The sequence below is a fragment of the Mobula birostris genome, chromosome 10 (assembly GCF_030028105.1).
Source record: "Mobula birostris isolate sMobBir1 chromosome 10, sMobBir1.hap1, whole genome shotgun sequence".
Classification (NCBI taxonomy): Eukaryota; Metazoa; Chordata; class Chondrichthyes; order Myliobatiformes; family Myliobatidae; genus Mobula; species Mobula birostris.
In genome coordinates this window covers 9,978,055-10,098,050 of record NC_092379.1, presented here as the reverse complement: position 1 = coordinate 10,098,050, position 119,996 = coordinate 9,978,055, and the positions used below count along the sequence as shown (strand labels likewise).

Below are 119,996 nucleotides of genomic sequence, written 5' to 3'. Positions count from 1 at the left end.
GCGAGGGCACAGCCGGTTCGAAGCAGTGAGAATGTTCATAATGTCCCTCTGGTGGCTTTTCTCGTTCTCTTTCTCCCACCGACAACACTCCTCTCTTATCAGTTTCATTCTTCAGCAGCCCTTTACCTTTTCCACCTAGCACCTCTCAGCTTAAAACCACATTCCCGCACCCACACTACGTTCCCCTTCACTATAAGTAAGATCATAAGGCATAGGGGCAGAATTAGGCCATTTGGCACATCGAGTCTGCTCTGCTATTCGATCATGGTTGATTTATTTACTTTATACTTTATTGTCGCCAAACAATTGATACTAGAACGTACAATCATCACAGCGATATCTGATTCTGCGCTTTGCGCTCCCTGGAGTACAAATCGATAGTACATATTTAAAAAATTATAAATAATATAAAACAAATAATTTTTAAAAATCATTTCCCCTCTCAATCCTATTCTCCTGTGGCCTTCGACATCCTTATTCATCAAAGACCTATCAACCTCCGTTTTAAATACAACCAATGACTTGCCCTCCACAATATTGCAAGGGATGATGTCAACAGCACAGGAAACTGATAAGGAAGGAAAGTTACTAAAAGTGATGAGAGAGAGACGACTCAAGTGTTGTCATTAGCAGGATTTAATGTACAGACACATCTCAATGTTTTGAATTTAATAACGTTATGAGAACTCTTTTGTAGAGTGTCTTTAAGTGGAATTCTACTCACCCTGTATGTGTGCGTCTCCACCAGCATTTTACGTGTTACTTTGATTTCCAGCATCTCCAGACTTTAAGCCCTCGTTATCTCATGTTCTTGTTATTTATTTATATTTGCATTTGCACACTTTGTTGTCTTCTGCACTCTGGTTGATCTTTCATTGATCCTGTTATAGTTACTATTCTATAGATTTGCTGAGTATGCCCGCAGGAAAATGAATCTCAGGGTTATGTGTGTATGTATATATATATATATATATATTTACTTTGAGCTCCCGCTCTCTGTGCCCAGCTCTACCCGTTTATGTCCATTTGTTTTCGTGCCTTAGTGTGTGTACGTGCGCGTGTATGCGTGTGCGCACGCGTCCCCGTGACGGAGAGCGCTCGGTTACCGCACTCCATACACACGCGCATTCACACACACGCAATACATTGCCGTTGTGCTGTGTGCGCGCATTCCAATGTCCCCCCCCCCCCCCCGCCGCCTTGGCTTTGTTGTGTCCTTCCCGCCACGCAAGTGTGAATATCCATTTCTTTAGTAATGGTAATATGTAAATCTGTAAAAAAATATATATAGTTTGTATACTGTATTTCAGTTAGATAGTTCAGTTTATTTTGTAATATGATTGCAACAACATTAGGGAGTACATCAAATTCTTATTCATGTGCAGCCTTGCTAAGCTTGTGGGTAATTAAAGATGGGATATCCCGATGCCTAATAAACAGGGCTCGTCGCTCTCAATAGGCAATAAATGCGGGAGTAGGATTCGGCCCTTCGAGCCAGCACCGCCATTCACTGTGATCATGGCTGATCATCCACAGTCAGTATCCATTTCCTGCCTTCTCCCCATAACCTTTGTTTCCGCTATCTTTAAGAGCTCTATCCATCTCTTTCTTGAAAGCGGGAGAGAGAGAGAGATCAAGCTGCAAAGAATTCACTCTGAAAATAATATGAAGCTATTTATTGTGTTTTCTGGTAGTTATGTTGTAAATATTGGCAGTTTTCTGTTAGCTATTTATGTTTGTAAGTTTGTTTTTTTTTGATGCACCGTTGTACAAAAGTTCTAAACGACTCCAGCTATTTTACTCTTTGGTCATAAACCATGTACGTAACAGTCCCTCTCTGTGCCTCTCCCTGTCCACCTGTGCGCTTTTCGGTCTGTCGATTACCTCGCTCCGGAGGATGGATGCTCCCTTTTAGTACCCAACTGGTTTAAATGGTTAACACTCCGTTATGGGCCGATTGCAATTCTACCCGGTAACGTGAGCTGCAGCCACGTGATTTCCCGCGCTAAATGTGTGCAGTCCTAACAGGTAAGACAACACTCCACCCGCGAGTTCGCTGGGATTGTCTGTTGTGTCCCGTGCTCCCAATCCGGCTTTGCTCTACGTTGAGGAGGCCTGTCGTAAATGGGTGGGGTGGGGTGGGGTGCGCTTCGTAGAGCAGCCCCGCGCCATCCGCCGAAAGCAGGACTTCCCGGTGGCCAAACATTTTAATTCCGATTCCCATTCCCGTTCCGACGTGTCATTCGACGGCATCTCCTGCCAAGATGAGGCCGCCCTCAGGGTGGAGGAGCAACACCTTATATTCCGTCTGGGTCGCCTCCAACCTGGTGGCATTAATATCATTTTCTCCCTCTGGGAAACAAAATTCCTCCTTCCCCGCCTTCCTCTATTCCCCACCCCTCCTCCTCAGGTCCTCTCCACTCTCCCATCAGATTCGCTTTTCTCCAGCCCTTGACCTCTCCCACCCACTGGTTTAACCAATCACCTTCCAGCCATCCTCCTCCCCCTCCCCCCACCTCTTCCACTGATGCTGCCTGACCTACCGAGTTCTTCCTCAGTATTTTGTGTGGCGTTGGATTGCCAGCACCCGCTGACGTTATTGTGTTTATGTAACCCCAGATCTTGACCTCCACTGCGGAGGTGTATGTGTGTGTCTGTGTGTGTGTGTGTAGTTTGCACACGGCTCTGTTTAGTACAGATGCTCAGGGTGAATGCCTCTCTCACAGAATGGGCTGCACACTCAAGACCCTCTACGGGGGCACCACACTGACTTGTGTATCACCACCTGGTACCGCACCAACCTTGATCGCTGGGCACTGCGGAGGGTGGTACGGACGGCCCAGCACATCTGGGAGGAGGGGAGGGGGGCAATTGAGAGACGGCTGAGGATGGGATAAGGGTTTTGTCCAGAGATGGGAGTCAGGAGGAAGTGGGTTTCGCAGACAGCTAAACCAAAGGCAGGACTTCCCGATGGCTAAACATTTTAATTCCCATTCCCATTCCGATGTGTCAGAGGCCACCCTCAGGGTGGAGGAGCAACACCTTATATTCCAGCTGACGGAGAATGACGCAGGAGATGGGAGTGGGGGAAGGGATGACACAGAAATCAGGCTGAGGTGGGATGGCAACCCAGAGAAGGGGGAATGAGGCAACTCCAAGGTGGGGGATGGGTAGAGGGCACCCGGGAGATACGTAGACAAGCGAGGTTTGGGGTAAGGGGACAGACCGAGACGGTGTGGGGGGGCAGAGGAGACGGTGTGGATCAGGGACTGAAGCAGACCGGGGAATTGTGCAGGAAGGGGCATCCAAGAGATGTGAGCTGTCGGGGTAACAGAGAGGTGAGGAGGGTGGTGGAGAAGAGCCAGTGTCGACCCAGAGGCAGGTAGGGATGTGGGGGGGAGGAGGTAAGGGGGTGGACTAGAGAGGGGGGAGGGGGATGGGATGGAAATAGGGTGGAAGGGGGTGACACAGTGAGGGAGAAAGTGGATGGGGCAGGGGCGGGGGTGGGGAACAGGGAGATGGGATAGAGGAGGAGGAGGCAACCCAGAGAGAGGGGCGAGGGCATCCCAGTTGTGGGAGAAAATGGACGAGCAACCCGGGGATGGGGAGTGGGGTGGTTAGGGAGTGACTGAGAGACAGGGTGGGGTGAGGGCAGAGGGCGACACAGTGAAGGGGGTGGAGAAAATACGTGACCCAGCGATGTGGGGGAGAAGTAATTGGGACAACCAAGCTATGGTGGGCACGGGGTAGACAGAATCCATCATTAATGACCCCCACTATCCAGGATAGGCTCACTCCTTCTTCTCCGCCATCAGATATTCGGCACAACTTTGTGGGCCGAAGGGCCTGTATTGTGCTGTAGGTTTTCTATGCTTCCATATATGTACAGTCCATGAACATATCTTGCATTTCCTCCTTTTTCATTATTTTGGTTATTTATTTTTGTGGCTTGGGAGTAATTTTCATGTCGCGCACTGAACTGCTGCCAGAAAAAAACAAGGTGCAGGGCATACGTCAGCGATAACAAACCTGACTCTGTGGCACCTGGAAGCAGACAAAACAGTCCGCACGTCGAAAAGAATTGGAAATAAAGAGCAACTTCCCCACTTGCGTTCCTCCACGGCCATGCTGACTTAGAGACGGGCAATATCGAGCTCACGCGGGGATATCAAGGCACGCTCCTGTGGCACGCCAAGGTTGAAGCTAGCAGATGGACAGAGCAAGTCCCTTGGAGGTACAGTTCCTCCCTGGACACCAAGGACATGAGCAGACCGAGACAGAGATGCCAGTGAAGGCGGGGGAAGCACACGCTTTCCATTGGATTGATGTAATTCACATCGGTGAACTCAGCAATGGCAACGAAATCAAGGTCAAGGGCAGGCGATTGGACTTTCTCATTGGAGATTGTTAAGGTGTGGCTCTTTTGTGGTGAGAGTGCTGCAGGTCACTTATTACCCAAGACAGAGATGTTCATTATATCAATCAATTAATACAGTACTTTTGTTACAGGTTTGAATGGCTGAGCTTTTCCAGAACTTCAAGGGAAGGTGCTGAGGTACAATCATCACAGATTGAATGGAGATTAACTTCTTTGCAGTTACATGGTTTAACATAACCTCCCTCCTTAAACATGGAATCGATGCTCCATTCCCCCATGCAAACCCTGTGGCCCAAGGCGATCGAAAAATCGTTAGTACCTCCACAATTTCTGCCTTTGCTTCCTTTGACAACCTCCAATCTGGATGTTTCCCAGCTTGGTACGGCAACTGCTCTGCAAGAGACCGAGTCATTACAGGAATTGCACTCCCCTCCATCGATTCCGTCTGCATTTCTTGCTGCTCAGGAGAGAAGCCACCAAGAGGCTCTCCTCTCACCCTCGCCATTCTCCCCCCGCCTGTTGTGTATGTAATCCAGAACCTTGATAGCACGTACAATCACTGTTATCAAAACCTGAAGGGTTTTTTACACAGTAAATGCTAAGTGTTCATCTCACAATCTACCTCACCGAGGCATTTGCGCCTTATTTGTGTATCAACTTATGTATGTAGAATACAACTCTGAGATTCGTCTTCTCCAGATAGCCATGAAATTCAGAAAAAAACATGGCAGCTGTTGGAAGAAAAGACATCAACCTCCCCCACCCCCACATAATAAAGAAAAAGAAACGAAGACAATTGTCTCACTTGGCAGCGATGTCCAGAACCAGATAACATTCAAAGGTAATCACCTGAAGAACCAAAAGTGATGCAAGGAATTTGCTTTTCTCATGCTGCTCTATTGGCATTTTAATTCATTGGAAGTTGGACCCAGTATTTTCTTCTAGGCCTCAGTCTCAAGATTATCTATTATTTACTGAGATATGGACATCACCTGTTTCCGGTCATTGAAACTGATCTCAATGTTCTGCTTCAATTGGCAGAAAATCCCTTATCTACTTGCCTGAAAGATACGTTATACGTTCTTTACACGAGATAAATTCGGTGGTCCGAGTCCCAAAACCTTAGTAAAGATCAGGGAATTAGGAGGTTAACAGCCAATGTCATCCAACCTTGGCCCAGAGGTCTGAGGGTTGAGGAACATGTCAGACGTAACTGCAGTGAGCTCCCCTTCCTGTTCAGGCTGCAGAAAGTCATGCAGGAAATTCAAGGGAAACCTCTCCACCCACAGAGTGGTGACCATTTGGAACCCATTGCCACAGGGAGAGGGAGAGGTGGACAGCAGGGATGGATTTAAAAGGACTGTCGTGGAACAGAAACACGGACAGGGACTGTCTGGGTTGAGTTGACTCCCTGCTGTACACTGGGTGCGTTGTAAGTTCACTAAGTACCCGAGATGGACCTTAAAGCAGAATTTAATTAATTGTCTCAGATGCAAAATATGAAACGCCAGTCCCATTACAGGTGAGTGCGGGCATCCGTTAGTCTTGCGAGACCATGGATCTGCGCCTGGAAAGTCTTCACTCTCCAGGGCGCAGGCCTGGGCAAGGTTGTATGGAAGACCAGCAGTTGCCCATGCTGCAAGTCTCCCCTCTCCACGACACCGATGTTGTCCAAGGGAAGGGCATTAGGAACCGTACAGCTTGGCACTGGTGTCGTCGCAGAGCACTGTGTGGTTAAGTACCTTGCTCAAGGACACAACACGTTCCCTCGGCTGGGGCTCGAACTCACGACCTTCAGGTCGCTAGTCCAATGCCTTAACCACTTGGCCACGTTACAGGTGAACAACAGCAAATAGCAAAGTTCGACACCAACACTCACTTTTGAGCTTGCCTCTGGATTCGGCAGCTGTGACGGTGAAATATCCAGCAGGCAGCTTATTTACATGTTTTCTCCAGTGTGAACTGACTTGTGTGCCAGTAGTGTAGCTGACCGAGTGAATCCCTTCCCACAGTCCGAGCAGGTGAACGGCCTCTCGCCAGTGTGAACTGTCTGATGTGCCTGCAGGTGGGATGACCGAGTGAATCCCTTCCCACATTTAGAGCAAGTGTACGGCCTCTCCCCAGTGTGAATTCGCTGATGGACCTTCAGCTGAGATGACTGAGTAAATCCCCTCCCGCAGTCTGAGCAGGCGAATGGCATCTCCCCAGTGTGCACTGACTGGTGCGCTAGAAGGTCAGATGACCGAGTGAATCCCTTCCCACAGTCTGAGCAGGTGAACGGCCTCTCCCCGGTGTGAACAGACTGGTGCATCTGTAGGTGGGATGACTGAGTGAATCCCTTCCCACACACTGCGCAGATGTACGGCCTCTCCCCAGTGTGAACCCGCTGGTGTGTCAGCAGATCGGTTGACCAAGTGAATCTCTTTCCACACGTGGAGCAGATAAATGGTCTCTCCCCAGTGTGAACGCGCTGGTGTCTCTGCAGGTGAGACGGGTGAGTGAATGCCTTCCCGCAGTCCGAGCAGGTGAACGGCCTCTCCCCGGTGTGAACCCGCTGGTGCGTCTGCAGGTAGGACGACCGGGTGAACCCCTTCCCGCATTCGGAGCAGACGTACGGCCTCTCCCCGGTGTGGACCCGCTGATGTCGCCGCAGTTCGGACGGCCGAGTGAACCCCTTCCCGCAATCAGAGCAGACGTACGGCCTCTCAATGGTGTGAAATCGCTCGTGCGTCAGCAGATCTGAAGAGCGGGTGAACCTCCTCCCGCACACGGAGCAGACAAACGGAGCCTCCCCAGTGTGAACCCGCCGGTGTGTCTGCAACTGAGACGGGTGAGTGAATGCCTTCCCGCAGTCCGAGCAGGCAAACAGCCTCTCCTTGGATTCATTTCGTTGGTGTCTCATTACAGGGGATGAATTAGCGAATGGCTTCACCCTCGCTGGTGTATCTCCAGGCTGGACGGCTGAGTATATCCCCTCCCACACTCAGAGCAGGGGGACGGACTCGACCCAGCGTGACCTCACCGACGGGTCTGCGGGTGGGCCGGGCGAGGGAATCCTTTCCCACACTGAGAGCAGGTGAATGATCCTCGCCCGGCAGCCCGGCAGCTCAGATGTCCGATGCTGAGTTCCTCACGCAATCAGCGCAGTTGGAGAAATGATCTCTCATGACCCGACGCTGGTGTGTCCTCAGCGCCTCGGCTCCAGCAGATTTCACTGAGTTAGAAAAGAAAACATCATTTCAGACACAAAGCATCGTTCCAGCTGGGCTGAGAGACATTTTCATCTCTGAGCAGCGACAACAGAAATATCGGCGTTACAAAGAGAATACCTGGCCACTCCTTAAATATCTGGACAGAGATAACATAACTGACATGTTGCTGTGTGTGTGAGATTCCTATACACAAGTTCTTTGCCATTTTTAACCTGTAAAAATACTTACAAAAGATATCCACGGGTAAAGGGACAGCAGTTCGGTTGAGATCATTTTTGTCTCAATGGTTAACTCCGACATCACACTGTTACAGCGAAGTTTTACACAAGTTAGAAAAATGACTCTTCCCCCCCCCCCCGATGTTCTAACTGGGCACTGGTCAGGCATCAGGACTGACCATCATATTTTCTGAGTGTTTTTCTGTCTGTATCAGATTGGGCCATTCCGCCCAAGCTACAGATCAGAAGTTACTCAGGCAAAGCTGTTTGATATCACTATGTGCCCAGAGGGAATGGTGCACAATGTTCTCACGTGTACCAACATCGATAGAAGATTGCACCGATGGCCCCTTCTCCCATCTGCTACCCTCCTCCTTTTCCTGGATACCCCACTCTGGATCTTTTCATTTCTAATTGCCGATGAGACATCATCCAGCTTGACCATAAGACAAAGGAGCAGAAGTAGGCCATTCGGCCCATTGAGTCTGCTCCGCCATTTTATCATGAGTTGATCCATTCTCCCATTTAGTCCCACTCCCCACCTTTGATGCCCTGGCTACTCAGATACCTATCAATCTCTGCCCTAAATACAGCCAATGACTTGACCTCCACTGCCGCCCGTGGCAACAAATTCCACAGATTCACCACCCTCTGGCTGAAAAAATTTCTTCGCATTTCTGTTCTGAATGGGCGCCCTTCAATCCTTAAGTCATGCCGTCTCGTACTAGACTCCCCCATCATGGGAAACAACTTTGCCACATCCACTCTGTCCATGCCTTTCAACATTTGACCTCTGCACTCCTCTCTCCTCTTCGAATCTTACCACCCCTGAACTCTCTCTGCACCAATCCCAATCTTGCCATCAAACCTGAAGACAAAGGGTGTGCTGCTGCAGTGTGGAGTTCTGATCGCTGCCTTGCTGAGGGTTGGCGGAAACTCTCGGACACCTCCTCCTACTTACATCTTGAAAAGGATCCCTCTCTAGACCATTTGAAAATTGTCTCTGACATTACCACCAACTTCATCACCTCTGGAGAACTCCCATCCACTACCACCAAACTCATCATCCCTTATCCCACCGTGCTCATTCCTACCCAAGTCCACAAACCTGACCGGCCAGGTAAGTCCACTACCTGCGCCTGTTACTGTCCAATTCCACTCAGGTCCTCATATCTCAACTCCATTATCTCCCCCCTCAGTTTTGTGCACCCATGCCAAGCTCATCAAGTTCCCTTGAATTCACTTGGGTCCATTTCTGACACTTCTTTCCCCTTCCTCAATCTCTCTGTCTTCACCTCCGCAGACAAACTCTCTAGCAACATCTTCAATAAACCTAACGATTCACATGGCTATCTTGACCATAACTCTCCCCACCCTGTCTCCTGTAAAAATGCTATTCCCTTTTCTTAGCTCCTTCATCTCTACTGCAACTGATCCCAAGATGAGGCTTTCCCTTCCAAGGCATCAAAGGTGTTTGTGGTAACTTATTTTTTATTCTTTCTACTTCTCTTCTAATATTTATATCTGTGCACTTGCAATGCTACTGTGACACTGTAACTTCCTTTGGGATCAGTAAAGTATCTATCTATGTTCTTCTTCAAAGAACGCCGTTTCCTTCTTCCACCACAGTTGCTACCCGCATCTGCAACTCCTCCAATTCCTGGACATCTGCTTTCACCCCAGCTTCCCACAGCCTTAGCAGGGCTAGAGTTCCCCTTGTCCTCCCCAACCACCCCATGACCCTCCGCATCCAACACAGCATTCTCCGCAAATTCCGCCATCTTCAGTGGGATCCTACCACCAAACACAACTTCCCCATACAAAATGTGTTGCTTGGATTTCCAGCATCTGCAGATATTCTTGTGTGTGTGTTTCTCACCCATCCCACTCTCCACTTTCCACAGGGATCGCTCCCTCGGTGATTCCCTCGTGTATCTGTCCCTCCCCACTAATCTCCCTCCTGGCACACATCCATGCAAGCAACAGAAATGCTACACCTGCCCATTCACCTCCATTCAGGGCCCCTAAAACCCCGACAGATGATACAACACTTCACCTGTGACTCTATTATATCCGGTACTCCCGATGCAGCCTCCTCTGTACTGGTGAGACTCGATGTAAATTGGACGACCACGTCGTTGAGCCTCAACTCCATCTGCCAAAAAGCGAAACTTCCCGGTGGCCAGCCATTTTAACTCCAAACCCTATTCCCGTTTCAACTTATCGGCCAAGGGCCAACCCCTTTTGCCTCGATGAGGCCTCTCTCAGGGTGGAGGAGCAACTCCACATATTCCGCCTAGGTAGCCTCCAATCTGATGGCATGAACATCGATTTCCTCTTTCGGTAATTTTTCTTTTCTTCCCTCTTCTATTCTCTACATGGGCCTCTTACCTCTTCTTCTCACTGGCCTTTCACCACTGTCCCCACCCCAGGTCCCCTCCTCCTTCCCTTTCTCCCATGATCCCCTCTCCTCTTCTATCAGATTCCTTCCTGTCCAGCCCTCTACCATTCCTACCCACCTGGCTTCACCTATCACCTTCCAGCAAATCCTCTTTCTCCCTCCCCGGCACCTTTTTATTCTCGTGTTCTCCCCTTCCTCTCCAGTGCTGAAGAAGGGTCTCGGCCCAAAACAACAACTGTTTATTCATCTGAGCATAAAGCTTTAAGTTCCTCAGGGTCAATATGACAAGTGACCTGACTTGGTCCAACCAAGCAGAGTTCACTGCCAAGAAGGCCCACCAGTGCCTTTACTTCCTGAGAAAACTGAAGAAATTTGGCCTGTCCCCTAAAACCCTCACTAATTTTTATAGATGCACTGTAGAAAGCATTCTTCTAGGGTGCATCACAACCTGGTATGGAAGCTGTCCTGTCCAAGACCGGAAGAAGCTGCAGAAGATCGTGAACACAGCGCAGCACATCACACAAACCAATCTTCCGTCCGTGGACTCACTTTACACCGCACGCTGTCGGAGCAGTGCTGCCAGGATAATCAAGGACACGACCCACCCAGACAACACACTTTTCGTCCCTCTTCCCTCCGGGAGAAGGCTCAGGAGCTTGAAGACTCGTACGGCCAGATTTGGGAACAGCTTCTTTCCAACTGTGATAAGACTGCTGAACGGATCCTGAACCCGATCTGGGCCACAACCTCCAAATATCCGGACCTGCCTCTCGGTTTTTTTGCACTACCTTACTTCCAATTTTTCTATTTATGATTTATAATTTAAATTTTTATATTTACTAATTTTTACTATTTTTAGTATTTAATATTTGTAATCCAGTGAGCGGGAAGTGCAGAATCAAATATCGCTGTGATGATTGTACGTTCTAGTATCAGTTGTTTGGCGACAATAAAGTATAAAGTAAAATACTCTGCAGTTGCTGGGGTCAAAGCAACACTCACAACACACCAGAGGAACTCAGCAAGTCGAGCAGCATCTATGGAAATGATCAGTCAACGTTTTGGGCCGGAACCTGACGAAGGGTTCTGGCCTGAAACGTCGACTGACCGTTCCCATGGATGCTTTCGACCTGCTTGAGTTCCTTCAGTGTGTTGTGAGTGTTTATTCACCTGAGTTCCTCCAGCATTTTGTGTGTGTGGTGCTGTGCATCGAAAATTGTCTGACTGGCAGAAGGCAAAGAGTGGGGATATAAGGGGTTTTTTTCTGGTTGGCTGCCGGTGACTTGTGGTGTTCCACTGGGGGCCAGCTTTGGGACTTCTTTTCAAGTTACACGCCAATGCTCCGAATGAAGGAATTGATGGCCTTGGGGCCAGGTTTGCAGAGGATGCAGAGGGAGGTGGAGGGCCAGAGTCCGTGGTAGGACAGGCTTTACGAGAACAGGCAAAGAGGTAGCAGATGGAATATAGCACAGGGAACTGTATAGTCATGCACTTTGGCAGAAGAAATAAAGGCACAGATTATTTTCTAAAGATCAGGTGTGCATAGGGACTTGGGAGTCCTTGTGCAGGATTTCCTAAAGGTTAACTTGCAGGTTGAGTCAGTGGTGAGGAAGGCAAATGCAACGTCAGCATTCTGAGAGAACTACAATATAAAAGCAAGGATGTCTGATGGCTCTGGGACTGTACTCGCTGAAGTTCGATGAATGGAGGGTTCTCAGTGGAACTTATCATACACTGAAGGGCCTAGGTAAAATGGATATGGAAGGGTATTTCCTAGCAGAAGCAACCTGGAGCAGAGAGCAGGGACATGGGAGTCCTCATGCAGGATTTCCCTGAAGGTAAACTTGCAGGTTGAGATGGTGGCAGGGAAGGCAAATGGAATGTTACAATTCATTTTGAGATGACTGGAGTGTAAAGGGGAGGGAAACGTCGACTCAGACCATGAGAGGCCTGCATCGGGCATTTTCACGCCTTACAAGGCACAGACTGGAAGTCTGTGTGGGGCGCCACTCCTCGCACAGACACTAGAGCAGTGTGTGGTTAAGTGCCTTGCTCAAGGACACAAACACGCTGCCACAGCTGGGGCTTGAACTAGTGACCTTCAGGTCACCAGACGAACGCCTTAACCACTCGGCCACGTGCCCAACACTAAAAGGAGTATGAAAGCAAGAATGTAATGCTGAGGTTTTAGAAGATATTGGTCAGATGGTTGTGAGCAGACCTGGGCTACGTATTCAAGAAAAGATGTGCTGCCATTGGAGATGGTCCGGAGGAGGTTCACAAGAATGATTCTGAGAATGAAAGGATTAACAAGTGTTTGATGGCTCTGAGCCTGTACTTGCTGGAGGTTAGAAGAATGAAAGGGATCTCATTGAAGCCTTTAGACTATTGAAAGGCTCTTTCCTATAGCGGGGTAGTCAAGGAACAGAGGACACAGCCTCGGACCAGAGGGATGTTCATTTAGAACAGAGCTGAGGAAGAATTTATTTAGCTAGACGTGGTGAATCTCAAGAATTCAAAGCTGCAGACAGCTGAGGAGCCAAATGGTTGGGTATACTTAGAGCAGAGGTTGCTCGGTTCTTCATTAGTTCGGGCATCAAAGGTTAGGGGGAGAAGGGAGGAGGATGGGGTTAAGAGGGATAATAAATCAGCGATGATAGAATGGCGGAGCAGACTCAATGGGCCGAATGGCCTAATTCTGCTCCTGTGTCTTATGGGTAAAAAGGTCCAGAACTGAGAACAAAGTTGATTTTCTAAAGAACTCAATTGGCTTGGAGGAACAACACCTTATATTCCGTCTGGGTAGCCTCCAACCTGATGTCATGAACATTGACTTCTCAAACTTCTGCTAATACCCCACCTCCCCCTCATACCCCATCCGTTATTTATTTATATACACACATTCTTTTTCTCTCTCCTTTTCCTCCCTCTGTTCCTCTCACTATACCCCTTGTCCATCCTCTGGGCTTTTTTACGCCCCCCCCCTTTTCTTTCTCCCTCAGCCTCCTGTCCCATGATCCTCTCATATCCCTTTTGCCAATCACCTGTCCAGCTCTTAGCTCCATCCCTCCCCCTCCTGTCTTCTCCTATCATTTCGGATCCCCCCCCGCCGCCCCACTTTCAAATCTCTTACTAGCTCTTCCTTCAGATAGTCCTGACGAAGGGTCTCGGCCCGAAACATCCACTGTACCTCTTCCTAGAGATGCTGCCTGGCCTGCTGCGTTCACCAGCAAATTTTATGTGTTGCGAGGATTTTGTTTTTTTTCAACCTCCTAGGCAGCACGAATTGACATTTTCGCTTTTCGGAAATGGACTCTAATTCAGAGATGAACTGGGATTTTTGTTCCGAGTTTCTAATCCTTGGATTTAAGTGGCTGGAGCTCGACCCGCCCCTATTCCCTCCTCCCGCGCTTCCAAACACCCTCTGCAGACTGGCGGACAAAGTCACCCGTGGCTGTTTCTACACCCGTCTATCCGTTACGGTCTCAGCGAAACACATGCGCCGCAGAAATGGCGCAGCCTTTTTTGTTTATATGCAGAAAGCTCTCCGGAGCTTCGGTGGGGCTGGTAGAGAGGGAAAGGACAGGGCTTGTCCCTGAGAGAGGGAGACCGTGTGCCCGGAGCTCGCAACAGTTGTTCCCCCTCAGTGGTTCGGACACCGGTACTGATCAAACCCACTGCCCGGAGCCCAGATCCTACCTGCCACCGATTATCCGGAGCCTTTTTATCCACTGAGCGCATGCGCGATTTTCGGAACCAGCACTCCTTACGCCTGCGCATTTGATCAGTGGTTCACCGCCGGCGATTCCTGAAGCCAGGAGATTTCTGGAGCCCGGAGATTTCTGGGTAAGCAAGACGCCATTCAGATTGTTTGGCAGTTCACATCCTCCGCTGCCATATGCCTCAAAACCACTCACTATTTTAATATGGAAATCCCAGCAGCTACTTTAACGCAGCAAGCGCCCGCAAACGATACACTCAATATTAACTGGCATTCCGTAGGTCAAAAGTATAAAGTATAAGCCAATGTTCAACCTACCTATAGAGTAAGAGATAATATCGATTCAAGATTCATTTATTATCAAAAATGTATGTTATACAACCTTGAGATTTGCTTGCTCACAGGTAGCCACAAAGCAAGAAACCAGAAAGAACTCCCCCGCCCCCCGCAAAAGACCAATACTCGATGCGCAAGAAAAATTAAAAAGAGTGTGGTTTGGGTACACAGTGTTAAATAGCACATTATTTTTAATGAAGAATAATTAAATAATGAAATAATGGGAAGTGTTGACTATTATAATCAATAAGAAACAGTTGAGCATGTACTGGTGAGGTGTCCAAAATATAATGAAGAGATGGGATGGTTGATTTTAAAGTTGTCTCGGAATAAGATACAATTGAACATTAACAATATTTTGCAGAAAGGATCACATGATCGTTGCTTTAATTATATACAGTAGCGCCGTTCCTTAAGCACACAGGGGTTTTTCTTACAGAATTTTATACACATATAAATACACAGGATTTAGATATCCTGACCTGCACTACGGTTCAGAAGGTGGTGGCAATGTACCTTAAGGCTGTTTCCCAACCACCATAAAACCTCAGCAGAAGAAGAACCCGCATACAAATGCAGGTATAGAATAAAAACACACCGCTTTCTGCAGATGCTGAAAATATAAAGCAACACACACACACACAATGGAGCTTGGCTGGGGCTTTAGAAATTGGGGAAGAGTGCTGTATTTCTGCAAAATGCTGGAGGAACTCAGCAGATCCTGCAGCACCTATGGAGAGGAATACAGTTGACATTTTCCTAGTGACTCGTAACTGGATTTAGCCACTGCGATGGTTAAAGATTTCAACATACAGCTTATTTGAACTTCCTCCCTGCTGTGAGGTTTCTGGTGTTTCAGCAGGTGTGATGGTAGAGTAAATCCCTTTGCTCACCCAGGACTTATTATGAACTCACTGTAGCCTCACAAGGTGGAGTAACTGAATAAAATCCTTCCAACCTCAGAACATTGTATGATATTCCCCTGTGTGAACTTGTGTTTCTGTACCTCATGTGATTGCAGGAACACAGGAAGAGCTGAATGGCATCTCTCCAGTGTGAACTGGGAGCGGCATGGTAGTGCAATGGTTAGCACAATGCTTTACAGTACAAGGGACCCAGATTCAATTGTTACAGCTGCCTGTAAGCAGTGTGTACATTCTCCCCGTGACCGCGTGGATTTCCTCCGGGTGCTCTGGCTTCCTCCCACAGTCCAAAGACGCACCATTTGGTGGGTTAATTAGTCACTGTAAATTGTCCCATGAATAGGCTTGGGTCAAACTCGAGTTTCCTGGGTGACGTGGCTCAAAGGGCCAGAAGTAAGTATATTAACAACCCATTGTAAAACTATCCCGTCCACCGCAGGGTGGTTTCTGTCGCACACAGTGATGCAGCATGTCAGGATGCTCTCCACTGTGCATCTGTAAAAGGTCATGAGGTCAAGATGTGCATAATCCAGCTTTCTTCAACCTCCTCAGAAAGTAGAAACATTCGTCAGCTTTCTTGACTGTAGAAGGTGTGTTCTGGGACTATGACAGACTGTGCCATATGTGCACTCCATGAGTTTGAAACTGTCATCAAGTCATTTCAATCCAAGTCATGACCTCAAGTCCGACTTATCGCTCATGAAAGAGAAAGGACAAAGTGCTTGTTTGAATTATTGCTCTCTGGATTGTCGAGTGGTTCTATATAAACATAACATTTGAGTTCCATTTTTAATGTAATATTGATTGTATACTCTAATAATTAAGGATATGTAGCATCCTGACTGACCTCTTCTTCAGTTAATGTCAGAGAAGAGAAACAGATTAATTTGTGTGCAGTGTTAATGTAAAACTATTGATGTGGTTTTCAACTACTTTCCAAAAATATTTTGGCGATTCCAATATCTTCAGATATTACAAACACATGAAGCATTGTATTGATTTATGGATTGTTCCGCTGGGAAGACAGATGAAATTATATGATACCAGTCTTTGTTTACTTCAAGCTTCTAATCTAAATTAAAAGGCTACCTCTAAATCTAGGCTTCAACCACGATATCTCATAGGAGCCTTATGATATGATAAGGCAGTCACTGCTTATCAATTATACCTTGTCTTTTCAGCTTTGAAAGAAAAGCTTTTCAGGGGTGATTAAAATAAACTAAATGGGTAGCTAACTCAGATACATTATTGGAGATATTTTGGGGGGAGAGTTATGGGATATGTCTTCAAATTATGATTGAATTTGCCTCCACTATGACCTCAAAAGATGCATTCTAGTTCTACTGGTCTAGTCAGGTCATACCCTTCAGATTATAGATGATTTCTCTGACAACAACCCTGGAGGAACTCAGCGGGTCAGGGAGCTTCTGTGGAAGGGACTAAACAGTTGAAGTTTTGAATCTTCAACAGAGCTTCAGTGTGAAGTTTTTTACTGCCTGTTGTGTCACTGGTGTTTAGGGCAGCAATGAAGGTCCTCCTTCTCTGTTCAGAGCTTCCTCCATAATGTCTGTAGCTTCCTTTCAGATTTCACTACTGTCAGTCACACAAGTCCTGGTTGGAGAATCAGGAATACCATCACACTCAGATGTAGAAGGATTCTTCATTGCTGTTTCTGTAACAGTTTTGTTTGACCAGTCAGGGTTTTTGGCCCTTAGCTGAACCCCCAAACCTGAAGGACCGGTGGACCCCTCTTAGTCTGGCCTCTACCCTTTGACCTGTTTGGCATGGGTGACCCTACCAAGAGCCAAAGTATAAAACCTTGACTCCAGCCAAAATAGCTCTCCGGGTCATTGAGGCACGTGAGCCTCCAAACTACGACAAGGCTGCGGTCCTCTTGGAGTTCGGTCTGCAACGTTGACTGTTTATTCCCCTCCATAGATGCTGCCTGACCTGCTGGGTTCCTCCAGCATTTTATGCTCTGCTCTGGATTTTCATCATCCGCAGAATCTTTTGTGTCTGTGAAAACTACCCTACCTTCTGCAGATTATCCACTTTTCTAAAGGATGATTTTGTCTCTGTTTTATAAAGTTCAGATCCTAAACTTGCCCTGTCACTTCAACAAACCGTGCCCAGATCACCATGGGTTCCTGTTCTCATTGTGCTTTCTTTTCATGCTTCCTACCACAATGTAACACTTCCTGTTTCTTGTCACTAAATGTGGTAGGCAGGCAGACTGACAATTCCACCATCAAATTTGGAATCTATTACTACTCAAGAGTCTTTTAGACATACAGTTTGGAGACAAGCCCTTCAGTTCACCGAACTTGTGTTGACCATCAACCCTCCATTTCAAATTTCAAAGTTCAAAGCAAATTTATCGTCGAAGATGTCACCATATTGCAGCCTTGAGATTCACTTCCTTGTGAGCATGCTCAGTGAATCTGGTGTCAAAATGGTCGCTGTGACGCCTCTAGCGTGGTAGTGTAGTGGGTAGTGGTTGGCACTGTCAGTTTCAGCTCCCACCGCTGGCTAACAGTCTTGCGAAAAGGAGAGCTGAATGGGTGCGTAGCCTCTCCAGCAGCAAGCCTCATGTAGTGCCTCCTCGCTGGCGACACACGGAAACTGAACTCCTTCTGGACTCGGGCTGAACTACAGAGGATGCGGAGGAGGTCTGGCCCCTGTACACGTAGCGTGTGAACACACCCTGGTGCATGTGAACCAGATTCCCAGCTATGGGTAAATAGTGTGATAAGACTGCTCAACGGATCCTGACCCGGATCTGGGCCGTACCCTCCAAATATCCGGACCTGCCTCTCGGTTTTTTTGCACTACCTTACTTCCCATTTTTCTATTTTCTATTTATGATTTATAATTTGAAATTTTAATATTTACTAATTTTTACTATTTTTAATATGTTAAATATTTAATATTTGTAATCCAGGGAGCGGGAAGCACAGAATCAAATATCGCTGTGATGATTGTACGTTCTAGTACCAATTGTTTGGCGACAATAAAGTATAAAGTATAAATAGCCCCACTGCCTTGTGGGCAGCCTCGGGAGAGACGAAGGCTATGGGGGTAAAACCCAGACAGTAAATTGGGGGTGGAGCCCCTAAGGCGGCTGGGCGTCCTCTGAACATCCTTCCGGCAGCTCCTGCAGCCAAGCTGGTGCCAAACGTATTGCTTCGTAAACTTTCCTTTGGACTACACTGGTGAGGCTGGGAGGGGGATCTTGATAACTGGACATCTCAGGATCTCCATCCCTTCTGCCCAGGCTTGCGATGAAGATGATCACCACCCATTGTCCTTGGAGACAGACGGATGCCAACCACCACAATCACGCAGTCAAATCCATAATAACCATAATAGAATCAATGAAAGAACCTCACCAACTGTGCGGACGTGTTATATGCAGGTGAGTGGGGCTAAAGGTAAAAATTTCCCCACGTTTGTAAAGATGCAAAACGCTTTGTTACGAATTGTAACGTTTTAGAAACGAACCTGTGTTGCCTTAAGGCTTTGTTGGGTCTACGTTTTAAATGATTTGTTTGTAACTATCTTCTAGTTAAAGTTAAAGGTTAATAATTAAACTACAGTATAACAAAAGTAAATTCATTGTCTTTGGTATATCGTGGCATGCGATTACGTCACCTCTGGTTTCGCCGTGTCTTGTGTGTGGCCTCCGGTTCGGAGAAGGTGTGAAGGCGGGTGCCGTGCGTGCAGCATGATTGTGAAGAGCTCCGTTTCTACCCACAAAGAAACATTATAGAAGCAATGCCCTTACACCATACGATGTTAATGTGGAAGAGTGAACAGTAAATGGTTAACCTTACTGCGCCTCTGTCTTCATTGGCTCCGGTTTAACTTGGTGTTTAGTCAGAGTTTCAACACACTGCACGAGAACACTACAGAACTAGCAGCAATAGATTACACATGGAGCCTGGTTTTGATGTTAAAACCACTATCTTTATTCGTAACTACTTATCATATAGTGACTTAACCAAGATAAATAAAAGTTAACAGTGTTATGTGTAGATATGTGTGTAAATATAACTATTGAGCTTGGGGGAACAAGGCTTAGAGTCTTGAGATGGTAAAGTAGGAAAGCTCAATAATCCACGAAATAAATGATGGGAGAGAGATATTTGTAATCCAAGGAGAAACGCAGAGAAAAGATAAGTACAAAATATTCCACAGGTTCCACGCCGGTAAAACGAGATAACAGTCCCCGTAGGTCTTGTCCGTCGTGTCATTCCAAATCCACATATGAATTATCACCGAAAGTGACCTGTCACGGGAATATCGTCTTCCAGTTGTTACCACACAACATACCCAGGCAAGGGCTATAAAAGTGGTCCCACAAGATACCCCAAAATCCACTCCTATGGATTATACAAAGTGACAGTCACACATCCGCTATGCACTGCGTGCCAGTGTTTAACCCACCCTTGTGAGCATAAGAGAGTTCCAAGCCCCAGCTGTGACAATCTGAAGCTACCGACTTCCCCAGTCTCTCTCTCTCTCTTTCAACTGAAGGTCACTCACTCTCCCTCTCTGAGTTTAAGTTCGCAGCAGCCTGTGACTGACGTCATAGGCCCGCCTCACTCAGGCGTTCTTAAAGAAACAGTCCACAGTAAATGAAACCTGTGGGTTCGTAACACTATGCTTAATTATTCCTTATATCTTGTTGGAAGAACTTCGCTCCGGGTTTTGTCATCATTATGAAACAGTTGAACGTGTACTTTAAAGGTTGAAAGAAATCACATGCAGGCACTACTGGCTTTTGGGGTTGATAGTTTTCATTTTAAAACTTTACTAAGCATGGAAGTGACCTTAATTTAACTCACAATACTGTCTTTCGTTACTGACAATCTATATGGCATTTTGGGGTAATTAGTTTTCACCTGATAAAGAACTAGTAGGGGTTTTATTTCTCAACTCTGTACAACACACTCCAGTCCAGTTGGTAGCAGTAGTGCGCCTTCAAGTTGGACTGCCAATTGCCATAAAAAGTCAGAAAAAGTTGTTATAAGATGGGTCTCAGTGTATCCCCAGGGGTGGCTGAAGATAGGTCCTAATTGTAGTAGGTGCTTGTGAATTAAGTTGAGGAAGGAGTTGAATCTTCGTTGACTGTGTAAATGTTATATTGTATATCTCAGAACCAGAATCAGACCATTTGGCCCATCGAGTCCGCTCCTCCATTCAATCATGGCTGATCCTTTCTCCCCCTTCTTCAGCCCTACTCCTTAGCCTTCTCCCCGTAACCTTTGATGCCATGTCCAATCAAGAACCTGTTAAACTCTGCCTTAAATATGCCCAATGACTTGACCTCCACAGCCGCCTGTGGCAGTAAATTCCACAAATTCACCCCCTTCTGGCTAAGGAAATTTCTCTGCATCTCTGTTTTCAAAAGTATGCCCCTCTATCCTGAGGCAGTGCCCCCTTGTCCTCGATGCCCCCCCCCCCATCATGGGAAACATCCTCTCCACACCTACTCTGTCTAGGTTTTCCAACATTCAAAAGGTTTCAATGAGACTCCGCCTCCCCACCATCCTTCTGAATTCCAGTGAGTACAGACCCAGAGCTATCTAATGTTCCTCATATAATAACCCTTTAATTCCCAGAATCATCCTTGTGAAGCTCCTCTGGACTCTCTCCAATGCCAGCACATCTTTACGAAGATGAGGGGCCCAAAACTGTTCACAGCACTCACGGTGAGGCCCCAGCAGCACCTTACAAAGCCTCAGCAACACATCCCTGCTGTTGTGTTCTAGACCTGCTGAAATGAAGGCAAATCTAGCCATATGTACGCGAATATCACCGGCATATGTTGTGAAATTTGTTAACTTTCTGGCAGCAGTACAATGCAATATATAATAAATATATTTAAAAAATTCTGAATTACAGTAAGGACTAATATTAAATCATTAAATTAAACAAGTAATGCAAAGACAAATGAAAATACAGTAGTAATGTAAATATATAATATATTGTTTCTCACTGTAGACTTACTTAAAGATTTTGGGACTTTGTGTGGAAAAACTGGGAGCACTAGATAATACCTGCTATTGCGGAGGATTCAGAGGGATAGAGAGCCCCTACGATGCCTCTGCATCACAGTTACTCTGTTCTACCTCCTCTGGTTCTGGACCTTTGTACTTGTGAGAACATGCCTTGTCCCGCTCTCTGGGAATGTGGCGATATCAGACCCCTTTGTTCAGGGTAACAAGTGACCTGCAGCGTTTGCATCATAAATTTATGCACGTTACCTATCTTCATAAAGGACGTCCAATCATTTTCCCTTCGTGTTCACTGGCATTGCCAATGGAGAGATCACCACTGTCAAACAGGGGCTCGCACAGTGTAGTGGTCAGCAGAACGGTTTTCAGTACCAGAGACCGGGGTTCAATTCCCATCGCTGCCTATAAGGAGTTTGTATGTTCTCCCCGTGAAGTGCTAGGTTTCCTCCGGGTGCTCTGGTTTCCTCCCACAGTCCGAAGGTGTACCGTTTGGTAGGTTAATTGTTCATTGTAAGTTGTCTCGTGATTAGGCTAGGGTTAAATTAGGTTGACTCCATGGTTAAGAAGGCATACGGTGCATTGGCCTTCATCAATCATAGGACTGAGTTTAAAAGCCTAGAGGTAATGTTACAGCTATATAGGACCCTGGTCAGATCCCACTTGGAGTCCTGTGCTCAGTTCTGGTCGCCTCACTACAGGAAGGATGTGGGAACCATAGAAAGGGTGCAGAGGAGATTTACAAGGATGTTACCTGGATTGGGGAACATGCCTTATGAGAATAGGTTGAGTGAACTTGGCCTTTTCTCCTTGGAGCGACTGAGTATGAAAGATGACCTGATAGAGGTGTATAAGATGATGAGAGGCATTGATCGTGTGGATAGTCAGAGGCTTTTTCCCAGGGCTGAAATGACTAGCATGAGATGGCACAGTTTGAGGTGCTTGGAAGTAGGTACAGAGGAGATGTAAGGGGTAAGTTTTTTATGCAGAGAGTGGTGAGTGCGCGGAATGGGCTGCCGGCGACGGTGGTGGAGGTGGATACGATAGGGTCTTTTAAGAGACTCCTGGATGGATACATGAAGCTTAAAAAAATAGAGGGCTATGGGTAAGCCTAGGTAGTTCTAAGGTATGGACATGTTCGGCACAGCTTTGTAGGCCGAAGGGCCTGTATCGTGCTTTAGGTTTTCTATGTTTCTAGGTTAGGGGATTGCCAGGCATGTGACTCAAAGGGCCAGAAGGGCCTATTCCACACTGTGTCTCAATAAATAAATTAATTAAATAAGTACCTGGTTTGGGGGCGGGCGTGGGTGTGAAGGAACAGAATAATTATAAATCTCCAGGAGCAGCCAAGTAATGTCCTGGGCTCTTTGTGGCACTGTGCAGATCTTGAATAAAATTAATGGAGGGTGGTGGGAGGTGGTTGGTCTCAGATATGAGGGTGAGACCATGGGCGACCATTTGGCCCATCAAGTCTGTTCCAAGAAGTAGCAAACTCGGGGGAATCCAATAAACCAGTGCGTCAGAGAGACTGGGTTGGGTAACTGGTCGACCCGGATATGGCGGGTGGTTGGTGAGGGGCTGTCACAGAAACAGTGGGAGCAGGGGGGCAAAGTTGATCTCTCATAGATGGGAAGGGAACATTGTTCGTCCCAGAGGTGGAGGGGGTGGGGAGATGTGTCGGAGACAAGTGCAACAGGTACCAGTGGTGAGGGGAACCTGTCATCAAAGAGACAGAAGGTGTGGAAGGGGCAGGGGTGCAGTGCCAGCTGGAGCTCACCGGCGGCGCGCCTGGCACATCTTTAAGAAAAAAGCCGAAATAAACGAACTAATTAATTAGGTGCCGCCCAAAGAATGGTGCCAAAAACAAAAAAAAAATCCAGTGAGTAGATTTAACAAAATGTTTTTGCTCACAGAACAGCCACTCGCTGGATGTTTGTTTTGTTTTTGGCACCATTCTTTGTAAACTCCAGAGACTGTTGTGTGTAAAAATCCCAAGAGATCAGCAGTTTCTGAGATACTCAAATCACACCGGGCGGCATCTAATTAATTAGTTTGTTTATTTCGGCTTTTTTCTTAAAGAAGTGCCGGATGTTCTCCAGTACGCTCCAGCTAGCACTGCACCCCTGGGAAGGGTGCAACCCTAAGACTGGGGAGGGGGGAGAAAGAGTGCATACCAGAGAGGGACAGGAAAGGGGTTCAGAGGCAGCTGAAAGTTGAGGGAAGTAATTGGGTAATGTAGCGTCTCTGAGATGGGGTTGGGAAGAGATAAGGGGTGTACACAGAGACGGGAGGGGCAGAGGGCATACCAGTGACAAAGCGACGGGGTTTCCCTGAGACCGGGACAGGAAGGAGGAAATTAAGTCGTCCAAGAGATGGTGCAGGAGTGGGGTAAAGGGTCAACCTGTAGATGGGGAACGGGGGTGGGAAAGGGCATTTGAGAGTCGTGGGTGAGGGGGAAGGTGGCCTCCCGGAGATGGGGGGCGGGGAGGGGAATAGCAGAGATAGGGCTGGAGAGAAAGGGCTTCCCTGAGATGGGAGTGGGAGGGGGAGGGGGCGCCCTACAGACTGGGAGTGAGGGGTGGAGTGCATCAGAGACAGGGAGGAGAGGAGGAAACATCACAGAGATGGAGGGGGGTGCAAATGAGTCTGGGGGGAAGGGGGCATCCCAGAAACAAGAGGGCAGGGAATGGGTAAGGGGGGGGGGCTACTCTGAGACTGCGGAGGTGAGGGACTGGTGTAGAGGGGTCCCGGAGAAGGGGAGGTGAGGGGAGAGGAGTTGCCCAGTGACAGGACTTGGAGAAAAAGGAGGTGACCAACAGACACAGGGAGAGGAAATCGGGTGACCCAGTGAGTGGGCGTCGGGGGCGGGGGTAAGAGGGAGACCCAAAGGCAAGTGGGCAGGGTAGCATAGAGATTGGGAGCAGGGGGCAATAGAAAGGCAGGGAATGGTGGGAAGCTGGGGAATGGGGAAGGGCTGGAGCGGACGACCTGGAGCGAGGTTCGGGGTGGGGGGTGTTGATGAGGGTCTGGAGCGACATAGTGGCAGCGAAATGGGGCAAGTGAGAGACAGGGGAGTGTGGGTAAGGGGAGGAAACTCTGTGACGTGCTGGAGGGAAATATAGATAACCCAGTTACAGGGTGACTGGAGAAGAGGGCGTTCCAAAGGTAGGTGGAGTAACCGGCAGATTGGGGGGGGCGCGGAGGAGGTTAAGGGGTAACCCAGAGATGTGGAAGGGTGGAAGTCACAAAGAATGATAAATAGGGTGAGTGAGGAGGGAGAAATAGGAGGAAAGGGAGGCGTCACATAGATGATGGGGTAGGAGGGGAAAAGGGCATCTAAGAGTCGGGTGGGGGAAGGAGGGAGCGGCCAGCGGAGATCCTGTAGGTGGGGGATGGTGCGTGCTGGAGACAGCTGGTGAAATGGAATGTGTAGACATCTGGGGATGGTAGGGCTCTCAGAGATGGGGGCGGTGAAGGGGTAGGGTGCGACCCAGAGATGGTCTGGCAAGGGAGGGGGATAGGGGGCGTCCCGGATGTGGGGGAGAGGGGAAGGGGTGACTAGAGATGGGGCGTAGGATTAAAGAGGGGGAACACAGAAACATATGGGAGAGGAAATAGGGCAACTCAGAGACAGTGGAAGATGGAACATTACATCTGAGAGATGAGGAGAAAGATGATCTGGAGACGGGACGGGATGGGGGGAGGTGACCCAGAGATGGGAGTAAGGAGACGGGGGGGGGGGGCAGTGCAAACAATAGATGAGGAGTCAGAAGAAGTGACCCATTAAAGAGCGAGGGAGGATGGGATGATCCAGAGACTGGGGGGGGAGGGGGACGGGACGGGGGTGTTTGCAGCCTGGAGAGGCAGAGTGATGTGGGGTAGGAGGAGGAGACTTAAAATCAATCAATCTCTCTCTCTCTCTCTCTCTCTCTCTCTATATATATATATACATATAATTGTTGAAATATTCAATACACAACAGAGGCAATGGAAGGGGGGTGACACAAACATAGGTGGGAGGGGTGGCCCACAGAATTGGGACAGGGCAGGTGGACAACACAGAATAATTTTCTTGTGGACGTTCCCAGTAAATACAAAGATACACAATAGAATCAATAAAAAAACTACGCACATCAAAGACAGACAAATAACCAATGTGCAAAAGACAAAATGTTGTGCAAATACCAAAAAAACAAAGAAAAATAATAATAAATAAATAATACTTATGAGAAGATCAGTTGTCGAACCCTTGGACATGAGTCTATAGGTTGTGGGATCAGCTCCGTGTTGTGGTGACTGAAGTTATGCAGTTTGAGATCTTTAACAAACCTGCTGATTCCCATGGCTATCTTGACTATACCTCTTCCCAGCCTGTCTCCTGTAAAAATGCTGTTCTCTTCTCTCAGTTCCTTTATCTCCACTGCATCTGTTCCCAGGGCGTGGCTTTCCTTTCCTGACCATCAGAAATGTCTCCTTCAAAGAACGAGGTTTCCCTTCCCTCACCATTGAAGATGCCCTCAGTCCATATCTCTTCCACTTCACACTCACCCCATCTTCTCACTGCCTTAACAGTAATAGGAGTTCCTCTTGCCCTCTCCTACCACCCCATGAGCCTCCACATCCAGCACACATTCTCTGCAACTTCTGCCATCTTCAACGGGATCCTACCACCAATCACATCGTTATCCCCATCCCCTCATTTCCACTCCCTGCAGGGGTCGCTCCCTCCTTAATTCCACTGTCCCTTTCTCCTTCCCCACTAATCTGCACCCAGGCACATATCCCTGCAAGCAATGGAAATGCTACACCTCAGCCCAGGGCTCCAAACAGCTCTTCCGGGTGAAGCAACAATTCAAGGTGTAGCCAACCATTTCAATTTCTATCCCACATTTCCATTCAGACATGGCGGTCAATGGGCTTTTCTTTGACCATGATGAAGCCACTCTTAGGGTGGAGGAGCAACACCTCTTCTTCCATCTAGGCAGCCTCCAACCTGATGGCACGAACATCAATGCCTCCTTCCTGTAACTTCTCCCCTCTCCCTCCTCTTCTACCTCCTCTCTGGCCTTTTACTTCTTCTCCTCGCCTGCCTATTATTTCCCCCTGGGTCCCTCTCTTCCTTCCCTTCCTCCCATGATCCCCTCTCCTCTCCTATCAGATTCCTTCTTCTCCAGCCCCTGACATTTCCCACCCACCTGGCTTCACCTATCCCCTCCCAGCGTGTCCTCCTTCCCCACCGCCACCTGTTTATTCTGGCTTCTTCTCCCTTCCTTCCCCAGTCCTTGATGAGCGGCTCTCGGCCCGACACTTCGACTATTCGTTTCCATAAATGCGACCTCGCTGTTGAGTTCTCACGGACACTGCGGCTTGCGGACACCCGCTCGCCCAACAGCTGAGCGCTTCAGTGGGCGCCGTCGGCCGCCCGTCGATAAGACATGTCACTAAAAAATTTGAAAGATACTGGGAAAATTGGACATTTTATTGGAGCCTGAAATTACTTCTTCACTGTACATTTATTTGGTTTGACGAACTTTGTTTTATTTCTTCTTACGAGGGAACCTGCAGAATGGACTTTAGAGTTATGGATCTTAAGGTCCCCTGAGACTTTGAAGGACAATTATGGACATAAGAGTTTGGTTAACCTTGATAACAGCAATGTAACCCATTTTGCTATTCATTTTTTCTATAATAAGATACGGATTTTACTCCACCTGTGATGACTCTGTCTGTTTGTTTTTATCCTATTTGTTCTGTTATTGGCAAAACAATAAAAATAAAGTCTAAACAAATGCGCTGTCTCTCTCCAGTTTATATTCTTTTATAATAGTTTTCCATATTTTAAGAGTCCATTTCACCCACGGGTTGTCAATATTATTTATGTAACTTTGTAGGTTATTATCAGCCAAAATTGCGTGATGAAATTCAATAAAAAATGATATAAACGCGCATGCGCTAAACTCCCGGCCGGCGGTCGAAAGATGCGCATGCGCTACACGTCCCCGCTAGTTCTCTAAAATCGCGCATGCGCTCGGTAGACAAAAGGCTGCGGAGAATCAGCAGCCTGGAGGATCGGGGCTCCGGCTGGGCGGTTTCATCAGCACCGGCGTCCGCAGCCCGACTGAGGAACAATCGCTGCGGCAGCCCCAGGCATTCCCTCCTCGCGATCCGGGCCGCCGATGAGCAAAGGTGCTGGGGCCGTTTCCGAGGCGCATGCGCATCACTGGGATCATTACAGATACTGGAGTCGGGTCTCGGGGTCGTGGGGTTTTCTCGCATAGAGGCAGCCGTGTGCTATCACCGCTCGTCTGCAGGGCACGTTTGGGCATGCAGGCCAGGGAATGCGAGCGGATCGATCCTCCCAGACACAGCCCGAGTTTCAGCTACCAAAATCCAAGTATTTGAAATTCGGAACAGAACTATAATTTCGTGCTAATCTCGCACGAAGAGTTTCCAGGGTGTGTTGTTGGTAGATGCCGAGCTTCGTTGAGACTGAGGCTTAAGAGAAGGTACCGTCTCTGCTTTTCAGTCAATTAAAATGTCAATTAGCGCTGGTTTACAGCACAGACGACTAGGGTTCAATCCCGGCCACTGCCTTTAAGGAGCTTGTATGTTCTTTCACATTGGTTTCCTCTGGGTGCTCCGGTTTCCTCAGTTCATCCTACCAGATTGTAAATTACCCCGTGATTAGGCTAGGGTTAAATCATATTAGCTTTGGTCACCTCTGGTCTATGTTCTCCGATTCCCGTTCTACCCGCGAGAACGTGTCCCGTGCTCTTTGTATCACACAGTGATGATCACACACATTTGTCCTGGGCAACAGGTGAACTCGTGGGGGAGGGGTGTTCGAGTAATTAGAAAGTCTCCAGGTTCTCTTTGTCACACTGTTGGACATACCCAGAATATGAAATAACACTACTGGAGAGGAAAAGCTCCGATTTTTAAACCTCCGCTGCCTTGCGGCCATACCCACCCATGGGGAAGGCTGGGGGAGTAAACCCCGAGGAAGAAATCCGGAGCTGGGGTCCCTAAGGCAGTTTGATATTGTTTACAACTTCACTCTGGCAACCTCTGTGACGACACTGGTGCCAAGCTCTGTCGGCGCTTGCCCGTCCCTTGGACTACATCAGTGACGTGGAGAGGGGGAGCCCCCTGCACGGGCAACAGCCGGTTCTTCAAATCTTCCCGCCCAGGCTTGTGCCCGGGAGAGGACACAGTCCACCAGAGGCGTAAACCCGTGATCCCATGGGATCGACGGCGCCTACTACTGGAGAGAGACAAACTTAGCCCAAGTCACAGAATGATCCCAGAAATAGCCCATTTTGATTTGGACAGAAAGGCAGAGAATTTAATGGTCAGTCAGGTGCCTGAACCATGCCCAGTTAGAAGATCAGGAGTTGTTCCCCCAACTTCGCTGTAACATTGTGACGTCAGAGCTCATGATAGAGAGTAAAATTAATTTGATCTGAAATGCTGCCCTTCACCCACTGATGTCTTCTGTAAATCTCTTTGCAGGTAAGATCAGCAAGCCACTTCCATCTGGGAAGCTTGACAACAACAGCACGCCAGTTCTGTCTCCGTCAGCTCACCGGCACTTGAATACCACCAACCTTTTCAATGAGGAGGAGGAGGAGGAGGTGCTTGAGAAGACAGCATGCCAATGGCAGCGTGGTGAATCTGAACACATGTAGAGTGTAGGGTTGAGAGTTGGATGGGCCGACCTGGAGATAAACCTTATGAATTGTCTTCAAGTCATTGAAAGAGTTACCAAATATTTCCTTGGCGGATTTTGGAGAAGATGTGCCTCATCCTAGCTGGAAGCGTGCTTTGGGCCTGAAATGAAGTTTTCTGTTCTAACTCGGTGAAATCCACTGGAACCGGGGTGCTGGGAGCATGCCAGCATCTGTCCTCTAGAAATCGGCTCTTCACCTGCGTTCACAATGAGGGGGACTCACTACAACTGACCTCCGACTTTATGAGTTGCCAGAGAATGGATAGAAGGGAGATACTGTTCACCTTCTCTCAGTGTGAGAGGGGATTCTGTTGACTCACAGAGATACCAGGGAGTCCGTACCGGGGAGGGGTCAATCGCCTGCTCTGAGTGTGGGAGGGGACATACTCAGTCATCCAGCCCGAAGGTACATCAACATGTTCACACTATAGTGAGGCGGTTCACCAGTTCGGGCTGAGGGGATCAATTCATCTGCTATTCAGATCGAACACTGGGGTGTTTGAGTTCAATTCAGGCACGATCTATAAGGGGTTTGTGCGTTCCCCCTGCAACATGTGGGTTTCTTCCTGGTGCTCTGGTTTCCTTCCACAATCCAAAGATGTATCGGCTAATTGGTCTGTGTAAATTGTCCTGAGATTAGGCTAGGGTTGAGTTGCTGAGTAGTGTGGCTTATTGGGCCAGAAGAGACTGTTCCATGCTGTATCTCTACATAAAATGAAATAAAACTCACATCAGTTAGAGGCCACTCAACCTGCTCCGTGTGGGAAGAGATTCACTGGCTCACTTCGCTCAACAGTGAGTCCACGAGGGAGAGAGACTGTCCTTCTGTTCTGTGTGTGTGTGTGTGTGTGTGTGGGGGGGTAGGGATTCACTAATTCATCCCACGTGATGAGACACCAGGGAGTTCACACCGGGGCGAGGCCATTCGCCTGCTCTGAATGTGGGAAGAGATTCATTCACTCACACGGTCTACTGACACACCGGCGAGCTCACGCTGGGGAGATATCGCATGTCTGCTCCGAGTGTGGGCAGGGATTCACTCGGTCATCCCACCTACTGGCCCACCGGCGAGTTCACACTGGGGAGAGCCCCTTCACCTGTTCGGTGTGTGGGAAAGGATTCACTCGGTCGACCCACCTGGTAAGACACCAGCGGGGTCACACTGGGGAGAGGCCCTTTACCTGTTCTGAATGTGGGAAGGGATTTATTCGGTCATCCCACCTACTGGCTCATCAGCGACTTCACACCGGAGAGAGACCGTTCACTTGCACCGAATGTGGGAAGAGATTTACTGAGTCATCTAACCTGCTGGCACACCAGCGAGTTCACACTGGGGAGAGGCCGTTCACCTGCTCTGAATGTGGAAAGGGATTTACTCGGTCATCTAATCTACTGGCACACCAGAGAGTTCACACCGGGGAGAGACCGTTCACTTGCCCTGAATGTGGGAAGGGATTCACTCGTTCAAATAACTTACTGGCACACCAGCGAGTTCACACTGTGGGGAGCCTGTTCACCTGTTCCGGCTCGGGGAAGGAATTTGTTTGGTCAACTGACCTGATAACACACCAGCTAGGTCACACTGGGGAGAGGCCATTCATGTGCTCTGATTGTGGGAAGGGATTTACTCGGTCATCTAACCTTCTGATACACCAGCGGGTTCACACTGGAGAGAGACCGTTCACCTGCTCCGAATGTGGGAAGAGATTCACTCACTCGTCCCACCTTATGACGCACCTGCGAGTTCACACTGGGGAGAGGCCGTTCACCTGCTCTGAATGTGGGAAGGGATTCACTCATTCATCCAACCTTGTGACGCACTACCGAGTTCACGCTCGGGAAAGTGTTTAAATAAGCTGCCTGCGCATGTTTAACCATCACAGTTCCTGAGTCCAGAGGCAAGTTCACAAGTGAGTGTTGGTGTCAAACTCGGCAATTATCGCTGCTGCTCATCACACCCAATGCTCCACCCTGGTCACTGGGAATGAGAGGAGTTTCCTCTGCTGATGTTCACCTGTAATGGAGTTTAATATTCTGCATCTGTGACATAATTAAGTACTATTTAAAACTCTGTCCCAGGTACTTAGTGAGCCTATAGTACAGTAGCATTCTAACTAAGCCCAGATGGTCCCTGCCGTGTTTCTCTTCCACTATAGTTCTTTTAAATCCGTCCCTGCTGTTCACCTCTCTTCTTCCTGGGGTGATGGGTTCCAAATGAATGAAGAGTTTTCCCTTGAATTTCCTGCATGACCTTTCTGCACATTGAGGAGGACGATGTCTGACATGTTCTTCTATGTCTTGGCTGAGGAAGGGTGGCACTGGTTGTTAACCTCCCTATTCCATTTTTAATGTTATATATACAAGAGATTCTACGGATGCTGGTAATCCAGAGTAGCATTCACCCAATTCTGGAGGAACTCAGCAGGTCAGGCAGCATCTATTGAAAGGGTGGGAGCAATGGGGTCCTTTCTGGTTGGCTGCTGGAGACTTGTGGTGTTCTGCCAGGGGTCAGTGTCTTTTCACGAGATATGTCAATAATAGGGACAATGGAATTGATTGCTTATTGGCCAAGTTTGCAGATGATAGAAAGATAGGTTCCAAATTCAAAGTGTCATGAACCCTTCAGACCAGCGAGGGGCGCTGTGTAGCAACAGGTCTCGACACACCTGAACATCTTTCATTTGAGCATATTGATTTGTTTAATGACTAGTTTTATCATTAAGCTGTCACTGTTTTTTTTAATGCTTGTTATGTGAATTTGGTTTTCCTATTCTTCTCGTTCTTAAGTGGTTAGTTTTTGGTTTCGACCTGCGCTGGGTTTCTGTGTTTTATGCTCTGTTTAAGGTTATTTTGGACCAGCGCTCACCGTTGTGTGCTGAATTTGAGTTCTGTGTGAATTACCGTTCTGTGTGCTCAAGTTCAGAGTTCGTCAGCTTTTAGTTTGATTATTCCCTGTATTCTGAATAAATCTTCATCGTTAATCTCTACTCTAGAGTACTGAGTTTACTCCGGACCTGGGTCCACTCATCTGAAGATCATTACAAAGTACGTCCAGGTCACCATATGCTACCCTGTAATCCATTTTCTTGTGTGTGGGCATTCACAGTAAGTGTGAAGAGACACAATGAAAGACTGCACCCAGCAGGACGAACAAACAACCAATGTGCCAAAGACAAAGGACTGCAAATACAAAAAGAAAGAAAGAAAAAAGAAATAATAATTAATAAGCAATAATATAAAGAACATGAGACGAACAGTCCTTGAAAGGTGTTGTGGGAACAGTTCATTGACAGGGCGAGTTAATAACCTGGTGATTGAGGGGTAATAACTTTCCGAACTGGGTGGTGTGAATCCTAGGGGTCCTGGATCACCTTCCTGATGGCAGCAGTGGGATGAATGCATGGCCTGGTGGGAATCCTTGATGGATGCTGCTTTCCTTGGACCGTGCTCTATGTCAGTGTGCTCAGTGGTAGGGAGGGTTTTACCCATGATGGTCTCGGCTGCACCCACTACTTTTTTGTTGGTCATTGGTGTTTCCATACTGGGCTGTGCTGCAGCCAGTCAGTGTACTCATCAATCGGTACATTTAATGTCAGAGAAATGTATACAATATACATCCTGAAATTCTTTTTCTTCTGCAAACATCCATGAAAACGGAGGAGTGCCTCAAAGAAAGAATGACAGTTAAATGTTAGAACACCAAAGCTCCCCCAGCTTCCCCCCTCCCATGCACAAGCAGCAGCAAAGTGATGAAACCCCCCCTCACTCCCACCATCACCACACATCTATAGTCATAGTCATAGTCATACTTTATTGATCCCGGGGGAAATAAAGTTTGATGGCCACAGGCAGGAATGACTTCCTATGACGCTCTGTGCTGCATCTCGGTGGAATGAGTCTCTGGCTGAATGTACTCCTGTGCCCACCCAGTACATTATGTAGTGGGTGGGAGACATTTTCTAAGATAGCATGCAACTTGGACAGCATCCTCTTTTCAGACACCACCGTCAGAGAGTCCAGTTCCATCCCCACAACATCACTGGCCTTACGAATGAGTTTGTTGATTCTGTTGGTGCCTGCTACCCTCAGCCTGCTGCCCCAGCACACAACAGCAAACATGATAGCACTGGCCACCACAGACTCACAGAACATCCTCAGCATCGTCCGGCAGATGTTAAAGGACCTCAGTCTCCTCAGGAAATAGAGATGGCTCTGACCCTTCTTGTAGACAGCCTCAGTGTTCTTTGACCAGTCCAGTTTATTGTCAGCTCATAACCCCAGGTATTTGTAATCCTCCACCATGTCCACACTGACCCCACTGGATGGAAACAGGGGTAGCCGGTACCTTAGCTCTCCTCAGGTCCACCACCAGCTCCTTAGTCTTTTTCACATTAATCTGCAGATAATTCTGCTCACACCATGTGACAAAGTTTCCTACCGTAGCCCCGTAATCAGCCTCATCTCCCTTGCTGATGCATCCAACTATGGCAGAGTCATCAGAAAACTTCTGAAGATGACAAGACTCTGTACAGTAGTTGACGTCCGAGGTGTAAATGGTGAAGAGAAGGGGAGACAAGACAGTCCCCTGTGGAGCCCCAGTGCTGCTGATCACTCTGTCGGACACACAGTGTTGCAAGCACACGTACTGTGGTCTGCCAGTCAGGTAATCAAGAATCCATGATACCAGGGAAGCATCCACCTGCATCGCTTTCAGCTTCTCCCCCAGCAGAGCAGGGCAGATGGTGTTGAACGCACTGGAGAAGTCAAAAAACATGACCCTCACAATGCTCGCTGGCTTGTCCACGCGGGTGTAGACACTATGAAAGTCGAAGTGGAGCTGCAGGTAGTTCTGAGGAAGTAGAAATTATGCAGAAGGTCTTCAAAAGATTAGGAGAATGGGTTTAAGACAGTCAACTTATTGGCAGCGAACAAAACAAAGACGCAACTAAATACTTTATTAATAATACTTTTTCTGGTAAACACGCTAATGGTAAATGATCACCACAAACAATGGAGAGGAGAGCAAAGGCGAGGCTGAGTCAAAGCGTGCGGGTACAAGGCGAAGTCAAAAGTGAGGTTGAGGCAAAGAGTGGAGGAGAGGCCAATTTGAGGCCCATCCACTGAAACCTAGAGCAAGTTTTGATCGGTCTAAGCACCAGGCCAATTTGGAAACATGGCGGTGTGGTCTGGTTTCAGAGTGTATCGATGCAGCAGGGCCAGAGTCCTCGAGCCAGGAACGACCCAGTGTTTGGACGATTTAAACGCTGGGCCAAATGGATTTAAAAGGGGCACTCAGGTTGGAGGAGTATTCCATATGGGTAGCCTCCAACCTGATGGCATGAACATCGATTTCTCAAACTTCTGGTAATGCCCACCCAGCATTTCGCCATTCCCCTTTCCCTCTCTCACCTTATCTCCTTACCTGGCCGTCACCTCCCTCTGGTGCTCCTCTCCCTTTTCTTTCTTCCTCTCCTATCAGATTCCCATTCTCCAGTCCTTTAACTCTTTTACCAATCAGCCCCAGGTCTTTATTTCACCCCTTCTACCCCTCTCCCGGTTTCACCTATCACCTCGTGTTTCTTCATCCTCTCACCCCCACCTTTTAACTCTACTCATCATTTTTCCTCCGGTCCTCATGAAGGATCTCGGCTTGAAACATTGACCGTTCACTCTTTTCCGTAGATGCTGCCCGGCCTGCTGAGTTCCTCCAGCATTTTGTGTGTGTTGCCCCGAATAGGTGGACATCCTTTTAGGACAGAGATGAGGAGGAATTTCTTTAGCCAGAAGGTGGTGACTCTGGAATTCATTGCCACAGTGTGGGCTCTGTCATAGGAAATATTTAAAGTGGAGGCTGCTTTTTGATTAGTGAAAGCTGCAAAGGTTACAATGAGAAGGCAGGAAAATGGTTTTGAGAGGGATAATAAATTAGTCATGATGGAATGGTGGAACAGACTCGATGGCTGATTCTGTTCCTATGTCTTATGGTCTTACTTAAAGTAATATAGAGTAAACATTTTGGGTCAAGACCCTTCATCAGGAATGGAAAACGGCAAGAAAGAAACCAGAATAGGAATTTTTTTTCGATTATGAGAACACTCAGTCCTCTTTTATTGTCATTTAGAAATTCATACGTGCATTAAGAAATGATACAATGTTTCTCCAGAGTGATATCACAGAAAAACAGGACAAACCAAAGACTAACACTGATAGAACCACATACTTATAACATATAGTTACAGCAGTGCAAAGCAATGCCATAATTTGATGAAGAACAAACCATGAGCACGGTAAAAAAAAAGTCTCAAAGTCCCCGAGTTGATCGACTCCCGAGTCCCTGATAGTGGCGGCAAAAGGGAGAAACTCCCTACCATAAACCTTCAGGCACCGTCAACTTGCCGATGCCTTGGAAGCAGCTGACCACGGCCGACACTGAGTCCGTCTGTCTGAAAACTTCAAGCCTCTGACCAGCCCCTCCGATACAGCCTCCCGAGCGCCAGAATTTGGGGGAGGGGAAGGAGTGCAAGCTGGCAGGTGATAGTTGAAACCAGGGAGGAGGAGGGAATGAAGTGAGGAGCTGGGAGCTGATAAGTGGGAAAGATGAAGAAGAAGGAAATGGATAGGGGAGGAGAGTTGTCCACGGGAGGAAGGGAATGAGGAGGGGCACCAGAGAGAATTTATGGATGTGTTCTCTGCTTCCAGAGGGCTGCATCTCACACAGCTGGGGGGTTTTCCAGTGCATGACTGTTCTCTGAAGTCTGAAAGCAGACTTAGTTGGATGATCAGTGGAGCAGGGAGAGAAATCAGAGATGGGCAGGGTATGTGGATCTGGACAGTGGTAGGGGGTAAGCATGTGCAGAAATGTAGGGAATCAGAGGATGGGGTGTGACAGTGGATGGCATTTGGAAGCTGATCGATTAGGGAAAAGAGCGTGGTAACTTGTTGACACACACAATGCCTGTTTTGGGAGCCCTATTGTGTTAAACTAGCTACGGACCTCTCCTCAGAAAGACATTGACTGGATGGGTGCTATTTTGGCAGAGTTGAGCGGCGCTAGCAAACGCTTTCAATGGCCTCAACTGAAGAGCAATTGCTGCCGGCTCCATACACACCATGGACCTGCACCCCGGGTCAGTCACAATCCTTGCCTCTCCCTCTGCTGCATGATGTGCGCCAGGGTCCCGGGCGACTTTTGCTGGCACCACTTCTGATGGGACTATGATGAATAGCCTGGTTTCTGACTTGGGAAAGATTATGTATAGAGGCAGTTAATTGTTTTCCTGTGTTTGGAAGGGCAGATGGAGGGATAACTGAGCACAGCTGAGATCTTGCGATCTAAATATAAGGATCTGTGACTCTGACCAAAAATGTAGATTGGAGTTTTATCTTCCATGAAGAACTTCTGAAGATTAACAATTTTATCAAGTCAAGTTTATTGTCGTTTAACTATATACATGTCTATAACATATATAACCATATAATGTATATAGAAATGACACAATGTTTCTTTGAACCAGGGTGTAGAACACAATAGTACATATAACACACATAACACATGATGACTTAGGAAGGGAAGCGTAAAATTTACAGATGAATCACACATAGATAACAAACTAAAGTGGGGGAGGGGAACATCGACTCAGACCACGAGAGGCCTGCGTTGGGCATTTTCATGCCTTACAAGGCACAGATTGGAAGTCTGTGTGGGGCACCACTCCTCGCACAGACACTAGAGCAATGTGTGGTTAAGTGCCTTGCTCAAGGACACAACACGCTGCCACAGCTGAGGCTCGAACTAGCGACCTTCAGATCACTAGATGAACGCTTTAACCACTTGGCCACGTGCCCAAACTAAAGTGCATTAATATTAAATATTATAAGGTATGGGATAGATGAATCAGTGACACTTCGAATAGGCGGGGAGTTCAGAAGCCTAATGGTGTAGGGGAAGAAACAGTTTCTCAACCTGACTGTTCTTCTTTTAATGTATCATGGTCTCCTGCCTGATGGTAGAGAGTTAAAGAGGTTGCTTGATGGATGGGTGGGATTCTTGGTAATACTAAGGGCCCTGCGTACGTGACGATCCTGATCAATGTCACCAATGGATGGTAGGGAGACCGCTATGATCCTTTCAGCTGTCCTCACAGTCCTTTGCAGGGACTCCCGGTCTGATCTCCCATACCAGATGGAGATGCAACTCGTCTGGACACTCACAATGGTGCTCCAATAAAACGCTGTTAAGGCTGGTGGGGGTGGGACCCTTGCTTGCCTCAATATTCTTAGGAAGTGGAGACGCTGTTGTGCCTTCTTGTTCAGGGACCAGATGAGGTCATTCGTGATGTGAACTTTCAGGAACTTGGTACACTTAACTCTCCCTATGGAGGAGCCATGTATTCACAGAGGGAAATGATTTGTCTGCACCTTCCTGAAGTCCACAATGATTTCCTTTGCCTTCTCCATGTACAGGCTTAGGTTGTTCGCACCCCAATCCACTAGCAACCCCACCTCCTCTCTATACTCTGTCATGTCATCGTTCTTGATGAGGCCAACCACTGTTGTGCCATCCACAAACTTGACGACACGGTTTGAGCTGGATCCTGGGATGCAGTCATGCGTCAGCAATGTGAACAGCAGTGGGCTGAGCAGATAGCCTTGGGGAACGCCAGTTCTCAGCGTAATGGGGCGAGAGACGTTGTTGCCCACACAGACTGACTATGGCTTTACTGCCAAGAAGTCCAGTATTCAGTTGTAGAGGGAGGTGTTGAGACCCAGCGAGGACAGTTCCTCCACTAGTTTCTGGGGTATGATGGTGTTGAACACCAAACTGAAGTCTATAAACAGCAACACACATCAAAGTTGCTGCTGAACGCAGCAGGCCAGGCAGCATCTCTAGGAAGAGGTACAGTCGAAGTTTCGAGCCGAGACCCTTCGTCAGGACTAACTGAAAGAAGAGCTAGTAAGAGATTTGAAACTGGGAGGGGGAGGGGGAGATCCGAAATGATAGGGGAAGACAGGAGGGGGAGGGATGGAGCCAAGAGCTGGACAGGTGATTGACGAAAGGGATATGAGAGGATCATTGGACAGGAGGCCCAGGGAGAAGGAAAAGAGGGGGGGGGGAACCCAGAGGATGGGCAAGGAGTATAGTGAGAGGAACAGAGGGAGAAAAAGGAGAGAGAGAGAAAGAATGTGTGTATATAAATAAATAATGGATGGGGTACGAGGAGGAGGTGGGGCATTAGCGGAAGCTTGAGAAGTCAATGTTTATCAGTCTGGCATGTGAGACCCCATTTTCTAGGTGGGACAGGATAGAGTGATGGGCAGAACCTATTTCATTGTCAGTGGATCAAGTTGAGTGATAAATGCACTGGAAGGGGTCCAAAGTAGCTGGGAGAAAGGTTTTCATGTGCTCCATGACCAGCCAGTCCAAGCAGTTCATAATGATTGATGTTAATGCTACCGGATGATAGTCATTTAGGCAGGTTACTGTCACTTTCTTTGGCACTGGAATGATGGTTGCCACCTTGAAAACCGAGGGGACAATGGATTGCTCTGGAGAGATGTTGAGTATTTCCATCAGCACCTCCGTCAGTTGGGCTGCGCAGTCTTTCAGAACCCGCCCTGGTATGTTATTGGGACCCACAGCTTTGCGAGGGTTGACTCTGGCCAGGGTCTTCCTCACCTCGGCTTCAACCAGACAGGGTGTCTGCTCCCTTGGGGGGAGGATGCCTTCCTCATCAGCACTTCGTTCTGCACATCAAACCCGGCGCAGAAGACATTCAGACTCCCAGGGAGTGAAGCATCCTGGACACTGCACTGGGCAGGACTCGTAGATCGTAATCCTCTGAATTCCCTGCCACATGCGCCTCGTGTCTCTGTAAATTCTCTGAGAATGCTCCCATTTCGCCTTCCTGATGCAGTGGGAAAGCACAGTTCTTGCTTCCCTGAGAGCTGTCACGTCCTTCTTCCCGAAGTTATGGGTGATTTTCAGTGCTTCCTACGGTCTGTGTCTCACGCAAATGTGTTGCTTAATATATCACTGTCCTCCAAAGTCTGAAAGCAGATTGGGGAACTGGAGCAGGCTCAAAAACCAAAGTGTCAAACTTTGGGACCCCAAAAAATGGTGGGAGAAGAATCAACAGGGAGGAGGAGAGAATCAGATCAATAGGATGTGGGAACGAATGATGGATCAGCAACGTTTGGGAGCTGATCGACTGAAAATATGTTCTTTTATAAGTCCAAAATGTTGGAGGAACTCAGCAGGTAAGGCAGCACAGTGAAGAGTCACGGCTCGGAACTTTAACGTTCTCCAGCATTTTGTGAGTCTTGCTCCCAGCATCTGCAGAACCTCTTGTGATTTTTATTCTGTTTCACATCTCCATCTTTGAGTATGTTGGACTTCTTTTGAAACACAGAATGGCAGTTGATATTTAGTGTAGTGTCTTTGGATGAGGCGCCGGGTTCCCCACATGTAAACACTGACGGATCTGAGGCGTGCGGCACAGGGGATCCGGTGCCGGACGCGATCCACTCGCTCTCTCGACCTGTATTACCCAGCAACCTGGGCGCTTCGGGATTCGCCTCGGTGACGGCGGATCACCGCGCATGCGCCGACAGTGTCACCGCGAAGAGGACGCTGCGCATGCGCTCGCCAGACAAAAGACTCCAGAGGATCGGCAGCAGGTAGGAGCGGGGGCTTTGCTGGGGGATTCCATCAGGACCGGGGTCCGCACCCCGACTGAGGGACAATTGCAGCGAGTTCCGCACACAGCACCCTGAACTCTGGGGTAAATACAGCCCTTCTCCGGGGATATTTCTGCTGATGAGCAAAGGCCCTGGCTCTGTTTCTGTGGCGCATGCGTATCGCTGGTTCCGCGGCTGATAGACGGGTATCTGGTTCGTGGGGTGAGCTGGTTTCTGGTTTGTGGGGGGTTCTGGGTACAGGGACGGCCATCGGCGACTGCGGGGCGTGATTTAGACCACTCTCGGATGGAATGGAAGAGGACAGACCTCCCAGACCAGCTCCCAACAGGAAAGTCAAATCACTTCCCCATCGTATTCATTGACATTGACTTTGGTGAGCTTTTCACTGTCAACCAACTGGTGGTGTGGGGAGGGTGGAGTCTGATTAATTAGATAGTCTCCAGGAGCAATCACTTAATAGATGGGTGCACCTAGAGACAGCTGTGGGACTAGCCCAGAACCTGCATCTATACAAATGGAGTGAGGTTGACCAGAAATGCCCATCGTGGAACAAACAGGAAGACAGTCAGATAGTTTTATAGGCAGTGTGGATGCCTGAACCCAGTTGAAAAGGAGGAGCACTCCTCCAAACGCGAGGAAATCTGCAGGTGCTGGAATTTCAAGCAACACACTTAAAAGTTGCTGGTGAACACAGCAGGCTAGGCAGCATCCCTAGGTCGACTGTACCTCTTCCTAGAGATGCTGCCTGGCCTGCTGCGTTCACCAGCAACTTTTAAGTGTGTTGCTTGCACTCCTGCAACTTGGGTTGAACCCTGCTTTAACAATGTGACATCAGACTCACCCATAGGGAGGGTCTCATCTGAAATGCTGTCCTTCACAGATCGATGACTTTTGTAAACTTTTTTTTTTACAGGACACAAAAGGTAAAGGATTCGTGCACGTGGATCTCAAACACAACAACACCTCAGTTGCACCGTACGTTGTCATCAATCTTTGAATGTGGAGGAGGAGATACTTGATAAGACAATACACAGTTTGGATTAAGGAGAACCTGAACACGTGCTCAGTGTAGGAGAGAGATTTGGATGAAGCAGCCTGGAGATAAACCTTGTAAATTCTCTTCAAGTTATTGAAGGAGTGAACAAGTATTTCCACTGTAACACCAGTATATCAGTGGTTGATCCTTGGAGAAGGCGTATCTCAGCCCAGCTGGAAAAGTGCTTTGTGTGTGAAATGAAGTTTTCTGTTGTAACTCTGTAAAATCCACTGGAACCGGGGTACTGAGAACACACCAGCATTGGTTCACCAGAAATCAGGTCTCCAGCTGCATTGTCCACAAGGGAGACACGACGACTTCTGATATCTGACTTGATGAATCGCCAGAGAATTGATAGCAGGGAGATATCATTCACCTGCCCTCGGTGTGGGAAGGGATTTGCTCACTCAGCCGACCTGCGGACACACCGGTGAATTTGCACCGGGGAGAGCCCGTTCACCTGCTCCGTGTGAGGGAGGGGCTGTACTCAGGAATCCAGCCTGAAGATACATCAGCAAGTTCACAGCATAGTGAGATTGTTCTGACGACGCAAACAATTCATTCTATCATCCAAGCTGAAGAGACATCAGAAAATTCACAACGGTGAGAGGCTGTTCACCTGCTCTGTGTGTGGGAAGATAGTCACTTGATCATTCAACTTACTGACACACCGGCGAGCTCACACGAGAGAGAGGGAGAGACTGTTCCGTGTGTGGGACGGGATTCACTCGTTCATCCCACGTGATGAGTCACCCCCTAATGCACTGCAAGGAGAGGCCGTTCATCTGCTCGGACTGTGGGAAGGGATTCAGTGACTTATCCCAACTGCAGGCGCACCAGCGAGTTCACACGAGAGCGTTCACCTGCCCTGTGTGCGGGAAGGGATTCGCTCACTCATCCCATGTACTGAGGCACCAGCGAGTTCACTCCGGGGAGAAGCCGTTCACCTGCTCGGACTGCGGCAAGGCGTTCACCCAGTCGTCCCACCTGCAGGTACACAAGCGGGTTCACAGTGGGGAGAGGCCGTTTATCTGCTCCGTCTGCGGGAAGGGGTACACTCAGTCCTCTGATCTGATGATACACCAGCGAGTCCACACAGGAGAGAGGCCGTTCACCTGCTCTGTGTGTGGGAAGGGATTCACTCACTCCTCCCACCTGATCAGACACTTGCGCGTTCACTCTGGGGAGAAGCCGTTCACCTGCTCAGACTGTGGGAAGGCATTTACCCAGTCGTCTCACCTGCAAGTGCACCGGCGTGTTCACAGTGGAGAGAGGCCGTTTATCTGCTCTGTTTGTGGGAAGCGATGTACTCAATCATCTGATCTGATGAGGCACCAGCGGGTTCACACTGGGGAGAGGCCGTTCACCTGCTCAGAATGTGGGAAGGGATTCACTCGGTCATCTCACCTGCTAGCACACCAGGCGGTTCACACTGGGGAGAGGCCGTTCATCTGCTCTGAATGTGGGGTGGGATTCACTCATTCATCCTATCTGATAAGTCACCAGCGGGTTCACACTGGGGAGAGGCCATTCACCTGCTTAGAATGCGGGAAGGGATTCACTCGGTCATCCCATCTACTGGCACACCAGAGAGTTCACACCGGGGAGAGGCCGTTCACCTGCTCAATTTGTGGGAAGGGGTTTACTGAGTCATCTCACCTGCACGCGCACCAGCGAGTTCACACTGGGGAGAGGCCGTTCACCTGCTCTGTGTGTGGGAAGGGATTCACTCACTCATCCCAACTGATAAGACACCAGCGAGTTCACTCCGGGGAGAAGCCGTTCACTTGCTCAGACTGTGGGAAGGCGTTTAATCAGTCGTCTCACTTGCAGACCCACCAGCGAGTTCACAGTGGGGAGAGACCGTATATCTGCCCCATCTGTGGGAAGGGATTCATCCAATCAGCTGAACTGCTGAAACACCAGCGGGTTCACAGTGGGGAAGCCTGTTCACCTGTTGTGAATGTGGGAAGGGATTCACTCAGTTACACCACATTGTGAAGTATTCAGAGGGTTTACACTGAGAGGCTGCATCCTTGGCCTGTGTGAGTAAAGAGGTTTACTCGTTCATCCTACCTGCTGATTGTGGAGAGGCATGTACGGCGTCTTCTCACCTGTAGACACCATCATGCTCACAGTGGCCAGGGACCACTCGTCTGCTCTGTGTGGCCGGGGTTCACACGTTCAGCCCACAGGCAGAAACACCAGTGGGTTCACAGTGGGAAGAGGGCATTCACCTGTTGTGTGTGTGGGAGGGATATACTCTGTCATCCGGCCTGAAGATATGTCTGCGAGTTCCCATTGCAGAGTGACTGTACACCTGATCGGACTCTGGGTAGCGATTCCTTGAAATCTCCAACCTCAGGACACGTAAGTGAGTTCACACTGGAGAGGGGTTATCCGTCTGGTCTCTGTGTGGGAAAGAATTCATTCAGTTGTTTCAGCCTCTAAACACCAGCGAGTTGGCACAAGGGAGTAGCTGTTCACTTGTTCTGAGTGTGGGAAGGGTTTAGTTGAGTTAACCCACCCTTGTGAGGCTCCATTAAGTTCACACTAAGGTGAGGCCACACTTCTGTCCTGAATGAGCAAAGAGATTTACTCAATTGCCCCTCCTGCTGAAACCCTATCAACCTCACATCGAGGAGAACATTCACATAAGCTGTCTGTTACATTTTTAGGCATCACGGTGGCTGGATCTAGTTGCAAGTCCCCGAAGGATTCGTCATGTCAGATTCTGTAGTTATTGCAGCTGCTGATCACACCCAGGACTGAACCCTGGTCATTGAGCATTGGAAGGGTTTCTTCTGCTAATGCCAGCCTTAAATGAGACTGGTATTTAATATTGTAGATCTGTGACAAATAAATGAGTTGCATTTCAGATCCTGTGTGCCAGGTGCTTACTCTCTCTCTTGTATGTGTACAGTACTGAGGCCATTCAGCCTATCAACCCCGTTCCTTTCTCTGTTCCATACCGGTCCTATTAAATCCATTCCTGCTGTCCTCCTCTCGCTCTCCCGATGGTCATGGGTGGCTCTGCTCACCACTCTGTGAATAAGGAGGGATCGTTTGAACTTCCTGCATGACTTTCTGCAGACTGAAGAAGACAAGCTCACTGTGGTTTTGTCCTGCATGTTCCTTGTTCCTCAGGGCAGCTGGCGAAGGAAAAACGCCACGGCTTGTCGAACTCCTGCTTCCCTGCTCTTTTCAGCTGTGTACGCTGCCCTATGCGATTTTATGGGTTGGTTTCACTGCTCCCAAGGGGCTGCGTCTCAGACGGCTGGCTTGTTACAACGCTCCACTCTAAAGTCTGAAAGCAGAGTGCGGAGTAAGTAGATGTTCAATGGAGCAAAGTCAGAGGCAGGCACAGGGCAGGTCGTAGGAACTGCTGATAATGGTGGTGATAAGGGCACGTCATGAGAAGGATGTGGCAACAGATGTCAGATGGGCAACATTTGGAAGCTGATTGACAGGAATAAAGTCATGCAGTGTCTGTTGACATTGACTACATTGCTTGTGGGAGCTTGCAGTGCTAAATTGGCTGCTGTGTTCTCCTTGGGAAAACATCGGCTGGATTGGAGCCAGCCGAAGGATGGTGAAGGTTCTGAACAGAGCAACCGATTTCTGTCCCAAAGCACCTTGGAGGGAAATATCCTGGAGGGTGATACAGAGGTAATGAACTCCATCAGCTAACTGAAAACTGGTGAATCCTGAGCATAGTTCCACCCCTTTCTTATTTTGGTCAACTTGCGGTATGGCTGTTCCCCAAACTGGAGGTACATTCCTCCATAATGAACCGGCCACAGCTGGTGCTGTGACGTGTGCCTGTACCTGGGGTGATGTCCCCCTGCTCATCCGGGCCCCATACCCAGTCACTTGACTGGCTGAGATGGAGGATCCCTGCTGTTGGGTTGCTCAACCCTGAATGAATGTCGGGAGTGTTTTATTTATTTATTTTTAAATTGAAGGAATGACACAATACAGAATAGGTAATGGATTACATTTTCCTCCATCTTGCTTTTATATCTTACCCCTAAACAAACCTCTCCTCACCCGGCCTCCCCAACTGTATCATGGCAGCTAATGTATTTACAACACAACAATTCACAGATACAAGTACGGACATTTCACAGCCATACCCCCACACTACTCCAAGACGAAGGCCCACATACATCCACAACATGTCAGATAATCCAAAATACACTCATATTACAATTCATCAACCACCCTGTGAGGTAAAACATAAGCCTGTTAAAAGTGAGGCAACTTCCCAAGTGCAGTGCCCTCAACTAATAGGTAATTGTTTAAGACTCCCAAAATATGACAAGAAAGGTCCCCATTTTGAATAGAGCTTTCCCTCAAAGTGAATTTAATCTTTTCTAATTTCAGAAAAAAAACATTACATCCTCTAACCACACAGCAGCAGTCGGGGGAGTGGCAGATTTCCAGACCAGCTAAATTCTCTTACGGGCTAATAGCGATGTAAATGCAATGATATGAAGGAATTGTATTATCAGCTTTCTCTTCCTGGAGGAAGGCATCGAATTCCAGTCTGTTCAAAGTCAAAGCTGAGTTTACAGTCAAGTGCACAAGCTCAATGGAAAAAAACTTGCTTGTAAGTTGCATCACAGACGCATGGCATCACAGGGGGGAAAACATTAATTAAACATTAAGCACAATTTTTACAACGAAAGGACTATTAGAAGAAAAAACAAGTATTTTAGTGCAAAAAGATCCAATGTTGCTAAAGTGTTCGGTTGGATCACGGCTGATATGCTGTGTTGGCACCAGAGGTGTATCGACATCTGCGGGCTGCTTCCCAGCGCACTCCTCACTGATTTAATTTGGTGCGGATGACAGATTTCATTGTAAACACAAAATACTCTGCAGATGCTGGGGTCAAAGCAACACTCACAACACGCTGGAGGACCTCAGCAGGTCGGGCAGCATCTGTGGAAACGATCAGTCAACGTTTCGGGCTGGAACCCTTCACCAGGACTGAAGAGGGAAGGGGCAGAGGCCCTATAAAGAAGGTGGGGGGAGGGTGGGAAGGAGAGGCTGGTAGGTTCCAGGTGAAAAACCAGTAAGGGGAAAGATTTGGTATGAACATTGAATTCTCCAACTTCCGGTACTTCCCTTCCCCACCATCCCAGTTTCACTCTGCCCCCTCCCCCAGCTGCCGATCACCTCCCTCATGGTTCCACCTCCTTCTACTACCCATTGTGTTTTCCCCTATTCCTTCTTCACCTTTCCTGCCTATCACCTCCCTGCTTATTCCCGCCCCCATCCCTTTATCTTTCCCCTTACTGGTTTTTCACCTGGAACCTACCAGCCGCCTTCTTCCCACCCTCCCCCCACCTTCTTTATGGGGCTCCTGCTCCCTCCCTCTTCAGTCCTGATGAAGGGTCTCGGCCCAAAACGTTGACTGTTCATTTCCACGGATGCTGCCTGACCTGCTGAGTCCCTCCAGCGTGTTGTACGTGTTGTAATGAATGAGGAACATTTAATGGCCTGTAATTGCTAGAGCTTAGAAGAATGAGGGGGCATCTTATTGAAACCTACCGAATATAATTTATAAATGAGAAAATCTACAGATGCTGGAAATTCAAGCGACACACACAAAGTGCTGGAGGAACTCAACAGGCGAGGCAGCATATGGAAAATTGGTAAACAGTTGACGTCTTGGGCCAAGACCCTTCATCAAGACTGTTGTGTGTGTTGCTTGAATGTAATCTATACATTCTTCGATAATAAATATACTTGAATCTTGAATATTGACAGGCCTAGAGAGAGTGGACTTGCAGAAGGTGTTCCGGTAGTGACGGAGTTTAGCACTGGATGTCACAGTCTCGGAACAGAAGGACATCACATTCGAACGGCAATGAGGATGTATTTCTTTAGCCAGAAAGTAGTAAATCTCTGCACTTCATTGAGAGGGATGGCTGTGGAGGCCATGTCATTGGGTATATTTAAAGCAGAGGTTGAAGACTTCTTGATTAGTAAGGGTGTTAAAGGTTATGGGGAGAAGTCAGGAGAACAGCATTGAGAGGGATAATGAATAACCTATGATGGAATCATGGAGAAGAGTTGATGTTCCGAATAGCCTAATTTTGCTCCTAATCTTGTTGTTTTATAGAGAGGATGCGGAGATTTAACAGGATGCTGCCTGGATTAGAGAGTGTGTCTTATGAATATAGGTTGAGTGAGCTAGTGCTTTTCTCTTTGGAGCGAAGGAGGATGAGGGGTGACTTGATAGTGGTACATAAGATGATAAGAGGCGTTGATAGAGCGGACAGCCAGGCGCAAGTGGCTGGTACTGGGGGGGGGGGGGGGCGGGGGCATAATTTTAAGGTAATTGGAGGAAAGTAAAGTGGGGATGTCAGATGTACTTTTTTTTAATCTTGGAGAGTGGTGGGTGCATGGAATAAACACACTTCCAGGTAAAAACACATACATTATGGACATTTAAGAAAATCGTAGGTATGTACATGGAAGATAGAAACCTGGAGGACTATGAAAGAAGGAAGGGTTAGATTGGTCTTACAGTAGGTTAAAAGGTGGATATAACATCATGGGCCTGCAATGAAAATTATTTTAAAATTAATTCCATGTTCTTTCCTGATTCAGCCAATGGCATTCGCGTATCTATTCACAAACAAAAGAGACACTGTGTGAGCATTAAACCACAAGCAATCACTTTCTATAAGAGTTATATAAAGCATGCAATGTTATCAGGTTTAATATAACCGGCATATGTCATGAAATTTGTGAACTTTGTGGCAGCAGTACAATGGAATGCATAATAATATAGAAAAAACTGTGAATTACAGTAATTATATATGTATATCAAATAGTTAAAATAAATACTGAAAATCAGAAATAAAAAGTAGTGAGGTAGTTTTCATGGGTTCAATGTCCATTCAGGAATCAGATGGCAGAGGGGAAGAAGCTGTCCCTGAATCACTGAGTGTGTGTCTTCAGGGTCCTGTACTTCCTTCTTGATGGTAGCAATGAGAAGAGGGAACGTCCTAGGTAATGGGGGTCCTTAACAATGGACGCTGCCTTCCTGAGGCTTCACTCCTTGAAGTTGTCTTAGATATTATGGAGACTACAGCCCATGATAGAGCTGACTAATTTTACAACCTTCTGCAGCTTACTACGATTATGTACAGTCGCCCCCCCCCCCCATACCAGATGTGATGCAGCCTGTCAGAATGCTCTCCACGGTACATTTGTAGAAATTTTCCAGTGTTTTAGGTAACAAACCAAATCTCTTCAAACTCCTAATGAAGTATAACTACTGTCTTGCCTTCTTTATACCTGCATCGATATGTTAGGGCCAGGTTAGGTCCTCAGAGATATTGACACCCAGGAACTTGAAATTGCTCCCTCTCTCCACTTCTGATCCCTCTGTGAGGACTGGTGTGTGCTCCCTTGTCTTACCTGTTCTGAAGTCCACAATTGGCTCTTTTGGTTTTACCAAAACAGATGGTCAATGAAATAACAGTCAGAAAACAATCTAAAATTTATTGATGAGCTGATCTGCTAAATGCTGAAAAACTTCCATGCTTCCTTTTCTCTATCTCTCTCGATGTACTCTCCAGCTTTGGCATTAACTGTAGTCCTAAGAGAGGATTCTCCTCTCCCTCTTCCTTCCCCCAAAGGAATTGCCTCTTTTTATACCCTTTAAAACCTCTTATTCTAGGACGTCCCCATGCCTTCCTCAGACAAGCTCTATGACCCTATTAAGTAAAATTTGGGTAGGTACAGGGACGGTAGGGGTATGGAGGGCTATGGTGCGGGTGTAGGTCATGGGAGTAGGCAATTTAAAGCGTTTGCCGTGGATTAGATGGGCCGAAGGGCCTGCTTCTGTACTGTGCTTTTCTATCACTGTATGACAAGCATTGTTTTTCAATTCCACTCGAAGTTAGCAACATTTTGTCTCATAGACTACCATTTCGCTTCAGCAAATACCAAGGAGGAATCACATTTAACCCTTTCCTTGGAGGGCCGAAGGGCCAGCACGGTGCAGTGCATTTGGAGAGGGGAACCGGGGCTTGCCCGGAGATTTCCACGCTTCAGAAATCGCCTTCTGTTATATGCGATTCAAGTGCATGGCCTGAGCCATGCCCACTGACAGGATGACCAGCCACCCGTCCGACTTGCGTTGAACATCACTCTGACAGTGTGACATCAGAGCTGACGACAGAGAGTAAAGTTACCTCATCTGAAATGCTAACCTTCGCTCACTCGTGTCTTTTGTAAACATGTGCACAAAGGGCTTGCGTGTGGGAAATCTCAAGCCCAGCAGATCAGTTTTGTGCCGTCAGCTCAGCAGTTACTTCAGTGTCATCAGATTTTGAGTATGGTGGAGGAGATGCCCAAGAACATAGCACATCAGGCATGGCAAGGAGAACCCGAACCCAAACCCATGTTCAGCGTACGGTGAGATTCGGATGAACCAACCAGGAGAAAAACCTTGTAACTTGTCCAAAAGACATTAAAGAGGTGAACACATAGTTCCTCATGATACAATCTGCTTTCTGTCTGAAATGAAGTTTTGTGCTTTAATTTATCAGTGGAGCCAGGGCCCTGACAATGCAGCAACATATCTTCATCAGAGATCAGGTCCGAAACTGTGCAAGGATTCATAGAACATAGAATAGTACAGCACAGTACAGGCCCTTCGGCCCACAATGTTGTGCCGATCCTCAAACCCTGCCTCCCATATAAGCCCCCACCTTAATTTCCTCCATATACCTGTCTAGTAGTCTCTTAAACTTCACTAGTGTATCTGCCTCCACCACTGACTCAGTCAGTGCATTCCACGCACTAACCACTCTCTGAGTAAAAAATCTTCCTCTAATATCCCCCTTGAACTTCCCACCCCTTACCTTAAAGCCATGTCCTCTTGTACTGAGCAGTGGTGCCCTGGGGAAGAGGCGCTGGCTATCCACTCTATCTATTCCTCTTATTATCTTATACACCTCTATCATGTCTCCTCTCATCCTCCTTCTCTCCAAAGAGTAAAGCCCTAGCTCCCTTAATCTCTGATCATAATGCATACTCTCTAAACCAGGCAGCATCCTGGTAAATCTCCTCTGTACCCTTTCCAATGCTTCCACATCCTTCCTATAGTGAGGCGACCAGAACTGGACACAATCCTCCAAGTGTGGCCTAACCAGAGTTTTATAGAGCTGCATCATTACCTCGCGACTCTTAAACTCTATCCCTCGACTTATGAAAGCTAACACCCCATAAGCTTTCTTAACTACCCTATCCACCTGTGAGGCAACTTTCAGGGATCTGTGGACATGTATCCCCAGATCCCTCTGCTCCTCCACACTACCAAGTATCCTGCCATTTACTTGGTACTCTGCCTTGGAGTTTGTCCTTCGAAACTGTACCACTTTACACTTAGTCATCTGTCCTGAATTGCCAGAGAGTTCATAGCGGAGAGAAATCATTCTCTTGGTCTGAGCGTGGGAAGGGATTCACTCAATCATGCCACCTACTGGCACATCAGAGAGTTCACAATGGAGAGAGATCATTCACTGCTATATGTGTGGGAAGGAATTCATTCGGTCATAGAACATGCAAGAGCACCAGAAAGTTCATAGTGGGGAGAGGCCATTCACCTGCCCTGTGTAGAGGATGGGATATACTGTACTCAGTCATCCAGCCTGAAGAGACATCAGTGAGTACATGCCACAGAGAGTCTGATCACTTGTTCTGACTGCGGGAAATGATTCATTCAGTTTTCCAGCCTGAGGATATATCAGAGAATTCACACTGGGGAGAGACCATTGCTCTGTGTGTAGAAAGGAATTCGCTTGGTCTTCCCGTCATGAGGAGACACCAGCAATTTTACATCGTGGAGAAAACATTGGATCATTCCGTGTGTGGGAAGGGATTCAATCAGCGATCCCACCTCATGAAACACGAGCGAGTTCACATTGGGTGAGGCCATTCTCTTGTTCTATGTGTGAGAGGGGACATTCGTCCCATCAACCTGCAGAAACACCAGCGAGGCCTTTTACCTGCTCTCGATGTCGGAAGTGATTCACCCAGGCAATGCATCTTCCAAAGCATCAGCAAGCTCGCACTAAGGAGAGGCTGCACGGTTGTCCTGTGTGAGCAATGAGATTTAACCTGTCATGTCATCTGCTGTAGTGTGTTCATACTGGGAAAATTTAAGTCACAGAGACTTCGGCAATTCAAACAAAAGAAAACAAGAGGAATTCTGCAGATGCTGGAAATTCAAGCAACACACATAAAAGTTGCTGGTGAACACAGCAGGCCAAGCAGCATCTCTAGGAAGAGGTGCAGTCGACGTTTCAGGCCGAGACCCTTCGTCAGGACTAACTGAAGGAAGAGTGAGTAAGGGATTTGAAAGGGGGAGGGGGAGATCCAAAATGATAGGAGAAGACAGGAGGGGGAGGGATAGAGCCAAGAGCTGGACAGGTGATAGGCAAAAGGGATATGAGAGGATCATGGGACAGGAGGTCCGGGAAGAAAGACAAGGGGGAGGGGACCCAGAGGATGGGCAAGGGGTATATTCAGAGGGACAGAGGGAGAAAAAGGAGAGTGAGAGAAAGAATGTGTGCATAAAAATGAGTAACAGATGGGGTACGAGGGGGAGGTGGGGCCTAGCGGAAGTTAGAGAAGTCAGTGTTCATGCCATCAGGTTGGAGGCTACCCAGACGGAATATAAGGTGTTGTTCCTCCAACCTGAGTGTGGCTTCATCTTTACAGTAGAGGAGGCCATGGATAGACATGTCAGAATGGGAATGGGATGTGGAATTAAAATGTGTGGCCACTGGGAGATCCTGCTTTCTCTGGCAGACAGAGCGTAGATGTTCAGCAAAGCGGTCTCCCAGTCTGCGTCGGGTCTCGCCAATATATAAAAGGCCACATCGGGAGCACCAGACGCAGTATATCACCCCAGTCGACTCACAGGTGAAGTGTTGCCTCACCTGGAAGGACTGTTTGGCGCCCTGAATGGTGGTAAGGGAGGAAGTGTAAGGGCATGTGTAGCACTTGTTCCGCTTACACGGATAAGTGCCAGGAGGGAGATCAGTGGGGAGGGATGGGGGGGACAAATGGACAAGGGAGTTGTGTAGGGAGTGATCCCTGCGGAATGCAGAGAGAGGGGGGGGAGGGAAAGATGTGCTTAGTGGTGGGATCCCGTTGGAGGTGGCAGAAGTTACGGAGAATAATATGTTGGACCCGGAGGCTGGTGGGGTGGTAGGTGAGGACCAGGGGAACCCTATTCCTAGTGGGGTGGCGGGAGTATGGAGTGAGAGCAGATGTACGTGAAATGGGGGAGATGCGTTTAAGAGCAGAGTTGATAGTGGAGAAAGGGAAGCCCCTTTCTTTAAAAAAGGAAGACATCTCCCTCGTCCTAGAATGAAAAGCCTCATCCTGAGAGCAGATGCAGCGGAGACGGAGGAATTGCGAGAAGGGGATGGCGTTTTTCCTCTCGTATCCCCTTTTGCCTATCACCTGTCCAGCTCTTGGCTCTATCCCTCCCCCTCCTGTCTTCTCCTATCATTTTGGATCTCCCCCTCCCCCTCCAACTTTCAAATCCCTTACTCACTCTTCCTTCAGTTAGTCCTGATGAAGGGTCTCGGCCTGAAACGTCGACTGCACCTCTTCCTACAGATGCTGCTTGGCCTGCTGCGTTCACCAGCAACTTTGATGTGTGTTGCAAACAAAAGAAAAGGTTCATTACAGACATTAACCAGCAAAACTAAAGCGAACTCAGGCAAACTATACAGAATCTCGAAGAACTGAAATCACTCACGATACACAGAAGAACCAGGTCTGAGTTTCTCCAGAAAGGATCCACAATGAACGAACACAGAGGGATTGGCATTCCACCCTGAAATACTCCCTGGAGCACATAGGACCAACCGGACAACATAGGTGTCCAAACGAAGCAATAATCCCCAAAGACAACAGCTACAACACAGGACATTGAAAACCCCGTGCTAATTAAATTAGCCCAAATTGAATAAAAGTGATAAGTACACAGAGAGCTTAAAATCCCCATGATCCCAAATCAGACGAAAAACCAGAGCTAGTCTATGGACAATTAGACATAAAAGGTAAACAATCCAAGGATCACTGCCTACACACGAGGTTACACTGAGAAAATACAGTCCACAAACTAACTGAAAAAGAAATCTTTTCTTTTTTTTAAACCCGATCCCTGGTTGCGACAGCATCATGTTTGCTGAATCGAGTTGCAAATTCATGAGGGACTGCTGATGTCAGGTTCTGAAATTTTTGCGGCTGTTCATCCCACCCAGGAATGAACCTTGATCATGGATCATTGAAGGGGTTTGTTCTGCCGATGTCAGCCTTAAATTAGACTGGTGTTTAATATCATGGATTTTGTGACAATTAACTCAGTTCTATTCCAAATCTTGCGTCTCAGCTGCTTACTGTCTCTGTACAATAGAGCCATTCAGTCCCTGCTCATGTTTCTGTTCCACGTCTGTCCTTTTAAATCCATCCCTGCTGTTCACCTCTTGCTCTCCCTGTGATTACAGGTTCCAACTGGTCATAGCTCTGACTGTGAAGTAGTTGAATGTCCTCTACGACTTTTTGCTGGCTGAAGAAGAAGAGAAAATTACTGTGGTGTTGGATCTCTGTTAATTTCTGATCCTTAGGTTTTTTTTCTAGCAGTCAGGAATGGCGAGCAGTCTTAATTCCATGATTTCAGTTTAATTTTAGAGCACAACGAGCATACAAATACTAACCAAACTAAATAAAGAACTGAGAAATTAAGCAAAGAGGGGAAATAATACGAAGACAAGATGATGCTTCTGAAAAATCTATCACTTTCACAGATAAGATAAAAGAAATTCTTTAGATGGAGATAACTTAGTTAACAGGATACATTATCAAAACAATCACATCATGTGGGCAATGTGCTAATACTTGGCCAATGAACAATGAGAAAGCTGATAGACTGTTACTTTAGCTTTCTGCCAGTGAGAGTGAAAAATATATGAGTTTGTTAAAAAGTACAAATCTTATAAAAAAACACTGGTTTACAACAGTTCCCTCTTTTGATTCTCTCAGGGACCTGGCAGAATCACATGTGAATATCTTGAGTAATCGCTTTTAAGCAAACAGAAACAAATATGGATTACGATAATAATAATAATATCTAATAGTTATATTCGTGCTTGAACTCTTCTCACAGTACTTGTCTTAATTTGGAGTCATCTTAGCTTGCCACTTTTGCCGTTGCTGGCAAAGTCTCGCCACGGCTGCCAGATCTCATTACCGTCGTGCAACACACATAACAGTTGCTGGTGAACGCAGCAGGCCAGTCAGCATCTCTAGGAAGAGGTGCAGTCGACGTTTCAGGCCGAGACTCTTCATCAGGACCAGCAACTTTTATGTGTGTTGCTTGAATTTCCAGCATCTGCAGAATTCCTGTTGTCTCATTACTGTCGTCATCACTTAAGTCACTAGAGTCAGTACCGTACCGTTTCGAGTCAATATTCCTTTGCAGTTCCTTGGAGTTCCCAAGGTGTCGCTGTTTTTGGGGACGAGTCAGAGCTGGCTGCCTTTCAACATGATTGACATCACCGTTAACACCGCCCACTGGGTTGGCCGAAACGCTCATGGAGGCCGGGCAGATTTACCTCGTTTCACCGAACGGAGCTTTTGAATACGGATTATCATTTACATGCAGTCTTTTAACCCGTCAAAGAATGACTGGAGGTTAAGAAAAGCCAAATTGTTGGATCTCCATTTATTTTCTGATCCTTAGGTTTCTTCTGGGAGTAAAAAATGGCGAGCAGTCTTAATTCCAAGACTTCAGGTTATTTTAGAGCACAAACAAACATACAAATACCAAGCAGACTAAAGCTGAGAAACAATGCTAACCAGGGAATTAATGCTAAGACAATATAATAAGGATGGCGCTTCTGAAAAATCTATCACTATTTATAGATAAGATATATTCCTTAGACAGCGATAAATTAGTCAATGGAGTACATAGCTAAAATAATTTTATCACGTGCTAATATTTAGCCAATGAAAAAGGAGAAACGGAATAACTCACAAACAAGAGAAAATCTGCAGATACTGGAGATCAGAGCAACACACACAAAATGCTGGAGGAACTCAGCAGGCCAGGCAGCATCCATGGAAAAAAAAAGTACAGTCGATGTTTCGGGCCAACACCCTTCGTTAGGTGAATAACTTAGCTTAGCTGCTATACTGCTTTCTGCCAGCGAGTGTGAAAAATATATGTTTGTTACAAAGAACAAATCTTAGAAAACAACACACATAAAAGTTGCTGGTGAACGCAGCAGGCCAGGCAGCATCTCTAGGAAGAGGTACAGTCGACGTTTCAGGCCTTCGTCAGGACTAACTGAAGGAAGAGCTAGTAAGAGATTTGAAAGTGGGAGGGGGAGGGGAGATCCGAAATGATGGGAGAAGACGGGAGGGGGAGGGATGGAGCCAAGAGCTGGACAGGTGATTGGCACAGGGGATATGAGAGGATCATGAGACAGGAGGCCTAAGGAGAAATAAAGGGGGAGGGGGGAAGCCCAGCGGATGGGCAAGGGGTATAGTGAGAGGGACAGAGGGAGAAAAAGAAGAGAGAGAATACGAATGAGTGTATATAAATAAATAAATAACGGATGGGGTACGAGGGGGAGGTGGGGGATTAGCGGAGGTTTGAGAGGTCAATGTTCATGCCATCAGGTTGGAGGCTACCCAGACGGAATATAAGGTGTTGTTCCTCCAACCTGAGTGTGGCTTCATCTTTACAGTAGAGGAGGCCGTGGATAGACATATCAGAATGGGAATGGGATGTGGAATTAAAATGTGTGGCCACTGGGAGATCCTGCTTTCTCTGGCGGACAGAGCATAGGTGTTCAGTGAAACGATCTCCCAGTCTGCGTCGGGTCTCGCCAATATGTAGAAGGCCACATCGGGAGCAATAAAAAAGTGGTGAGGTAGTGTTCATGGATTCAATGTCTATTCGGAAATCAGATGGCAAAGAAGATGAAACTGCTGCTGAATCATTGACTGTGTGCCTTCAGGCTTCTGTACCTCCTTCCTGATGGTAGCAATGAGAACTAGGAATGATCTGGGCAGTGGGAAGCTTCTAGCTTGCAGCACACTAAAATGCTGGAGGAACTCAGCAGGCCAGACATCATCTATGGAAAAAAGTAAACAGTCAACATTTTGGCCAAGACCCTTCACCAGGTCCTGATGAAGTCTAAACATAGTCATAGTCATAGTTATAGTTATACTTTATTGATCCCAGGGGGAAATTGGTTTTCGTTTCAGTTGCACCATAAATAATAAATAGTAATAGAACCATAAATAGTTAAATAGTAATATGTAAATTATGCCAGTAAATTATGAAATAAGTCCAGGACCAGCTGATCGGCACAGGGTGTCTGACCCTCCAAGGGCGGAGTTGTAAAGTTTGATGGCCACAGGCAGGAATGACTTCCTATGACGCTCAGTGCTGCATCTCAGTGGAATGAGTCTCTGGCTGAATGTACTCCTGTGCCCACCCAGTACATTATGTAGTGGATGGGAGACATTGACCAAGATGGCATGCAACTTAGACAGCATCCTCTTTTCAGACACCACCATGAGAGAGTCCTGTTCCATCCCCACAACATCACAGGCCTTTCGAATAAGTTTGATGATTCTGTTGGTGTCTGCCACCCTCAGCCTGCTGCCCCAGCACACAACAGCAAACATGATAGCACTGGCCACCACAGACTTGTAGAACATCCTCAGCATCGTCCGGCAGATATAAAAGGACCTCAGTTTCCTGAGGAAATAGAGACGGCTCTGACCCTTCTTGTAGACAGCTTCAGTGTTCTTTGACCAGTCCAGTTTATTGTCAATATGTATCCCCAGGTATTTGTAATCCTTCACCATGTCCACACTGACCCCCTGGATGGAAACAGGGGTCACCGGTACCTTAGCTCTCCTCAGGTCTACCACCAGCTCCTTAGTCTTTTTCACATTAAGCTGCAGATAATTCTGCTCACACCATGTGACGCTGGGATCAAAGCAACACTTTCAGCACACTGGATGAACTCAGCAAGTCGGGCAGCATCAGTTAGAAACGATGAGTCGATGTTTTGGGCTGAAACCCTTCGTCAAGACTGAAGAATGAAAGATGGGGAAGGATTTGAAGAATGCTTGCAGCTTCGTTGATAGACCAGTAATTTGAAAGACAAAGGGGTGGGGGGAGGGGAAGCATTGACATCATAGCCCTGAAAACAATGGGTGGTAGAAGAAGGAGGCGGAACCATGAGGGAGCTGGGGGAGGGGGCAGAGTGAAATAGAGATAGGGGAAGGGAGGGGGAGGGAATTACCGGAAGTTGGAGAATTCTATGTTCATACCAAGGGGCTGGAGACTACCTAGACGGTATATGAGGTGTTGCTCCTCCAACCTGAGTTTAGCCTCATCATGGCAGTAGAAGAGGCCACGTATGGACATATCTGAATGGGAGTGGGAAGCAGAGTTGAAGTGGGTAACTGAAGCTACAAGCATTCTTCAAATCCTTCCCCATCGTTCATTCTTCAGTCCTGACGAAGGGTTCCGGCCCAAAACGTCGACTCATCGTTTCTGACTGATGCTGCCCGACCTGCTGAGTTCATCCTGGTGAAGTCTGAGATCAGGGGACACAGCCTCAGAATAGAGGGGGCGACCTTTTAGGACGGAGATGAGGAGGAATTTATTTTGCCAAAGAGTGGTGAATCTGTAGAATTCGTTGCCACAGGCAGCTGTGGAGGCCAAGTTTTTGTGTGTATTTAAGGCAGAGGTTGATAGATTCTTGGTTGGTCGGGGCATGAAGGGATTGGCAGGGAAAGGGGGGAGGCAGGAGTTTGGGGCTGACAGGAAAATTGGATCAGCCATGATGAAATGGCGGAGCAGACTCGCTGGGCCAAATGGCCTAATTCTGCTCTTCAGAGTTGCTGGTGAATGCAGCAGGCCAGGCAGCATCTCTAGGAAGAGGTACAGTTGATGTTTCGGGCCGAGACCCTTCGTTAGGTGAATAACTTAGCTTAGCTGCTATACTGCTTTCTGCCAGTGAGTGTGAAAAATATATGTTTGTTAAAAAGAACAAATCTTATAAAACAACACAAATAAAATTGCTGGTGAACACAGCAAGCCAGGTAGCATCTCTAGGAAGAGGTACAGTCGACGTTTCAGGCCGAGACCCTTCGTCAGGACTAACTGAAAGAAGAGCTAGTAAGAGATTTGAAAGTGGGAGGGGGAGGGGAGATCCGAAATGATGGGAGAAGACAGGAGGGGGAGGGATGGAGCCAAGAGCTGGACAGGTGATTGGCACAAGGGATATGAGAGGATCATGAGACAGGAGGCCTAAGGAGAAATAAAGGGGGAGGGGGGAAGCCCAGCGGAAGGGCAAGGGGTATAGTGAGAGGGACAGAGGGGGAAAAAGGAGAGAGAGAAAACGAATGAGTGTATATAAATAAATAAATAATGGATGGGGTACGAGGGGGAGGTGGGGGATTAGCGGCGGTTTGAGAAGTCAATGTTCATGCCATCAGGTTGGAGGCTACCCAGATGGAATATAAGGTGTTGTTCCTCCAACCTGAGTGTGGCTTCATCTTTACAGTAGAGGAGGCCATGGATAGACATATCAGAATGGGAATGGGACGTGGAATTAAAATGTGTGGCCACTGGGAGATCCTGCTTTGTCTGGTGGACAGAGCATAGGTGTTCAGTAAAACGATCTCCCAGTCTGCGTCGGGTCTCGCCAATATATAGAGGGCCACATCAGGAGCAATAAAAAAGTGGTGAGGTAGTGTTCATGGATTCAATGTCTATTCGGAAATCAGATGGCAAAGAAGATGAAGCTGCTGCTGAATCATTGACTGTGTGCCTTCAGGCTTCTGTACCTCCTTCCTGATGGTAGCAATGAGAACTAGGAATGATCTGGGCGGTGGGAAGCTTCCAGTTTGCAGCACACTAAAATGCTGGAGGAACTCAGCAGGCCAGACATCATCTATGGAAAAAGTAAACAGTCAATATTTTGACCAAGACCCTTCACCAGGTCCTGACGAAGTCTAAACACAAAATAATCTGCAGGTGCTGTGATCAAAGCTACACTTTCAGTACGCTGGATGAACTCAGCAGGTCGGGCAGCATCGGTTAGAAATGATGAGTCGACGTTTCAGGCCGGAACCCTTCGTCAGGACTGAAGAATGAAAGATGGGGAAGGATTTGAAGAATGCTCGTAGCTTCAGTTGAAAGACCAGTAATTTGAAAGACAAAGAGGTGGGGGAGGGGAAGCATTGACGTCATAGCCCTGGGTAGTAGAAGAAGGAGGCGGAACCATGAGGCAGCTGGGGGAGGGGGCAGAGTGAAATAGGGATAGGGGGAGGGAATTACCGGAAGTTGGAGAATTCTGTGTTCATACCAAGGGGCTAGAGACTACTTAGACGGTATATGAGGTGTGGCTCCTCCAACCTGAGTTTAGCCTCATCATGGCAGTAGAAGAGGCCGTGTATGGACATATCCGAATGGGAATGGGAAGCAGAGTTGAAGTGGGTAACTGAAGCTACAAGCATTCTTCAAATCCTTCCCCATCATTCATTCTTCAGTCCTGACGAAGGGTTCTGGCCCGAAAGGTCGACTCATCGTTTCTAACTGATGCTGCCCGACCTGCTGAGTTCATCCTGGTGAAGTCTGAGATCAGGGGACACAGCCTCAGAATAGAGGGGGTGACCTTTTAGGACGGAGATGAGGAGGAATTTATTTCGCCAAAGAATGGTGAATCTGTAGAATTCGTTGCCACAGGCAGCAGTGGAGGCCAAGTTTTTGTGTGTATTTAAGGCAGAGGTTGATAGATTCTTGGTTGGTCGGGGCATGAAGGGATTGGCAGGGAAAGCGGGGAGGCAGGAGATTGGGGCTGACAGGAAAATTAGATCAGCCATGATGAAATTGCGGAGCAGAATCGCTGGGCCAAATGGCCTAATTCTGCTCTTCAGAGTTACTGGTGAACGCAGCAGGCCAGGCAGCATCTCTAGGAAGAGGTACAGTCGACGTTTCAGGCCGAAACCCTTCGTTAGTCCTGACAGCCTGTCTATTCACGGCCTCCTCTACTGTAAAGATGAAGCCACACTCAGGTTGGAGGAACAACACCTTATATTCCGTCTGGGTAGCCTCCAACCTGATGGCATGAACATCGACTTCTCTAACTTCCGCTAAGGCCCCACCTCCCCTTCGTACCCCATCTGTTACTTATTTTTATGCACACATTCTTTCTCTCACTCTCCTTTTTCTCCCTCTGTCCCTCTGTATATACCTCTTGCCCATCCTCTGGGTCCCCCCCCCTTGTCTTTTTTCCTGGGCCTCCTGTCCCATAATCCTCTCGTATCCCCTTTTGCCAATCACCTGTCCAGATCTTGGCTCCATCCCTCCCCCTCCTGTCTTCTCCTATCATTTCGGATCTCCCTCTCCCCCTCCCACTTTCAAATCTCTTACTAGCTCTTCCTTCAGTTAGTCCTGACGAAGGGTCTCGGCCTGAAACGTCGACTGCACCTCTTCCTAGAGATGCTGCCTGGCCTGCTGCGTTCACCAGCAACTTTGATGTGTGTTGCTTGAATTTCCAGCATCTGCAGAATTCCTGTTGTTTGCGTTTTATAATTCTGCTCTTATATCGTATGATCTCACCTGCAAGTGTATTGGATTTTGACTTTTGACACACAAATACCTGTTGATTGTGGGAGCTTGCTCTGTTAAATTAGTCAACATGGTCTGGATTTGAGGCATGCGGTAGGTTGGGGGAGCCGGAGCTTGCGGACACGTAAGATACCTTTCTAACTCAGCGATTCAGAATTCGCCTTTGGCAACTTGCCGACCACATGCGCAAGCGCCAGAGTCGCCGTTCGTGCCAGAAATCCGCGCATGCGCTGAGCGGACGGACGGCACCGGAGGAATCGGCGGCAGGTAGGGACGGGTCTCTGGGCAGGGCTTTCATCAACACCCCGACCGGGCAACAAATGCTGCGAACTCCGGTCACAGCATGGTCCGTGCCCTCTCTCTCTACCCAACGGTCCGCGCTCGGGCCCCCGGGGAGGCTGAAGAGCAAAGTTGCTGGCGCCATTTCTGTGGCGCATGTATGTCGCTGGCTCCGGGCGAATAGAGGGGTTTCTCGCTCGTGGTGTTTTCTGGGTATCGAGGCGCACATTCTTGATGCTGCCAGCGCTGTCCCCTCCAGTCCGCAAGGCATATTTGGGCGCGCAGGCATGGGGAATGGATTCCTCAGAGACTATGAGCTTTAGTTATCTAAATCCATGGAGATGGAACTCGTAACAAAAATGTAGTTTCGATTTAATATTGAATTAAAAACTTCTAGAGCCTTTGTGGCCAAGTGGATTAGTGATTTTATGTCAATTAAAACACAAAGCGAACGTTGAGATCAGGTCGTTGTCCAGAACCAGCTGATGTCCAAAGAGCGAGGCCTAAAAGAAGGTATCAAGTCCATCCAATAACCAATATAACATCATTTAGTGCTGCTCAGATAAAACAAGATCTTTCCATCAGCTCAGTTCTTTAGAAATTCACCTTGTTGAACCTCCTCTGATTCTGACCGTTTTACTTGCGAACATTCTCTCTGGGTACATAATGATATCAGACACCTTTGCCTGAGTAACCTGTAGTTTTCACATCAGAAATGTGCCACATATTAACCAATGAGACAGTCCAGTTACCTCCCTTCATATTTCATTAGGAGTTTGAGGAGGTTTGGTCTGTCACAAAAAATACAAATTTCTATAGATGTACTGTGGAGAGCACTCTAACTGCATCACCATCTGGTATGTGGGTGGGGTGGGGTGGGGTGGGGGCTACTGCACAGGATTGAAATAAGCTGCAGGAAGTTGTAAACTCAGTCAGCTCCATCATGGGCACTGGCCTCCATGGTATCCAGGACATCTTCAAGGAGAGATGCCTCAAAAAGGTGGCGTCCATTATTAAGGACACTCTCCCCCCCACCCCCCTGCACCACCCAGGAATGCCGTCTTCTCATTGCCACCATCAGGAAGGAGGTGCAGAGGCCCAAAGGCGCGCACACTCTACGGTTCAGGAACAGCTTCTTCCCCTCGACCTCCGGTTTCTGAATGGACGTTGAACCCATGAACATTACCTCACTTTTTAAAATTTTTATTTTTGAACTAGTTATTTAATTTAACTATCTAATATATGTACACTTACTGTAATCCCTTTTTTCTCTCTATTATCGTGTATTTCATTGTATTGCTGCAAAGACAACGAATTTCATGACATATGCTGGTGATATTAAACCTGATTCCGATTCATTGGTATTAGCGTCAGTGAGTTCATCGTCATTAATAACCTCAGGTAGGAGGGGGGTGGGAAATTGGTGTCAGAGTAATTAGGAGGTCTCCAGGAGCAGCCACGTAATATAATGTACCTTTTGTAGTACTATGGGACGTGCTCAAAACGTGATGTTGTACTAATGGAGAGAGAGAGACGAACTGAAGCAGGCCACTTTTGATTCTTTAACCTTACAGTACAGCTGACCCGGGTTCATTTCCCTCCGCTGCCTGTAAGGAGTTTGTACGTCCTCCCCGTGACTGCACAGGTTTCCTCCGGGTGCTCCGGTTTCCTCCCACAGTCCAAAGACGTACCGGTTGGTAGGTTAATTAGTTATTATAAATTGTCCCATGATTAGGCTAGGGTTAAGTTGGGGATTGCTGGGCAATGCAGCTCGAAGGACCGGAGGTATCTCAATAAATACATACAAACAAACGTAAATAAAAATACCTGGTTGACTGAGTTCATTCCACATTTATTTTGGGTGGCATTGTAGTGTAGTGGTTAGCACATCGCTTTACGGTACAGGAAACCCGGGTTCAATTCCCGCCACTGCCTGTAAGGGGTTTGTACATTCTCCCCCCCACCCGTGCTGAACCCCAACACACACCCAAAAATAAATAAATAATCACCTTCGTTGAGCGTCATGTAGTTCTGGACTCTTCCGCTGAGTGAGAGCATCTGTCTGGGTGCATATCGGTAACAAACCCCTCTGTTGTGGGTAACGCGTGACCTGAAGCATTCACACCACAAGGTTTCCACACATTAGCAATCTCCAATCAGAACGTCTGATCACCTACCCTTGATGTTGCCATTGCTGAGTTCACCTCACAGTGACAGTGTCTCCAGGAGAAGCTGTGTGAATACGGTGAATACTCCTAGTAGGGCGGTGGGACACTAGGTGGCCCAGAAAGTGGTGCCGAGAGAAACTGAGCCAAGTCGCAGTTAAAAACGACCCGTTCTGCTACAGACAGGAAGATTGTCGGTGAATTTAACCCTGTGTCCAGATGCCTGAACTGCGTCCAGTTAGAAGATCAGCTGTTGTTCCGCCAAATGGTGTTGAACCTCGTTGTTAGAGTGTGATATTAGAGGTCGCCATAGAGACCAAAATTGTATCAGTGAAAGTGTGTCCCTCACCCATTGACCTCTTTTGTAAACTTTTGTTTTTGCAGGGTACAAAAGGAAAAGGATTTGTGTACAGGAATCTCAAGCACACTAGAACGTCCGATATGCTGTTTTGGTCGGTTCATCGGCACCTGAATAACTTTGTTCTTTGAGTGTGGAGGAGGAGACAGCACACCGATCGTAGCAGGCAGAGCCCGAGCACGTGTTCGTTGTAGGGGTGAAATTTGTACGAACCCACCTGGAGACAGGCCGTGTAAATTGTGAGCTGGTGTTTCCTTTCCAATGGCAATATGTCAGTTGTCGATCCTCGGAAAAGAGATCATCCCGGCTTGAAATTGCATCTGTTTTGTGTCTGAAATGAAGTTTTCTGTTTTAACTTCTCATTGAAACCCATTGTATCCAGAGACCTGAGGATAATTCAGCACATCTTCACCAGAGACTTTAGGCTTGGGCGGGATTCACCATGTCCTCTGACTTCCAGAGACTCCAGGAAATTCAAAGCGGGGAGAAATTGTTCACCTCCTCTGAGTGTGGGAAGGAATTCACTGGGTCGGATCAGTTGCTGGAACGCCAGGGAGTGCATACGGGGGAGAAGCCGTATATCTGCTCTGAGTGTGGGAAGGGATTCACGAGGTCGGGTAAGCTGCTGGCTCACCATCGAGTTCACACTATGGAGAGGCCCTTCTCCTGCTCAACGTGTGGGAAGAAGTTCACTCAGTTGTCCCACCTGCAGACACACCAGCGAGTCCACACAGGGGAGAGGCCGTTCATCTGCTCTGAGTGCGGGAAGGGGTTCAGTCAGTCGTCTGATCTAAAAACACACCAGCGGCTTCACACTGGGGAGCGGCCCTTCATCTGCCCCGAGTGTGGGAAGGGATTCACCCAATCGGCCAACCTGAAAACGCACCAGCGCGTTCACACTGGGGAGAGGCCGTTCACTTGCTTTGAGTGCGGGAAGGAGTTCTCTCAGTCGGCCAACCTGCTGATACACCAGCGAATTCACACCGGGGAGAACCCGTTCACCTGCTCCGAGTGTGGGAAGGGGTTCATTCGCTCATCCCACTTGGTGACGCACCAGCGAGTCCACACTGGGGAGAGGCCGTTCATCTGCTCCGTGTGCGGGAAAGGATTCATTCACTCCTCCCACCTGATCAGACACCAGCGCGTTCACTCTGGGGAGAAGCCCTTCACCTGCTCTGTTTGTGGGAGGGGCTACACGCAGTCGTACAGCCTGAAGATACACCAGCGAGTTCACAGCGGGGAGAGACCGTTTATCTGCTCTGTCTGCGGCAAGGGGTTCATTCAGTCATCTGAACTGCTGAAGCACCACCGAATCCACACGGGGGAGAGGCCGTTCACCTGCTCAGACTGTGGGAAGCGGTTTTCTCAGTTATCCCACCTCGCGAAGCACCACCAAGTTCACAGTGAGCGGCCGCACCCCCACCCTCTGTGAGCAGGGGGGCTTACTCGGCCAATCCCAGCTACTCTCCTCTCTGGGGAGAGGCCACTCAGCTGCTCGGACTGTGGCAAGACGTTCACTCCGCCATGGGAGCTGCTGAGACAGCAGCGAGCACACGGGGGGAGTGGCCGTACGCCTGTTCTGAGCGCAGGAAAGGCTTCATTCTGTTAACCCACCTTGTGAGGTCCCAGCAACTTCACAATAAGCAGAGGCCAGACTTTTGCCCTGGGTGAGCAAAGAGACTGCGATAATCATCCCAGCGACTGAGCCTCTGGCGACGTTACACCTGCGAGCAAGTTCAAATAAACTGTGTATTAATTTTTATACCATCCTGGTGACTGAATCCGGTTTTCAAGTTCACAAGGGACTGTTCATGTCGGATTCTGTGTTGTTGTGGCTGCTTATCACACCCAGGACTGAACCCTGGTCACTGAGAATTGGAGGGGTTTTTTTCATGCTGATGTTAACTTCGAGTTTCACTGGTGCTTAGTATTGTGGATCTGTGACAAATAAAATCAGTTCTAATTCAAGTCTTGTGTCTCAGGTGCTTCCTGTCTCTGCCAGTGGAGAGGCCACTCAGCCCAGCTTGCCCCTGCCCGTCCATCTGTTCCATTTTCATAGAAAATTGGTTGGCAGACAGGAAACAAAGAGTAGGGATTAATGGGTCCTTTTCAGAATGGCAGGCAGTGACCAGTGGGGTACCGCAAGGCTCGGTGCTGGGACCGCAGCTATTTACAATATACATTAATGATTTAGATGAAGGGATTAAAAGTAACATTAGCAAATTTGCAGATGACACAAAGCTGGGTGGCAGTGTGAAATGTGAGGAGGATGTTACGAGAATGCAGGGTGACTTGGACAGGTTGGGTGAGTGGGCAGATGCAGTTTAATGTGGATAAATGTGAGGTTATCCACTTTGGTGGCAAGAACAGGAAGGCAGATTACTAACTGAATGGTATCAAGTTGGGAAAAGGGGAAGTACAACGAGATCTAGGTGTCCTTGTTCATCGGTCACTGAAAGTAGGCATGCAGGTACAGCAGGCAGTGAAGAAAGCTAATGGCATGTTGACCTTCATAACAAGGGGAGTTGAGTATGGGAGCAAAGAGGTCCTTCTGCAGTTGTACAGGGCCCTGGTGAGACCACACCTGGAGTACTGTGTACAGTTTTGGTCTCCAAATTTGGGGAAGGATGTTCTAGCTATTGAGGGAGTGCAGCGTAGGTTCACGAGGTTAATTCCTGGGATGGCGGGACTGTCATATGTTGAAAGATTAGAGCAACTGGGGTTGTATACGCTGGAATTTAGAAGGATAAGAGGGGATCATATAAGATTGATATATGAAACATTTAAGATTATTAAGGAATTAGACACACCAGAGGCAGGAAACATGTTCTTAATGTTGGGGGAGTCCAGAACCAGAGGCCACAGTTTAAGAATAAGGGGTAGACAATTCAGAACGGAGTTGAGGAAAAACTTTTTCACACAGAGGGTTGTGGATCTGTGGAATGCTCTGCCTCAGAAGGCAGTGGAGGCCAATTCTCTGGATTCTTTCAAGGAAGAGTTAGGTAGAGCTCTTAAAGATAGCGTAGTGAAGGGATATGAGGAGAAGGCAGGAACTGGATACTGATTGTGGATGATCAGCCATGATCACAGTGAACGGCGATGCCGGCTCGGAGGGCTGAATGGCCTACTCCTGCACCTATTGTCTATTGTCTATTTCAGTCCTCCTAAATCCATTCCTGCTTTTGACCTCTCGCTCTCTCTGTGGTAACAGGTTCCAGCTGGAAATGAGCTTTGTGTTTGAAAATGAAATTTTAACTCCGTGACAGCCACTGGAAATGGGATGCGGAGAGCACACGAGGCTTTGTTCGCTTGAGGTCAGTTCTTGAGCTTCAGGTCTGGTTTGACAAGTGGCCAGAGAAGTGATGGTACGGGGGGCGGGGGGTCACTCACTTGCTCTCAGTGCGGGAAGGGATTCACACTCGGCCCCCACCTGCAGACGCATCAGTGAGCTCATGCTGGGGGACGCCGTTCACTTGCTCCCCGTGTGTGAGGGAGTACGCTTAGTCACCTAGCCTGATGATACATCAGTAAGTTCACACCACAGTGAGGTGCTTCACCCATTCTGACTGTGGGAAGCGATTCACGCTGCCATCCAAGCTGAAGATACACCAGAAATCTTCAGGGGGGGAGGAGAAGATGGCAGCGCGCGCAGCTCTCCGGTGAAATGATATCGTATTCATAAGTAGGATATCGTGCACAATTCTGATTTGATGGAGACAGACATGAGAAGCAGAGGAACATCTGGAGAAATTTCTGAAATGCCCGGTTCGCTGCCGCTGCTACTGTGCGATCGAGAATCTCCGGAGGGAAGGCCCCAAAATCCCCAGCTTTGCCTGCTGCTGGCTACTGAGGCTGAGGTCGAAGCGTTTGGCAGAGATGGGGCTCGGTACTCGGTGTCGGAGGGCTGATCGGAGCTGGAAGTTTTCGGACGACTCAGAGTCGGACTGCGGTCGGGCATGGCCGGGAGAGTTTTCTTCCTTCTCCCGTCTGCGTGAGATGTGGGACATTCGAGAGACTTTGAACTTTTTACTGTGCTCATGAACTGTTCTTCATCAAGTTATGGTATTGTTGCACTGTTGTAACTATATGTTATAATTATGTGGGTTTTGTTAGTTTTTCAGTCTTGGTCAGTCCTGTGTTTCTGTGATATCACACCGGAGGAATATTGTATCATTTCTTAATGCATGCATTACTAAATGACAATAAAAGAGGACTGCATGTCCTCATAATCTAATAATCTAAAAAATCACAAAGAGCATTTGATGGCTCTGGGCCTGTGTGCACTAGAATTCAGAAGAATGAGGGGTGACCTCATTGAAACCTATGGAATGGTGAAAGGCCTTGATAGGGTGGATGTGGAGAGGAAGTTACCGACGGTGGGGTGAGTCTAAGACCAGAAGAAACAGACTCAGTGTAGTGGAGCGTCCTTTTAGAGTGGAGATGAGGAGGAATTTGTTCAGCGAGAGGGTGGTAAATCTGTGGAATTCATTGCCACTGGCAACTATGGGGGCCGAGTCTTTATGTATATTTAAGGCAGAGGTTGATAAATTCTTGACCGGTCAGGGCATGAAGGGATACGAGGGCAAGGCAGGGGATTGGGGCTGAGAGGGAAAATTGATCAGTCATGAAGAAACGGCGGAGCAGACTTGATGAGCCAAATGGCCCTAATTCTGCTCCTATGTCTTAGGGTCTTTATCTCCCCAGCCCCACACTCACACCAGTCAGCGAGTTGCTGAATACAGAGGCGGATTCAAAAGTAAGTGTTGGTGTCGACCTCTACAATTATTGCTGCTGCTCACCACACCCAGTTCTGCGCCCTGGTCACCGGGTATGGGAGGAGTTTCTGCTGAAGATGTTCACTGTAATGGGACTGGAGTTTAATATTCTGCATCTGGGACTAATACTTTGAACTCTGTCTCAGGTGAATCTACACAACACCCAGTTTACGGTAGGGAGTCAACTCGGCCCAATTGAACCCTGCCCATGTATCTGTTCCACAGCGGTCCTGTTAAACCTGTTGCTGCTTTTCACCTTGGGTGGTGAGCTCCCAGTGGAGCATCAGATACGCTGGCCTTCCATTTCCGTCGTACAAAGTGGGTGGCTTGGTTGAATTTCATCAATGTTTCCGTAATCCACTGTACAAGAGATTGGTCTACACAGCTTCAGCAGACCCCTGTTGACTGGCCTTACCCATTTCCACCCCTCACGATGGGGACGTAGGTTCGAAATAATCACCACTATGGTTTAGGTTCCAAATAATCACCACTTTGAGGGTGAACAGAAAAACTCTCAAAATCCATGCATTTATTTATCTATCTATCTATCTTTTTATCTATCTATTTAGCGATATGGTCCTTCCAGCCCTTTGAGCCACACCACCCAACAGACCCGATTACCCCTAACCTAATCACGGGGCAATTTAAAACGGCCTGTTAACCTACCCAGTACGGTTTTGGACATGGGAAGAAACCAGAGCACCCGGGGAAAACCCATGCGTTCCACTGGGAGGACGCAGATGGCGTTGAACTCTGAACTCCGTAACGCCCGGAGCCGTTGCACGAACCGCTACACCACCGTGTGGCCGCTGTATACCTGACATGTTCTTCATCCCTCCGATCTCCGGGCCAAGGAATGTCTAATCATCTACCCTTGACGTTCACTGGCCTTGCCATTGCTGAGTTCACCAATGTCAATCACCTCGGGGTCACGCTGATTGGAAAGTCTCCAGTTGCAGCCAGGGCGAAAAGCATTATCAGGGATGCATCTCACCCTAACCATGGACTTTTTACTTTCCTCCCATCCGGTGGGCGCTACAGGAGCCTCTGCTCCCGCAACAGCAGGCACAGGAAGAGCTTCTTCCCTGAGGCTGTGACACTGCTGAACCTCTCATCACAGCGCTAAGCAGTATTGCATCCGTATTGTACTGTCTCAGTACTTTTATATTTGTGTGCTGTAGCATTTGCTTTTTATTCACAGTTATTTTGTAAATAACACTATTCTTCGCATTCATGGTCAGATACTAACTGCATTTCATTGGCTTTGTGTCTGTACTCGGCACAATGACAATAAAGTTGAATCTAATCTAATCTAAATATCACGTGCTCCGATTAGGGCCGTGGGACATGCCCAGAACTGTTAAAATATGTCAATGGACAGTGGGGAAAAACAGCCAGATCACAGACAGATGACGGGCAGGGTTGACCAATTATATTACAGACAGGTAGACAGGGAATTCAATGCTGACTCCAGGTTTCTGGACGATAACCAGATAGACGGTGAGGATTTGTTATGTTAGGTGGAGACTCCCTGTAGCAGTGTGATGTCGAGTTCGCCTTGGGGACTATAACTATCTCATCTGAAATGCTCAATCACAAACACGGGAACATCTGCAGATGCTGGACATCCAAGTAACCACACACAAAATGCAGGAGGAACCCAGCAGGTCAGGCAGCAGCTGTGAAAACCAGCAGGCAGTGGACATTTTGAGCAGAGACCCTTCATCAGGACTGTATGAGTTCATGAGTGGGAAAGAAAGAGTGAGCGTTGGTGAGAGATAGGACTCGCTGATGGTGGGAAGGGAGAGTGAGGGGACGGGGAGGGGCAGTGAAGAGCGGGCGGGAGAGTGAGAGGTGAGAGAGGGAGGGTGAGGACAGACAGTGAGGGGTCAGAGAGAGGGAGAGATACTCGGGAGAAGGACTGTGAGAGGGATTGTGGGGGAAGAGAACGAGATTCTGCGCTTGCGGGAAATCTGATCCTGATGAAAGGTCTCGGCCGGAATTGTCGACTGTTTGTTCCTCTCCATGGGTGCTGCCCGACCTGCTGAGTTCCTGCAGCAACTTTTGTCGAGTGGCTGAGCTGGAGCGGGATTCTGACGGAGACTTTGAAAGATGGAGTGAAGGAGAAATTCATCGGGAGAAGAACGGTGAGTGGGACAGTGAGGGAGAGGGACGGTAAGAGGAGAGGGAGACAGTGAAAGGGGCGGAGAAGGGTGACGGTGGGAGGGGAGAGAGAGTGAGGAGAGGTGACTGGGTGAGGCAGAGAGAAGGGTAGTGAGGGGAAGAGAGGGACTGTGTGAGACAGGAAGTGACTGAGTGAGTGATAGTGGAGGAGAACTGGGGGAGGGGAATGAGCGAGAGAAAGGGGGATTGGGGTCATAGGAAAGGTGATACGAGGAGCCCGCAGTAGGAATTGTGGAGAGAGAGAGCTGCAGAGGAAACTGTGTACATAAGGAGAGAGGCTGGGTTTGAGAGGAGATTATTCCCAGATCAGACCAGCACCAGAGAGAGGGGCGACTGACATTGACAGTGGCAGTGAGAGTAGATCGGACACGGGGAAGACAGACGTTACTCCGAGCGCACCGTGTTTTATGCCCCGGACGTGTTGCAGAGAAGCACCAGAAAAATTAGCACCTTCAAGTGAGGTGGGGGCCAAGTTTTCATGGGACTTGAACAGGGGCAGTTAGGGAGAGGAGAGGGGGATTGTGAGGGAGAGACAGTGAGAGGTGAGTGAAAGAGAGCTATACGGGGGGAGAAGGACGCGGGAGAGAGGATTTCGTGCCCACTCTCCCCCTCACTCACTCTTTCTCCTCCTCTCCCTCACTCCCCTCTTTCCCTCTCATTGTCCCCCTCTCTTTTATTCCCAATTTACTCCACACTTTGAACTTTGATTAAGTAACGAAATTTATTTTAAAATTCGTTGTAGTTTTTTTTGGATTCAGCTCAGGGTATTTGCGTTTGCATTGGCAAGCAAAAGAGACACCTCACTGCACAAAGAAAGAGCTTTGTTTTTGTACCCTTTAAGATTCCTTCAGAGCACAGCCTAACTATCAGACCAGTACTTTTCCGTCCTCTGGTGATAGCAGCTGAACCACTTATCAGTTACGACCTTCAGCCCAAAGGTGGAAAGCAGGAAAACAGAGACAACAGGTCTGTAAAGAGGAAGATATTGTGCATTATATAATCTCGGGGTGTGCACTCGCACAAATCTCCAGACCATCAAAGCATTCCAACCTGACACCATTTTGTCTTGGAACTTCCATTTTGTTTCGGCACGTACCAAGGAGGAATCACGGTTAACTCTTTCTTTACATGTGTGTAGGTACATTAATTCCTGCAAATGGTTAAATCTTGTTTCTCCCTCCTCTCTCTCACCACTGCGAGTAACTTTCCATTCTTATCAGTCTTCTGTGCTTTTGACGCGTCTCTTACAACACTGCGGAGGTATGGCTACGGAGGTCAATTCATTGGATAGTTGATAGGCCCTTGAATCGAAAGGGTGTCAAAGGTTACAGGGAGAAGGCAGGAGAATAGGGTTGAGAGGGGAAATGAATCAGTCGCCATTGAATGGTTGACCAGGATCAATGGGCTGACTGCCCAGATTTTGCTCCTATGTTTTATTGTCTTATGGTTATCATATCAAGTGTTTCTCCTTTGCAAGGTGGATGAAATTGACTGATGTGCTTTGGTGAAAACAAAATCAAACCTGGAAGTAAGTTTATTATAGGCATATGTATACTATATGCAGCCTTCTTGAAAGCATCCACAAAGCAAAGAAACATAACATGAAAAACTCCACACAACAAATATCTGATCGTGCCAATACAAAAAAAACCTAAATAATAATAATCAATAATAAGTAATACATATTGAGAATATCAAAAACACAAAATACTCTGCAGATGCTGGGGTCAAAGCAACACTCACAACACGCTGGAGGAACTCAGCAGGTCGGGCAGCATCCGTGGAAACGATCAGCTGACGTTTTGGGCCGGAACCCTTTGTCAGGACTGTAGAGGGAAGGGGCAGAGGACCTATAAAGAAGCTCTGCCCCTTCCCCCTACAGTCCTGACGAAGGGTTCCGGCCCGAAACGTCGACTGATTGCTTCCACGGATGCTGCCCGACCTGCTGAGTTCCTATTCAGAATATCAGTTGAAGAGTCCTTGAAAGCGGGTCCAGAGGTTGTGGAATCGGTTCTGTGTTGAGGGTGAGTTCTGGTTCAGGATCTTGATGATTGAAAGCTCCTTTATCTCCTTGATGGCAACAGCGAGAAGAGAGCATGGTCTAGATGGTGGGGGTACTTGATGTTGAATGCCGCTTTCCTGCCACAGCACTCCTTGTAGATGTGCTCAATACTGGGGAGGGATTTTCCTGTGTGTGACTGGACTGTATCCACTGTTTTTTCTCTTGTAGGCTTTGCCAGTCATTTCCGTTGGCCTTTCCACTCCAGGCCTTGATGCCACCAATCAGAATACTCTCCATTGTGGTTCTGTAGTCGTTTGTCAGATTTTTTGATGACGTGCCGTATCTTCGCTAACTTCTAAGAAAGTAGAGGTGTTGCAGTGCCTTCTTTGTGCTGGACCCAGGACAGATCCTCCGAAATGATAACTTAGAACATAGAACATAGAAATCTACAGCACATTACAGGCCCTTCGGCCCACAATATTGTACCGACCATGTAACCTACTCTAGAAATTGCCTGGAATTTCCCTAGCATGTAGCCCTCTATTTTCCTAAGCTCCATGTACCTATCTACTAGTCTCTTAAAAGACCCTATTGTATCTCCCTCCACCACCGCTGCTGGCAGTACACTCCATGCACCCACCACTCTATGTGAAAGACTTACCTCTGCCATCCCCTTGCCTTAAAACCATGCCCCTCGTGTTAGCCATTTCAGCCCTGGCAAAAACCCTCTGGCTATCCACATGATCAATGCCTCTCATCTTATACACCCCTGTTAGGTCACCTCTCATCCTCCATTGCTCCAAGGAGAAAAGGCCAAGTTTACTTAACCTATTCTGATAAGGTACACCCTCCAATCCAGGCAACATCCTTGTAAATCTCCTCTGTGCTCTCTCTATAGTATCCACAATGCCAACAAATGTAACGTTACTGGCCATCTACACCTTCAGTGTTGGGCACGTGGCCAAGTGGTTAAGGCAATTGTCTAGTTATCTCAAGGTCGCTAGTTCGAGCCTCAGCTGTGGCAGCGTGTTTGTGGCCTTGAGCAAGGCACTTAATCACACACTGCTCTAGTGTCTGTGCGAGGAGTGGCGCCCCACACAGACTCCCAATCTGCGCCTTGTAAGGCATGAAAATGCACGACACAGGCCTCTCATGGTCTGAGTCGACGTTCCCTCCCCTCCCCACCCCCCCAACACCTCTGATCATAATAATGATCTGGTTTCCTCCACCTGGAGTCCATAGTCAGTTCACGAGTTTTGGTGACGTTGTTGTTGTGGCACCACTCAGACGGATTTTCAACCTTCCTCCTGTATGCTGATTTGTCAACACCTTTTATTTGGCCAAAAGCAATGGTGTTGTCAGCAAACTTAAATACGGCATTGGGACTGTACATAGCCTCACAGTTGTAAGTATAAAGTGCGTAGAACAGGGGCCAAGCATAGAGGTGCTCTTTCTGGTGAGAATCTGAAGGCTACAAAACAGAGAAAGAGGCTTGCATGTTCAGGGCAGGGGAGCCATAGGTAGGCAGACACACACACACACACACACACACACACACACACACACACACACACACAACGCATATACAGAACAAAAAGCAACAAGCACAAAATGCTGGAGGAGCTGAGCAGGTCAGGCATCAATGGAAATGAATAAAGAGTTGACATTTTGGGTGGAGACACTTCTTCAGGACTGAGGAGGAAGGGGAAAGATGCCAGAATAAAAAAGCGGTGGAGGTGGTGGGTGGGGGTGGGTGGGTTAAAGAGGCTAGTTGGAAGGTGATAGGTGAAGCCAGGTGGGTGGGAGAAGTCAAAGGCTGGAGAAATGTGGCACAGTGCTCAGAATCACTCCCTCGCTGGTAAAGGGTGCAAATAAATTCCTTTAGGTGACCCTGTGATCTCAGTCTCAGAGCTCATGGCAGAACTTTGCTCAGCCAGGGTGGTGATAATAAACCTGATTCTGATTTTCATGCTGTTTCTACCCCGGGTGTGTCTGCTTGTTTGCACGTGGCAGAAGACTAGAACTTGCACTTGTTTCAAGCCACAGTTATGGTAATGTGTACAGTGTTAATCACTCTGTTCCGGGACAGACATACTCAGACTGGAAAACATACAGAAAGGATGATTTTCGAGTATGCTTCCAGGACCAGAGGACCTGAGTTATATAGAGGTAGGCAAAGGAATAAAATCACAAACAAGAGAAAATCTGCAGATGCTGGAAATCCAAGCAACACACACAAAATACTGGAGGAACTCAGCAGGCCAGGCAGCATCTATGGAAAAGAGTACAGTCGACGTTTCAAACTGAAGCTCTTCGGCAGGACTGGAGAAAAAAGGCCGAGGAGTAGATTTAACAGGTGGGGGGGGGAGGGAGGAGAGAAAAATACCAGGTGATAGGTGAAACCTGCAGGAGGAGGGATGAAGTAAAGAGCTAGGAAGTAAATTGGTGAAAGAGACAGAAGGCCATGGAAGAAAGAATAAGGGGGGGGGGGAGGAGAACCAGAGATGGGCAGACAAGGAGATAAGGTGAGAGAGAGAAAAGGGGATGGGAAATGAAGGTGTTGGGGGGAGGGGGTTGTAGGGGGCATTGAGGCTACCCAAATGGAATATAAGATGTTGTTCCTCCAATATAAGTGTGGCCTCATCACAATAGTGGAGGAGGCCATCGATGGACATGAATGGAATAAAATCCCTGCTTGTTTAATTATGTCTTCTCTTTAACAGGCTGAACAAAACTTTAACTGCGGCCTCACCAGCATCCGGTACAAATGGACCATAAGACCTCTCAACTTTTGTACTCAGAGCCTTGACTTACGAAGATCAGAATCAGAATCAGGTTTATTATCACCGGCATGTGTTGTGAAATTTGTTAACTTAGCAGCAGTAGTTCAATGCAATGCATAATATAGAATAAAAAGTAAACAAGAATAAATAAATAAGTAAATCAATTACAGTATACATATATTGAATAGATTAAAAATCACGCAAAAGCAGAAATAATATATATTAAAAAAGTGAGGTAGTGTTCGTGGGTTCAATGTCCATTCAGAAATCGGATGGTAGAGGGGAAGAAGCTGTTCCTGAATCGCTGAGTGTGTGCCTTCAGGCTTCTGTACCTCCTCCCTGATGGTAACAGTGAGAAAAGGGCATGCCCTGGGTGCTGGAGGTCCTTAATAATGGACGCTACCTTTCTGAGACACTGCTCCCTGAAGATGTCCTGGGTACTTTGTAGGCTAACACCCAACATGGAGCCGAGTAAATTTACAACCCTCTGCAGCTTCTTTCTGTCCTGTGCAGTAGCCCCCACTCCCATACCATGCCAAAAGCTTTCTCCATCACAGACTTCACCAGCACCACATATCTGAATTCAAGGATTTGGAGTTTTGGCAAAAAATATAGATACCTCTGAGTTAATCTCACCTTTAAAAACTTCCAAGGCAACTTTCAAACATTATTAAGCATCCTCCCTATCCAGTACTCATTCTCTTCTTGTCATCAGGAAGGAGGTACAGGAGACTGAAGACCTATACCCAACAATTTATTAACATTTTGTTCCCCTCAGCCGTCAGATATTTGAATTGTCTGTGAACATTCTCCATTATCTATTTCTTTGTACTGTTCATTTCCATTGTAATTTGTAGTAAAACTTTATATCTTTTCACTCCACTCCTGCCTCAAAGCACCAAATCTCAGGACCCTTAGACCATAAGATATAGGAGCAAAATTAGGCCATTTGGCCCATCGAGTCTACTCCAGCATTTCATCATGCCTGATTCATTTTCCTCTCAGACCCAATCTCCTGCCTACTCTCCGTATCCCTTCATGCCCTGACTAATCACGAATCTATCAACTTCTGTCTTAAATATACCCAATGACTTGGCCTCCACAGCTGCCTGTGGCAACAAGTACCATAAATTCACCACTCTCTGGTTAAAGAAATTCCTCCTCATCTCCGTTCTAAAAGGACATCCCTCTATTCTGGGGATGTGCCCTCTGGTCTTGGACTCCTCCAGCATAGGAAACACCCTCTGCACATCCACTCCTATGGGGTCTTTCTACATTCGATAGGTTTCAATGAGGTCACCTCTCATTCTTCTGAATCGCAGTGAGTAGAGGCATGTAAGGAAGTGACATTAATCCAGGTTCCGATGCTGAGCTGAAGTATCAATCTTCTGCCAATTGAATTTTGGTGGGACATGGAGAAAGATCTAATATCAGAATGTTGGTGGATTACAAACATATTTCAGACTGAAGTTGAAAAGATCTGGAACTACTTCACATTAGCTTCAAATGCCACTTCGTGCTGCACAGAAGGAAACAAAGTCCCTGCATCAGCTTTGTTCATTCACCAAATTACCTTTGTTCATTGTGTCTGGTCCTGATTTTCTGCCACCGAGACCATGTGTTTCTTGTATTCTCTCTGGGTACATAGCGTAACAAGTGACCAGCAGCATTCACACCACCTAATTGCCACACGGTGTTAATCTCCGATGACAAAGTCCAGTCATCTACTCTTGAGGTTCAATGGCATTTGCTGACACTGTGTTTACCACCGTGAAACGTCTGGAGGGTTACAATCATCAGTAAGTTTCCAGAAGCAGTCGTGTAAGTGCTGTGTGCTCTTAGTAGGTCGTGGGACATATCCAGAAGGTGAAACTATGCTAACGGAGAGAGACAAACTGAGCCAAATCACAGAGTGATCAAGGGGAAAAATGACCCAGACAGGAAAAACAGGGAATTTAACGTGTCGGGAAATGCCAGCGTTTAGGCCTTGCCCACACCTTCATTATTCTGGGACTAAAATAGGAGGTTTGGAAGTTGGACACGGAGGCTGTTGAAATCCACATCTGTGCGTGGAATTGCTTTTTTACTACTGTATACTGTATAAACAAGTTGAAGTATTTTAATAAAGAATTCTCCAATTTAAATATATTCAAGATCAACATATTTATAATCTCACTTAAAATGCTGATGGACTATATCAGCAAGCCCTTTTTGTGTCTGCTTCAAATATCATCAATATAACAGGTTTAACTCGTAGTTCTGAGGAACAATGATAATTTCTACAATGCATGAGTGTTTCTAGAGCTGGTGAAATATTCTTAGCTCTTTTGACCATGATTCATCGTGGATACCTCTTCCTGATCATGGAAACGTTGTCCCAAAGAATCTCCTCCGTTGTCACACACATCCCCATCAAAATCATTCTCCAGGATGTCATGGGCATTCTGGTGATTATCTGCCAATTTTGACTCTGGATTCACACCAAATAAGTGATTTTTTTTCTTCAATTTCTCTAACATTGACATACATCCTGGACAGCAGAAATTGGAAAACTTTTCGAAGTAATCAGTTATGAGAACATGCTGATGATCAAGAACATTAGCAGGTAGTTTAAAAACCATTTGGATGGATTGAGGTGAAAAGCAGAATACAATTCTTTTGGGTTATTATCTTTTCTAAATCCTCCAAGAGGACCACAATTTTGTCGTAGAGTTTGGAGGTTTGCATGCCTCAATGACCTGGAGAGTTATGTTAGCTGGAGTCAGGGCTTTATGTGTTGATTCTTGGTAGGGTCACCCATGCCAAACAGGTCAAAGGGTAGAGGCCAGGCTAAGAGTGGTCTACCGGTCCTCCAGGTTTGAGGGTTCAGCTCAGGGTTAACAACCCTGGCTGGTCAAAAAAAAAGTTGTTACGGAAATAGCAATAAAGAGTCCATCAATATCTGAGAGTGACGCTATGGACAGACAGAGAAGGACGACTTTCACTGTTGCCCTAAATGCCAGCAGTGTAACAGGCAGTAGCTATTAACTTCTCTAACTCTATTTCTTTATCAATATGCGTTTCTTCACTTTGCATTATTTTGATTTTTTTTTTTTGTCTTTTGTGAATATAATTCTTCTGCCATTCTCTGAATTCCTGTTAGAAATACTCCCGTCACTGTCTGTTGAGAGTGAACATTTGCCCCATTTGTCTGAGAAACACACACAAGATGCTGGAGGAACTCAGAAGGTCAGGCAGCATCTGTGGAAAAGAGTACAGATGAAGCTTCAGGCCTAAACTCTTCGGTAGGACTGGAGAAAAAGGCTGAGAGTAGATTTGAAAGATGGGGGAGGGGAGAGAGAAACACCAGGTGATAGGTGAACCTGGAAGGGGAGGGATGGTGTAAGCAGCTGGGAAATTCATTGGTGAGATGAGGTGAGAAAGGGAAAAGGGGATGGGAAATGGAGAGGGGGGTGGGGGTGGGGGACAATACTGGAAGTTTGAGAAATCAATGTTCATGCCATCAGGTTGGAGGCTACCGAAAGGGAATATAAGGTGTTGTTCCTCTAACCTAAGTGTGGCCTCATCACGACAGTAGAGGAGGCCATTGGTGCACATATCGGAATGGGAATGGGAAGTGGAACTAAAATGAGTGGCCACTGGGAGATCCCACTTGTTCTGGCGAACCGAGCACAAATGCTCGGCGAAGTGATCTCCCAATCTATGTCGGGTCTCACCAACATACGAGGCCACACCGAGAGCACGGAACATGGTAAATGACCCCAACAGACTCACAGGCGAAGTGTCGCCTCACCTGGAAGGACTGTTTAGGGCCCTGGATGGTAATGAGGGAGGAGGTTTAATGACAGGTGGAGCACTTGTTCCGCTTGCAAGGGTAAGTGCCAGGAGGGAGATCAGTGGGGAGGGATGAATGGACAAGGGAGCATAGGGAGCGATCCCTGCGGAAAGCGGAACGTGGTGGGGGAAGAGGAGGAAAAGATGTGCTTGGTGGTGGGATCCAGTTGGAAGTGGCGGAAGTTTTGGAGAATTATGTGTTAGACACAGAGGCTGGTGGGGTGGTAGGTCAGAACAAGAGGGACCCTATCCCTGGTAGGGTGGCGAGAGGATGGGGTAAGAGCAGACTTGCCATGGGGGAGATGCGGTTGAGGGCAGCGTTGTTGGTGGAGGAAGGGAAGACCCTTTCTTTGAAAAAGGAGGACATCTCCTTCGTTCTAGAATGAAAAGCCTCATCCTGAGTGCAGATGTGGTGGAGATGGAGGAATTGAGAGAAGGGGATAGCGTTTTTACAAGTAGTAGGGTGGGATGAGATGTAGTCCAGGTAGCTCCATCGGTTTGTGATAGACAGTGGATGATAAGCCTGATAAGCTGTCTCTGGAGATAGAGAGAGTGAGACTGAGAAAGGGAAGGGAGGTGTTGGAATGGACCAGGTGAATTTGGGGGCTGAGTGGAAGTTGGAGGCAAAGTGGATGAAGTGGACGAGTTCAGCACGGGTGCAGGAAGCAGCACCAATGCAATCGATGATATAGCGTAGGGAAAGTGCAGGATGGTCACCAGTGTAGGCTCGGAACATGGACTGTTCTATGTAGCCGACAAACAGGTAGCCATAGTGGGACCCATGTGAGTGCCCATGGCTACCCCTTTTATTGAAAGAAATGGGAGGAGCCAAAGGAGAAATTATTGAGAGTGAGAACAAGTTCCGCTAGGTGGAGGAGAGTGGTGGTGGAGGGGAACTGGCTGGGTCTGGTATCCAGAAAGAAACGGAGAGCTTTGAGGCCTTCCTGGTGGGGGATGGAGGTATATTGAGAGGCAAAGTTGATGAATTTGATGAGCTCAGCATGAGTGCATGAAGCAGCACCAATGCAGTTGTCAGTGTAGCAGAGGAAGATTTGGGGATCATTACCAGGAAAGGCTTGGAACATGGACTGACGTAATCAACAAAAAGGTAGACATAACTGGGGCTCATGTGGGTGCCCTTGGCTATCTCTTGAGTTTAGAGAAAGTGGGAGGAACTGAAGCAGGAATTGTTGAGGGTGAGGACTAGTTTTGTCAAATGGAGGAGGGGAACATGGTTGGGTCTTTTGTTGAGAAGGAAGCAGAGAGCTTTAAGGTCTTCTCGATGGGGATAAAATTGTGTAGGGGCTGGACATCCACAGTGAAAATGAAGTGGTCAGGACCAGGGAATTGAAAGTTGTTGAGAAGATCTAAAGAATGTGAATTGTCACTGATGCCAGTGAGAAGGGACTGAACCAAGGGGGATAGAATGGAGTCAAGGTATGTTGACCCAGTTCAGTGGGGTAGAAGCAGGCAGAGACAACAGGCCTACTTGGACAGTCAAGTTTGTGGATTTTGGGTAAGAGGTAGAAATTAGCAGTGCGGGATAGGGAACTCTGAGTGTGGTGGTAGTGGATGGGAGCCCTCCAGCACTGATGAGAATTATAATGGTCTCTGAAATGATCACTGACCTCATCAAATCTGGAGAACTCGTCAATGCCATCTGAAACTGAAAGATAATTTAGGTATTTTTATATTCTGCTCCACAGCAATAAATAGTAACAATTGGCTTTACCTGCACTTGCACCTGTACACTAGCCTTTTGCAAACCTGGTAAAAAATCCTTCTGCATCTCTGGACTCTGCAATCTGTCACTATTTAGATAATATATATCATTTATTATGCCTGCCAAAATAGGTATATTCACATCTATCCAATATATACTCTATTTGCCCAAAGGCCAATTCCAGGCCAGGGACTGGAGGTTGTCTGAGAGTGCAAGGACTGGAGGCCTGGGCGTGGCCTGCCCTGGAGTTGGAGGTCTGTCTTGTGTATGAGGGGGTTGGGGGGTGGGTGGGGAAGGGGCTTGCTTTGCTGTTATTGTCTTGTTTTGTTCTGTTCTTGTTCCTGCTGCTTGTGGTGTTGTGTGTTGGGTATTGTGTTGTGCTGGGTATTGGACGCATGCTCTGCTGGTGCGACACTTGCAGGCCGGGTTGCCCCAGCAAACCCTCGGGTGTGCCAGGAGTAAAGATGTGTTTGGTGGTAGGATCCAATGATGTCTGCTGGTTTGATGTGCATGTGCACTCTCCAGCATCCAGGACCCTTCAAATGGAGATATCTCTAAAAGCCGGCATCCCATTAAGGACCCTCATCACCCAGGATGCCATCTTTTCACTGCTACATCAAGGAGAAGGTACAGGAGCTTGAAGATGCAGACTCAACATTTTTAGGAACAATTTCATCCCCTCTGCCATCAGACTTCTCAACAGACATTGAACCCGTGAACACTACCTCAGTGCTTTTTTCCCTCTCTTTTTGCACTACCTTACTTTCCATTTTTCTATTTTCTATTTATGATTTATAATTTAAATTTTTAATATTTACTATTGATTTGTAATCCAGGGAGCGGGAAGCACAGAATCAAATATCGCTGTGATGATTGTACATTCTAGTATCAATTGTTTGGCGACAATAAAGTATAAAGTATTTTTAAAATTGATATTATTTATATATATAAATTAAAATAAGAGGTGTATATATATATATATATATGTAATTTATACTGTAATTTATAATTTTTATTATGTATTGCAATGTACTGCTGTTACAAAACAAAGGAGTATTACATACAGTTCTGGTCACGCCGCTACAGGAAGGACGTTGAGGCTTTGGAGAGGGTGCAGAGGAGGTTCACCAGGATGCTGCCTGGTTTAGAGGGCATGTGTTATCATGAGAGGCTGGGTAAGCTTGGGTTATTTTCTCTGGGGCGTCAGGGGACGGGGGGGAGATCTGATGGAGGTTTACAAGATTATGAGCCGCAGAGACAGAGCGGACAGGGAGTACCTGTTTCCCAGCGTAGAAATGACTAACAACTGAGGGTATGCATTGAAGGTGAGAGGGGGTAAGTTTAAGGGGGATGAGAGGGGTAAGTTTTTGACTCAGAGAGCAGTGGATGTCTGGAATGTGCTGCCTGGTGTGGTGGTAGAGGAAAATCCATTGGAGGCTTTCAAGAGACGTTTGGATATAAGGAAGATGGAAGGATATGGACATGGTGTAGGTAGAAGAGATTAGTGTTTTGGTGTTTTTGATTTGTTTTTTTAGCTGGTTCGGCACAACATTGTGGGCTGAATAGCCTGTTCTTGTGCTGTAAAGCCAGCATTCTATTAATCCTGATTCTGATTCTAATTCTAAATAAATCTCAGTCTGCTCGATCTTCTCACACCCACTTAACCACTCTGTAACTTTCCCTGTGTCATTTTCACAACTTACTTTCCAACCTGTCGTCGTGTCAATCGCATATTTAACAACCATACTTTTGCTTCCCTTGTCCAAATCATTAAGATCAGTTTTAAATAAGTTGCCCTAGCACGAAACCTCTGGTTCCATCATTGTTAAACTTTGCCAACTATGCCTTGTCTCAGTCTTCTGGAAAAGCCAGTCCACTGCCACCATGGGCTTTTATCTCTTGCAGCTAAAACATTTGCAAATTCCTATCGACGTACTGTGAGAGCATTCTAACTGGCCGCATCATTGTGTGTGTGTGTGTGGGGGGGGGGGGTGCGGCTTCTGCACAGGATCGATAGCGAAGTGAGCTGCAGAGAGTTGTAAACTCAGTCAGCTCCATCATGGGCACTAGCCTCCCCAGCATCCAGGACATCTTCAAGGAATGATGCCTCAGAAAGGCTGCGTCCATCATTAAGGACCCCCATCACCCCAGAACATGCCCTCTTCTCACTGCTACCATCAGGGAGGAGGTACAGGAGCCTGAAGGCACACACCCAATAATTCAGGAACAGTTTCTTCCCCTCTGACTTCTGATTTCTGAATGGGCCATGAGTACTATCTCACTACATGAGACAGTTTTTATTTCTGTTTTCGCACTACTTATTTAATTTAACTATTTGATATGCGTATATATACTTGTAATTCAGTTTTTAGTTTAGATTAGATTATGAGGACACTCAATCCTCGTTTATTGTCATTTAGAAATGCATGATACAGGATACTTGGTAGTGTGGAGGAGCAGAGGGATCTGGGGGTACATGTCCACAGATCCCTGAAAGTTGCCTCACAGGTGGATAGGGTAGTTAAGAAAGCTTATGGGGTGTTAGCTTTCATAAGTTGAGGGATAGAGTTTAAGAGTCGCGAGGTAATGATGCAGCTCTATAAAACTCTGGTTAGGCCACACTTGGAGTACTGTGTCCAGTTCTGGTCGCCTCACTATAGGAAGGATGTGGAAGCATTGGAAAGGGTACAGAGGAGATTTACCACGATGCTGCCTGGTTTAGAAAGTATGCATTATGATCAGAGATTAAGGGAGCTAGGGCTTTACTCTTTGGAGAGAAGGAGGATGAGAGGAGACATGATAGAGGTATACAAGATATTAAAAGGAATAGATAGAGTGGACAATCAGCGCCTCTTCCCCAGGGCACCACTGCTGAATACAGGGGGACATGGCTTTAAGGTAAGGGGTGGGAAGTTCAAGGGGGATATTAGAGGAAGTTTTTTCACTCAGAGAGTGGTTGGTGCATGGAATGCACTGCCTGAGTCAGTGGTGGAGGCAGATACACTAGTGAAATTTAAGAGACTGCTGGACAGGTATATGGAGGAATTTAAGGTGGGGGGTTATATGGGAGGCAGGGTTTGAGGGTCGGCACAATATTGTGGGCCAAAGGGCCTGTACTGTTCTATGTTCCATGTACTAACCAGTAGGTCTTTGGTATGTAGGTGGAAATCAGAGCACCCGGACGAAACCCACACAGTCCTGGGGAGATCGTGCAAGCTCCTTACAGGCTGCGATGAGAATTGAACCCATGTCACCGGTACTGTAAAGCGCTGTGCTAACCACTATGCTACCATGCCGTCCCAATTTTAACCCCTTTGCTGTTCTCCCAGTCTCATTGAATTATGTTTTCTCTTACTGACTTTTCTTTTTAAATTAATATTTTATTGATATTTTGAAATTTAATTTATTTATGGAGCACTTTATCACAATTAGTGATAGTCCCACGTGCCCTGCGAGCCTCTGTGGCTTGCCATACAAAGTCGATCTTCTAGGTTTCCGGAGCACCTGTATTCAATAACTGTTATTTTAGCCAGAACTGTTAAGCCCTTGTGTTCTTGGCTTAATCTTGCTAAATTAATTGTGACTGGCATGTATTTCCTGCATTCAGAGTGGTGAGAGTTCTGAGTGCAAGTGGGGATGCAGTGCCTTTTTCAACATTTAGGAGAAATTTGGATAAGTACATTGGTGGGGGGGGGGGCATCAAGGGATATGGTCTGGGTGTTGTTCAATAGGACTAGGCAGATTAATGTTTCAGTAGAGACTAGATGGACCGAAGGGCACGTTTCTGTGTTGTAGTGTTCTATGACTCTGTGACTCTATGACTCCATAAAAGCAAAATCAAACTCAAGTTCATTATAACCATATAACCATATAACAATTACAGCACGGAAACAGGCCATCTTGGCCCTTCTAGTCCGTGCCGAACTCTTACTTTTACCTAGTCCCACCGACCTGCATTCAGCCCATAACCCTCCATTCCTTCCCTGTCCATATATCGATCCAATTTAACTTTAAACGACAACATTGAACCTGCCTCAACCACTTCTGCTGGAAGCTCGTTCCACACAGCTACCACTCTCTGAGTAAAGAAGTTCCTCCTCATGTTACCCCTAAACTTTTGCCCTTTAACTCTCATCTCATGTCCTCTTGTTTGAATCTCCCCCACTCTCAATGGAAAAAAACCTATAAACGTCAACTCAATCTATCCCCCTCATAATTTTAAATACCTCTATCAAGTCCCCTCTCAATCTTCTACACTCCAAAGAATAAAGACCCGTGCAAAAAGGCAATCTTCAAAAGGCGATGATCATTAAGGACCCCCATCATATAGGGCATGCTCTCTCTCTCTTCTCATTGCTACCATCAAGAAGGTACAAGGGCCTGAAGACACACACTCAATGTTTGAGGAACAGTTTCTTCCCCCTGCGCCATCAGGTTTCTGAATGGGCAATAAACCCATGTTTACTACCTCACTATTTGTTTTGCTCACTTTTTGCACTACTTAATTTAATTTTAATATATTGTATACAGTATAGTTTCAAAAAGTATGTATTGTAATGTACTGCTACCATAAAACAACAGATTTCATATCATATGCCAGTGATTTTAAACTTGATTCTGCACAAGGACACGTATGCACAGGTGTAACAGAAAACTTACTGCCAGCAGGGACATGGCATCAAATTGGTAAATTGGTTTATTATTGTCACATGCTCCGAGGTAGAGTGTTAAACTTTGTTTTGCATGCTATCCATAATCATTTCATTACAATGGTACGTTGAGGTATTCAAGGTAAAACAATACTAGAATGTGTTACAGTTACTGCGCAGTGCAGGTTGACAATGTGCTGGGGCCACGATGGGGTCAGTGAGAGATCGAGAGCACAACTTTGTCATATAGGAGGTCTGCTCAGGATTGCAATAACAGAAAGTGTCCTTGAGCCTGTGGTATGTGATATCAGGCTTCTATATCTGCTCAGTGGTAAGAGGGAGAAGTGAGAATGAATCGAATGTGGAGGAGCGTCCTTGATTATGTTGTGTGCTTGACCTAGGCAGCGAGAAGCATAGACAGAGTACATAAAGGAGTTTCTGGTTTCCATAATCTGCAGTTCACACAGTCATTGGCAGCTAAAGTCTCCATCCAAACATCGAGTTCAGTGGAATCGTTATGCTCTGGAGCCTGGACCATAGAAACTAACAGATGACCCTGTCCCACCTGTCAGTCTAATGATGTGGATCATCCAGATTCAACGATCTTATCTCTTTCGGGTCCATATACCTTGATGTCTTTAGCCATCAGTACCATTAGAAAAGAACAGCACCTCATGTCAGCCTGGGTGGTCTATCACCAAATGGAGTGAGTATTGACTTCTCCTTTCCCTCCTGATCTATTTCAAAGTTCAAAAAATTATTATAAAAGTACATGTATGTCACCACATAGAGCCAAGAGATTAATGTTCTTGCAGGTACACTCAATAAATCTATAATGGAATGATAACCATTACAGAATCAATGAAAGTACACACCAAATTGAAGATTCAAGCAGTGTGACACTGCTGAACCTCTCATCACAGCGCTAAGCAGTATTGCACCCATATTGTACTGTCTCAGTACTTTCATATTTGTGTGCTGTAGCACTTACTTTTCATTCGCAGTTATTTTGTAAATAACACTATTCTTTGCATTTCTGGTCAGATGCTTAACTGCATTTCATTGGCTTTGTATCTGTACTCGGCGCAATGACAATAAAGTTGAATCTAATCTAATCTAAAAGACAACAAACTTTGCAAAAAAGAAAGAAATGACAATAATTATAAATAAATAAGCAATAAAAATCAAAAACATGAGATGAAAGATCCTTGAAAGAGAGTCTATAGGTTGTGGGAACACTGCAACCTATGATGGGGCAAGTGAAATTATCTCCTTTGATTCATGAGCCTGGTGGTTGAGGGGTAATAGCTGTTCCTGAACCTGGAACAGTGAGTCCTGAAGCTCCTGTACCTTCTTCCTGATGGCAGCAGCGAGAACCAAACATGTCTTGGGTGGTGGGGGGTCTCTGGTGATGGACGCTGCTTTCCTGCTATTTGCTTGCAAATTTTCTCTCTGCATTTTGTGTGTTCTTTCTTTTTTTGTATGGGTTCTTTTGTGTTTCTTTGCTGCGTGGCTGCTTGTTAGGAGACAAATCTCAAGGTTGTATAATGTCTACATACTTTAATAATAAATGTACTTTGAACTTTGAACTTTGCACTTTGTTCTTGAACCTGGTAGTGTGGGACTTCAGGTTTATTTGCCTCCTACCCAATGATAATAGGAAAAGGATGTCAAGGTCCAGATGGTGGTGAACTTTGGTGATGGCTTTTTCTTTTTTCAGGTCGTGCCTTCAGATATGATCTATGGTGTGGAGGGATGTAAATATCATGTACTTGACTACTGTCTGCAGTGTCTTAGAGAGCTTCTGACAGTTAGAAGCAGTATCTGTAATTAGTTGTTGATAGCTGGGTTGTGGATAGCTGTTACAAGTCAGGAGTGAAAAACTAACCAAAATAAGAACAAAAGAACATAAGAAACAGGAGCAGGAGTCGGCCATCTGGCCCGTCGAGCCTGTTCCACCATTCAATAAGATCATGGCTGATATGCCCATGGACTCATCTCCACCTACCTGCCTTTTCCCTATAACCCTTAATTCCCCTACTATGCAAAATTCTATCCAACCTTATCATAAATATATTTACTGAGGTAGCCTCCACTGCTTCATTGGGCAGAGAATTCCACATATTCACCATTCTTTAGGAAAAGCAGTTCCTCCTCATCTCCGTCCTTGTCACAGTGGGGGAGTGCTGGGAGCAAGGTTGTCCCAAATGCAAGACACATCTTGTGAGGTTAACTTAATTGAGTTTATTGCTCGATACAAGGAGAGCAAAGCAGAAGCAGGAATAGCATACTGGACATGGACTCAGACCTTGGACTGGGATGAGACTAAGGGTCTGAGCTAGTCTTGGAATCACGGACCGCCAGGACTTGACTCGGTACTTCGATGCCGCCAGGGCCAGGACTTGACGTGGTACTTGGATGCCGCCAGGTAGTGGCGAGCTCTAGACTCGGCCTGGGAACAGTAGACAGCAGCTCTTTAGTCCCTTGGCGAGGAAACTTTGCAGGCTCGCTTTGGCGAGGTAACTTGACAGGGTTGCTCCGGTGAGGAAAGGCAGCTTACTGGCACTCACTTCGGGGGGGGGGGGAAGACTAGGCTTGCTCCGGCCAGATGACATTGGCTCACAGTACCTTTAGTGACTTTGCAAACGCTCTCGCGCCGAACGGCTGAAAGCCGGAGACTATAAGCTGCTGGTTCAGCCGAGAGTAAATTGTCTCCAATCACCAAGCCCGAGGGACTCGGGAAAACAGGGAAACAGGGAGTCAATGGTCTGGATCGAAACATAAACTAAGTAAATTTAAAGGGACCCTGATCCGGAGCATGACAGTCATAAATCTACTCCCCCAAGTCTTGAGGCTATGTCCCCTAGTTCTAGTCTCACCTACCAGTGGAAACAACTTCCCTGCCTCTCTCTTATTTATCCCCTTCATAATTTTAAATATTTCTGTGTTTAATGATAGATGAAAAGCAGAAATGGATGGTTCTGATACGGTTTTAAAAGAAGGAGGAAGTTATTTGAAGTCAGACAATTTAATATTAAGACTAGAAGCTATAAAGTGACTAGAGAGAAGATGAGGACTGCTCCTCAAGTGTGAATTGGAACTCACACCCCAGGTTACTTCTCTGTGCATTTCTCAAGGGCTGGAGGTGGAGGTGAACACTGCCCTTGCTGGTACGTTGTAAGTATGATCAGAATCAGGTTTAATATCACTGGCATATGTCATGAAATTTGTTGTCTTTGCACCAGCAGTACAATGAAATACGTGTGTAACACCCTGGGAAAGGTTTCACTGTAAATATAATGGTCTTTCTGTAGAAGTACTGCTAATGTAATGGTTTTTCTGCAGCAGCAGTGTTTGGGTTATGAATAGAGATAACGGGGACTTTGGAATGTGCGCCGTTCAATGAAGGGACTGTTTTTTCTTGTTGTGTGCCTGACACCGAGGTGATCTGGATCTTTTCTTCGGCAGAAGATGGAGAGAAGATGCCAGAAAGGAGTGGACTTGGAGTGGACCCGGGAGTCAACAAAATCGATGGAGGACCAGCGGAAGGGAAACCATGAGCTCCAACGTGCACATCAGACTGTTTCATTAAAATAGGCCCTTTTCTTGTTGCTTTGCTTTACCCTTTAGTCAAATTAAGAATTACGAAGCTAAATCGTTTAATTGCACATAGTGTACTGTCTGCAACTTCGTGATACTGATTTGTAACCAGGGTAACACATCACGCAGCATCCACGGGAGGTTTTGCACCTCAATCTCATACATTTGGTGGGGCCAGTGATTGTCTTCCCGAGACTCACACAGCCGACAGAACCTGACGGTTACACATGTAGCCCCGCTGGCCAGCCTCAGGGTCGCTTGGATCGCTGTCGTCTAGGGAAACAGCCCTCGGCCCCGGCAAACTGGGTAATTAGTTTGTGTGGATGCTGTGTGATATACCCCACCCCGCCCAAATAACAGACAATACACTAGATGTGATTAAATGATTTACAGTTTATAGATATTACTGGAACTATATAATTAATAGAGAATAAAATATAAAAGGAAAATAAAAGGCGCCACACTTATCAAAGTTCAATCTCTTCGTGCACAAACAGTTAGAGCTCAGGACCCTTCTTCTTCACCCTGTGACCCCACGGACCACCTCGACTGGCCGCCTGGGACCAACAACGGTGGTCGACCAGACGCTCCACAGGAGTCCGTCTCCGTCTCCTCTCCTCGCCGAACACCCCGCCCGGGGTCCGACCCCATTAGCGGACTCACAGCAGCTGGTCCATCCTCTGTCTCTCTCTTCCGCCTTCTGCCCCAAAACCCTGCGCATACAGTATCCTCAAATACACCAAAAATATAACAACTATAGCAATTGGGTCATAATATATTCTTATCACACTCTAACCCCAAGCAGGATGCTAGCGCAAGAACTTTCTCAGCGTTTAACATAACAAAGAAGCATTCCCAAGTATAACATAACAAAGAAGCCATTTTAATTAGCCTACACAGTAACATAAATGACGAAACCTCCTTACACATGTGATAATAGTGAAAACAAAACACCGTGAATGTCAGTAAATATATGGTAAATAGTTCAGTTAAATAAGTAGTGCAAAAATAAAAACAAAGAAGTGAGGTAGTGTTCATAGGTTCAATGACCATTCAGAAATCTGATGGCAAAGGGGAAGAAGATGTTCCTGAATCACTGAGTGTGTGCCTTCAGGCTTCTGTATCTCCTACCTGATTGTAGTAATGAGAAGAGGGGATGTCCTGGGTGGTGGGGATTCTTAATGGTGATGCCACCTTGATGTCCTGGACACTACGAAGGCCGGTGCCCATGATGGAGCTGACTAAGTTTACAACTCCCTGCAGTTTATTTCGATCCTGTGCAGTAGCCTCCCCACCAGATGGTAATTCAGCCAGTTAGGATGCTCTCTTGACTGCGAAATTTCTCAAAATTGTATTACAGAGTTAGAAATATCCAAGATTAATCTATTACTGATTGTTCCCAGCCACAGACCTAATCCCTCCCAATCAGCATTGAGGGAGTACCTCTGCCTGTTGAATGGTTCATCGCCACCTTCCAAAGGCCAATTAGCACAGGACAATAATTGCTGAATTTGACAGAATCTCTACTTTCTGAGGAAGGAGGTACAGAAGCCTGAAGACACAGACTCAGCGATTCAGGAAAAGCTCCTTCCTCGCTGCCATCAAATTTCTGAATGGACAATGAACCCATGAACACCACCTCACTTTTCTGTTTTTATTTTTGGCACTGCTTATTTAACTGAACTATTTATCATATATTTACTGACTCACAGTTTGTTTTGTTTTCTCTTTTATTTTGTATTGCATTCTGCCGCTGCCACGTAGCAACAAATTTCACGACATATGCCCGTGATATTAAACTGGATTCTAATGATACTTACAATGTACCAGCAGGGGTGGTGTTCGCCTCCACCTCCAGCCCTTGAGAAATGTACAGAGAAGGAGCCTGGGGAAATAATATTTTGCAGATGCTAGACACTGCAGCCACAGTACACGGGTGCTTATGGTGGTGGATGAGATGCCACCATTGTCCTGAATGTTGCCAGAGCAGCACCCATCCAGAAAGTATTCCATTATTATCCTGAAATTTGCTTTTCTTGTTGGTGGGAAAGGTTTGGGACCACTGGAGGTGAGAAACACATTGCAGGATACCCAGACACTGACCTGCTCAATTGGCCATGTGACTGTCCAACTGAATTTACAACCGATCCAACAGCATCATTGGTGACCCAGACTGTCTCCCCCTCCCCCTGGATTTAGTTGGTGGAGGGATTTGGCATTTGAAATGCCATTAAATGCAAGCTTAAGTGGTTAGGCTCTCTCCTGTTGGAGGTGATTGCTACCTGGCCCTTGTGTGGTGTGAACATTTACTGCCACTTATCAGCTCATGGCTGAATGTTATCCAGGTCTTCCCTCAAGGCTTCATTTGCTGAATAACTGAACCATATGCAGTCACCCCTATGCCAAATGGTTAAGGCATTGGAATAGCGACCTGAAGGTCGTGAGTTCGAGCCCCAGTCGAGGCAACGTGTTGTGTCCTTGCTCTGTGACGTGCCAATCTGTATTGGTGTCGTGGAGAGGGGAGACTTGCAGCATGGGCAACTGCTGGTTTTCCGTACAACCTTGCCCAGGCCTGCGCCCTGGAGAGTGAAAGCGGTCTCACAAGACTAATGGATGCCTTAATGCAGTCACCCCAGACATACCCATCCATCCACTCTTGTACTACTCCATCTTCTCCTGTACTATCACCCTGAGTTCCAATTCACACTTCATGAGCATGCCTCATCTTCTCTCTAGTCACATTGTAGCTCCCAGTCTTAATATTAAATTTTCTGACTTTAAGTAACTTCCTCCTTCTTTTAAAACTGCATCAGAACTATCCATTTCTGCTTTTCATCTATCATTAAACATAGAAACATATAAAATTGTGAGGGGGATAGATAAGAGAGAGGCAGGGAAGTTGGTTCCACTGGTGGCTGAGACTAGAACTAGGGGACATAGCCTCAAGACATGGGGGAGTAGATTTAAGGCAGAGATAAGGAGGAACTGTATTTCCTAAAGATTGGTGAATATGTGGAATCCTCTGCCCAATGAAGCAGTGGAAGCTTCCTCAGTAAATATATTTACAATAAGGTTGGATAGAGTTTTGCATAGTAGGGGAATTAAGGGTTATAGGGAAAAGGCAGGTAGGTGGAGACTGCGACTCAGATGGGAAGAGAAGGCGAGCTGTGGTGATAGGGTTCTCAGTAGGTTTCAATGAGTACATTTAATGTCAGAGAAATGTATACAATATACACTCTGAAATCTTTTTTCTTCACAATAAATGCCAGAGACCCGACCACTGTGATGGTCATACAACACGGAAGTGATGCTATGCAATGTGTTTACTATTCTACTGCAAACTATGTTTTTCGTTGTGCCTGGGCACACATGTAGATTTTAGATTCAAAATTGTTCACCATCATTTCTAGAACACAAATGTAAAGGAGAACGAGATAATTGTTATTCTGAATCCGATGTACCATAAAAAGAACACAATAAGATAAAAAAACTCAATAATAAAATGCACAATGAAATAACTGTAAATACATATATAAGTATGTATATATATGTATTTATATATAGCTTATATAAATAGCTTATATAAGCTATATAAGGACATATAGCTTATATAAATAGAGTGATTGTACATCCATGAAGAGATGTTAGGTACTATACTATCTGCAGCGTTGTCACTCTGATAGGAAATAATAAATAGTGATGGGGGGGTGTTGAGGTGGGGAGGGTTTGATCAGCCTTACAGTGCTTGCGCTTATGACAATAAACTCGGCTTTGACTTTGATTTTGACGATATGACTGAGCGGGCGACATGATAGAAACGAAACCAGCGGTGGTTTGCAACGTTAGCTGTTCTCCAAGAATAACAATTGTTCATTTTACAAATTTATTAATAAGAGTCAGTGGATATTTGATCCCTAGTTTTATCTCGTCTCTGATCTTGCTCTGTGTCCCGGCATAAATAAATGGGTTCACGCAGGAACAGAGGAACTGCAGCATGTACCCGCTTTCTTCCAGAGGAAATATTATGTCATTGAAATTGGAACCTGTAAAGTAAGTGACGCTGGCAACGCGAACATACAGGACCGATATGAGCACCAGTATCCACAAGAGGATGAAGATACCCGAGATACTTAGGAGCAGGACGATAGACTTTCTGCGACTGTCCGTCTCCGGGTGTCTCTGACTCTCACTGTTCCCTCCGCCCTGGAGTCTCCTGCGTGTTTTAATGGCCCTCACAATGTGTCTGATGGTGAGGAAGTTGAACAGCAAAATTAGAACGAATGGCAAACAAGGGGTTAAAATGCTATCGATCCAGTCATAGGCTATCCAGCCAGGCGAGGTATAAAATGCTGACCTAATTTTGCACGTTGTGGGCTCGTTGTTGTGTGGAGGTGCAAATATAAAACCCATAAATATGTTTTTGAAACAGCTGATGGCACCAACCGTTCCGATCACCACAGCCGCCGTTCGCTCCGTGCAATATTTCGCTTTGAAGTGTTGGCAGCAAATGGCCACAAAGCGATCAAAAGTGAACATCACCATCACCCAGACGGAGCAGTCTCTCACGGCGTAACCTCCCGCGACGTTCACGTTGCAGGCCGGAGAGAAGATCAGGAAACCGGATGGTAAAGTCATGGGAACAACCCGGTTTAAAATGACGCCGGTGATAATGACCAGGAGATCCGTCATCGCCATCGACAGCAGGTAGACAGTGATACATCTGGAGAGACCGCATCGTCTGCGGAGCATCACCGCAATCACGGTCAGGTTAGCTGCAACAGAGGAAGGGTATCAGTGATTGAGCGTGGCTGTAACCGTGAGTAGTGAGTGTGTGATGTGAGAATATGTGTGGGCATGTTAATTGAATTGACTTTATCACTTACATCCTTCACATACATGATGAGTAAAAATCTTTACGTCTCCCGTCTAAATGTGCAATGTGCAATTTATAGTAATTAGTAATAAATGGCATGTACAACAGGACAGTCAATACTGTATAGCATAGAAATAGCTATATCAGCGTGAATTAATCAGTTTGATGGCCTGCTGGAAGAAGCTGTCCCGGAGCCTGTTGGTCCTGGTTTTTATGCTGCGGTACCGTTGCTTGGAACAGTTTGTGGTTGGGGTGACTATGGTTCCCAGTGATCCTTCGGGTCATTTTTACACACCTGTCTTTGTAAATGTCCAGAGTCATGGGAAGTTCACAACTTCAGATGCGCTGGGCTGTCCGCACCACTCTCTGCAGAATTCTGCGATCGAGGGAAATACAATTCCCATATCAGGTAGTGATGCAGACAGTCAGGATGCTACCAATTGTACCCCTGTAGAAAGTCTTGAGGATTTGGGGACCCATACTAAACTCCTGAGGTGAAAGAGGCGCTGTTGTGCCTTTTTCACCGCACAGCCGGTATGTACAGACCATGTGAAATCCTTGGTGACGTGCATGCCGAGGAACTTAAAGCTCTCAAACCCAGATCCTTTGATGTCAATAGGGTTACGCCTGTCTCCATTCCCCTGTAGATCACGATCAGCTTCTTTGTTTTTGCGACATTGAGGGAAAGGTTGTTTTCTTGACACCATTGTGTCAGGGTGATGACTTCCTTTCTGTAGGCTGCCTCATTATTATTTGAGATTAGGCCAATCGGTGTAGTGTCGTCAGTAAATTTAATTAGCAGATTGGAGCTGCGGGCGGTGACACAGTCATGGGAATACAGAGGGTAAAGGAGGGGGCTTAGGGGCTTAATTCGGTTGGGTTATGCCAGAGAGTCCGCCTCTGTGGGAAAAAAAACCCTAGCAAGAAAGCTACCTTGCAGTGAAAACCTCAACGCCACTGATCTATGGCGTTTTCCTCACCTTTTCCTTATAACTGAAAATTCTGAGTATAATCTGTTTATATTTCCTACTAATTTATTCCCCTCCAATACTTTTCCTTCTAGTTCATGGGATCTCAACCTTTTTATTGCCATGGATCAATACCATTAAGCAAGGGGTCAGTGGACCCCGGACTGGGAACCCCTGTTCACCGACAACAACGACATCGACTCCTCTCTTGCTGAGGCACCCAGATGGATGCTCGGAATTTACTTCCCCGAAAGCAAGTCAGGACATGAATAGTTAAGGCACATTTGGACGGGTGTTTGAAAGACGCTGTAGTCATAGGGGCTAAAAAGTGGGATGAGACATTTTCCACTGGCACAGATACAGTGTACCAACTGGCGCATCATTGTAAATCTTCATAACTCGGTAAAATCGTAGGTCACTACGGCAAAGCTACGCTCTGTCGGATCTTCCTTTCACATACACGTCTTCATCTACTAATTAAATTCTGCATTTCACTCTGCTCCCTCCTACCTGCGTCACAAGTAACGTGTTTTATTCAGTCTACATGTAGTGTGCGATACCTCACATTTATTCTCCTTCACCAAGAATACCAATATGCAGCCGTATCACACCATGCGTTCCTCCTCTTTTCTCCAATTGCTGAAGTAAACTCCAATCCATCTTGATTAATCTTTCAATTTACTGTTATCACCTCTCTGGAGCCCCGATATTGAATCGGAAAATCTCCAGTGTAAGACCCTCACACTTCCTGATTTACCGGATCCACGTTTTCCCAATGTATCTGTTCTCACGCTGTTTTCGAAACACCCCCGTCCTGGTAAAATGCAATTTTGTGTCAGGTTGTGTTTGAACCTGTTCACAGAAGTGCCCCCTGTGTTCATAGATAGCGGGGAGGATTGTGCCGTGATGGACCTGGCTCAGTGTACAACCCTCTGCGGCCTCTCGCAATCCTGGGAATTGAAGTGTCCATACCCGGCTGTGATACAACAATTCGGAAAGTTTTTCACCGTACATCTATAGAAACTCGGAGATAAACCAAATCTGCTCAAACTCCTAACGAAATAGAAATTACTTCTACTACAGTTGGGTGTTTACCATCAGAATGGAAAGAGAGGAGGAAAACGCAGAAAATGCTGGAGGAACTCAGCAGGGTAAGCTGCATCTATAGGGAGAGAGAAAACAGTCGACGTTTCAGGCCGAGAAACTCCATAAGGACTGAAGGACCCTTCCCAGTCCCGATGAAGGGTCTCGGCGTGAAACGTCGAATGTTTACTCTTTTCCTTAGATGCTGCCTGACACGCTGAGTTCCTCCAGCACTTTGCGTGTGTTGCTTTGGATTTCCAGCATCTGCAGACTTGCTTGTGTTTAACAAAACACGATGTATTACGTATCAGACTACTGAAGATTAGAAGTCGTAAAGCAGTAAGTTATGTTAAAATGCACTAAATTAAGTTAAATATTCAGTTAAAATGGAGCAACTAAACAGTAGCAAAGATACAGGAATAATAACACAAATCTGCATTTGACAGAAAGCGACAATACCAGGATACACAGCAGTGAAGGAACATTTCAAAACATTTTGCAGGTAGGTAATAAAGACCAAAGCTTTACCAGGAATGCCGATGACTGCAATGACGATACAGGAAATGAGCAACCCCAAGATTCTTGGAGCTGCATGCATTGCTATTGAAAGCTTTAAGTATACAGTAGACTGCATTCACTATCTGTTGTATATATACGCAACACCAGTCACCAGGGAGGGCATTAGAAACGCATCTTTGCTTTTTATGATAATGTTATTAATTGAAACACACAATTTAAAATAGCTGATCCTAAAAACTTGTTCTGATGAATCATTGTCTAAAATTAGACAGACTGATTTATTTCGTTTGGAGTTTGGGGAGATTTGGTTTGCCTCCGAGGACTCTTGTAGAGTTATAGTAATAGAGTCACAGAAAAGTACAGCACAGAAATAGGCCATTCGGCCCATCTAGCCTATGCCGAAACATTAAAGCCGCCGACTCTCGTCGACCCGCACCGTGACTATAGCCCTCCATATCTCTACCAGCCATGTATCTACCCAAAATTCTCTTAAACGTTGAAATCGTTTTGGATCTGGCTCAGTCTGGCCGGGCAGTGGGTGTGAAGAGGGGAAAGAGGAATCAGCTATGATTCAATGGCGGAGCAGACTCGACGGGCCAAATGGCCTAATTCTGCTCCTCTGTCTTGTGGTCTTATGGCCTTAAATCGAGCTTGTGCTGGTAGCGCCTTCCTCAATTTTATCCCTCTGATTGAAGATGTTTTCCCTCATGTTCCCCTCAAACTTTTCACCTTTCGCACTTAAACCACTGCCTCTGGTTCTAGTCCCATCCAACCTGAGTGGGAAAAAAAGCCTGCTTTCATTTAATTTATTTATACAGTTCATAATTTTGTATACCTCTATCGAATCTCCTCTCAATCCTCTACATTGCAAGGAACAAATCCTTGGAATATCTTTCCATATAGCCCAGGACTTCCAGATCCGGCAACATCCTTGTAAATAGATGCGCGGCGGAGAGCATTCTGAATATTTGCATCCCAGCCTGTATGGAGGCTCCAGTTTACAGGATTGCAAGAAAATGCAGAGGGTTGTAGACTGAGCCCATTGCATCACGGTACAAACCTCTCCACCATCAAAGACATCTACAGGTGGCGGTACCATTCATCACGACTGACACTCCACCATTCGGACCATGAGGAGGTATTGGAGACTGAAGACCCACATCCAATGTTTTACAAACAGCCTCTTGCACTACCTCTGTCAGATTTCTATACAGTCACTGTACGATTATCTCGCATTTCCTATTCTTAATGTCTTCGCACTGTACAGCTGCCACAGAACGACAAATGCTACGTCATATATGTCGCCGATAATGAACCTGATGGTGACGTAGCGCACCTCTCACTGCACGCAGGCACCAGCACGTCATCAGAGCACTCGGTAAACGCACTGCTCAGAGACACACACGCAAACCTTGACTCGTCACTCAGTTGTCGTTCCGCTCTATATTCTCATACTGGGCCCTAAACCGAGCTGATGGGCTCCGGTTGGCTTTATGGTGCCTTTCCCGCCGCACAAGGCAGAATATTCCATTTCTTTTATAATGGGTATGTGTAAACGTGCAAGTGTCTGTGAGTACGGTATTTAAAAAGGCTTTTCTGTTTATTTTGTAATATGAACGTAACCTCATTGGTGGGGTGCATCGTATTCTAATACAAGTGCAGCCTTAAGATAACTTTGTCGGTCATTAAAGATGGTTTGCCCTAGTTCCTAAAAAAGGCAGGTAATCGCTCAGTAAGAGAGAGGGGTACGGGCTGCCAGGAGTTTACACTGGAGGAAAATCGTACAGAGCTCTGATTGTATTTTTTTCTGGCAGATATCTTTTTGTAAATATTGGCAGTTTTCTTTTCACTATTTTCGATACTTTTTGTACGTTTGATTTTCGACGCACCTAATAAATACCCTTGCGCTAAGTGACTCCAGCCATTTTTTCCTTCGGTCATAACCCACCTATGTAACACAGAATCATAGAAAATGTAACTGCAGGCAGTGTAACGATCGGTGAACTTCTCCACGGATGACCTGAGGTCATGATGAACATGTCAGAGAGCTCAGCGATAGCTCTCCAACAGGCACCCCAAAGACAGTGGTGTCACCTACAAACTCAATCGGTTTTACAGATGGACCTCTGGAGACGCAGTCACTGGTGAACAGAGAAAATAGGATAGCGCAGAGAACACTCCTGTGACGCACTAGGTCTGATTGCGCGGAATGTGGAGATTCCTGGTAAAGCTTTGGTCTTTATTATCTATCTGCAAAACAATTTGAAATGTTACTTCATTGCTGTGATAACTGGTATTGTTGCTTTGTGTCAAATGTGGATTTTTGCTATTACTCCTGTATAATTGCTACAGTTTAGTTGCTTCATTTTAACTGAATATTTAATTTATTTTAGTGCTTTTTTTCATAATTAGTGGTCGAATTACCTTTTTTAAACAACTTCCAATCTTCAGTGGTTCTGATATACAATGTTGATTTCTTTTTCATTCAGCCACACCATCATAGTGCCCCACGTTTTTGTTGTCAAGGAAGAAGAGGCCAGGAGTCTGTTCTGATGCCAAAGATCAAGAGCGCTGCTGGCCCTGGCTTTGTCTCCGTTGTCATCCTCAACAATGGCGCTAACCATCTGTTGGCAGTCTTCAGAGAAATTTTGAATCAGTCTCTTAAACTAACCAGTGTTCTGCATGCTTCAAGAAATCTGTAATTATTCCAGTCCCCGCCCCACACCCGCACCCCGACAAAAAAAAAAACAGTTTCACTGGACTCAACAGCTACAGGCCAGTCATAATGAAAACTTTTAGACCAGAAGACCAGAAATTGCTATCTGGGCCATTGAGTCTCCTCCACCATTGAAACATGGCTGATCCTTCTTCCCCTTCTTCAGCCCCAGTTCCCGGCCTTCTTTCCGCAACATGCTGGATTGGACATGCCATGTCCAATCCAGAATGTACTAATCTCTTCCTTAAATACACCCAACAAGCTGGCCTCCACAGCTGCACGTGGCAACAAATTCCACAAATTCGCTACCCTCTGGCTGAAGAATTTTCTCCATATCTCCGTTTTGAAAGGGCACCCCTGTACCCTGAGGCTGTGCGCACTTGTCCTAGACTCTCCCACCATGGGAAACATCCTTTCCCTATCTACTCTGTCTAGGCCTTTCAACATTCTAAAGATTTTAGTGAGATCCACTCTCTTTCGAAAGTTTGGTCATGTCATTTCTCAAATCCATAACTCAAATTGTTCCAGATCTACTGCAGATCACCTACAGAACCAACAGATCTGTAGACCAAGCAATTGAGATCCTTCCAAGATGGGTCAGGTGCTAAATGGCGATATTTTGTGTACAGCTCATGAAAATATGAAACATTAGACGATAAGACCATAAGACATAGGAGCAGAATTTGGACCATCGAATCTGCTCCACCGTTCAATGGAGGAATTCAGCAAGTCTTGCTGCATCTAAGGGGTGGTTGCTTCTTTCTTAATCCGTCCTTCATCTGGTCTCATTTATTACCTGCCAGCTTGTACTTCACCACTCGTGTTTGGAGTCCATCGACAGTTGGCTACCAGAAGCCCATTCTGGGCTTCTGGTTTCTACACTTTCTAGCCATTCCTGATGAAGGATCTCGCCCCGAAATGTCGGCTGTTTACTCTTCTCCATAGATGCTTATTGCTCTGCAGATTTCCTTCAGCATTTTGTGTGTGTTGCAGTGTTACTTGTATGGTAATTAACCACACTGGTACCTGGTTATTCTGAGCATTTTAGCTGTGTGACTTGTGCTGTTCTTTGGTCAGTCTTTGAGCCAACACTTGGGAGTGTGCCTTTCTTGAATTAACGTGTTGTATTTCTTTGGAGTTTTTTTTTCTTGCCTTTGCCTTGCTATTTTTGTATTTTGAACCAGTTTTATTTTAGAACTTCGGACTCAGTGAGTCTTTTGTATTGGAATTGATTGCCTATTCCATTCTGTCTGCTGTTTTTTATTTATCTTGAACACTTGCCCGGCATTCAGATTTGGATTATTGCCTTTATTCTGGAAATGTGCTAGAGAAGGCAAAATAGCCAGTAAAGCAGTTGTCTGAGTATTCATTCTGAACTCCTGTGTGGTCTGTGCACCTGGGTTCATTTATCAGTCAGCCTCCCTGGTACAGTGGTAGAGTTTGGGTCTGCTACATCGGAGACCCGGGTTCAAGCCTACCCAGGGCTGACAGACCTAGCTTATTATTCTTGCTTCTTGCCCCGTCCTTTCCACCCCCGATCAAGTGTCTCGCAGAATGTCTTGTGTTTATGTGAAACCAAGTGGAGCAGAGTACTGTCCACAAACACGTTACGGACAGCAGATGCTGGAAATCCAAAGAATCTCACACAGAACGACGGAAGCCCCCCCCGTGGTCCAGCAGCACCTGTGGAACAGAGTAAACCGTCGACGTTTCAGGCTGAAACCCTTCTTCAGGACTCATATGGCGCTTTCCAGTTTTGTGGCTGTGCTCAGATGGTTAGGTAATGGCGTGACTACTTCAGGAGCCTGTTTACAGTGCCGTGCTGGGATGTTATTGGGGGTTGTAGAACTTGATGTAACGAATGGTCTTCGCCATTGCTGGCCAGAGATTCGGTCAGAGAGTTGGAGAATTATTAGAACCCTGAAAGGCTGATCAACTCCCCACCAGACCCCGACCACCACCACCACTACCACATCCACATCAGCCACTCCTCCTCACTGCCCCTCAGCACCCTTCATTCCCCCCTCGTCATGCACTGCAACTTTACGCTAACACACCGCATCTCTTACCTGCATTGACACAGTGACTGTCCAATTATGTTTTCAAGTACCCTGCTACTATGTACAAGCGTTCATCTTGCCGAGTCACTTTGTGAACTTTTATCATTTCCTGCCAGACTCAACTGCTGTACAGCTATTTATTCGCTTAGTATCACTTTATATTGTGACGGGGTCCTGAATTCCCCCTATTAACAGTGCTTTTGAAGAGAGAGAGAGAGAGTTATTTACCACCGATATCTTGTATTGAAAAGAGAGAGATAGATGAGAGATGAGAGAGAGAAAAGGCTAACTGTTTGACTGTCACTTTAAGGAACGAGAAAGAACTGGTTAACTTTTGGATTTCTGCTGAGTTGGAGACAGCACCGAGCAGCTCGTAAGTTGCTATGGTGACCGAAGGCAGCGTTATTTAATGGACACTCGATGTTATGATTTTCGGCTGGTTGTTGACACTTCTCAAGGATTTTTGCCTGCTTGCATTTTTCTCACAGGGAGAGGAAGGAGGAGTTATTTGAATGAACGTTGATGCTCAGCAAGAGAAGATAAAACAGGAGGTCAGACTATAGGCCTCAGGCACACGTCTGGACACTGAATGAGCATTGTTGTGCCCGCAGGAAAAGTGGGTTTTGGAGGATCGATCAGGTGGATCGATCTGTCACTCTTGCAGTGAAAATAGGAAAGGGGTTGACTGGTGGGGAGTTGTCCATGTGTCCACCCTCACCTGGGGGATAGCCCCACCACAGAAAACCGGTCCCCTTTGTTAAGTCACAGTCAGTGACTTTTAAAGGATTTCGAAGGACCACGAGAAGAACGACGGCGACAGCTCACCTGAAGACTCAAATCTTTCCCTCTCTCTCTCTCTCTCTCCATCACTACTCAACTCAATACCACGAACTGAACTGAACTGAACTTTACTCATCATCGTAAGACTGTAAGTTTTTACCCCTAGACTTAACGAAGCTTGGTTTTTCATACATATATTTCCATAGTTATTGATATACTTACATATATATATATATATATATATAAAATCATTGCTAAGCTGTTTGATTTATCTGCATTTATATTATGTATTGCGTAGTTACTAATAAATATCATTAGTTAACAGCAATACTCGACTCCAAAGTGTTTTCCATCTCCGCTGGTTCTTTACTCCCGTCACGGTATACGTGACGATATATATAAAACAGTCAACGTACATAAGCTGACTTATTTATATCTGGCCATTGGGTAGGCGGAGTGGAGATACATCTTCACCAAAGCAGGTGTAAGGCGCCCTTTCCCTCCGCTAGCCTGCAAGTCACCCTTGGGCAAGGTGTGGCAGCTCCTTAGTGCCCCCGCCCCCGCCGGTCAGGATCACGTGAAGCCATGGGAGCAGGTGGTGGTGGTCGTATGAGCAACTGGTGCGTATCACGTTCTGTCTATCCGACAGGCAGACAAGCTCCGAAGATTGGTTGGCATCACCCGTCTTGCGACCATAAGACCATAAGACACAGGAGCAGAATTAGGCCATTCAGCCCATCGAATCTGCTTCGCCATCCCATCTTTACTGATCCCGGATCCGACTGAACCCCATTCACCTTCCTTCTCGCCATATCCTTTGATGCCCTGACTGATCAGGGATTTATCATCTTACGCTTTAAATATACGCACGGACTTAGCCTCCGCTACAATATATGGCAGAGTATTCCACAGATTCACTACTCTCTGGATGAAACAATCCCTCCTTACCTCTGTTCTAAAGGGTCGTCTTTCAATTTTGAGGCTGTGCCCTCTAGTTCTGGATACCCCCCACCATAGGAAACACCCTCTCCACATCCACCTTATCTAGCCCTTTCAACATTCGGTAGTTTTCAATGAGATCCACCCGCATTCTTCCAAATTCTAGTAAGTACAGGCCCAAAACAGACAAACCCTCCTCATATGTTAAACCGGTCACACCTGGAATCATTCTTGTGAATCGCCTCTGTACTCTCTCCAATAGCAACGCTGTAGCGGTGTGCTACACACAGCGATAGAATAACCACACGGAGTCGGTGAGTTGGAGTTGCGATAAAAGAGATTTATTCAAACTTCGCGGCCTGCTTTTAAAGCCTTCCCGTTCCTGCCCTCCCTGGGCGGGACTGCTGTGGGGAATGCATATTCCCAGACCTTTTCCGCGCGCGGGATTTTCCCCCTGCTGGTGAAGATGGCCTGCCGCCCTTTTTGGGACCGGCCCTCTGCCTGTGCGCGCTGTTGTGAGCCGGTTCGTGTGTGCCAGAAAGTCGGTCGCCACATAACCCCCCCCCCCGCCACCCAGAACCGGCGATACCTCCCCCAATGTCCACAGTCTGGATCGGCCTCTGTTTGGGAGGTCTGCCCCTGCGCCGCAGTGCCTGAGCCTGTACTGGCTGCGCCAAGTCCACATGGGCCGGTTTGAGTCGGTCCACCGTGGAAACCTCCTCTCTCCCCCCAATGTCCAGCAAGAACGTGGACCCGTTGTTCCTGATCACCTTAAACAGCCCCTCGTAGGGCCGCTGTAGCGGTGCCCGGTGTCCGCCCCGTCGTACAAAAAGAAACTTACAGTTCTGCAGTTCCTTGGGTACGCAGGTCGGGCTCTGTCCGTGCTGTGAAGTGGGGATGGGGGCCAGGTTACCGAGCTTCTCACGTAGTCTCCTGCGGGTTCTTCCTCTTGCCCCCTTGGGGCTGGTATGAACTCTCCTGGGACTACCAGGGGAGCACCGTACACCAACTCGGCCGACAAGGTGTGCAGATTCTCCTTGGGCGCCGTGCGGATTCCGAGCACGACCCAGGGAAGTTCGTCCATCCAGTTAGGCCCCTCCAGGCGGGCCATGAGAGCCAACTTCAGTTGACGGTGGAAACGCTCCACTAGTCTGTTCGACTGTGGGTGGTAGGCAGTTGTGTGGTGTAGCTGAGATCCTAAAAGGTTGGCCATAGCTGACCACAGGCTGGAGGTGAACTGGGCACCCCTGTCAGAGGTAATGTGGGCCGGTGCCCCGAAGCGGGCTACCCAGGTTGCGATCAGTGCTCGGGCGCAGGATTCGGAGGTGGTGTCGGTGAGCGGGACTGCCTTTGGCCATCCGGTGAACCGGTCTATCATAGTTAGGAGGTACCGCGCTCCTCGCGACACTGTCAGGGGCCCCACGATATCCACATGAATGTGGTCGAACCTCCGGCGGGTGGGTTCGAACTGACGCGGCGGAGCCTTGGTGCGCCGCTGCACGTTGGCCGTTTGGCACTGCATGCACGTTTTGGCCCATTCACTGACCTGTTCACGCAGCCCATGCCACACGAACCTGTTGGCGACCAAGCCGGACGGTTCTCCTGATGGAAGGGTGCTCTAAATTGTGAATGGACTCGAAAATCACCGCCGCCAAGCTGCTGGGACGACGGGGCGGTGTTGGCCGGTAGCTACGTCACACAGTAGGGTCCGCTCACCTGGGCCTACGGAGAGGTCTTGGAGCTGCAAACCGGAGACTGCAGTCCTGTAACTAGGGATCTCATAGTCTGCCTGCTGTGCCTCCGCCAGCGCTGCATAGTCCGCCCCCTGGAACAGGGCCTGTATGGTAGGTCTGGATAGTGCGTCCGCCACGACGTTGTCCTTTCCCGAGACATGCTGGATGTCCGTCGTGTACTCGGAGATGTAGGACAGATGTCGCTGCTGGCGGGACGACAAGGGGTCGGACATCTTCGTGAACGCAAAGGTAAGCGGTTTGTGGTCCGTGAACGCGGTGAAGAGCCTACCTTCTAAAAAGTATCTGAAATGCCGGATTGCCAGGTATAGTGCCAATAGCTCTCGGTCGAAAGCACTGTATTTGAGTTCAGGTGGTCGTAGGTGTTTGCTGAAGAACGCCAGGCGTTGCCAGCGACCCTCGATGAGTTGTTCCAGCACTCCACCGACTGCTGTGTTGGATGCGTCCACCGTGAGGGCAGTAGGAACGTCCGTTCTGGGATGCACTAGCATCGCGGCGTTTGCCAAGGCTTCTTTGGTTTTGACGAAAGCGGCTGCGGCCTCTTCGTCCCAGGTAATGTCCTTGCCCTTACCCGACATCAGGGTGAACAGGGGGAGCATGATTCGGGCTGCCGAGGGGAGGAAACGGTGGTAGAAGTTCACCATACCCACGAATTCTTGCAGGCCTTTGATTGTGCTGGGTCGGGGGAAGTGGCGGACCGCGTCTACCTTGGCGGGCAGAGGGGTTGCCCCGTCTTTAGTAATCCTGTGGCCCAGGAAGTCGATGGTGTCGAGTCCGAACTGACATTTGGCCGGGTTGATTGTAAGGCCGAATTCGCTCAGGCGGGAGTAGAGTTGACGGAGGTGGGACAGATGCTCCTGTCGACTACTGCTGGCTATGAGGATGTCGTCCAAATAGATGAATGCGAAGTCCAGGTCGCGTCCCACTGCGTCCATTAGCCGCTGGAACGTCTGAGCGACATTCTTTAGGCCGAACGGCATTCGGAGGAATTCGAAAAGGCCGAACAGGGTGATGAGTGCTGTTTTGGGGATGTCGTCCGGATGTACCGGGATTTGATGGTATCCCCGGACGAGGTCCACTTGGAAAAGATCCTTGCGCCGTGTAGGTTTGCTGCAAAGTCTTGAATGTGCGGCACAGGGTAGCGGTCTGGCGTCGTAGCCTCGTTCAGTCTGCGGTAGTCGCCGCATGGTCTCCAGCCCCCCTTTGCTTTGGGCACCATGTGAAGGGGGGAGGCCCATGGGCTGTCGGACCGTCGTATGATCCCCAATTCCTCCATCTTCTTGAACTCCTCCTTCGCCAGTCGGAGCTTGTCCGGGGGAAGCCTTCGAGCACGGGCGTGGAGGGGTATCCCTGGGTCGGGATGTGGTGCTGTACTCCGTGTCTGGGCATGGCTGCCGTGAACTGCGGTGTCAGAACTGATGGGAAATCCGCCAGAACCCTGGTGAATTCGTCGTCGGACAGCGTGATGGAGTCCAGGTGTGGGGCTGGCAACTTTTCTTCACCCAGGGAGAACGTTTGAAAAGTCTTGGCATGGACTAGTCGCTTCCCTCGCAGGTCGACCAGCAGGCTGTGGGCTCTTAGAAAATCCGCCCCCAGGAGTGGTTGTGCCACGGCGGCCAGTGTGAAGTCCCACGTGAACCGGCTGGAGCAGAACTGTAGCCGCATCGTGCGGGTGCCGTAGGTCCGTATCGTGCTGCCATTTGCGGCCCTCAGGGTGGGTCCCGGTTCTCTGTTGCGGGTGTCGTAACTAGTTGAAGATAAAACACTGACTCCGGTGTCGACCAAAAAGCGACGTCCCTACTGCTTGTCCCAGACATACAGGAGGCTGTCCTGATGGCCAGCCACCGTAGCCATCAGCGGCGGCTGGCCTTGGCGTTTCCCGGGAATTTACAGGGTGGTCTACAGCGGCGGGCATCTGTACCCCACCGCTGGTGGTAGAAGCACCATTGTTCGTTGGGCTCTGCTGCCGGGCCTGGTCTGGTCTGTCGTTGGGCACGCGGCTTGGTGATCTGTGCGACGGAGGCTCCTCTCTCCTTCTTGGCATTCGACAATCCATCTGCTCGGGCCGCCACCTCCCCGGGGTCGCTGAAATCTGTGTCGGCCAGCAGCAGGCATATGTACTCGGGCAGTTGCTCTAGGAAAACCTGCTCAAACATGAGGCGGGGTTTGTGTCCATCAGCCAGGGCCTGCATTTCGTTAATTAATGCCGACGGCAGCCTGTCTCCCAAACCATCCAGGTGCATTAAGCGGCGTGCTCGTTCGCGCCATGAGAGTCCGAAAGTCCTTATGAGCAGGGCTTTGAATGCTGTGTATTTGCCGTCCTCCGGGGGCGACTGTATAAACTCCTCAACTTGTGCAGCTGTCTCCTGGTCGAGGGAGCTCACCACGCAGTAGTAACGAGTGGACTCCGAGGTTATCTGCCGAATGTGGCATTGTGCTTCTGCTTGTTCGAACCATAAGCAGGATCGCAGCGTCCAGAAGCTTGGCAGTTGTAACGAAACTGCGTGAACAGATGCGGCGTCGGTCATCTCTGGTTCAAATATTGTTTGGGCTGTCGGGGTCACCAAATGTAGCGGTGCGCTACACACAGCGCTAGAATAACGACACGTAGTCGGTGAGTTGGAGTTGCGATAAAAGAGATTTATTCAAACTTCGCGGCCTCCTTTAACGCCTTCCCGTTCCCGCCCTCCCTGGGGCGGGACTGCTGTGGGGAATGCATCTTCACGGACCCCTCCCGCGCGCAGGATTTTCCCCCTGCTGGTGAAGATGGTCTGGCGCCCTTTTTGGGGCCGACCTCTCTGCCGGCGTGCGCCGTTTCGTGAGCTGGTTCGAGTGCGCTAGAAGGTGGGTCGCCACAATATATTATATATCAGTACCCCTGAAGATTGGAAATTGTAAAGAAATAATTCTACCACTAATTATGATAAAATGCACTAAAATAAATTAAATATTCAGTTAAAATGAAGCAGCTAAACAGAAGCAATGATACTGGAGTAACAGCAAAATTCTGCATTTGACAGAGAGCAATAATACCAGTCATCACAGCAGTGAAGTAATATTCAAAATCATACTGCAGATAGATAATAAAGAACAAAGCTTTACCAGGAATCTCCACATTCCGCGCAATCAGACCTGGTGCGTCACAGGAGTGTTCTCTGCGCCATCCTATTTTCTCTGTTCACCAGTGACTGCGTCTCCAGAGGTCCATCTGTAAAACCGATTGAGTTTGTAGGTGACACCACTGTCTTTGGGGTGCCTGTTGGAGAGCTATCGCTGAGCTCTCTGACATGTTCATCATGACCTCAGGTCATCCGTGGAGAAGTTCACCGATCGTTACACTGCCTGCAGTTACATTTTCTATGATTCTGTGTTACATAGGTGGGTTATGACCGAAGGAAAAAATGGCTGGAGTCACTTAGCGCAAGGGTATTTATTAGGTGCGTCGAAAATCAAACGTACAAAAAGTATCGAAAATAGTGAAAAGAAAACTGCCAATATTTACAAAAAGATATCTGCCAGAAAAAAATACAATCAGAGCTTTGTACGATTTTCCTCCAGTGTAAACTCCTGGCAGCCCGTACCCCTCTCTCTTACTGAGCGATTACCTGCCTTTTTTAGGAACTAGGGCAAACCATCTTTAATGACCGACAAAGTCATCTTAAGGCTGCACTTGTATTAGAATACGATGCACCCCACCAATGAGGTTACGTTCATATTACAAAATAAACAGAAAAGCCTTTTTAAATACCGTACTCACAGACACTTGCACGTTTACACATACCCATTATAAAAGAAATGGAATATTCTGCCTTGTGCGGCGGGAAAGGCACCATAAAGCCAACCGGAGCCCATCAGCTCGGTTTAGGGCCCAGTATGAGAATATAGAGCGGAACGACAGCTGAGTGACGAGTCAAGGTTTGCGTGTGTGTCTCTGAGCAGTGCGTTTACCGAGTGCTCTTGATGACGTGCTGGTGCCTGCGTGCAGTGAGAGGTGCTCTACGTCACCATCAGGTTCGTTATCGGCGACACATATGACGTAGCATTTGTCGTTCTGTGGCAGCTGTACAGTGCGAAGACATTAAGAATAGGAAATGCAAAATATTATACAGTGACTGTATAGAAATCTGACAGCAGGGGTGCAAGAGGCTGTTTGTAAAATATTGGATGTGGGTCTTCAGTCTCCAATACCTCCTCATGGTCCGAATGGTGGAGTGTCAGTCGTGATGAATGGTACCGCCACCTGTAGATGTCTTTGATGGTGGAGAGGTTTGTACCGTGATGCAATGGGCTCAGTCTACAATCCTCTGCATTTTCTTGCAATCCTGTAAACTGGAGCCTCCATACAGGCTGGGATGCAACAATTCAGAATGCTCTCCGCCGCGCATCTATTTACAAGGATGTTGCCGGATCTGGAAGTCCTGGGCTATAAGGAAAGATATTCCAAGGATTTGTTCCTTGCAATGTAGAGGATTGAGAGGAGATTTGATAGAGGTATACAAAACTATGAACTGTATAGATAAATTAAATGAACGCAGGCTTTTTTTCCCACTCAGGTTGGGTGGGACTAGAACCAGAGGCAGTGGTTTAAGTGCGAAAGGTGAAAAGTTTGAGGGGAACATGAGGGAAAACATCTTCAATCAGAGGGATAAAATTGAGGAAGGCGCTACCAGCACAAACTCGATTTAAGGCCACAAGACCACAAAACAGAGGAGCAGAATTAGGCCATTTGGCCCGTCGATTCTGCTCCGCCATTCAATCATGGCAGATTCCATCTCCCCCTCCTCAGACACATTGCCCGGCCAGACCGGGCCAGATCCAAAACGATTTAAACTTTGAAGAGAACTTTGGATGGGTACATGGCTGGTAGAGATACGGAAGGCTATAGTCACGGTGCGGGTCGACGAGAGTCGGCGGCTTAAATGTTTCGGCATAGGCTAGATGGGCCGAATGGCCTATTTCTGTGCTGTACTTTTCCGTGACTCTATTACTATAACTCTACAAGTGTCCTCGGAGGCAAACCAAATCTCCCCAAACTCCAAACGAAATAAATCCGTCTGTCTAATTTTAGGCAATGATTTTTCAGAACAAATTTTTAGGATCAGCTATTTTAAATTGTGTGTTTCAATTAATAACATTATTATAAAAAGCAAAGAAGCGTTTCTAATGTCCTCCCTGGTGACTGGTGTTGCGTATATATACAACAGATAGTGAATTCAGTCTACTGTATACTTAAAGCTTTCAATAGCAATGCATGCAGCTCCAAGAATCTTGGGGTTGGCCATTTCCTGTATCGTCATTGCAGTCATCGGCATTCCTGGTAAAGCCTTGGTCTTAGTTACCTACCTGCAAAATGTTTTGAAATGTTCCTTCACTGCTGTGTATCCTGGCATTGTCGCTTTCTGTCAAATGCAGATTTGTGTTATTATTCCTGTATCTTTGCTACTGTTTAGTTGCGTCATTTTTACTGAATATTTAGTTTATTTTCGTGCATTTTAACGTAACTTATTGCTTTACGACTTCTAATCTTCAGTAGTCTGATACGTAATACATCGTCTTTTGTTAAACACAAGCAAGTCTGCAGATGCTGGAAATCCAAAGCAACACACGCAAAGTGCTGGAGGAACTCAGCGTGTCAGGCAGCATCTAAGGAAAAGAGTAAACATTCGACGTTTCACGCCGAGACCCTTCATCGGGACTGGAAAGGGTCCTTCAGTCCTTATGGAGTTTCTCGGCCTGAAACGTCGACTGTTTTCTCTCTCCCCATAGATGCAGCTTACCCTGCTGAGTTCCTCCAGCATTTTCTGCGTTTTCCTCCTCTCTTTTCATTCTGATGGTAAACACTCAATAGTAGTGTAAGTGATTTCTATTTCGTTAAGAGTTTGCGGAGATTTGGTTTGTCTCCGAGTTTCTATAGATGTACGGTGCACAACTTTCCGAATTGTTGTATCACAGCCGGGTATGGACACTTCAATTCCCAGGATTGCGAGAGGCCGCAGAGGGTTGTGGACTGAGCCAGGTCCATCACGGCACAATCCTCCCCGCTATCTATGAACACAGGGAGCACTTCTGTGAACAGGTTCAAACTCAACCTGACAAAAAAATTGCATTTTACCAGGACGTCGTTTGTTTCGAAAACAGCGTGAGAACAGATACATAAGGAAAATGTGGATCCGGTAAATCAGGAAGTGTGGAGGTAGGTACTTAAACGGCAGATTTTCTGGTTCACTATCGGTGGTCCAGAGACGTGATGACAGTAAACTGATAAAGAGTGTAATTTGAAAGATTGGTCCAATGAGTTGGATTTTACTTCAAAAATGGGAGACAAGAGGAGGAACGCATGGTGTGATAGGGCTTCATATTGTTATTCTTGGTGAAGGAGAATAAATGTGAGGTATCGTACACTACATGTAGACTGAATAAAGCACGTTACTTGTGACGTAGGTAGGAGGGAGCAGAGTGAAATGCAGAATTTGATTAGTAGATGAAGACGTGCATGTGAAAGGAACACACGAGAGAGCGTAGCTTTGCCGTAGTGACCTACGATTTTACCGAGTTATGAAGATTTACAATGATGCGCCAGTTGGTGCACTGTATCTGTGCTAGTGGAAAATGTCTCATCCCACTTTCTAACCCCTATGACTACAGCGCCTTTCAAACACCCGTCCAAATGTGGCTTAAACATTTATGTCCTGAATCGCTTTCGGGGAAGTAAATTCCGAGCATCCATCTGGTTGTCTTCAGAACAAGAAGAGCCGATGTCATTGTTGTGGGTGAACAGGGGTTCCCAGTCTGGGGTCCACTGACCCCTTGCTTAATGGTATTGATCCATGACAATAAAAAGGTTGGGATCCCATGAACTAGAAGGGAAAGTATTAGAGGAGAATAAATTAGTAAGAAATAAAAACTGATTTTACTCAGAATTTTCAGTTATAAGGAAAAGGTGAGGAAAACACTATAGATCAGTGGCGTTGAGGTTTTCACTGGAAGGTAGCTTTCTTGCTAGGGTTTTTTTTCCCATAGAGGCGGACTCTCTGGCAAAATCCAACCGAATTAAGCCCGTAAAACTGCTCCTTTATTCTCTGTACACCCGTGACCGTGTCGCCACCCACAGCTCCAATCTGCTAATTAAATTTACTGACGACACTACACTGATTGGCCTAATCTCAAATAATAATGAGGCAGCCTACAGAGAGGAAGTCATCACCCTGACACAGTGGTGTCAAGAAAACAACCTCTCCCTCAATGTCGCAAAAATAAAGGAGCTGGTCGTGATCTACAGGAGGAATGGAGACAGCCTAACACCTTTCGACATCAATGGATCTGGGGTTGAGAGGGCGAACAGCTTTAAATTCCTCGGCACACACATCACCGAGAACCTCACATGGCCTGTTGTTGTTCGTTCATCGTTATCGTCGCTGAGGACCTCGACACCATTATGATGATGATGGTGTCGAGATTAGCGCTTGATTTGGATTTAAGTGAGAGAGAGTTGAGCAGCGTCAGCCTCACTCTCTCTTCCCAATTCCCATCTGGATCCAGTGGCAAGACAGGAGTCGAGACGGCTGGGGATGGGACTAGGCGCAGTGGATGACCAGGACGTCTTCTGTGTCTTGTCTTGCTCTACACGTTCCACGACGCTTGCAGAGACCGCCTTCTTGACCGTTGGACCTTCCATTGGTCTCGTCTGCTCAATCCGCCGGAGTCTGTCTTCACATGCTGGAATAGGCAACTCCCTATCTCACCAAGGCATTGAGAGCCGTCGGCTACCCTCACCTGGTTTAGCCGGCTTGTCGAAACCGTTGCCCGGGGTGTGGCCGCTGTCGCATGCAAACAGCCACGAGGAGCCACAGGTGAGAGCTGAGTGCCAGGTGAGGACCAAAGGTGGACTAACCGCCTTGAAAAGGACGCGATATGTTCCTCCACCAGATGTGCTACCCCTCCCTGACACCCCATACACCACGTGGTCTGTATATTCCGGCTGTGTGTTGAAAAAGGCCAAACAGCGCCTTTTTCATCTCAGACGGTTGAAGAAGTTTAGTAGGTGTCCTCAAATCCTAAGGACTTTCTACAGGGGCACAATTGAGAGCATCCTGACTGGCTGCATCACTGCCTGGTATGGGAACTGTACTTCCCTCAATCGCAGGACTCTGCAGAGAGTGGTGCGGACAGCCCAGTGCATCTGTAGATATGAACTTCCCATGACTAGGAACAGTTACAAGGATAGCTATGTAAAAATGGCCCGAAGGATAATTGGGGACCATAGTCACCCCAGCCACAAACTGTACCAGGAAACGGTATCACAGCATAAAAGCCAGGACCAACAGACTCCAAAACAGCTTCTTCCACCAGGCCATCAGACTAATTAATTCACGCTGATATAATTCTATTTCTATGCTGTACAGTATTGACTGTCCTGTTGTACATGCCATTTATTACTAATTACTATAAATTGCACATTGCACATTTAGACGGGAGACGTAAAGATTTTTACTCATCATGTATGTGAAGAATGTAAGTGATAAGGTCAATTCAATTAACATGCCCACACATATTCTCACATCACACACTCACGACTCACAATGACCGCCACGCTCAATCACTGATACCCTTCCTCTTTCGCAGCTAACTTGACCGTGATTGCGGTGATGCTCCGCAGACGATGCGGTCTCTCCGGGTGTATCACTGTCTACCTGCTGTCGACGGCGATGACGGATCTCCTGGTCATTATCACCGGCGTCATTTTAAACCGGGTTGCTCCCATGATTTTACCGTCCAGTTTCCTGATCTTCTCTCCGGCCTGCAACGTGAACGTCGCGGGAGGTTACGCCGTGAGAGACTGCTCCGTCTGGGTGATGGTGATGTTCACTTTTGATCGCTTTGTGGCCATTTGCTGCCAACACTTCAAAGCGAAATATTGCATGGAGCGAACGGCGGCTGTGGTGATCGGAACGGTTAGCGCCATCAGCTGTTTCAAAAACACATTTTGGGGTTTTATATTTGCACCGCCGCACAACAACGAGCCCACAACGTGCAAAGTTAGGTCAGCATTTTATACGTCGCCTGGCTGGATAGCCTGTGACTGGATTGATGTCATTTTAACCCCTTGTTTGCCAATCGTTCTAATTTTGCTGTTCAACTTCCTCACCATCAGACACATTGTGAAGGCGATTAGAATCCGCAGGAGACTCCAGGGCGGCTGGAACAGTGAGAGTCAGAGACACCCGGAGACGGACAGTCGCAGAAAGTCTATCGTCCTGCTCCTAAGTATCTCGGGTATCTTCATCGTCTTGTGGATACTGGTGCTCATATCGGTCCTGTATGTTCGTATTGCCAGCGTCGCTTACTTTTCAGCTTCCAATTTCAATGACATAGCATTTCTGCTGGAAGAAAGCGGGTACATGCTGCAGTTCCTGAGTTCCTGCGTGAACCCGTTTATTTATGCCGGGACACAGAGGAAGATCAGAGACGAGATAAAACTGGGGCTCAAACATCCACTGACTCTTATTAATAAATATGTAAAATGAACAATTCTTCTTGGAGAACAGTTATCGTTGCAAACCACTGTTGCCTTCGTTTCTATCATGTCGTCTGCTCAGTTATAACGTCATAATCAAAGTTAAAGCCGAGTTTATTGTCATAAGCGCAAGTACTGTAAGGCTGATCAACACCTCCCCACCGCACCACCCACCACCACTACTTTATGAGTTACTGTCAGACTCACCTCGCCTACAAATACTCTTGTATCTCTTCAGGTGAAGACTTGTCGTACCATCCGAGGTAGGTTGTCCAACGTTGATCCTCACCTGGCACTCAGCAATCGCCTGTGTCTCCAAGTAAGCTGCTCGCATGCCGCAGCGGCTTTCTCTGGGCAACGGCCTCGACAGGCCGGCCAAACCAGGTGAGAGCAGCCGTCGGGTATTTTGTTAAACCCTCGGTGACCTCGGGCTTGCCTACCCACAGCATGTGTAGACAGGCTACGGCGGACTCCGTGAAGGAAACCACCAGCTGATTCAACGGGCGGGAAGGCGTTTCCCCGAACGCGTTGTGGAACGCGAAGAACACGGCAAGACAGGTAGATCGTTCTGGCCATCCGCTGCACCCTGACCTATCTCCAGTCATCTTGACTCTCGTTTTGCCGCTGGACGAGAGAGTCAGGTTGACGACCTACGCAACTCTCCCTCACTTTAACAGAAGTCACTTCCAAGTCTCGACATCCAAACCAGGGATGTCAATGATCCTCATCGCTCGCGAAGGACGCGCGCACACACACACTTCTTCTTCTTAACCCATCACCCCTACTGGGCATAGGCTGCCGACAGTAGCTCGCCAGAGTCCTCAGTCCCCGGCCACTCTTTCACTTTGTTTACAGGTGTAGCCCATCTTCTTGGTGGATCCTTCCTCTCCCAGAGATGAAGCCTTTGGAGCTTCTGCTGGCGTTCCTGTAGTTCTGAGTTTTTACGGGGAGGGTTTGCTCGCACAAGGACCGACCTTCTTCCTTCCGCAACCGAGTTTGGGATTGACAATGCTGAAGTTACTCCAGTAACTTCCGTCGCACTATGCACATACAATCAATCTATGTATATAAGCTACCGTGTGTATTTACAATTTACGTATTGGGTGCTTTCTCATTGCGATTTTTATCTTGTATGTTCTTTTTATACTGCATCGGATTTGGAATAACAAATATTTCGTTCTCCTTTACAATTCTGTACGAGAAATGACATTAAACAATCTTAAATCCTATGTTTACATGTATGTCCAGGTGCAATGAAAAACATAGTTACAGTAGCATCATAGGCACATTACATATAATCGTCATCATTATGCGCCGTGTCGTATCATATTGGGGTATTTCTGTGACCTATGATTGTTCTGAGCAAACTGTTCTGCAGAGATGGTTTGCCATTGCCTTCCTCTGGGCGGTGTATTTATAAGGAAGGCAACAGAAAAGAAATTATAGGCCAGTTAGCCTAACCGCAGTGGTTGGGAAAGTGTTGGAGTTTATTATTAAGGACGAGGTTTCGAGGTACTTCGAGACTAATGACAAAATAAGTCAAGGTCAGCATGGTTTCTGTACAGGGAAATTTTGCCTGACGAATGTGAAAGTGTTATTCGAGGAAGTAGCAAGCAGGTTGGACAAAAGAGAGGCAGTGGATGTTATTTACTTGGATTTTTAGAAGGCTTTCGATAAGATGCCACACATGAGGCTGCCGAACAAGATAAAATCCTATGGCGTTACAGGAAAGCTACTGGCATGGATAGTGGAATGGCTGACAGGCAGGAGGCAGCGAGTGGAAATAGAAGGGGCCTTTCCTGGTTGTATATCAGTAACTAGTGGTGTTCCTCAGGGTTCAAAATTGGGACCGCTGCTTTTCCCATAGTTTGCCAATTATTTAGATAATGGAATTGATGGCTTTATGGCAAAGTTTGCAATAGCAATGCATGCAACTCCAAGAATCCTGGGGTTGCTCATTTCCTATATCGTCATTGCAGTCATCGGCATTCCTGGTAAAGCCTTGGTCTTTATTACCTACCTGCAAATGTTTTGAAATGTACCTTCACTGCTGTGTATCCTGGCATTGTCGCTTTCTGTCAAATGCAGATTTGTGTTATTACTCCTGTATCATAGCTACTATTTACATCCGCCATTTTAACTGAATATTTAATTTGTTTTAGTACATTTTAACATTATTTACTGATTTATAACTTTTAATCTTCAGTGGTTTGATACGTAATGCATCGTCTTTTGTTAAACACAAGCAAGTCTGCAGATGCTGGAAATCCAAAGCAACACACGCAAAGTGCTGGAGGAACTCAGCGTGTCAGGCAGCATCTAAGGAAAAGAGTAAACATTCGACGTTTCACGCCGAGACCCTTCATCGGGACTGGGAAGGGTCCTTCAATCCTTATGAAGTTTCTCGGCCTGAAATGTCGACTGTTTTCTCTTTCCCCATAGATGCAGCTTACCCTGCTGAGTTCCTCCAGCATTTACTGCGTTTTCCTCCTCTCTTTCCATTCTGATGGTAGACACTCAACTATAGTAGAAGTAATTTCTATTTCGTTAGAAGTTTGAAGAGATTTGGTTTGTCTCCGAGTTTCTATACATGTACGGTGAAAAACTTTCCGAATTGTTGTATCACAGCCGGGTATGGACACTTCAATTCCCAGGATTGCGAGAGGCCGCAGAGGGTTGTAGACTGAGCCAGGTCCATCACGGCACAATCCTCCCCGCTATCTATGAACACAGGGGGCACTTCTGTGAACAGGTTTAAACACAACCTGCCACAAAATTGCATTTCCCCAGGACGTGGGGTGTTTCGAAAAAAAAAAGGGTGAGAAAAGATACATAGGCAAAATATGGATCCGGTAAATCAGTAAGTGTGAATGTCTTACACGAGAGATTTTCCGATTCAATGTCGGGACTCCAGAGAGCTGATGACAGTAAATTGATAAAGAGTGTAATTTGAAAGATTGGTCCAGATGGATTGGCTTTTACTTCAACAAGTGGAGACAAGAGGAGGAACTCATGGCATGATAGGGCTTCATATTGTTATTTTGGTGAAGGAGAATAAATTTGAGGCATCGTACACTACGCGTAGATTGAATAATGCATTTACTTGTGACGCAGGGAGGAGGGAGCAGAGTGAAATGCAGAATTTGTTTAGTAGATGAAGGCGTGTATGTGAAGGGAACATCCGACAGAGCGTAGCTTTGCCATAGTGACCTGCGATTTTACTGAGTTGTGAAGATTTACAATGATGCCCCAGTTTGTACACTGTATCTGTACCAGTGGAAAATGTCTTAGCACGCTTTTTAGCCCCTATGCCTGCAACGCCATCCAAACACCTGTTCAAATGTGGTTTAACTATTCATATTCTGAATTGCTTTCGGGGAAGTAAATTCCGAGCATCCATCTGGTGCCTTCATAGAAACCATAGAAACCATAGAAACTACAGCGCAGAAACAGGCCTTTTGGTCCTTCTTGGCTGTGCCGAACCATTTTCGGCCTAGTCCCACTGACCTGCACACGGACCATATCGCTCCATACACCTCCCATCCATGTATCTATCCAATTTATTCTTAAATGCTAAAAAAGAACCCGCATTTACCACCTCGTCTGGCAGCTCATTCCATACTCCCACCACTCTCTGTGTGAAGAAGCCCCCCCAATGTCCCCTTTAAACTATTCCCCCCTCACCCTTAACCCATATCCTCTGGTTTTTTTCTCCCCTTGTCTCAGTGGAAAAAGCCTGCTTGCATTCACTCTATCTATACCCATCATAATTTTATATACCTCTATCAAATCTCCCCTCATTCTTCTACGCTCCAGGGAATAAAGTCCTAACCTATTCAACCTTTCTCTGTAACTGAGTTTCTCAAGTCCCGGTAACATCCTTGTAAACCTTCTCTGCACTCTTTCAACCTTATTTATATCCTTCCTGTAATTTGGTGACAATACTCCAGATTCGGCCTCACCAATGCCTTATACAACCTCATCATAACATTCCAGCTCTTATACTCAATACTTTGGTTAATAAAGGCCAATGTACTAAAAGCTCTCTTTACGACCCTATCTACCTGTGACGCCACTTTTAGGGAATTTTGTATCTGTATTCCCAGATCCCTACGTTCCACTGCACTCCTCAGTGCCTTACCATTAACCCTGTATGTTCTACCTTGGTTTGTCCTTCCAACATGCAATACCTCACAGTTGTCTGTATTAAACTTCATCTGCCATTTTTCAGCCCATTTTCCACTGGTCCAAGTCCCTCTGCAGGCTCTGAAAACCTTCCTCACTGTCTACTACACCTCCAATCTTTGTATCATCAGCAAATTTGCTGATCCAATTTACCACATTATCATCCAGATCATTGGTATAGATGACAAATAACAATGGACCCAGCACTGATCCCTGTGGCACACCACTAGTCACAGGCCTCCACTCGGAGAAGCAATTCTCTACTACCACTCTTTGGCTTCTTCCATTGAGCCAATGTCTAATCCAATTTACCACCTCTACATGTATACCTAGCGACTGAATTTTCCTAACTAACCTCCCATGCGGAAGAGGCGTCGATGTCATTGTTGTGGGTGAACAGGGGTTCCCAGTCTGGGGTCCACTGACCCCTGCTTAATGGTATTGGTTCATGGCAATGAAAAGGTTGGGATCCCATGTACTAGAAGGAAAAGTATTGGAGTAGAATAAAGTAGTAGGAAATAAAAACGGATTTTACTCAGAATTTTTAGTTATAAGGAAAAGGTGAAGAAAACGCTATAGATCAGTGACGTTGAGGTTTTCACTGGAAGGTAGCTTTCTTGCTAGGGTTGTTTTTCCACAGAGGCTGACTCTCTAGCAAAATCCAACCGAATTAAGCCCCTAAACCCCCTCCTTTACTCTCTATATACCCATGACTGTGTCACCACCCACAGCTCCAATCTGCTAATTAAATTTGCTGACGGCACTACACTGATTGGCCGAATCTCAAATAATAATGAGGCAGCCTACAGAGAGGGTCATCACCCCGACACAGTGGTGTCAAGAAAACAACCTCTCTCTCAATGTCGCAAAATCAAAGCAGTTGGTCGTGGTCTACAGGAGGAATGGAGACAAGCTTAACCCTATTGGCATCAATGGATCTGGGGTTGAGAGGATGAACAGCTTTATGTTCCTCGGCGTACGCATCACCGAGGACCTTACATGGCCTGTACGTACCAGCTGTGTGGTGAAAAATACAGAACAGCGCCTCTTTCACCTCAGACGGTTGACAGTGTTTGGTATGAGTCCCCAAATCCTAAGAACTTAATATAGGGGCAGAATATAGGGGCACCTTACAGTACTTGCACTTATGATAATAAACAAGGCTTCGACTTTGATTTTGACGTTATGTCTGAGCAGGCGACACGATAGAAACGAAGACAACGGTAGTTTGCAACATTAACTGTTCTCCAGCAGTAACAATTTTTCATTTTACAAATTTATTAATAAGAGTCAGTGGATATTTGACCCCTAGTTTTATCTCGTCTCTGATCTTGCTCTGTGTCCCGGCATAAATAAACGGGTTCACGCAGGAACAGAGGAACTGCAGCATGTAACCGCTTTCTTCCAGAGGAAATATTATGTCATTGAAATTGGAACCTGTAAAGTAAATGACGCTGGCAACGCGAACATACATGTCGGTTATCAGCAGCATTATCCACAAGAGGATGAAGATACCCGAGATAACTTAGGAGCAGGACGATAGACTTCCTGCGGTTGTCCGTCTCCGGGTCTCTCTGACTCTCACTGTTCCCGCCGCCCTGGAGTCTCCTGCGGATCCGAATTGCCCTCACAATGTGTCTGATGGTGAGGAAGTTGAACAGCAAAATTAGAACGAATGGCAAACAAGGGGTTAAAATGCTATCGATCCAGTCATAGGCTATCCAGCCAGGCGACGTATAAAATGCTGACCTCATTTTGCACGTTGTTGTGCGGCGGTACAAATATAAAACCCATAAATATGTTTTTGAAACAGCTGATGGCTGTCAGCCGCCGTTCGCTCCGTGCAATATTTCGCTTTGAAGTTTTGGCAGCAAAT

General features: G+C 47.1%; 3 protein-coding genes, 1 long non-coding RNA gene and 1 pseudogene across 5 annotated transcripts in view; 4 read left to right on the top strand and 1 right to left on the bottom strand.

The window, feature by feature from the left end:
- The window catches only part of LOC140204388 (uncharacterized), a 29,956-nt pseudogene extending 16,018 nt beyond the window's left edge, over positions 1–13,938 (bottom strand).
- Positions 1–31,885, top strand: part of LOC140203808 (uncharacterized) — a 76,420-nt gene extending 44,535 nt beyond the window's left edge. The window contains exon 3 of the mRNA XM_072269894.1: positions 29,836–31,885. Coding sequence (XP_072125995.1) covers positions 29,836–30,786 — 951 coding nt within the window. The 3' untranslated portion in view covers positions 30,787–31,885. The remainder of the gene's footprint in view (positions 1–29,835) is intronic.
- Positions 31,886–39,552: 7,667 nt separating this feature from the next.
- Positions 39,553–43,770, top strand: LOC140203803 (uncharacterized). 2 transcript variants are annotated; one of them, XM_072269886.1, is made up of 2 exons: positions 39,553–39,612; positions 40,547–43,770. In XM_072269886.1, exon 2 carries the CDS (start codon positions 41,414–41,416, stop codon positions 42,668–42,670), a length of 1,257 nt encoding a protein of 418 aa, XP_072125987.1. In that variant the 5' UTR covers positions 39,553–39,612; positions 40,547–41,413; the 3' UTR covers positions 42,671–43,770. The 2 variants fall into 2 exon arrangements, with proteins under 2 accessions (XP_072125987.1, XP_072125988.1); XM_072269887.1 differs by lacking the exon at positions 39,553–39,612 and adding an exon at positions 39,632–39,716.
- Positions 43,771–60,591: 16,821 nt separating this feature from the next.
- LOC140203804 (uncharacterized) lies at positions 60,592–65,122 on the top strand. Its single transcript, XM_072269888.1, has 2 exons — positions 60,592–60,647; positions 63,209–65,122. The coding sequence occupies exon 2, from the start codon at positions 63,625–63,627 to the stop codon at positions 64,612–64,614; it is 990 nt and encodes a 329-aa protein (XP_072125989.1). The 5' UTR covers positions 60,592–60,647; positions 63,209–63,624; the 3' UTR covers positions 64,615–65,122.
- Positions 65,123–69,930: 4,808 nt separating this feature from the next.
- LOC140204436 (uncharacterized) lies at positions 69,931–89,231 on the top strand. The gene is made up of 3 exons (XR_011887610.1): positions 69,931–70,104; positions 74,867–74,978; positions 88,601–89,231. It is a non-coding gene; the product is annotated as an uncharacterized lncRNA (long non-coding RNA).
- Positions 89,232–119,996: the final 30,765 nt, after the last annotated feature.

Bases quoted from the DNA above. Each gene is read 5' to 3' on its own strand.
- LOC140203804 (XM_072269888.1), top strand. From the start codon at position 63,625: ATGTCCTCTGACTTCCAGAGACTCCAGGAAATTCAAAGCGGGGAGAAA.
- LOC140203803 (XM_072269886.1), top strand. From the start codon at position 41,414: ATGAGTCACCCCCTAATGCACTGCAAGGAGAGGCCGTTCATCTGCTCG.